Raw genomic sequence first — 140929 nt, 5'->3', positions numbered from 1 at the left:
CCATCCCTTTCCTGTACCTCTCCAAACCATCACCACGGAGCAAAGAATCCCAAAGGGAAAGGCGAAGGACTCCCCAGTAAATGTACCAAGCTGTTCCTTGGAAACTGATGCCTTCCCATGGACCTGAGGAAGGCAGAAAAGTCCTGTAGGTACAGGGACTCTACTCAGTGGTCCCAGATCCAAGGTGGTATCCCTGTTTCCAAGTGCTCCGGGGGTCCAACTCCAGAGACAGCTTTGCCAAGACCTTTCCCACGCTGGGGACCTGTTGAGGTAGTGTGAGCTCTGGACAACCCAGGTGGATGGGAGGTCAGCCTTTGTTCTGATACCAACATAATGGGTTCATCACACATCATTTACTCAATGCTGCCTGGATGACTTCAAATATAAGCATGCCCCTTAGGGAAGTTCAAAAGAAGTTGATAGCAGACAAGGCTTTCTGTCCCAGACCCTGAATCTTTCCATCGCTCCAGAGACCCCCTCCTCTTTGGGCTGGACTAATGTGGTTGTGATGCCCTCCTGGCTACCAGGGGCAGAGTTGAGGACTGAAGGTGCTGTAAGATGGACCATCCCAGATGATGCCTCCTGGCAGGCAGTGGGCTCTGGGGTCACCCACCCCCAATAAGCGGTTTGTTCTTTCATGCAAAGTGGCCTCGCTCCAGCAAGGGCATGGACGCTGCTTGCCACAGAGAGCTGTAACTGCAACAAAGGCTTCCTTTCTCCGAACCGTGACACAATGGTTGGAGTTACATAAATCTGTCACGCACAAAGCAAACTGCGTTAAACAGCGTCCTCTCCCACTCTAGCTGGATAAAAGCTGGACACTTCGGAAAATGTTTAAAAACCATTTTTCACTCCCTTGTGTTCACTCTTCCCTCCTCTTGCATCCTCATTGCACTCACTCATTCAGGAGCCTGCACAAGGACCTGAATTTCTAATAGGGACCAAAAAAAAAAAAAAAAAAAAGCAGAAGGGGAATAAACCCAGTGTTAAAACCCATTCAGAGTTTCTATTATTTGGGACGAAAAGGGGAAGGTCCCTTGCAGGTCACTTTTAAATGTGTCTGTCTAGAGGTGAAGAGATTCAAAGTGCATTTATCATCCTCCTTATTCACCCTCTCCGTTGTCCGCAGCAACACGGGTTTTTTTTTCCTGCTTCGTGATGCAGTGATTGCTCCAAAACCCAGCTGGGTTCAGCCATCGTGCGAGGAAGGAGGGCTCTCCTCTGCCTCACACATCATCAGCACGGCTGTGAGCAGTGTTGGTGGTGACACGCAAGGTGGAAGGGGCCCAGGATGACTTGTCCCAAACCTCAGCTGGGCTACGGGGCAGCGAAACCCAGGCTGCGGTGGGAGCAGCCAGCTGGAACCTTTTACGCGTAGTAATTCACCAAAAATGGGGTTTCAGCAGGACCAAAAGGAGTTGGAAGTTCAGGTTTCAGTCGTTTGGATGTATGTGAAAGTGTCAGCGTAGTCCTGCTAGATGTTTCCAAGGTAAAATGTCTCATTTCAGAAGTGCCAGAGTATTTCATTAGACAGCCTTGAAACAAAACTCTTTCCCTATTTTCATAGGACGTTTTTATTTAAAGGCTGACCCAAAGCAGGAGAATATGAGGCTAAGCAAAAACATTGGGTATCCCAAAGGAAAGGGTTCCTTTTGGGTCAAGGGGACAAACGACTCTGAAGAAACTTCTTGCGATGGTTTTGCTCCCTGGCCTTGGTCCCCAGCCTCAGGGACATGGACATGGACGCAGGCAGAACATGGGCAGAAAGAACTGGTGCGGCAGATCGGCAGGGTCACGGCAACCTGCAGGGCTGGGAGGACGGTGGGGAATAGCAAAGAGGGAGCCATGGGAACAGGTGTGGATGGGGGAGAGGAAAAGGTAAGGGCAGCATGTGGGTGATGGCGAAGGAGGAGAAGTCTCGTCTTTCAGTGGTGCAAAGGAGGGCACTGCGGGAGGGAAAGAGGCAAAGCCCAAAGCAAAACCAGCTGAGGCTTGAGTTGGAAGAAGGGTTGGAAGCTTTGGGGTTTCCTCCCTCTTACCCTGGGGGTGTGTGTGTGGGGGGAGTTGCAGGGAAAAGGACCCCATGGCCCATCCAGGTGTGAGGCCTGTGAAGCTTGTTGAGCTTCGCCGAGGTTTAGAAGAGGAGTTCAGCGCAGGGCAGCCTGCAGAGGTGGTAGAACAGCCAGGCTGTGTGACCCAGAGCCTGGGGAGCACAGTGGCCGTGTCTCCTGTGGGACCCACATGGGTCAGTGGGATGGAGAAGAAGCCATGGGTTGCTCTCTTTCTATGGCTCAGCATCTCCAAGTCCTAGTACCCTCCAGGACACTGATGTGGGAGGGGGGTTCCCTCCTCTTTGGCACAGCTGGCTGGTGGCTGCTTGGCCATCTTCCCTTTTGCCCCACTGGGGCATGTCTTACCCCCATGGCATCCCTTCGCAGCCTTGGTGTCCTGTCACACACTGTCCGAGGCTACTCTTCTCACCGAGGCCAACGTTGTCACCTGTTAGTCAACACACTGTTACCTCAGCTCCGGGTCCAGGCTGGTGCCTTTTAGGTTCCCCCATGTCTTTCCAAACAGGTGGCTATGAATTAATGAGGTCTAGGCATAGTTAGAGAGCTAAAAATATCTTCTGAGAAGATGAATTTTAATCAGGAGGCTCTAATGAGCGCAAGATGAAATCAGGAATGAGAATGATGGTCCCCCAATGGATCTTCATTAACAATTTAAATGACTGAGGTCTTAATTAAAGGGCTCAGGACTTAGCTGAGGGATTACAGATTGCCCAGGGGGAGAAATCAAACAACTTCAAAACCCCTTTTTTATTGAAGGTAACGAGCTTTTAAATTAGATTTGGGGGAAAAAAAAAAAAAAAAAAAAAAAAAAAGAACAAGGCCTTGCTGTTTTATCTGGCTTCTTCACTCATTTAAACGATCTTGCAATGTGCAACCTTGGCCCGACAGCCCCCATCATGTGCCAGTCCCCACACTGCTCCTGTCACTGCCTCACCTCAGTGTCCCACTGACCACTGGCCTTTGGCCATGGACAGCACGAGGGTATCCGTGTTCCCCTTAGGGAATCCCCCAGGGACACCTGAGCTCAGGGGAGATGTCTGCAAGGAGACACTGAGACGGGCCTGATCTCCCATCAGCTTTACGACTCTGCCCTCTTGCTTAGCTGCTCTGAAATATTTTTCCTACAGAGAAATACTGCATATGTTCAGCTTGAGTTTGGGTTGTGTTCTGGGATATACAAACGCAGATTTTGGGGGATAATTGTAGTATTATGCTCGACCCCAGGCCCGTTGCCTATGGCACACATGCCTCCAGGCAGCGGTCCTCCCTCCTGGACAAATACCTCTGTGACACCTAACCCAGAAATTGTCCTTCTTCCTGGGATGGAGTGACCCTCTTGTCTCTATTCCTACCTGCTACCAACAGCTCCACCTGGTCCTGGCAGCCTGTTGTGTGGGTGGCTCTCCTGAGGCTGAATTACCTGGGGTTCAAGGTGATGCCCGACAGCTGGTGATGGGAATCCACCACGGTGACCTCTGTTAATGCCAGGATCTGCCTGAGCCTGCTGCCTCATTGTCACACCTAGTGGGAACAGGGAGGGAGGGGGTGCTCAGAGGCGGTTGCATGAGAGAGCTCCAGGGCAGAGGAGGAGTTTCAGACCATGGGTCAAAGACAAGTGCTCAGACCTCCTGATCCAGCATTTCTTTCCAAGAAGGAGAGGAACAGACAGAGGTGGAGCCGGGCAGGGGGATGCTGCAGAGGGATGGATGGAAAGAGATGCTTGGGGTGCACAGTCAGGGTAGAAGTGGCCCCAAAACCTGTGGCTGGGTCTGACTCCTGGGTCGATGAGGCTCAGGAGTAGGTCTCGCGTAGAGAGAAGGACACTTCTGTGTCATGCTTCACCGAAGCTGTTCTTCACAAGCATCTCCACTCCTGGCAGCTCTGCTGCTCCCACAGCAAGAAGCTCAAGAAGGGCTATCTGGGGGGGGGTACTTTGAGGAACCTGTGTGAAGAACAAACCATTTAGGAAGAGCAGAAACACTGGAGCTGGATTTCCTGGCTATTTGTGCCTGGACAAACAGCTTCTGTGGGAATCCTCTGCTGGTTATTAAGGTCTGAACTTCCCCATGCAGCCTACAGGCATCTGTGAAGCCTCAGATCCTCTGCCCTCCTCCCAGAAATCTCCCAGGAACATCATGTCGCTGAGAGCTGCGCTAGATATTTGGACATGAAGCTGGGCAAGCTTTCAGAGGGCTGAGGGAGATACACAGAGGCAGAGTGCTATCCCATGACCTCTGTTTCATTAGGAAACTTGGCTAAAATGGACGGATGCACTTGGAAACTGAAGCAGGAGCCCTTTCCAAAGGGGCTGGCCTGGCTGAGCGCAGTCTTCTTCAGAGCTAAGATAAAGGGCACTATAAAACCTGCAAAAGCCCCTGAACTGGCGTGCTGAGTCTCACCCTGGGCTCCAGGTTGGAGAATTGCACCGGTTCCGGCAGGGAAACGCAACTGCGGCTGGGAGCTCTGAGCAGCTGCAGCATGGGGCATCCTCACCTCCCAGCGGGTCAGCCTGGGAGCCCAATGTGCCTCCATGGACACGGTGCCACCAGGCTCAGCCACCTCTGCACAGCTCCTGCAGGACCCAGGGGTGGCACCAGAGGGATTCTGGCTCCTGCATGGCTCCAGGTATGAGGGTGGAGGGATGGGATGCTGTAGGACCGAGCACTGGCTCTGGCAAGGTCCTGCATGGGAGTGGGGCTGGGTACCAACTTGGGGCATTGCACGGGTGATTTGGCCCTGTGTGGGAGGCATGGGGATGCAGAAAAACTGTCGTGGAGTCCTCCCTCTTCTTCAAGTCCTCATAACAGAGCTCAGCATGTCAGGCACAGTCCTGAAAACAGTGCCCATGTGCTTCTGCCCTTGCTCGCTATCCCAAAGGCACCGCAGCCTCAGCATCTTGGCTTGCCCAGCTTCAGGGATGCTAGAGGAAGATACTGGCTCCTCTGAGGAGCTAAAGGACCATCAGTGACCCCCAGATTGTGTCCTTTGGGAGGGAGGATTGGGCTGTGGCAAAAACCTGGCATCCCAAGACGATGAGCAAGGGAAAGTGAGTCCTTCCATGGCATGGCAACACTAAACAAAGGGGATGCTTCGCCTCCTGTGCCTGCTCCCTCTTCTGCATCCTTGCCCCAGTGCTGTGCTGCCCAGAATGCCAGGACACAGGGCTTGCTTCTCCCCATCGAGAACCCCCTATCATCAACCCCACGCTGGCTGACCCATGCCACCCTCCCTCCCACCTTGGCCCCCCTCCCGTTGAGCCCTGCTGCAACAGGTGGCTGCCCTGGGCTCCACTACCAGCTGATAAATCATCCTCACAATGGCAGGCACGGGCACAGGGGGGCTGATTTATCCGCCTTGTGCTTGGTATGCTGAGGGCTCCTTGCCACCACGTCGTGTCTCCCGACAGGTGCTCGGGTTTCTGCAGAGGTGGGGGAGGCAGCTGGACTGTTATTTGTCTCAGGCAGCAAAGATCCGGCAGGAGGGTCCTTGCTTATGCCCTTTTTGGAGATTGCTGAGGATCTGGGGGATTGTGGACACCTCCTCTGCAGCAGAATGGGTGGGAAGGGCACACAGCAGTTTTGCAGCTGCACAAGGTAGAGTCTTGTCTCCCATCGCTTCCCAGTCAGATGCTGGGGCAGAGATGTTATCTCAAGATCAGGGCTGGTTTTGTTGGGTAAAAAGCCCTGGAGATATTGGGGGCTGGGGGGCAGTTTCTCCAGGGATGCAGCCAGAGGAGGATGAATGGGGCTGGTGAAAGGATGGATGGGAAGTGGTGGCCCCTCCCAGCCACAGAAAGTTGATGTTTTTATTACCCTCAGCGTGGCAGCTGATTTCCAAACTCCAGGAGACCAGCCTTGTCCCAGAGAGCCTGCTGTCTGCAGGTGAGGACAAGAGGGATGGTGAGGGCCGAGACCTGGCACTAGGCAACATTAACGGAGATGTTAACGACTTGAAAGGAAATCTCCCCTGGTTTTTTCCACCTCTTGCTCATCCGTTCTAGGCTGGTGACCACATGCCCTTGTGAGCTCTTTGGAAGGGGCATCAATCTCCTGCCTGAAGGGGCAAGCTGTCTGCAGGAGCAGTGGCATTCAGGGCGATGGTCATTGTGGGCACTCTTGATGGGCATCAGGAAACAGCTGCAAACAGGGCATGACCCCTGGAAGACCCCACCAGAGAAGGGTCAACGCAGACCCATCTCCAACTTTTTCTGTAAATGAGACCCACGCTGCTCAAAGCTGGGGTCATGCATCCTTGAAAAAATGCCCCATCCCTTCAGTGGTGATGCTGGCCCCCGTGCACCTCCAGGTGTTGGGGGCACCTCGCACCCCCCCAGCTGCTGCCTGTGCTTGTCCTGTTGCAGAAATGCAGCCGGAGCGGTAGCCGTGGTGCACCCAGCACCACCTGCACCGACCCCACCGCCATCCCCACAACCCGAGGTGCGAGGGTGACTTCACTGGCTGCCCAGGGCTGGCTCAGGAGGGGCAGCAGCTGTGGGTCTGGCGGGGACTTACACCTATCACTCTGTAACTTCTGACGGAGGCTGGATTTGCTGAAATGTTCACTGGATTTTTTCCAGCCTGCTGGGGCCCATAAATCTGGCTGTGCAGAGGCCGCTCCTGCTCCTTCCCCTCGGTGAGCGGGGCTGGTATTTTTCTTGGAGGGCCAGACTAGTTGCAACCCTCCTTCCAGCACCTGCCGCTCCACCTCGAGCCACATTCCTGAGCGGTGGCGGAGAAAGGGTCTGTCTCCGCCAACTGGGGATGCTGTGGCCTCCGAGCTGGCCCCGCTTCCCCCAGCTCCTCTACAGCAAGGCAGTGAGGAGGGGTCTTCTCCTTGCTCCCACAGAAGCCCCTCTCCTGCAGCCATCAACCTGCTCTGGAGCCAGAGAGTCGGGCTGAGCGCCTGTTAGGGGCAGCACTGAAGATCATCCCTGGTGGCTTCTTCTTAGATAGATGGACCAGAAATCAACCTGCAGATGCTGAACGTCCTGGGGGACTGACCTGGCTTGGCGAGGGGGGTTGCTGGGATGGCTCCAGGGAATTTCATGGCACTCTCCTCCCTCTCTCCCACGGGTCTCTCCGTGCCTCTCATCTGGAGCTCAGGAGATCGCGTTGCTGGCATGGGGAGCTCCCAGCTCCCAAGAAACAATCTGGAATGCCCAGTAAAGAGGATCTCTGCCCCCTGTATGGGCCACCTTGATCTCTGGGTGGGCAGAGGGCCAGCTGCAGTCAAGGGATCAGTGGAACCGGCTGGGAGCCACAGCAGGAGAGGAGGGAGGTGGCTGGGCTGGGGCAGGTCTGGATGCCCATCCTTTATGGGCATGTCCATCATTTAACATTTCTCTCACAGAATGGGATCTGCAACACCCTGACTACCTTTCATCCATTGGTCCTTTACCAGTTCCTCATGCCCCACTCCACAGATCACCTTTGAGTGAGGAGCTCTGCTCTGACCCTCGATCTGACAAATCACAGAGCATCATGGTGCCACTGAGAGATGCTTAATACTGAGTGTCTGAGCAGCTCCTTCTCGCTCACCTCCCACCACATTCCTCTTGCCCCCACCACCTGGCCAGTTTTCTGTGTCTGTTGTCAGCCATCCAGATCCCCCATGGTCTCAGCATCAAGTACGTGCGAGACCCAAGCGATGTGGGATGCAGTACAGTTGGCTGTGGGATGCTGGGCAAACCTCATGGCTCTTCCTGTTGAAAGCCACCTGGGATGTGCCCAGGGAAGCATGTGCATGTAAAAGAGGGCACTGAGATGTACCCCTGGGCAGTGCGTGGAAATCTAACACTGGAGAGCTCTTCCGTAGGCTGGAATCACGTTACATACCTCGCTGTAATTAGCCTCTGGCTTTCCTTGCAGAATGAGCAATTGTTTCAGTAATCTGCCAGAGCAGAGTTATGGGCATGTCAGGCTGGCACAGGGGGGCTGTAAAACCAGACCTGCCTGACCCACAGCCATCATTTGTCAAAAGGAAACCACCTGGCCAGAGAAAAAGGGATTTATTTGCTTCTTCCTTCATCCCATTCTCACAAGCAGAATGCTGGTTCCTTGGGGGGTCCCCAGCCCTGCTGCTGCAAAAAGCAGCCGTTTGTGCCTTGTTTGGCTCTGCTCCCCCACGCTGCTAACCCAGCATCATGCTCCACACAGGTATCGTAAAAACCTGCACTTCCAGATCCCAGAAGCATCCCACACTTGTCCCCAGAAGCACAGGGACAAGTTAGGATAGTCTTCTGTTGGCTTCCAAGGGCTCGGTTCTCCAGACCTGCTCTGCACGGGGATGGTGTGCCTCTGCGGTGGTTTGCCCAGAGGAACACCCCAGGATTTCCCCAAATCTTTTTTGTTCTGTTTGCTTCCAGGACTGTTTCATAGGAGGTGGCTGACACCCAGCTGCAGCTGAGGATCATCTCCAGCAGCCTGGCTTTTCTACTGACCATCACCTGCTGTAGGTCATGCACCAGGAAAAGGTCATATGGCCCCACAAGGAAATACCTTCTTCCCCAGCCCTCCCCTGGGAGATGTTGGGTGTCTGACAAGCAGAGCAAGGGCTTTTTGATGCAACTTCATTCAAATTTAAACACACATTCCCTTGAGCTGCCCAATTTGGCCTGAAAGATTCAGCCAAATTCCTGGTCCTCCTGGTGCACTCTGGAGACCTGCTGAGACCTTCCAGCTCCTGTCACTTTCTGCCCACATCTGTTCCCCCGTATCGACGCCAGCAGCACTGGGCCACCTTTGCTGTGTGCCGGTTTGGATCCCCAGCCCGTGACAGCATCTTGTCTCATGGTAGATGACTCATTTGGGACCTGCCCCAAGTCCTGCTCTGAGATTTCCACTCCAGCCACATTATTAGCTCCCAGCCTTGATGGATGGGCTCGTTAGCCTTAAGTTACTCATGAAGCATCTTCTGTAGTTTCTGATTAAAAACATCTCTCTGTTTCATCTTTATGGGAAGTACAGCACTTATTGCTGGGCTGCAGCTTCATTTAACCTCTTTGGGCTAGGGTAGCCAAAAATAACTAAACACGGCAGGTTTTCAGAAATACCTCCCAACCATCTTTTCTGGATGTGGAGCGACACTCTGCTCAAGTGTTGGTTGTTTGCCCCCTGAAAGACCCCACTTGTCTGGGCACTGCCAGCATACCGGGGTGCCTCCGGGAACCTTTTGTGATCTGGTGGCCATGAAGGTTGGATTCAACAAAAGGTTGGGGAGGTTGGATGTGCGTTTGGGGTGTCTCCATCTACTCTGCTTGACCTCAGCATCTGCAGTTGACTGTGTCTCACCTGAGGTCAGCTTGGCCAAAGGCCAACTCTATCTTGCCCCATCACTGAGTGGTGGCAACGCTGCTCGGTTTGTGCATGAGGGTCTACCAGTTAGAGCAGTTGGCTTGTAATCAAAAGACTGGTTTTCTAGGCTGCTGGCACCAGAGGTAACACTTAGGAAGGGCCTCACGTACAGGTTATGCAGCTCCCTGAGGAGCTTCCTTGTTGGAAAGAAGCAAAAATGAGGATGTCAGACCCTTGCCTGAGGAGGTCAAGCAAGTCTTCTGACCCCTAAGTGAGAACCTATGTGCTGGAGAGGAATGCAGCCCTTCCAGATGGAAAGAGAAAGCGTCGGTCCCCATGCCAGAAGTACAGAAGGCTGTCTCCAACTCCAGTCAAACTCCTCATGGTTTGCTGTGACCGGACGAGCAACAGCTCCAGCACTGTCCTGCCTCTGGTGTTTCCTACTGCATCGCAGCACAGCATGCTGCCCAACCTGAGCTGAGCTCTGCATGTACAGGACATGCAGGTGCCTGAATCTGCTCCTAGAGCTGAGACCTCCCATCGGGTTTTGCCTGGTGGATCAGTGCAGGGTGTAAAGTTGGCAGGAGAATAGCTTCATCCCATGTTTTGCTCCAGTGGGATGGCCATCAGGCCAAGGCAAGGGAGCTGCAGGACAGTGTGGGTGTGCAGGATGCAGGGCTGGAAGAGCAGGGTTTGCGGGGGCTGCATCGCAGTCTGCACCCACAGCGGTGTTTCAGGGTAGCTGCAAGGGCTGCCTGATGTTTGCTTCCTTCCTCTCATTGCTTTCGGATCCAAAGAAACAGCTGAAACCTCTGAAAACAGCAAACTTAGAAGGAGGTGGGGTTGGGGTGGAGGTGGAAAAAAATAAACCCCCAAACCTAAAAAGATCAAGGGAGCTTGGAGGGCTTTGTCTTCCAAGAATCTGGGATTATTTTTGGGAAGACGAGTGGAGCAGAGCAGCAAAAGGCAGCTGACATCCCTTCCTCTGATCCCATCAGGCTGTGGGTACTGTAAGGCCAGCCTGTCTCTTGGATCCAGTTGGGCAGATCCCAGGCTGTGGAGAGCCAAGACATGGATTTATTTCAGCAGTTTCCCATTATCCGAATGTCCTGCTGGAACAGCACCAAAATGCAGTGCTGGGAGTTTTGTAACGCTGTTTTCTACTGCAGTGTGTGGAGCTTGTACATCCCGCACCCAGCCTCGACCTCCGGGTGCAGTCCAAGGGTCAGATGAGGCCACAGGGACGTTGCCTCTCCCACAGCACCCCAGATATTCAGATCCAAGATAAACAGAAGCTCCCCACCCACCGTGTCACTGAGAGGTGAGAGAGGAGACGATGCAGTGGGATGCTGGCCCCAGAGGAGGGGACATGCCCCAGCTTCATTGCTTTTTCCTAGGGTGTGTGCTCGGGTTGTGCAGGGTGATTTCTATCTCTGCCCTGACCCTAGCTGCAACTTTGCCCTTCAGCTCTGACAGTTCTTCCTTCCCTCTCCAGAAATATTTCTCTAGCAGGGAGCCAGGATCTAGCCACAAACTATGAAATAAGACAAACTGCCACCCGTGGTGCCCACAGGTTAAAGACGCTGCAGGGAGAGAGACCAGAAAAATTACACTGTGGGGAAACCAAGTTGCAGTGGCCAGCAAAGGACTAGATCCCACCAGTATGTGAGCTAAAGGGAGAGACTGGATCTGTTCCCCTAATGCTGTTTGTTTTCCTGTAAAATTACAGCATCACTTAGTGTGGGGACCCCTTTCCACTAGGTGCACACGTGGCTACTCTGCAAAGCATCACTGGTCTGGCTGGGCAGGTTGGAAAAAAAAAAAGTCACCTTACTGGCCAGGAAAAGCCCACAGATGTTTTCCTGCAACATTTGCAGGTAAAGGAGCTGGGTAGTAGCTGCCCCCCCAAGGAGAAGATTTTGGCACATCTGCAAAACAACGCTGTCTGCAGCCAAGGGGTTTTTCTGTCAAGGGTTTCTGAGGTGGCAAAAAAAGGTGGGTTCTGCATGTAGCACCTTCCTCTGTAAGAGCATGGCATTGCTTTAGAGAAAGAACTCGTTAAAAGCTATCACCCCCTCACTCTGAACTTTAAAGCGCTTCAGCAAAGCATCCATAGGAGGTGAAGGCATCCCGAGCATGGCTGGTCCAAGCCAGGTGGGTGATTCACCCTTGCCCAGAAGGAGCATGTTGTCTGCTCCCCTTGCCAGGAGGCTGCTCCGACCCGACAGATGCCGTCTCAGCCACAGGTTGCACAATCCCGCTTGGCAGCTCAGGCTGCAGCGTTGCAAAACACCAAGCTGGCCGGGGCAGTCACGCTGCAGCGACTCATCTGAGAGCAAGTCATCGAGCTCATCTGCCAGGGGTGCCAGGCTTTCCAAAAGCACCCACAAAGATGCTGATAAACCAGGTTTTAACAAACAGCAAATAGGGAAAATCCCTATTTCCTACTGAAACTGGGCAAAACCAGCAGCTACTGTAATGCCCCCCATACTACGGATGGCAAGGCGTGTGCAAGGTGCTGGTTGCTGGCAGGGAGAGGGAGGAATGGGGAGGAAGAAGGGATAATTTTTCATTTTTCAATACATTTTTTATTAATAAAGCACCTGTGTGAGTGCACATCAGGTGGGGAGCAGGGGCAGCACTGCGCTGGGTGGTTGTGCCGGCTCCTATCACCAGGCAGGTCTGTCCTGATCTAATGTGGTCAGAAGTAATCCCACACAATTATTAAGAACAAGCACTGTTTTCCTTGGAAATAAAGGGCCTTCTTTCAAAATATCCCATTTTTATGAAATATTGGTTTTCTGCTGCCAAGTTTGATTGGGATTTTTTCCAAAAATTATGATTTTGTAAAAAATTCTCTCTCTTTTTTTTTTTTTTTTTTTAATCTGAAACCCTCCCAAACTCTATCAGAGAAAATGGAAAGAGCTTGGAGAGAATGTGCTTTCTATTGGCTCAACAGTGCACCCAGCCTCAGCATGATGAGTAACCTTGGTTAATTAACAAAGATGCTGTGCCACCGCAAAGTGATGTGCTTGCTATCACCCTGCACTGACAGCTTGCTGCAGACCACGACTGTAAACCCGATGCAAGCTGAAAAACCAAGAGACTCGAACTTGAAAATGTTGAAACCTCTTCCGAATTACTGTTAACGAGCTAAGTAGCTTGCCCTGAGAAATTAAAAGTATAACATTTAAGCTCTGTGTGGTGGGTCAGGGGGGCTGACAGTCTGTACACAGCATCCTTGTGCCTGCTGGGCTGGCAGACCTCAATTTTCTCATTCACACTGATTTTTGCAGCATCCCTGAGATCCCCAGGAAATGTTTCTTTTTGCCTTCATCCCTGAAGACCGGCTGTGGCTCTGCTCCCTGCTCTTCCCAGAATTCACACACACACACCCCGCCCCAGCTTTTCCCAGATCACAGCCCCAGTCAGGGATTTGTCCTGCCTGCATCTCCCTCTGCTGTGCCACCGTCTCCTGCTCCTTAGGGCAGCACCAGGGAGGTGCCATCTGGCCCATCCTCTGGAGTGGTTTTCCTCCCTGGGAAGATCTGGAGGAAAGGTGGCAAAGAAGCAACTTGCAGCCATGCAGACACGGGGCAGGCGAAGGGTACACGCCCCTGAGTGTTTTCACCTCACCCACTAAAACCAAACCAGGACAGTCCTGCTAATCAACAGCACAGAGAAGAGGAGGAAGCCACCAAGTGCTGGTGCAGGGGAGGAGAGAGAATGCCCAAGAGCTGAAGAGTCCTTTTCTGGGTATTTCCTCATGGTGGGGAGATGGTGGAAGACCAGAAACTTCCCATGTATCTCCAGCTCCCGGCAGAGCAGAGTGTGCAGCTTCGTGCTCAAGCATGCACTAAACAGCCAGGAATACTGTAACAGGGTGGTGGCAAAATACATGGAAAAAAGCAAAATCCAGCAGAGTCAAATCATCAGCACCTACTGTAGCACGTTCAGCACTCTTGGCTAATGTACAGCAATTGGATTAGGAATATGTCCCAGAGAAGGAAAATAAGAAGACCTCTTTCTCCTGGAGTAGCTTCTCCCACAGGGGGAGGGGGGATTATTACACTGCTGTGGGATAGCTTTTCTAACCACATGGCAGTGGCCAGGGTCTCTGTGTCATTAAAATTGCCAGTCTACGTTTTAAATGGCATAGATTGCAGGCTGAACTTTAAAGCTCCTGCCTGGTCATTACAAAGTTTCCTTGAAAATTTTAGAATGTGAGCTTGTTGCTGGCGTCAAATACCCATAAACAAGCCTCAGCGCTGGGGCTTTCCATCCCCAACACTGCAACTGCGAACATCAGAGGTTCCTCTTCCCTGTGAAAAGCCCATAAGCCAGCCAGGTAATTAATTTTCTGCTTTTGAGGAGAGCTTAATCTGGCAAGGAGTTCAAGGCAGGAGCACGAGCAGAACTCAGCTTCCGCTGAACCTCGGGAGAGATGGATGTGCCTTCTCCTAGGGGCTTGCTCAGCCGGGAGGCAGCTAGCAAAAGCAAAATAGGCTTCCTAACAGGAATCGTGTCCTGAGTCATTATTTTCAGATACTTGAGTGTCAGCCAAGGACATACAGTGAGTATGTCCCAGCATGAGCCCTGTCGATTTTACCATCCTGTTATTCCACTGTGCACGAGGTCGCTGCCTGCTCTGGGCTTGGTGTGGCTGACCCAGCTCTGCCTGACTCCCCACCAGCCCTTGGTGCCACCCGGCATCAAGCAGGGGCTGGTGCATGTCTCAGCAAACCGACATAACGAGGAGGTGTTGTTGCATCCCAGGGTACCAGCATTACATCATTTCCCCGCCCAGCACACAATGTGTTGGGGGTTTCACCATGAGCTGTGGTGTTTCCACATGGGACATCCTCCGGGCAAGGGCAGCTCTGGTTACTCAGGGACCTGGAGGCTTTTCCGAGTGCTCTTACAAACCAGACGGGTTATTGCACAAATTGCAGCAGACGTTTCCACCTTCCCCTGTCCACGGCTGCTTCAGGAGGTGCAGGGGGGAGGCTGGGCTGTTGTTTCTGCCCCCTCTCATGTTGCAGTAGTTGTCCCAAGGGAGCAGGGGAGCAGCTTTCTCCGTGGGCTGGGATCGGTGACCTGCCGCTCCGTGCGAGGTGATTTGATGAAAGGAGCCCACACCTTTTGCCAAGTCTTTTTGCACAATTTACTCTTCATTGACAGCTGCCAACTGTGCCCCCCTCCACCCCCACCCCAAGGTCCCCTGTGCAGGTGGGTTGGCTGGTGGAAGCCGGTCACTGTGGGGGTGCTCCTGTGTGCTGAGGGTAAGAGCTTGGAGTGCATGGAGCTGGTGGTGGCCTCTATGCACTCCAGATACCACTCCCAGGTCAACTGGGATAAATTGGCCAGTTGGGTCAACAGGCTGGGCTATGCCTGCCCAGCATGCTGTTCCGTTCATGCCTCCAGTCTCGACGTGCCAGCTCTTGGCCCCGAGAGCTGTGAGCACCAGCCACCCCGCAGCCCCCATGTCCTGGCTTGGATGCCATTTGGGACGGGTCCCTCGTTCAGGCTTGGCCTTTCAATGCTGCTGCTGAAGTGGGGGCACACATCAGGGGTTTGTCATGCTCCAGTGGAACACGGCGTGTCCCTGCCACCTTGGGGACGTACGCCCATCTCCAAGGGGTGACACACCTTCCCTCCATGCTGCTTGTCCCCTCTGTCCCTTCCTTTGCCCTATCCTGCTGAGGTCAAAGAGCAGAAAAAGACTCCGCAACAGCTTGCTGTATTTTTGCAGGGGCTGGGGGATCCCCTCCCCCCCCCAGCGGCCGCTGCTGTGTGTAAGTGTTTTATTGTTTGCCTGTTGAGGTGTGAATGAAGTAATGGGCTTTCTCCGTCACGTCATCCGTCTCCGGCTGACAGCTTTGCTTAGACACATTGTGCTGTTCTGTATAAACCCTGTCACCTTGCCATCTCCAAACAGACAGCTTCCTCTGGGAAACTGTAATCAAGCCCTCCTGAGCACTCAGCTAGCACTGTCCGCGGCTCGTAAATCACAGCAGCTTTCCTGGAAAATGGCGAGAGGAGACAGACAGACCGACACGCACGCACCCAGCCGTGGGGTCCCATGGCTCCCGGGCAGGCGCCGCGGGGCTGGCCACTGGCTTTCCGGGAAGGAGGGAGACTTTGGCTGCTGATGCGAGTACGCCTGGCTGGGGTGCGAGGACCTCAGCAAGGCGAGGCAATGTTTCTGCTGACCCCGTGCATTGGCTGGCACTGCCACAGCATCCCTGATGTGCTTGAGGTGTCTGTTTGGGGAGCTGGAGCTGAGCCACTGGCAGCGGGGATGCTCGCTGAGGGTCATTCATGGTCTCCATGCCCAGCCATTAGATGGGTGACACCTTTTCCTTGGTGGTGTTGAAGTCTGCTCCGCTACTGAGTCACCATCTCACATCACCCGAGAGGGATTGTGAACGTGGCTGGGTTGCTGCTGCTGAGCGCTCAGCTGTCGCTGTGCCCCCGAGTGCTGAGCATCTCCTGCGAGGTACAATGGGCGCCAGCACCCAGCCTGCAAGGACCAGCTGCCTTGGGGTCACGGCTCTGCTCCTCCATGCCACACTCTCCGCTCATCAAGTCCCAGCTTCAAACTGCTCAGCTCGTGCATCGCCCTGGGCTCCCTGGCAGGTTGCCTCTGCCCAGGACCCGTCAGTCCTCCCGGGAGCCCAGCCGGCAGTGCGTCAGCAGCAGAGCTGCTGCATAAACCTCTCAGCACCAGGAGAACAATGCGCCGGGTTTTTCCCCGTCCACCTGACCTGAAACGCTGTGCCAGGAAGCAAGACGGCTGCTCCCGTGAGCAACCCCTGCCTCTCACTCAGTTATTTTGGGGATGACGCTCAGCTGGCTTCAGCTGAGAGCTGGCAGGAGGTGACCTGGCCACGGCCAGGAGCTGCCACCACCATCCCCGCAGCTGTGCAGGCACCCCTGCAAAACACCCACCCGTGCATGCTGCGGGACCAGCGTATCCTGATCGGCTGGGGAGAGCTGGCTGAGGGTTTTGCCTTCTCAAGTGCTCACTTCTCCAGGAACCCTCCAGCTGGAAAAAAGTCATGTGCTATTTTTTGCCATTTTTAGCCACCCGCTTGGGAATTTCATGCAGGGGGGAGCAGAAGCAGGGTGGGAACAATCGGTTCAGCACCAGCTGGAGAAAGTCTGTCCTCCTTCCGAAGGGACCAGCCTCCCCACTTCCTGACAGACCTCTGTTGCCATCAGAGATCAATTTCAGAGGACAAGACGGCTTTACGGACCAAAGTCCTCATTTCATCCCCCCTTCTCCCTGAAGCCCATCACCATGCTATCAAGCCTGCCCTTGCCTGAGCCCAGACCTGTGACCTAGGCATTGAGCTCCAGAGAACAGGCCAGGAGCTGCCTGTTTTGCAGCTCTGGCTGCAAAGGAGCTGCAGGCAAGCCACTGGTCCAGCACGGTTGGTGGGGAGGCATATATCTGGCCTTTGATGATGGCGCATTAAATACCACTGCAGCAGGAGAGGAGACAGGGGCCAAGCTGGAGTCGGGGCTTTCTGTGAAATATAAGAGGACTTTACGTCTCTTTTAGAAGTCTACAGCTGTGAGCTGATGTTGAGCTGGAGCACAGTGCATTAACCTGGGATTACGAGAAGACGAACGATCGCCCGCCCGGTGCTGTCATCCCTCAGCGTGATGGATGCTTAAAGACTTTGCCGGCATGGTCCTGGAGGATGGACCAGCGCAGCCGGTGTGTGTGCAGAGAAGCTGCCGGTGGGGAGAGGCAGCGAGCCCGGGCCCTGAATCCCCAGCCCAATTCAGGAAACCATCAGCATGATATGCAGCCCTAATTAGGGGAATAAACTTAGCAAAGAATTCAAACATAAATTTGCTCTTGCTGATTTCAGACTTCGCACACGTTCACTGAGCGGACGGGTTCCCCCAGGACCCTGTACTGAGCTCTGCACTGTCTCTGATTTATAAGGTCCTCTTGGACATGCTAAATATAGTATTAAGTGTAATAAATGTAGATCACTTTCCTAAATATTCTGTGATTTATGCCCAGGCTTCTTCCCCTGAGAGCTGGGCTCATAAATCCTCTGTGCAGAGCTGTCGCAGGGGGCACATTTCCTCGGGCGGGTTGGAGAGTTAATAAGCAGGAAGGGAGCACCAAGCGTGAAAGGGAACAGGAGAGAAAAGCCAGTATGGGGAGGGTCAGAGGGAAAGCGGAGGGAGCAGTGGGAAAGGAAGGAGGGTTCCCATCGCCCTGTTTTTTTGGTGCATGTGGCACCCCCGTGTTGTGCAGCAGGATGCTGTGATGCAGCAGGATGCTGTGATGCAGCAGGATGCTGTGATGCTCCTGCCAGGAAAGGGGCTGTGCATGTCTCCTTTGTGCCAGGCAATACAGCACCAAGGGAGCCTGCAGGCAGGGTCCTGAAGCTCTGGGCAAGAAGCCGCTGCTGTTGTTTGCAGGCTTGCTTGGCTGACCGTTCTCCTGTGCTGGCTTAGAATCAGTCACATCCTACCGGCACGGGATGCTCTTTGCTTCCCTTCTCCATGCAGCACCCGCTGCAAAGATTAAACAGGGAAAATGCTGACGCAAAGGCTGGAGGATGTGCTGGGAAATCCTGGAGCCCAGCTGGAGGGAATGGGAAGATTATTCCTACATCCAGCAGAGCACAGCCTGGGGAATGGATGTCCCTTGGGATGCCCAGGGCAGCTCTCTCCCTCGGGGACCATGTTGAAACTTGTACACCATGATGCCCTCTGCAAGATGGGGCAGCTCCGAGAGCCTTGCAGTGGTGTTAACCCCACCACAGCATGGAGACAAGGACTGGCACAGAACGGCTGAGGGGTGTGAAACAAGGGAAGATGCTTTGCATGTTGCACCACAGGGCAGTGGCAGGGGCTTCTCTCAGCTGAGCTGCCACTTTCTTCAAACTCCCCTTGATACTTGATTTTGCTGATGCTGTCCTCCCTGCCTTCCCATTCCCACCCCTGGGCACCTCATTTTCCTCTCCTTGGGTGTGATTCCCTCCCTTTTATTCCTCTGAACTCCTCCAGCAAGGTCCAGACTCCTTTCAGCCACCAGCCCATCTTTCAGCCAAGCCCTCTCAGACCTTCACCCTCCTCCCCACTGAGCATCTCTTCCCACCACTTTCTCCAGTGCCCATTCTCCATCCCCATCATGGAGTGCATCAGCTCATCACCTTGGCCTCTCCCTCCCTAGGGACCATCCTCTCTGATGCTGTTGCTGCAGCTTAAGCACTGTTTGGGCAGCAGAGGGACCAGCAGCTAAAGTCATGTCTCCCTAGAAGAAGCCAGGCCACCCTCACAGCTATTTCCCACTCCACTTGACAAGAAAGCAGCCTTGGATGAGGTGTGCTATGTGATGGGAAAGCATCGCTGCAGGCTGGGAAGAGTTGCAAGCTCAGAGGAGGAACCTCTGGGCCAAATGGGAAGGGGACCTGTTCAAAAAGAGCCTCCCAAACAGAGGAGAAAGGGGGGAAAAATGGGAAAGTGAAAAAAAAAGAAGAAAAAAAAAAAGCTGCAGATTGACATCAGCATGCCCTGTGGAGAAAGGCTCGTTTGTGACTGCGGACCGTGCTTCCGAGGAGGACAAGAGGGTGATTTATCTGCAGGAACAAGAGATGGGTCAGGCAGGGAGAGATGTGAAACACGGATTTGGTCAGAGAAAACGGCCCCACCAGCCCTCGGCACAACAAGGGAGGCTGTTGTGGGAGAAGGGATTCAGCCGTCCCTTTTTTTTTTTTTGGAGCTGATGGCACCCATTCGCCTCCTTGGTACATGCCAGGATAATCTCAGCGTGCAGCTTCGTTGCTCCTCCACCACAGCCCGAGCAGGAGGGCTGCAGCGGGGCACGAGGCCAGCTCTTTAATGACCCTACTCTGCATTACGGATTTCCAGTAAAAATCCATCATGATTAACGCGTTGAATTTGTCACAGCCTAGACTTTCATGACAAAAAACATGACTTTTTGGGTTTTCTCACAACAAGTCATGTTCTTTGTAATCTAATAAGCGCTGCTCCCCCACAGTCCTTTACAAACTCAGCTCTGTTTGGTTCCCGGGTCGCCACAGATGGGAAAATGACCAGAGCTGTGAAACACTTTCATGCCATTTGTCAAGTTTTATTAAAGGGCTTGGAATATTTTTATTACCAAACAAGGGTTTCTCAGTGGGGCTGGGGACCCTGCGTGGGCCCTCCTCCATCTCCAGGGCTTTCATGTGTTTTGTGTGACTCTTTTCCCCCATTTTGCCCCCACAAACAGGCAGCCTTAACGAGAATCTGAGATTTCTCAGCAGCCTTGTGTCAAGCTGGGGGAAGCCTGGAGGAGCATTTGTATTCAGTTGCTTGGGGTATTTCAGTGCAAAGATGTGGGCTGAAAACGACAGCAAACAGGCAGTGAGGTACAAACCCCCATCAAAGCATATTTCCTCTGTCGCGAGGAGAGCAAAACACCCGATGCAGATTTCTTCCCCTTGGTCTCAGCAGGGCTGTAAGCAGCTCCCATGGATGAGGCTGGGACACGCAGGTCACGTCACTCGCATGACACATCTCCTGCCGCCCATCCCTGGCCATCTCTTCCCTGCGCCATGCCATTTCACGCCCTGCCGTGCCACCCTGCCCTATTTTATCTCAGCCCATCTCGTTTTAATCAGTGCCAGCTGCTTCATTCCCTGATTGCAATTAGTTTGCAAGGTCAGCGCAAGGACTCTTGCAGGGGCAATGCATCCTGTCCAGTCAAAGAGCCTCTTGGTTTAATTTTTTACAATGAAAATTGAGGAAGAATACGAAACCCTGGCAGCTGATGTAAACTATAAAGTAACATGCTGGTTTCACAGCACAATATATACGGGACCCGAGGGGTTTTGTGATCCACACCACAGAAAGCTTGCATAAGTTTAGCTATTTATTGCAGAAATTTCAGGGATTTGGTAAGAATGATAAGAAGGATGCAGGCTCGGAAAGCCCTTCTGACCATGGGGCTTCGCAGTGAGGGGTGGGCAGTCCCCACCATAGGAAGCCATCGCCACCGCTGAGGGGGGTTTGTCTGGAAGGCAAAAATATCTTGATTGTTTTGCCTAGACTTTAATTACCAGGCAGGTGGATGGGTCTTATCCTGGGGCTGACTGGGGCTCTGTCAGGTCAGACAAGGCGCAGCCAGGACCCCAGATGACCTGGATGTCTGAGGGGTCTGTGCAGAACCTCTGTGTTTCTGTGTCCTGAGCAGTGATGAGCTGGGCTGAATTTAGTGCTAAAAGTTCATTTTTCTGTCTCCAGGGAATTTTCTTCCTGTGATGCCTTGGTACCAGTTTGGGGGGATGACGGTGAAGCCCAAGCATGCTGCAGCGAAGGTGAGGGACCAAGCAGAGGTGCAGAGGATGTTTCCCAGCCTGAAAGGAGCCATAGGACAATCCTGAAGAGATCCTCCTGCACATGTGGTATCAAACACAGACCCCTGCTCAGTGCCTATGCCTTAGGGTGTCGAATGGCACAGATTTACCCCGTAAATTTTGCAACAGTAAGTTCTGCAGTACCTTGAAGGCTGGGGACTCTGTAAGATTAACTCTGAAATCAATAACCGGTAACCCTGGCCCAATAAACCAGGGTCTGTAACACGATGTCTCCGAAGTTTCAAGGGCCAGGAGCATGATTTGGATGAGACGTTACGTGCAGTGCCAATGGAAATGAGCAGGCTGCTGGGAAGTCCGCTCATAGGATGCTGCATCATGTGCTGTGTGAGCTACGTGATGGGATTATTTCTCCAGAAACAACATTTTCCTCTTTGTAAGCCTCAAAGCAATCATCACTGCTTAGTGTGCATTCCCCTGCTCGGGGACAACGCACCCTCCAGCCTAACCTGTGAATAAGTAAGAAATATATGAATTTTAGTAAAGTCTCTGTAGGCTGGAAGACAGTTTACGGGACCAGATCCAGTATATAATACTGGGGTCTGCAAACTGGTTTGGTCAGGAAGAGAAACCAGTAAGGAAAGTCAGGCTAATCCCTTAGCACAATGTATTTTATCGTATTACACGTGTCAGACTCCCATCACATATAGAAAGAGAATCCAGGCAAACCCAGGGAGTGGTCTTCTTCCAGGAATGGTTGCAGGTAGATGGATGGGGAAAGAAAGGAGCAAGTCCTTCGCTAGGGTTTTTGTCCAGAGTATTCGGTTGTTTCCTGGGTTGAGGCTGACGCTGGGAGCATGGCTCAGCTGGAGTTCACAGAGTCACAGACCTGGGACACCAAATCCTCCCAAAGCCACGTCCAGTCCCCCTTCCTGCTGCCTGCAGTAGTGATGGATCTCCGGAAGGTCACTGAATTGTACTGTATCCAAGCAGCTCCTATTTACGCCTCTACCTCAGACACTGTGTTTTCACTGAGCTGCAGATTACCTGGTTCTGCCCCTAAGAAACTTGCTTGTATTTCTGTAGAGGTTTGCTGTGTGTTTGCGCTTTGCAAATTAATATTATTTATTTCTGTCCTTAGTCCTAAGCACACCCAGCTCTTGGCAACCCTCCGTCTCCTATTTGGTGCTGGCAGTGTGTAAGGTTCTCTCCACATTATCTTATTAGGATAGTAACTTCTCTCTCCAGATATGAATGCGTCCAACCTGCCTGATTCCCTTCTCACCCATTTAATTTGCTTCTAATCTTAGGGGTAGCTGCAGGGCTGTTGCTCAAACCACTTGGGTCCTTCTGTTGTCTTTTATGGTAAGATAAAGTGATACATGCGCAAGCTTCCCTGACAGAAGCCTGGGGATATTTAACCTGCTAATTTGATGGCACAAGGAGAAAGGCGAGCCAAGCTAGCAAACGGGGTTGTTACAGATCTGGACTGATCACGTACTGATCATTTACTTCCCTCTGCCACCTTGCAAGCACCACTTTTGTGATCTGCCCCATTCGCCTTCCCTGGGGAGGTGACCCTGAGATGCACAGTTGCAGCAAAAGGTCTCCTGCCTCGTTCAGTGCTGCTCTGAACAGCCATTCTGTTTCTCCTGGGTTTGGCATCGTGTGTTTTTCCTCCCCTGCTGCCACAGGACACGCGGCAGCGTGCCCTGTTGCCGTGTAAGGTTTTTTTTTTTGGGGGGTGGGGTGGGTGGGTGGGTGTAACTTTTTTCTTTTTTTAAACTCCTGTTTCATACTCAGTAAAGGCAGAGGAAAACAGGCATTTCTGAAGGATGTGAGCTCTGCCATCTGGTTTGGGAAGGCCGGGGGGTGGGGGGGTGGGGGGGGTGGGGGGTGGTGTGTTTTCTTGAAAAGGATGCATCTGAAAGCTGTCCAAAGGGGCTGCGTGCAAGGGAAAGCAAAACCGTCCTGCACTGGGACAATGATGCCTGGGGGAAATGTAGGATCCCAGCAGGGCTGGTGGAAGGGGGTCTCCAGACCTACATCCCACTGGCAGCAGGACTAGACTGGCATGGCCCTGGCTTTGCCTAGCTAAGTCCTGGAAAACCACAACCTCTCTGGAGACCTGTCCCAAGGCATGGGGAAGAGGAGCTTCACAATGTCCTGCCTGTACCTAGCAATCCTCAATATGCAGCTATTGCCCCTGGAACCAACAGTTTGGCTTTATGCTCTTTGCAATCGTCCTCCGAGGAGCTGCTGCTGCATTACATCGCAGGGTGAGGTGGCTCTCAGGACTGCCACACAGTGCCTGGGCTTGGTCAGAGGAGACCCCTGAGTCAAGGCACCCGGGTGCCAGCCCTCATATATCCATGTGGCAGGCTCTCAGGGACCCCACAGCTGCCACTTGTGTGAGCAGAGGTGATTTATGCTGACTTTTCATTTTGTTGTTTAGTAAATCAGGAACTTGGAAATCAGCATCGTTTCTTGTGTGAGCCTCACTAACGGCCGAGGTTATCACAACAGCTATAAATCCCCCACGATTCTGGATGGGAAATCTCATTATTTCTCCTCTCTCCTCCCCTCCCTGGGCCATGAGACCTGGCAGAGCCACAGGAGAGAGGAGTTGATTCAATCCAGCTCCGGCTAAAGTGATCAACCATGAATCATCATCTCCTGGAGACCCTCTCTGCTGAGCCTTGACCTCCAGGCAAGCTGTGGTGGCTGGTCCATGAACAGGCACTGCCTCCAAGGCTGAAGCAGAGAGGGAAGTGGGACATCTCCTGCCCTGACAAGGCAGATTGGCACACATGAGAGGTGGAAACCATGCTGCTCTCCCTTTTTGGTCCACTCCTGCACTCTCAGTGCAGACACAAAATGACCAAGAGCGAAGGTGGACAATGATGCTGGACAACCACCATGAGCAGGTCTTCTAGCACTAGATAAGACTGTAAAAGGTCTTCAGCCAGCTAGGACATGCGGAAAAATACTCATGAACAAACACAGACCCAAAGGGAACTCCTCTTGCCTCTCCTGCTGCCTTCCCATCTGTCTCTGCCTCCCGGGAGGGGAGTGTTTATGCACCATCCTTCACCATGGGTCCAACTCTCCTGTCACCTGCATCCCTCCTCCTGCATCTCCTGGCACTTGCCACTGTCTTATACAGATCCTCCAGAGCATTGCAGTTGGCATGTGGGGAGAGCATCCTGCTCCTTGCTAGCAGCCCAGGAGAGTCAGATGGTTTATGACTTTCCCTTGCACTTGGCAGCCCTCTGGAGAAGCTGTGGGTATCCATGTAAGTCCTTCTTAGCTGGTACACCTTGTATGAACTGCTGCTAAAATAAGGAACACTGCATCAGTGAGTCCCACAGCTAGATACCTCCTTTTCATCCACGACAATTCACTCCATGTCACCCCATTTTTGGATAACAGAAGAAGGTGAGATGGAGGATACCAAGTCGTGTAGGTATCTCCATCCCAACTTCCTCCTTGCCTGCTCACCCCATCAAACCATCCTGCCTCTGGTCTCCCTGGTGGACTCCAGTGCTGTTCCCCCCAGCCTTTCTGCCCCTCTGCTCCCACATACCCCATGGGGTGTTACAGGATGGCAGGGAAGGACGATGCTGCAGAGGAGGGCACCCCTCTGGCTCATGTGATGGCTTTATAATATATTCCAGATTCCCCTCCATTCCCATCCCTGCTGCCTCCTATCATTTCCCTGTTTGTTTTTTTTTCTGGTTGTTGTTGATTGCTCCTGAGCACAGATCTTTGTGTGCATATGCTCGTTAGCAGCTCAGTCATTCCATTCTTATGTTCCTACACAAGCCTTGGATGCATGATCGGGGCTTAGTGACTTACTGCTCTTCAGTGTGTCAGTTTATTCCACCATCTTCTTCTGACACCACCGTTGTCATTTTATAACCCGAAATGAGCAGCTCCAGGGCATCTTTCTTCCCAGCACCCTCCGTGGTCCTGGATGATTTGAAGAAACCACTTAGCTTCCCATTTGCCATCACCCTCTGTTTCTCTCCCAGGCTTCCAGCTACTCGCAAACAGGAGATTTTATGTCTTTTTGTTGCTTATTTTTATACCTTTTTAGATTTTATAACATTTTTTGCCATTTACTCTGATGAAATCCCATCCTAATTCCCTTGTTAGGTAATCCCTGGCATGCTTTACACTTGCTCCTATTGCCTGTGCCTTAGCTGGATTTCCTTTTTCTGAAGTACCCCGTTCAGCTCAAATACGCAATGAAACCCTGTCATTTCAGCAAATGCTGTTGATTTTCTCTCCCACATGAGCCTTTCTGCTTTTCCTCTTAGGATATGCAACCTTCAAAGCCTCATTGATGGGCACATACACAGCTTCCATATCAAAGCTATGGCTTTAAATGAATTTGCCTTCAGGGGCCTTTAAATGAACTCTCCTCATTTATTTATTTTGAAGTTCCCATTTTCTAACACTGAGCAGCCTCCAGCAGTTTTGGAGACGGCACTTCCCCCAGTGACTCTGGCTAATTGCGTTGTGATCACTGGAAGTTAATAGCTTGCCACTGGCAGCTTCTTGAAGTAAAACCTCCGTGTGACTGCAGAGTGAGGGCAGAAATGGCAAGATACCTGTTAAAAAACCCTAAATAAACAGCCCAGGCAGTAGTCGTAACTCTGTGTGGTGCTGTCTGGCTCAGATCAGCCACCCCTCCCTGAACTGGAACCCAAATCGTTCCTACTGCAGTTGTTTGTGGGAGAAATGTCAGGGGTTCGTAACAGTCATTACAATGGGTTTCGAGGGACACAGAAGCTTAATTATGAATTTTTGTCAGATGGGTTCTGGATTCCTTGATTCCAAACTTAAAGACATGAAACTGAGGCTTGAAGCAGCAGCTCTTCCCCCAAATACTGCAGATTCCCAAACTTTTCAAACCAGAGGAAACTTGCAAGAGCAATTATATGCATGCCTGGGCTGAAACGCATGTCTTAAAAGCATCCCTTGCAAAAATATCCCGTGGTGAGAAACTATTCCTCTAAAGCACAGGTGGGCTGTCCCCTTGGGCTGCCCACAGGCTGCAGGGCTTGTGCTGAGGGTTTGCAGGCATGTTGCATCTCCGGTGCATCCCTGAATCCCGTGTAGCGTGGGCTGGCAGGCTGCTAGTGCAGCATCCTGCCCCAGATGCTCCGACCAGGACATGCCTCCCAAAGCAGCAAGGCAACTTCTCCCCCTTGAGGGCTCTCTGCACACCCACTTCTTTATAAATAGCAACTTCATCCCCACGTCCCCATGGAGGGGACACTGCTCCTGCTGCCCTCAGCCCCCAAATAGCTCCTGGACGAAGAGGGTGGGCTGCGGGCTTTATCGCGGGAGTGCTGAGCGTGGTGCAGGCAGCTCCCTGCCAGCTCCAGCCAGGAGCCAGCATTCCTCAAGCGACCAGCCTCTGGCCCGATGAAAAGCCCCAATTCAGCTGCCTGAGCGCCGAGTACCTGACACCTTCCCCAGCACAAAGAGGGCTTTCTGCCTCCTGCACCCGCGGTGGGCACAGCGAACTGCTTCTTGCTGAGAGGGGTCACCCAGCCACATCCTGCACCCCCCCAACCCTGACAAAACCTGCTTGTCTTGGGAGGGGTTTGGTGGCAGAGAACATAGCCCAGGGCAGGTGGTTGCCAACTGGGCTCGTGGCTCTGGGGCTGCCAAACCTCTGGATGGGATGGCTCTCCCAGGTCTCCAAGCTTTGCTCAGGTCAACAGGATGGTGAGGCTTGAACTGCAAAGGTTTTAGGATCAGCCCTGGGCCTGGGCTCCTGCCTTGGAGCTGCTGACCTGGCCAGGTACGCTGGAGTGACCGGTGCTTCTGCATCCTTGTGCTCCTCCACAGCAAGCCCTGAGCTGGGATGGAGTGGGTGGTCATGCCAAGGCTGCCGTGCTGGTGAGTCGGACAGGGAGTGGTGACAGGCTCGGCTGGGAGGTGCGCAGCAACCTAAGCACTGAAACAGGGTCTGCGATGGATGGAGAGTAACTCATATCAGGAGGTGTCCACTGGGGAAGCAGTGGCAAGGCTGTTATCTTCATCTTAACTTCTTTGCTCTTCCTGTTCCCCAGATGAGCCAAAGCTGGACAAGGTCCACAAAGCTCCCTCACCCACTAGTGCCTAAATGCAGGCTACGGGGTGTGACACAGACCCTGCAGGATGTAAATTACTCAGCTCAGAGACCCTGCGTGATTTCTACTTCTCATCCAGGGGCTGTCAAATGCGATGTACGTAAGCCACCTAGGAGAGGACCAGCTCTCAGGGCTCCTGTGCTGAGGCTGAGAGCCAAAGCCTCTAGCCTGCATCCAGAGCCTTCCATGCCTGCTCCCTGTCTGTGCCTTGGAGCCTCTCTCTCCCTCATCACTGGTCTCCCACTCCAATGCTCCCAGTGCTGGATGTTGGGAAGCTGCCTGGGCCTCCTCCCCAGCTTCCCTGTCCACCACAGAGGGAACCTAGCCTTGAAAATCCATCTCTTGATCCAGATACCTAAAACTCAAGTCTGGGCAGTGCAAAGCATTGCAGTAAACCCCCTTCTTGGACATGGTCCTGTAAGATTCAGGGTGCATGTTCAGTTCGGCTGGCTTCGGTTCAGGCCCTGCGATCATCCTGCTGCAGAAGCACAAGGGCAAGCCATCCTCCCCAGGTCTGGTGTCCCACAACCCCCAGGAGCTGCCCAGAAAGACTCAGCCTATTACAAGAGACCCAGGAGAAACTGGATGCATTTGCATTCCTTCTGAATGGAAGTCAGATGTGATGTGCAACGTCACAGTTCAGGCAGATTGGACACAAAACCAAACCCAAGATTGCTCTCAGCAAGATGTGCAAACCTTTTCCTGTCTCCCCTAATCATCATTCTGCTTTTTATTGCTCTCATAAACTCTCTTGCAGAAAGCACACACGGCTTAAAAGAACCGCCTAGATCCATTCCAGGTTATTGCCCACGTTTCCAAAGCAACAACTGAGCATTTTGAAAGGGAAGCATGGAATCACCTTGAGGTCTAATGAAGGGATAAAAGGCTGAAGTCCCTGGTAGGGATCATGGAATCCCTTTCCCAGATGCGTGCAACTTTTGCACAGGTGGATCTAAGCAGGTACCATGGCACAGCTCACATCTTATGGCTACATCTATCTCTGACAGCAACACTGCATGCAGACTTTTGAGTGGGTGAAAGAAATGGAAAAGCCTTGCTCCATCTGGACATAACAGCTGGGAAGAGCAAAATAAATCAGGCTCCAAAGCTTTCCCTGCTTGTCTGCTTAATGCACAGAAGGCTGCAGGCTCCAAGCTCTCAAGCAGAGGTTGCATCAGTGGCTTCGTGGAGGATGCAGGGGTTTCTGATCCCCTGAGTAAGTTGGTGAGAAGTGTGGAGCTGGCCTTGTGTGTGGGAGGCATTGCAGCACTCGCAGCGTAGGGCAGGTCCCTCCAGCACTAACGCAGCCCCCCAACAACAGCCCAGTCATTCTGGAGGTTGTAAGGCCTGATCCAGGCATTCCCATGGGATCAGCTCTTCTGCAGCGAGGATGCTGTCAGGAGCATCAGGGAAGAGAGCTGTGCTACTGCTGCTAGTCGTGCGGCACGCTTAGAGGTGGCAGCAGGCATCTCTCCACATCCTTTCCTTCCACACCTCAGCATCTCATCTCTCCCTTGACCCTTCTTTCTCTCTCTCCTGCTTGGAGCTCCCCTGTGCAGGCGACCAGGGCAGAGATGCTATAAACAGGATACAGGCTCTCTGGAAATCTGCAAGCAGGAGTGGCTGAAGGTATTTAATAGTATCCCTGCAGTAAACAGGGATAAAGGGGGATCAGCTGTATGGAGCAGGGAGTGAGTATCAGATGGAGTTGCTCTGCCGTGCCGACTATTTACTGAAACAGGAAACAAATATTTTTTTGCCTTTTGCCAAAGAAAGATTTCTTAAAAAATGTGTTAATATTAGAAGTAAAAATGTAGCTTTTAGACATGTTAAGTGGCCGCATTCACTGGAGTTTTATTTACTATATAAAGGTTAACATTGGTCTGTTTATCCTACGGACGAGATTTCCAGCAAATTACAAGAAGGGTCATGTAACAGTCAGCTCCTGCTTGCCTGAGCTTATTTGCCAGAGCCAAATCCCTGGAGCCTGTGGAGCTGCAGCAGAGAGAAGGGATATTCAAAAGGACTTTGAGAATGGGAGAAAAGAAATAACAGAGCTTTAAGTTGCTTTGAGTTCACTCACCGGGAAGGTGAAGGCTGGGCTCATCATGGTGCTCGGGTGGGGTGTGAGGCAGGGATGCTGCATCGGATCCCCCAGAGCCATCTGTGAGAGCGGCCAGCTGGAGGAAGGCTAAAGAAAACCCATCATCAGTGCAAGCAAACTGCTTCCCTGCTAACCCCAAAAAGCCAGCTTAAAGCCTGCATCAGGAGATTTTACTCCTTGGCCAAGACTTCTTTTGTAGTTTTACTGTGATTCCTCTGCTCGAGATATGGTGGTGCTCCAGAGGAACATCCAGTCTCTGTCCTTCATCCAGGAAGGACATCCTGGCACTTGTGCTGAGGGAACACAGTAATTTAAATTTCTCTCACAGACACGCTGTCCTTTTCCTGAGGGGTCAGGCTGCCTTGCATCTCACTCTGTCCCCCATGATCTGACAGTCCCCTGCCTTGGAGGGGCTCGATGAGGTTGTCCTGTCTCCTTCTGCCAGTTTTGGGACTTGCTTCTTCCTGCTGCTTCCTGCAATTCTCAGAACAGTTGTGAAGGTCCTGGAAAATTATTCTGCGTTAAAAAATACATCAGAAAGTGAGTACATTATTAATGGCCCTGCTGTCAGCACCATAAAATCCTGACCGAACAGCAAGGCAAGATCTTTAATGAAGCACTGCTGGTGTAATCAAGTAACACCGCTGTCTGGAAGAGATGCTTTAGCTGAATTATTAGCCCTAATATTGAAAAATCAAAGTAAATATCAAAGGCTTGAGATACTTAGGAGGTTGAATGAGGTGACTTACTACTTTTTTTGTGATTTGCATAGCCTTGTTAGCTGGAATCAACATGACCTTACAACGGTCCCGGCAGGGAGAGCCTGGCTTCAGCCTGGAGGTGTTGGCTCTCAGCTGCAGGGTGGGAGCCCTGAGATCTGATCCTGGTCAACGGCTGTTTAACACCTGGGCACAACTTGGCCACCAGTTTGCATGGCCATTCCTCGAAGTGGTTGGCACCAAAAGGTGCAATGTGACCTGCTGCTCATTCATGGTGTGAGGAGGCACGCTGATCCCAACCGGCTGGGTCCTGGCAGCACTTCCACTCTGCAGGTTTAAAACCTGGCATCGCCATGGAGGGTGGGGGACAGGTGTCTGGAGGGGAGGGATGGCCAAAGCAAGCTAACACCAAGCTGTGCAAGCCCAGAAAAGGGCCAGGCTTTGCACCTGCCACCACGTGTGGTCCCGTCTGGCTTCAGGAGCTAGGGGAGCATCTCACCTGGTCGTGATGGGTTTTCATGGAGGGGGGAAGTTCATATCTCCTTGCTGTGTTTCACTGTCTACCCACACTGGCAAGGTGTAGGAGCTGACAGAATTTAAAATATCACAAATATCACTTCAGCTCCAAAACTGAAGGCTGGAGGCAGCCAAGAGCCGCTATACAAGGGTGCATGACAGAAAGTCTCAGCAGTTAGAACTGGCTGTTGCTAAACACATTGGCTATTGCAAGGGGGAAAATCTGAATCAGAAATAATGAAACAAGTGCAGAGACCTGCAGATGGGAAGAGTGGAGACCACTGTTCCCTGAACACTGGGAGCATCCCAGCACTGGCCTGAAAGGGATCATCCCTCCCACGTGAACCTTGCCAGGACCAGTCCTCCTCAGGGCTCCGGCTTCTTGCTTTCATTGCCTGGTGAATAGTAAGAGACCTCCCCAGGCCCTTGTTTTGCCAGAGAGGTACGAACAGCTTTCCATGACCTTCACGGATCTGTGTTTCCCATGCCCAAGGAGCAGGAAAGCTGAGCTGTGTCCTGCCTCAGGGAGTGACCGTAAGCAGAGAGGCCTGAAGGAAATCTCCAACACGTCAAGTTTCCTTTCCACCCTGTGATGGAGGGGCAGCCTGCACTGTAAAGGATGGGGAGAAGAACATCTAATCAGTTACATCCCAAAATATCAGGTTAACTGGGATCTGTAGCTTCTCCAAGGGATCAGCCCAATATGCCATGAAAAGGATGGACTTCTGCCCTCTTTTTGGAATAGCAAGTGAGACTCTCCCCCACTGCAAGCAAATGCTTCCCCAGATCATCCCATCTATTTCCCCATATTTCCCCCTATCTGTGAGAGACAGTTCAGAAGGAAAAGGTGATTTTACTTCAAAGAAATCTGTTTTCACATGCTCAGTGTCTCACACCCACATACTCACAGCACCAGGACAAATATCCAGCGTTCAGGCTCTGAGACTTATCTCCAGGTGGTCTGTCCAGAGCTCCTTGCAATGACACGGAGAAGCAATGCCAGCTAGCGAGTCGTCACATCTGGGCTCTCAGGCTGCTGACCATGCATTGGCTTTGGATGTAACTTTTGGTATCATTTATGAGTTGATCTGTATTTTCATGTTGGTCCACCACTGTGAGTCAATGGGAAATGCTGCTGATCTACACACTTCCGACTCTTTTTTTTTTTTTTTTTTAAAAGACTCCTTTAGCCTCCTTTTTTGGGCATAGCTTATCCTTAATTTTATGCTGTTCTTTGCTTTAGGCTGGCTTTTGTTTTTCCAGTGAGTCTGCCTTGAAAAGCTACCCACGGATGTGCTCTAATCTGAATTAACTTGGTGCCATCAATGCCTGATATTCTTTTATCCCTTTTTGACATTTCTTCCTGAGCTTTGACCCCTCATTCAGACTTCACGTTTCTACTACACACATCCATAGATGCCCACAGACAGGTCTTTTAAAGGAAGCCCAGTCTACTCCTGTCCTTTGCTCTGGTCTGGGAAGGTTTTGTCAATAAGGCATGACTTTGGAGAGCTTTTCGCCTTTTCCTATATCCTGCTGCTGGGCAGCCTTGTGAGGATGGTGGCTGGCACCTGCTCAGCCAAGGGGGACACAAAGACTGTTTTCATACTCTTCAGTCTGGTGTCTGCTGGTGGTGGTGATGGGCAATTCTGGCATCGCTTCTCCTTTCTAACCAAGCTCCTCACACTATGAGCCAGGGCAAAAGGCACGAAGAACTGGGTGCCAGGATGGTTTCAGTAATTTTATTCTTCACATGTAAAGCCCTCACTAAGAGCCTTTGTCTTCCCAGCCTTTTCTTTCTTCTCCCTTAAGGAAGGCTTGCATCCATATTTAACTGCTGGGCAAGCTGATGCAGCTACGGTGAAGCAAGGAGTCCTTTGGCTTCCAACCATTCCCCCTTCTCCTGTCCAGCTGGTACAACTCTAATGGCATGTCCCCTCTTGCTGGTCATTGCCATCTTCACACTGTTGCTGGAAATGGAGGGTTTATAAACTGTAGCTCAAAAAATGTCGCTGAACGTGTGGGTTGGCTGTGTTGGACAGAAGATAATTTGTGGTGAAATCCACAAAACGTCTGGGATTTGTAAATGTTTTCATGATGACTTGGCTCTTCTCCAGATACTCCCATCTACTGACAAACACGAGCCATGAATCACTACGCACAGGAAAATCTTCCAAGCCCTTGACTTCCTCCTCACCCAGCTCTGCTAGGCTGCCAGCTCTGCTAGCACTCGCTGCCCGATGGGGAATGAGGCCTTCAGGGTCAAGGTGAAGGAGATGCTCGGCAGCCCCACAGATGCTGTGTAGAGGTCTCTGGGCAAAGGCAGTGGAGCTGTGGCACACCGGCTTTTCTGGGCAGCATCCCATGGGACAGAGCAGTGCTAGGACTGTCCTGGCTGATGTCAGGGCTAGGCTCCTTGACGTGGCCCAGAGATTACCTCCTTTCCCAGAGAGGGGATTTGCTTTCCACCGCTGAAGGTGGGGCCCAGGCAGTTTTCTGCCTGATATCAGCTGGAGTTAGTAATGCCTTTCTACAGACTGTGCTGTTCGGGGTCTTGCAGAGCTCCTTGCTGGCTGCCTGCAGTGATTCCCATCAATCCTGATTTTTGGACTCAGGAGTAAGCCTCCAGCCAGCTGGCTTAGCAAGAAAAGCCCTCAGGAGCTGCTCCCACAGGGCATCTTTGCCATTTGTCACCCTGTATCCAGCAGGACCCAAAGGCAGGATGGTGACTCACCCGAGCCAGGCAGGCTGGCTGCTGAGGGACCGTTCACGTCAACCCAAGTCATAAAATACTCGACTGTTGATTCACAAACACAGTGGCTGGCAGCAGCCTGTTGGCTACTGGGGGACAGACTCACAAAAATAGTTGATTTCCCTCTATCCATGAGCCCATGTGTTTCTTTTCCTGTCTCCATCCCTTAGTCAGGCCAGGAGAAGGCAGGGAAGTGATTTCCAGGCAGCTTCTGGTCTCCACCATCTCCCAAGTCTCTCCAAGTGGAAAGCACTAAAGGGAGCCCCTCTTTGTCAGAGCTGCTCACGTGGGCTGTTACAGCAGCCACGCTTCAAACCCTGCATCCCTGCATCCCCTGTGCCTGGAAAAGCAGCACATCCCTGTAAGGTGGACATCCTATAGGGTGCCTCGGTGGCTTGGTGGTGTGCCCTGCAGAGTCACTCAGGCAGGATCACAGGCAAGAGCATGCACGCAATGCTGTTCCTGGGGTTGCAAAGTGACAGCTAATGGCATGTCCTCCCTCAGGAGGAAGTTACACTTGGGGGTCCTCTCCCTCTTCTGCTCCAATGAGCCCCAGTGCTCAGATCTGCTATGAAGATAACGACAAGGTTCTGCCAAGGAGGGCCTCCTCTGGCTGGGGGATGCAGGTATTTATGCCAATATAGCCTCTAACTACAGCATGGAGCCCTACACCCCTTCTTCAGATGTGTGCAGTATGTGATATGTACCCTATCCGTAAGCACGATGGAGCCCAGGGATCTGAGCCCACAGCAATTCCTGGAAAGACACTTTCTGTTTCCTCCTAAATCACCTTCACTTTCAACACTCCACACAGGGAAATGTCGGGTCTCCCCATGGGTGTGCTATGTTCTGCGTTGGTGAAGCCCCTTCGATCCCAGGACTAGTTTGAAGACTTGGTCAGAGGCCAGTCCGCTGTCTCAGTCTGATCCAAGCAATTACCTCAAGAAGGACAAACATGTCACTATTTTGCTGCCAGGGATTGCCAGAGATGTGAGCCCACTCTCCCTACCTGCAGAGCTTGTCCTGTGCATTTTCAGCACCTCTTTTCCTTGGCTTACAGCAGAGGTTTTTTTCTCCATCTCTTACATTTCTACCTTACTTTTCTTGTGATGGCTCTCCCAAAACGGATCAATGAGCAAATTCCAGCTAGTCTGGCACAAGGTGATAGTTGATCTGGGAGCAGTTTCCAAATACATTGACGACCTAATTGGCCCCGGTGTCTCCTCAGAGGCAGGAGCTGCTATGCCATCTTCTGGATGTTAGGGGAGGGCTAGAGATGATGTGGAGCAGCAGGAAAGGAAATTTCCTCCAAAATCCACCACAGACAAACCCATCCTCTCTGCCCCTTGCACCCCTCAGGTCTGGATTTGCAGGGGCAGCTCGGTCTCTCTGGCAACCCTGTGCAGATCCTGCAGAGATGGGCTGGGCATCTTCGAATGGCAAGTAGAGGACAGCAACATCTCTCCCAGCTTCAGCAGAACAGTCCAAGGTTGGGATTAGGAAAGGATACTCCACAATTTCTACTGCAAAACATTGCCGCTTGCGGGAAAGACCTGGGAATTTGTTTTGCTGCTTCCCACCTCCTTGTTAGTGATGGGACATCAGACTGCACCTGCTTCCCACTCCAGCAGGAGACATGCCAGGAAGGGAAAAGGAGAACAGAAATGTTTTGGTGGTCAGACACATGCCCCCAAAGCTTTGCCAACTTTCTGGCATTGCAGTACTTAGCCATCACATGGCAGAAGTGCTCTCCCTGAAGACTTTGAGATCTTAGGAAAATGCCTCATTCTGAGCTGGACTGACACACAAGCTTTATGGAATCTTTCACAGAAGGAAAGCGACCGAGATGTTTTGTTTTGGAAACACCTGCTGTCCAAACAGTTTGCTATTTCTGAAACCAAACTATTCACAATTTCCTACAAACCTGGAAGCCGCTGTTTCCTGCCAGCTGCACTGGATGTGGCTGAGGAGCACAGGAGGTCTGGGACTTGTGGTGGCCTCAGAGCTGGGTGGGTAAATGAACCAGCAGGGAAGCAGGCAGAGCTCAGAGATACCAGCTTGCACTCGGTCAAAATCAGCACGTCGCATGTTCCACTACGCTGCATTCTGCCAAAACCATCTGCCAGTGAGCTCCCAGCCTGTCCCAGTCCTACTTCCCAAGGAGATATGTATCATTTAGCACACTGCAGCAGAGGAGTGACAGCCAGAACGGGTAAGCACTGGGCAGCTATGAAGGCTCAGGATGTGGCTTCATGCCACCGGACCCCAAATGCTCTTCTTCCCAGGCAAGCCTTGAGTCCCTGCTTTCGGGGCACCACCTGAGCAGCGGCACCTTTATACGGGAAGGTGATGGTGTCTGATGGGATGGTTAGACTAGACAGTCGGTGGTATGGGCCAGTTCTCTTCCCACAAGGACATCTTCCACTGGCTGGTAGATGTGCCCCTTCTGACCATAAATATCATGATGTTTCCAGTGGTCTCACACCCTCTTCTGCACAGGTTTTCCTACAGGGTACCTGCCAAGGAGTGCCCTTGAAGAAGGCCAGGATAAGGCCAGGGTGGGAGAACCAACAAGCTACAAAGAATGAAGTATTTCAAACTCAAGAGGCACAGAACATGTGTCCTGACAGTGGCTCTCTGTCAAATGCCTCTCGGGTGAGTGTCATCCTTTACTGGCAGATGATTTTCTTTATCAGCAGATTTCCTTCTTGGGACTTCTGTGCTTGGTGAATGACTCGTACCCCCAGGACATGATCACTGATGTGGCCAAGGGAAAGGTCCTTGCTTCTGCCAGAACTGCAGGGACTCAAACCACGGGCCATATCTGTCTGTACGCTTGTGTTTAGTTTGGTTAAACCAACAAGGGAGAGCAGAACAGCAATGCAGGTGATATGTGGTGTTCCAAAACCCACCCCTGATGATACTGCTCATGGCCACAGCATCTCTGCGGGTCTTCCCAAGATACCGTCTCTCTCCAGGTACAAGTGTGGGTTTGAGCTCAGTTTTTACCGATGGCACTAGGCTTCCAGAGAGGTCACGCTGCATAACAGAGGCCAACCGGTAATTTGGAGAGGTTAGTATTAGAGGTCTCATACAAACGATACTTAATCCTTAATGGAAAAGTTAGACCAAAAGAGATGGTTTGGAAACCCCCAGGAAGTTTGCGGTGTGTGGAGAGCAAGTCTCCCCCAAACATGTACGGTGCAGTCTGCAGGGAAGGAGTCTATTTTCTGGGGATTTGCAATGAAGTTTTCATTCAGCATTGGAATTAAAATTCATTTTATTATGGGACCTTTAAATATTTCCAGAGCCTGACCTTTTCTGGAGGCTGTTGACTAATTAATGTCTGGTCTGGTATTCTTCAAACTTTCCACATAGTTCAACTTGTTGCCAGCTGCTTTCAAACACATTTTTCAAGAAATTAGGTTGTAATTAAGTACAGTTATTAACGACTGTTTTTCCTGCCTTTCCCATTGGGTTTGCAACTTACTTTGCTCCATGTGGCAGAAGAGATGGCCAATATTTCATGGGGTGAGTGAAGGAATGTCTAATACGATCTTTGACATGTTGATTTGACTCAGCTCCAACTCTGCAACACATAGTGGTGACCACCAAACCGCACAGGAGAAACCTGGGCAGAAAAGCCCAGTCAGGGTCACGTCCCTGCGGTCAAGCTGACAGATGGAGCAGGGAGCTCCTTCACCCTTGGAAAGCCAGCACGTGGGGTGAGCGGTTCATGCAGATGGGACAACGCACTGGTTGGAGGATGGAGAGGGAGAAGGATGGAAAGGAGAAGCTGGAGACCCACTGGGGTGAGTGGAATTGCTCTCGTGCTTAAAATTCAGGCATGCTTATCTGTAGGCTCTGCAAATATGTCAAGCTCATTCATGTGAACGCTCCTCTCCTGCCTGGTCCTCTCTCCGCCCAAGAGGGACTAACAGAGAGACCCATGTGTGGAGAGAGCAGATGGAACCGAAAGCAGCCAAGAAGGGAAGCGGCACTCCTACACAGAGCCCAGAAAGGTTTTACACGCTCTCGCTCTCCGCTCTCTGGTGTCGCTGAGGTCACTCCTTTTTGTCAGGCACATGGCAGAAAATCCCCCTCTAAGCCCCAGATCTCGGAGGCATTATAATAATAAAAGCCTGGGTGAAGCGTCTGAGCAAACACATCGGCTGAGCAAATGTTTTTCCCCAGCCCCAGGACCAGGTTATTCTGGGAACTGGCAGTGCTGAAACATCAAGGCAGCAACATCATCTGGTGAAGTCTGCTGCCAGAGGGTCGCAGGGGTGCAGGGGGTGATGGGCAGGTGAGGGAGCCCACCCACGAGGTGGGGACAAGGCGGGTGTATAGCACCTATTTAATTTCCTGACTGGCCTTCAGCTGAGCCCTGGCAGCTCCGGGCAGCCAAGGCAGCAAGGGTGGAGGCAAACAGATGCTGACAAGTAACGCACACGTGCACACGGACACAGGGGTGCAGACGTAAACAGCCCCTTGCCAGAGGGCTGGGATTTCTCCAGGCATTTTACACCCCCTTTTTTTTCGAGGGTCTTACCCTTTATCCTTTTGCTTCCTCCCAGTGGCCCAGATGCCACGCGTTCCCAGTAGGGTGGAGAAGCCCTGCGAACTGGCACCACCTTGGCCACGAGGATGAGTGTGCACGCAAGCACACATGGGCTCACACACATGCACACTGCTTCTGGCACGTGTATTTGCACATGGTGCACGGCAGGTCTACAGGCACAGCGCATCCCACACCCATCTGGGTGATGGGCCACCATGGGCACTGATGCTAGAGGTATCCCAATGGTACAGAAATCCGTCTGTGATCTTCTCCCAACCAGAAAAGCCACGCTCAGGAGCAAATGATGAGAACAAGCCCAGCAGTCACCTGCCTGGAGAGCATCCTTTCTCCCTGTGCAGCTCCAGCCACAGCTGAGACTTGTCCCCCCTTGTGTTTTATCAGCAGATGTCCACACATCTCAGTCAGGCTGTGTTGCAGTTTATCAGCAACTCCTGCCTGCCCTTCAGCACCTGGGATCAGGTTTTGGCTGATCTTTATGGGGTCAGCACTTGATGCCAGCCCTGGAAACAGCTGGAGAAAGAAGACAAGGAGGTGGGGAGAGAGGCGATGGGGAGATGAGCTGCTGATGGAGGTGAAAGGAGCAAGGTGGGACTTGGCATCCATCAGGACCCAGGGCAGCCTGTGGTCATTCCCAGAATCGGAGCAAGGCTGGTTTCTCTGAAAGGATGAACAACAGGCCTGCTCCATCAGCTCAGCCGCTAGGAAGGACGGAGCAGAGCCAAAAATCCAGGAGAAAAATGTTATGCAAAATTGTTCATCTGTTACTGATTGGGAGGTTGAGAGCTCAATTCAAACCACCCAATAAAACTGGCTTGGACAAGAATTTCCTGAATCCCAGAGTAAGTGAATAAAGATGTTTCAGGAGTTCAGGGCCGCAGTTGGGTGGTTTGCACACAATTTGCTGTTGGTTTCACCCTTTGTTGCTTAATGAAGAACAGAAGGAGGATCTCCCATCTCATTCGACCAAGGGAAAAAATTATTTCTTCTAAATTTAAATTAATTTCCTGTTGCAGGCGCAGCTCTGTTTATCTGACCTACACAGGGGCTCCATCTTGGATTGCAGCTCCTTCTGCTCCGCACAAGACACTCTTCCCCCCAGAGGACTGCAGTGTCCCCAGGCTGGTGATGTTTCGTCAGCATGGCAGGGTTTTGGCAAGCTCAGAGGCTGAAAAGCTAGCGGTCAGGGGTGCTTTGAAAGCCAGGTCTCAGTTCAGAGGAAAAAACCCTGCAATTTTGCATACCCTGTGCGTCCCCCTCTGACTCCCTCTGCACCCAGGTGTGCCCTTGGAGGAAGCCCTGAGGAGCGGTGGGTGCTCAGCACGACTGCAAGGGCTGAGCACCAGCCAGGTTCCACGTGGAGTGCATCCCACACCACGCTCGCTGGGGACCGAGGGGATTCCCCGCCCTTGCAGCATCTGATATTGGAGAGCTGTTGCAACAGGGGGCTTGCACAACCCTGAAAATCACTTATTTTAATAAGCTTCTTATTCATGGTGAGGGAAAGGAGCCAGGCCGTATGTGCTGAAGTCTTTAAAAAAGTTTCCAAGTCATGGCTACATCTCGCTCCTACAGGCATCAATCTATACATCTACCCATCTCCCTCGCTCTACATCATTTACCTTGCTAGTAAATGCTGAAGTCCCTTTACAAACTGCCAGCCTTTAAGTCACCTGACACCCGAATCATTCCTCTAAGTGGCATCATATGTCTTGCAGGGACTTCAAGCTCTAATTAAGTGTGGAAAAGGGATGGAGATCTCTCGAGAAACCAGAGATCAAATTTTAAAGGAGGACAACTAGATCAGAACAAAAGATAAAGAATCATCACAAGAAACTTCCAGGCTCTTCATTCAAGGGCCCATCTCTCTAAACCCCACACTTGACTTTGCATAAAACCATCTCCAGAATATTCCCCTTTGCAGAATTTCTGGAGAGCCCAACTTATTAGGAGTCCAAAGGCTCCAAGGATGAAGAAAGCTAATTTGCAGCTCTGGGTCTGGAGTTGTTACCACCGTACTGTAAAATGTAGCTTGTCTAGATGGCAACCCAGGGAAAATATGACAGTAACTGTCAGCAGGAATGTGATGGGTATGAACACCAAGGAGAGTCATGCTTTCACAGAGCCCCACAGGAGGATCAGCGGGAGTAATGGGATGTATGCGAGCAACAGCATATTTAGGCAAAATATCAGGAAATGTTTCCATCTCAGCTATTAGTTTTATTAGGAAAAGTCTCCCGTGGGAAACTGGAAGCTGCATCACTTGACTCACTCCAAGCTAAAGCACTAGATAACATGGAGCGGAGAACAGGCGTGTGTTGGCGGGGGCAGATGGCCCAGATGACCTAATGGTCTTTTCCATCACTCCGATTACAATCTAGCCCGGGTAGAGGCTCTTTGCTCGTCTCCATCTGACTCAGGGTAATGACAGGCTGGAGAATAACATGTGAGTTTGTTCCAGTGTTATTTTCCAGTTTCTTCGTTTGAGGTCTCTGGGTAAAAGATGGGCTGTGGAGTGACCTCAGCTGAAGTGACAATATTTCCCAGTCCTCTTGCCAGGTCCTCCTTCTTGTAGGGCTTGTGTGTGTTGGTGTGGGGGCTGCGGGGTGGCATGGGCCCCAGAGGCCAGGTCCTGGTTCAAAAATGGGCACTTAGCAAAGAGTGGAGGAAATACAGATACAAAAGCCACCCAGAAAATCTAGAAGAGCATCTCACCAGCTTTTGCCACCTGAGACGTGGCTGCTCCTGGGTCAGTTATTGCCTTTTCTTGGCGGTTGCTGGTTTCCCACAGAGGGACGGTGGGAGCAGCAGGAGATGCAAGCAGTTTCAGTGCAGCCAAACAAGCAGAAGGGGGTGAGTGCATCTCCCAGTGTTCAGGAGGGAAAGCATATCTTTGCTGAGATGGAGCCAGGAGAAATCCAGAGCTTCATCTCATCTCCAAAGAGAACCTTTGGGGGAAGGCTGTTCCTCTGAAAACAAAGCTTTTCCCAACTCCTCAGACCTCCTGCCATGGTCCAAGCTGGCCAGAGGTGTGCAGACTGCCACCTGCTTGGCTGATAGCCATGTGGGATCCATGCTGGGGTCCCTCCTCTCCCCTGGGGTGGAGGTCTGGGCTCTCCCTCAAGTGGGGACCTCTAAGCCTGTGGTAGTTCCCCATCCCATTATCCTTAATGTCTGGGAGGACTATTCCTTCTTCTCAGCTGACTTCACTCTCCTCCTCCTCCTCCTTCAAATCCCCTTTTAAACTATTCTGTCAGAAATCCGCCAGCCTCTGCCCTCCCAGCCTGCCCGGGCTGTCCTGCCTGGGGGATACAGGGCAGTAACACACAGCACAGACTGCCCTATGCTCTTCAAAGCCGAGATGAAACAAGCTGATGGTTTTCACAGCCTCAGCCTGCCCTTCTCCCTGCCACACACAGAGCCGAGGGGGGCATGTAGGCAGAGAGCGAACAGCTCTGGGGTCCCGCTGGTGGCTCGGGAGCCCATCCAGCTCCTCTGCTGACACCTCCCAGCCAGCCTCTGGCTTCTCAGCCCTTGGGCTTGACACTGGCTCTTCGGTGACACAGGTGTGATCAAGCTCTTTTCCAAGCTCCTGCCACTGCAAACTACTTAACCGAAGTTCGCCTCTTAACATTAAAGATATTTTTAAGTGCTTTATTAAGGGGCACCATAATACTTAATACTTTGTTAACGAAGAGCTTTGACAGCTAGATGCAAAGTAGCTCCTTGAGATGTGCAGCGAGGGCATCCAGAGGAGGGTGTGCAATCCCAGCCTGTGCTGCGGGGAAGGAGAGGCAGCACTGGGCAGAGCCCTGCTGGCGGTGCAGAGCATGGGATGCAGCGGGGTGCTGCTGCCCCAGCCCCCTACATCCCGGGGGTGGGTGAGGATCCTGAGCTCTGCTAAGAGGCACATGCACGAATGGCGGAGCAAGAATTTGAGGGGATTCCGATAGTGCATTTCATTGACGCTTGTCGCTTGTTGGTTATTTGAAAAATGGGACTTGAAAAATGAGAACTCTTGTTGTCATTTGGCATTTTCACTTTGCTGCTAGGCTAGGAGCTGTCTGGGATTCCCTGCAGCTGCAAGAAGAAAGGTGGATCCCTCCAAACAGCATGTACTTTCAGTATTTCAGATGCTTTTTCAGAGTGGGATGCACTGTCTCTGTCAACCCATGATATCCTTCTCAAAATGCAAACCTGGGACTGCCTGTGATGCTTCGAGAAAGTTCTCATTGTTAGAAATACCTGACATAATGTTGTAGAAATCAACTGGAATGGTCTGCACTGTGCAAATGGTCTGCACTTCTTTCCCTGTTGGAAGCAACTGGTATGATGCAAGCCCAAGAACTTCATGGGAAAAGCTTGTTTACGGGATTAATGACAGCTCAGAGTGGTTGCCTGGGACGGGATAAATTCTTATCTAAAGAAAAACACAGATGGATACTTGATGGCACAGGAAGAAATCAGGATGGAGGGATGAGGGGTTCATAGGCACCAGAATACAGAAACCCAGGGACACTTCAGTCAACATTTAATGACTGCTTGATATCAGATGTGCAGGCCACCTCTGTGGTGAGGGACCAGGGAAAGCAGGGACTCTGGAGAAGGTTTAGGCTTCCTCAAAACCCAGGGAACAGAAATTCCCGCTGCTGTTGCAAGGCTGAATATGATTCTGATATGCACAAGCAGGGAATATCACGGAGGTGGCATTACTCCTGCATGTGATTTTAGTGACATCATCACCAAAACGGTACATTCAGGTCTAGGGCTTATGCTTGAGAGTGGCACAGAAAACTTGGAAAAGACTCAGGAAAGAACTAGAAAATTATCCCAGGGCTAGAAATCATTCTCAGTGAGAGGCTAACAGAACATGATCTGTTTAGTTTATCTAGTTTTTAAGAGGTGATTTAATCATGGTCTGTGAGAACTGATGGGGGGGATACTTCGAGTGCAAAAGGCTCTTTAAGAGGGCAGACAAAGACAGGAAAAGATCCAGGGATTGGAAAGCAAAGCTGGTGGCTGTCGAGCTGGAGATAAAGTAACTATTTTTAACAGTGGGAATAACTGACCATTGGAACAAGGAGCCCAGAGACGTGGCAAACTCTCCATCCCATACAGCCTTGAAACATAGACAGCCGCTCTTCTGTGAATATGTGAACTGAAACGCAAACTGTTGGTCTTGGTGAAGTTATTAGAAAAGTGAATTTTCAGCTAAGAACACCTGAAATGACCTGTGGCGGCAAGAGAGAACTACTCCACCACATGCTGACACGGTGGTAGGGCCAGGCTTAGCTCCCACTGACACCTGCAAAGGCAGACGAGCACAAAGCTGCGCTTGCTCTGCATAAAGTCCTACCTGAGATTGCAAAACTTTTGCTATTGGAACCTCCCTTTTCTTGTACATTCATCCATGTTGGTTCTTTCTTCTTTTGTATCAATGAACTCTTCCCAGGAGCTCATTCTGTAGCTGGCAAATGTGAACGAATACCTTTCTGCATCTGACTGATATTTTGAAAATGTATTCTCATGGGAGAAAGCTCCTAGGAAGTTACCTAGAACAAACCCTCCTCAAACAGGAGGGGCATGGGGCTGGTCTTGTGGCAGGTTCAGTTGCTACTTCTCACGTTCAGCAGAGCTCAGCTTCTCCCTCGTGAACTGGCTGTAACACTTCTCAGCACAGCCTGACAAGGGGGACATCATGAAGGTGTCAAGGGCAGTATTTCATTTGCAGATTGTCACCTTTGGTGAGGAACCTGGCTGGTGACCCTTGCAGGGGGAGTCTCCCCCCGTTCCTCAGCGTGCAGTAGAATTAATTTCCCCAGGCACTGCTAGGAGGCAGCCCCCAGGTCTCATTAATCCCAAATTCATTTGGTTGCCCAATTTGGAAATTTCTGAAATTCCCCGATGAGGCAGATCTAGAACAACAGCAGAAACAAATTTTATTCTAGAAAAGCAAAAGGCTAAATTTTTCAGAACAAACCTGAAAGCAAACTTGCTGAAAGAAAAGCCATGCCTGGACTTCTCCTGACCTGTAGGTGCAGGTGCCAAAGAGGCAGCTCAGGTCCACCTCCCTTCCCAAACGCTTTGCTTAGGAACTCCCCCTTCCCAGTTATACTGGAGGGTTAGCAGATATGCTCAGTCTCATTTTGGGAGTTTGCCCTGCTGCCTCTAGGAAGATCAATATCATAGCTTATCTTTCATGACTGTGGCAATGAAAACGATGCTGGACTGCAGCTGGAGCAGCAGAAGAGTCTTTTATGGGCTGCTTTCACCCAGGAGGAGTTAGTGGACTCACCATGTCTCCAGGCACCTTCTGTGGCATCACAACACGTAGTTTCTGAATTATGCAGACTGTCACTCCCGGGACATGCTGCAAATGGCTCCCAGGGCATTGCTGGACTTCATTACAACAATTACAGCACACAAATAACCTAGCTTTGTTCTATGGAGCCCTCCTCCACATCTCACGAGTCTAGGAAGGTCACAGTACTGCCAGGTTAAAACATCTTCTGGTCTGTCGGATGTAGGTAGGTCTTTGCACCTCAAACATCCTTTCTCTGACGTGAAGGCTCAGACAAGCTTTGTGGCAGGGAGGTTGCATCTGACGTTGCCGTGACCTAAACCGCAGGCTCCCCACATGGCAGCCAAGCTGGCCACCTCTCTGGTCGACTGCCCAGCAGGAAGGCTGATGCAAATAGCAACTGTGGATGCTGGCACTCGCTGGAGGACAGCACAAACACGCATCTGTGTCGCTTGCCAGTTGCTATTCAGCACCCATCTTCCTTCTGTTTGTAAAGCTTCGGGTCCACCCACTCCACGAGCAGAAACCACCGTGTGTGGCCAAGCAGCCCGGTCAGGCATCATGGTGAATGAACAACAAATGAGCAAAAAATATTCTGAAAATAGTTTGAGGCTAAATATTCTTTGTCCAAGTGACTTGACCGAGACCCACAAATGAGGAAGTCACTGGCAGGAACTGAGATCACGCTGGGAAGGATTCGGAAGAGAGTGAAATTCATCTGCTCCTTTGTCTCACTGGACAATCGCAGCTTTCATCCTTAACCAGTTGCATTTCAAAATGCGCCTCATGCTTGAAGCCAGAGTGGATGCTTTGGTCAAACTATTCAGTACATTGAAATCCTGGGCTTAAACTGTAGCCCTCAGCTCATTGCCGCACACAAGGTTTATCCAAGCACGTTACCAAGGCTGTGAGGAGTCCTGGATCCTGATGGAGATGTGAAGAAAAACAATTGCATCCTTACGCACCAGTTTCTGTGCCCTGGGAAGGACTGAGAACTTCTGAATTACTTCTCCGAGAAGCTAGGAATATGTTGGGAACTGAGAGATGGAGATGGAGCCTTCATCCTAATTCAGCCCAACCTGTTTAACCCATCTCTTGTTGCTTCCTACGTATCTTTAATGAGTACTTTCTTCTAATGGAGCACTTGCAGTAAGATTAAGACCTGTATTAGTCAGGTGGGAAGATGATTCATTATTATGATGTCCTAGCTCTGCCTGAACCTCGCACCATGCCTCCTGCACAGGTGGGATTCATTTGTAAAGCAATCTCAATAATTTAGGAGAAATATGTTGGAAAAAGCACATGGGTTATTTGCCTCTGCAAAGACCCTGAGGAGAAAGAACTAAAACTGCGTGGCCTGCATGGGTGTCTGTACAACATGTGGTACACAGCCTCTGCTGATGGGCGTACCGGATTTGTGTGACACTGGCAAGACCTCACTGGGCCCATGATGGGACTGGTTGTGTCTTCTTGCCTCTGGACCAGGGCAGCTCTATCCACCGCCTGCATTTTCTTGGTGAGGATGTGCGTGGAGCTGTGGCCCACCCCTGGGCTGCATCTCCAGCAGAGAGAGGCACAGCAAGACCATGGTTCCAGCACGAGCCACAGGCACTTCAGGGCTGTGCAGGCAAGGATCTAGCTGCCAAGGGTGTTATGTGTTTGTGTCTGAATGTGGATGGTCTCGATGCCTGGACACGGACACAGCACACACTTCCCCGTGTGCTTCCTCCCTATCAATAAGAGCTTGCCCTCCCCGTGACGAGAGTGGAGGTTATCCTCATGTCACATCCCTCAGTCCCATTGCTGAGACGCCCCATTAGCTGAGTGTTAAGTGATGGAAAAATCCTGCAGGAGAAAATTAGAATAGGGAATTAGAGGCAATAGGAATATAAGAGACGCCTTACTGGGTCAGAGCTATGGCTCGTCCTGCATCTAGCAGGGGCAATAGAAATGCTGTTTTGGGTGAGCCTTCTGCAGCCCAAGCACTTCATACTTTATCATCCACGGTCCCTGGGCTTGGGACAGCAGAAGGCACATCCCTGCTTGTTCCCTCTGATATTCCCTTATGGACCTGCTGTCCATTAGCTGGTCTAATCCCTTTCTGACCATGCTGACAGCATCTCCCTCCACAGCCTCTTGTGGCAGTAAATTCCTGAAGTTTTACTCACTGCATGAAGAAATCTTTCCTTTTCTCTGTTTCAGAATGATATCCTACCAGTTCCACTGACTGCCCCTAGTTCTTGCCCTTGGGATTTGATTTCATCTTCACCTGATTCACCACCTTGGGGATTTTGAGAACTTCAGTCATATCCCCCACAGTATTCTCCTCTGAAAAATCATGAATCTCAACCTTTTCAGTGTCTCTTCACAAGACAACTGCTCCAGCCCCTTGTTCATTTTAATTTTAAATTGTATTGCCCTTCCTATATGAAAGTTAGAGCCTCCAGGTTTGTTTCTATCCTCTGGTTAGCTCTGGAGAAGATCTGGCAGAACTTCTCTAGGGGTTGTAATTGTGGTGAGTGAACATTCAGCTACTTGGAAATATATCCTAAAAATATCAAATGCCTTGTTTGTGGTGTTGGCTATAGTCCTTCTGGATTTACAGTTTCTTTATAGGGTATTGCTCTTTATAGCGTTGCTCCAGCAACCTGTATTGGAAGTTGAAGATGCGAGTGACCTACTACTAAAGAAAATCTCAGGAACTGTCTCAGCTCTGCAGAGAGAAAAGGCTGTTGCGGTTTAACCTCAGGCTGAGGAACAGCAAAATTGTGAAGACAACCTCAGACTGAGGTCAAAAATCTCACAGGCTGATGTCCCTGGTGGCTTACCATAAACATGCATTTATTTAACACCGCATGTGGTCCTGCAGCATTTGCAGGAGAATGGTTGATGTGTCTCATCCTGCTTCCAGAGCTGTCCGGAGATCCCAAATCTTTGCTCTGCAGAAGCACAGCTGAAGAGTCTCTTCTCAAGGCTCACTGCAAAGGTTAAGCTGCATCAAAGGAAGTTTTTTTCCAGAGTTGGGGTTGAAGGAGAGAGCTCTGGTACAGCCGCATGCAGTCTGTGTGGCTGTGATGGTCCCTCAGGCCATCAGAAGGGCTTTGGGACAGAGAAGGCAAGCATTTATTTGTAAACTTTCCCGTCTCCTGAAACGCTCACTGATGAATGAATGCATAAAACCCAGCTCTCCTCTGTGTTTCATCTGCTTCAGCTTCTGCAAAAGCATTCACCTCGTGCACAGCAATGAAGCTAAACATCTCCCCAACTTTATGTTCATCCCACACTTCCTGCTCCTTCCTGGCCCCATGTTTGTGTGTTCCCACCCTAGGAAAGCCCAGGTAGAGCTTGCGCTTGGCTCTTGAGCCTGGTGCCCAACAGCGGCAGCTCTCCAGTGAGGATTCTGGTGGCAGGACACAGCCAGCCATCAGGCTCCGGTCCATCACAACCAGCACCGTGCGTGCAGGAAGCCATGGGACAGGATGGGGCAGGACGGGGCAGCACGGCATCCAGGTGCCTGCTCTTCCCAGAAAACCAGGTGTGCAGCCAGCAGAGATCAACCACTCCAGAGTGCAGGGACCAAGGCCCAGGGACTGCAGTGAAGGGGCTCACCCGAGCTGGTGCCGCTCTCCCCAACATGCTGAACCACAGCTCAGGCAAGCACGGACCTGGCGGCTCTCTCCCCCCAGGGAAGGAGGTGTCCTACTGACCAGGGTCATGACTCATGCAGAGTCCCTTTGCCATGGCCACTGATCCCAGGGAGCAGAGGGTGGTGGGCGAGGAGATACCCATCTGCCCTGCCCCACGGCTCTGAGACCTCTGCATCCCACGCGGGTAGGTGGAGGCTTGCCCTCGGCTGTGCCCGCACAGATCCTGCGCAGCACGAGTGGGACGCTGACCTCTCCCTGCACCAGGCTGGATGCTGCCGCCTGTGCTTTGGGACCCGCTGACTCACGCCTCTGACTCACTCCAAGGCTGAATTTCCACTGCCCCAAGTTACTCTGTTTTGCTAAGCCATAATCCCCCCCACCCCAGGGAGGCTCTCAGCCCTGCGGCAGGAGAGCAGCAGCTTTACTGCCAGTCAGCAAAGCGGCTGAGAAATGACAAATGGGTTCACGGTTTGGTGGCAGCATGTGCAGAACAGGGTCCTTGCACACAGCTATTGCCTGTACTTGCTACCTACTCACTGGGGCAGGGCAGGGAAGCCCAGGAGGACAACTCCAGCCTCCAGTGTTAGCCTCCTCCTGGAGGCTGCCTGGGACAAGAGCTGTCTGAGCCCAGGGCTCCAGCCCTAAAGCCACCCAGGGACCTGCCCGATGTGGTGCTCTCCTCCTAGCTGGCCACAGGCATCACCAGTGGACCACCTGGCTAGTGCTGCCTAGTGCTGCAGACTGGCCTTTCTGCATCTGGAATGGGGCACGTGGGGATGCATGGAGTAATTTGCCTTCCTCCTCAGGAAGGGATGCAGAGCCTTGCCCAGGTAAAAGGGGCTGCAAGATGCAGAGCTCAGGGGGAAAGAAGAGACCAGAACAAGTGTGCACCAACTCAGAGCTTGCCCTGGTTGCCTGATAGGAGTGGCTCATCTTGCCTTATGATTTCCAGTGCAATCTATGCCTCAAACCCCATCTCACCAGAGATGTCACACCCTCAGAGAGATGAACAGTCCTCCAGGAAGGTGCCCTTCTGACAGGTCCCTGTGCTGGCTGAGAGGTGCGAGAATCAGACCTTCCCTTTGTGCACAAGAAGAGGATCCACCCCAGGTCGGGGAGAGCAGGACTGGCCCATCACTCATCCCTACTGGTCCCAGGAGTGGGGTCTCCTCAGTCCAGCTTTGCTCCCAGTCCATGCTACAGCACTGCTGGAGCAGCAGACCCACTGCATTGGGAAGGGAAGGCAGGTGGGCTCATACCTAGCTGTTCTGAGTTACGTAGTGGGGATCTCTGGGATGCTTGTTGTCCCAGAGCCTCCTGCGCCTGGCCTAGTGCCTGCCTGCTCGTGCTTCCTTGCAGTTTATTTGCCAAAACCCCCACCAGATCCCAGTAAGATGGAGAAGCTCCGCACTGTCCCTGGGGCCTGGCCAGGCTGGGAGCTCTCTTGGGAAGATCACAAAATGCTCACCATCCATCTGGTCTGTTGTCCCCATGCCTACCCATAGGTAGCCACCCATAGGTCAGTCTTAAGAAGAAATGTCCACAGCTGCCAGGTTAGGGCAAAGAGAAAAACATCTCCGAACTTCTATAGCGAGGAAGAATCCTGGTTCACAGCTCCCCCTGTGAGCGACCGAGATCGACAAGCATGGGTTTTGGTTACTTCTGCTAGCCTGCTATGGTTACCTGTGTCTTATCTGCACTATATCCCAACCAGGGCAGTCTTATCCCCACAAATATTTAAGCAGTTGTTGCTACAGAGATGATCAGCAGTGCCTTGTGAGGGATTACATGGCCCTTAGGGTCCAGCACCCTGGCAGGACCATGGTAGGACATGCCTCTAGCTCCAAATGAGAGCCCTTATCTCCAGGGATGGGGAGTTTGGATAGTATGGTTACATTTGCAACCACTTACCATGACTGAATCACTTTCTTTTTCTGGAGGTTCCCCATCCCAGGAGATCAGGTTAGATCAAGGTCTCTGGTTTTCACCCAGTGACCCTCGGCACACAAGAGCAGTGTCCCAGCCCATCAGAACATCTGCTGCTCTTCACCCTTTGCAGCTGGATGAAAATACCTCCTGAGCTCGATTCACAGGCTCGATTAGAAACGCTGTCTCAGTCACATAACCCATCAACAAACTTTCTGGACTTTTGCAAGGCCCTGGAAACCTTTTGCCACCCTGTTTCTGAGTCTCCCCTCCATTTTCCAGACGGTGCAGATGCCTGGGAGGCACAGAGGAGGTGCCAGGGGTATTCTTCCCAAAGGATGACTGTTGCTGGGTACCATGCATTAGGACGGAGTATACTGTACAGCCGGTGCAGTGTTACTGCTGCCCTGAGCCAGCTCTGGAGGGGTGGGGGGGTGGCTGTGCACAACCTGTCCCCAGTGTGTGGGGAGAGGGCTAAAACAGTCAGTGGGCTAAAGCACTTCCCTTACAAAGAGCTCTGTGACAGACAGACCTTTTCCAGGTCTGGTCTGTCCAGAAAGACCCCAAAAAAGTATCACTGAGGCATGGAGCCCCAGGGGAGAGAGGAGCAGGAGCAGGGAGTTGGACCAGGCTGGTACACTCAGCCCCATGCACAGGGCAGTCACACAGATCCACGCTATTGACAGAGCCAAAAATAACTCCAGCATCTCTATTTAATGCTATTTAGACAAACCTCCCTCTCTGAAATGGTGAGCTTCCCCAAAGACAGGATCAATATTTATAAATGCCGCGATTTCCATGACCTGGTGATTTATACGGGAACTGGGTCAGGCAGGGTTGCGGCAGCCCCAGCCGGGTCTGCGTGCATTAATAGTGCCAGTCAGTCATTTTTGCTGTTCCCCAGGGGACCAGGGCAGGCTGAGGCTGCTAGAGGAGGAGGGCTGGGCTGTGCAGGGAGGCTGCTGGGCAGGGGCAGGTCACACGGAGGCTGAATTTTCCTCCCACATGAATACATAATGAATTTTTGAGGAAATTCGGTGCCAGCGCTGACCCAGCCGGGTTGAAGTTACCAAGTGACGTTGGCCAGTGGTATGCTGCTTCCCATGTCAGAAACAGCTGGGGGCTCCTGTAAGGTAGCAGAGGGAGCATGAGGCACTCCCTGGACACAGGAGACTGTCTCCATCCTCTTATGCCCAGGATTTAGCTCACCTTTCCTCCTCCCAGGAGCCTGTGTTGCCCACATGGAGAAAAGTCTGGAGGTCAGTGCCTTAGCTTTCATGGACGTGACTAAAGTTTGAGCCAATAAGGAAAACTGCAAAGAAATAACCATTTTGGGTCAATGTGAACTGTGTTTTCTCGATTGCAATTTTCCAGGCCACAAATCAGCCAGCAAACACACTACTTGCCCAGCCCTGATCAGGACTGGTGTCCTTTCCTACCAGACTGGCTGGCAGTCCCCCTGCCCCTTGTCACCACAGCTGGAGTAACACAACATGTTTTATTGGGTGACAAAGACGATTTTGATAATTTCTCTTTCTCTCACACCTTGCCATCTCCTCCACTGTTCCTATCCAGCTGACTGTGGATGGCTGTAGAAAGCAGATGGGGGTTATATTTAACCCCCAAGTCATCTCCACAGCTCGATCTTTAGCACAAACAAATGTGTCAGCAGATGGCAGGGACAACAAGCTGGGGGGAGAGATGGTTACCAGCAACTCTGTAACATGATTGCCCCTGATAAAAAAGCGTCCTCTGCAACACTGCTTCCCAAAATGTTCTGCCTGGCATTTGGACTGGGATATCCAAGGGATAGCATAGGGACTGGAGGTTGCTGTGCCTGCATCAGCTAGGAATAGGTTCCACCTTGCTAAATGCCAGCCATCAGGACCTCTCCTACTTGCCTTCATTGATCCCACCACAGGACAGGTCCCAGTCCATGAGAAAGGACCCTTCTGAAGCGTTTGGGACACTGCTCCTCTGTGATGGAAATCTGTGGAAGCAAGATGCTTCTCAGGCAGGTGCACAGGGCACAGATTTACCTGCATGGCTGAGTGACAGAGAACACCAAGCCCTTCTCTGTTCTGCAGCTCAACTGTGCAGCCTGGAAAGGTACTCATGATCCAAATCATGGCACTACCTTGGCACCATCAGGGGACTGTAGGGGTCTCCACCCCCTGCTCCCACAGCAGAAAAAGCAAAGCACGGTGGTGGGAAAGCCAAGCTTGCTCGTCGCTCCTAACCAGCAGCAGGCACTGGTTTGCAGCTGCCAGTGCATGCTTGAGGGCCAAAAAGGGGACTGGCAGGAGTCTCTGCCCCAGCAGGAACATGGTCCATGCAGCAACTGGGTTGGGACGTGCAGAGGGACATGTGCCACAGAGGGCAGTTTGAGGGAAAGGAGCTAAATCAGCAGGCGAGTGCATGACTGGAGCCCCGCCAGCACCTGCCACCTCTGGAAATAGCTCTTACAGAGAACCGGGTTACAGGCATGGAGTCCCCTTCCCTCGCGTTATTACGCTGTACATGATACATGAAACATGTTGGCAGCGGTCAGTCTAGGGAGAGTTGCAGCAAGGGAGGGAGCAAGATTAATAGGAAAACAAATCAGCACCTAGAAACGGAGCAAAGGGACAACATGGAGGGACCCAGACCACCGGGTATGCTGGATCGCAGACAAGCCCATGCACATGCATGGAAGGAAAAACAGGCTGTGAGCAGAGCTGGCCACCAGGAGTAAAGACAGGAAAATGAAAGGAAAACCCTTTATTATCTAAATGGGGATACAATTTCTGGAAGAACAGACTCTTCAGCCCAGGAATGGTGTTTGAAGCACTAGAACAGCTGAGAGAGGTGTTGATGGGAGCTGTCATCAGAAAAAAACCCCATCAGACTGTTTTTTACCTAAAGCCAAGACACAGGAGAAGAGAGAGATACTTGATTCTGGGGTGGGGAACTCCGCATCAGCATGGGCCCATGGAGGTAGTAAAGGAGAACATGTAGGGGAGATGCTGAGAGAAGCAGATCTAACACAGAGGAAAGAACAGTTATGAGAAACGATTGATAAGGAGTGGTAGCTGCTGGTGTTTGAGACACGCTGGCTGAAAGTGATGTGCAACGGACACAAGGGAATAGAGTGGACAGCAAAATGTGGGGTTCTGGGCAGCAGTGAGGAACTGCACTGTGCTCAGTGACCAGTGGCAGTCTGCAGCTTGCAGATCTAGGAGCAAGGATCCTGCCAAGTCAGAAACTTGTGGCTTTGCTAACAGAGCATCTATGGACATGAAGGAGGTTGCGCTCAGACCGAAAAGAAGCTGCTGACCGTGTCCTCTGGACCGGGATGAACCCTCCAGCTGCTGGCAATCCCTGGTCACCATGAAAAAGCCCCTACAGAGGAGATTTGCAGATCACCTCTGAGAAAAAAAGAGTTCGAGATGAGCTAGGCTTACCTTGCACCAGATGTGCAGATGGATCTGCAGTCTTTTAGCTTGTAACAGAACTGGCATGGCTGGAAGGAGAGGCTCAAGGGATCTTACAAAGATCCTAACAGAAGCAGGTACTGAGACAGGACAACAATTTGTACAGCAAGGTTGGCAAGATCACCGAAAATCAATGTGACAGATACCAGCAGCTCCTACCAGCAGGTGAAGGGTGAGTTCTAGGTCACATTTAGGGTGGGATTTTGCTTAAAAGAGGCCAGGCACTAATACCAGGGGACGGAAGAGCTGACATCATGGACAGATGCCTAGGCATGCTGAGTCGAGGATGAAGGCATGCCTGGAGCACTGCCAGGGCTGGATATTGATGCTCAGCTGAAGGCAAGTGTTCTGCCCCATCTTGAAAGGAATCTCTGCAGCCACGTGAAACTCCAACCTGTTTGTGAAAAGACTGGAAGAAACGTGATCACATTTAGTAATGGATCACAGATAGGGGATCACTGCTATTGCAGCCACAGAGCCTGGGAACTGGACTTTCTAGAGGCCATTGAAGTCATAATCTGACGGTGAAGGTGAAGATGCACTGAAGATGCACTTCAGAAAGCCTGATGTTCTCAAGATGTTCTGCTCAGACACGGGGCCACCACACTCAGCAACAGAGTGGATACAGTTTGGCATCCTGTGGGAACCTGGACACAAGATATCTTTCCCCACATGCCACACAGAAGGGGCAGGAAAGGCAAATGCCAAGGAGATGGCAACCTTTGGGAATAATTTCAATAAAAAGCGATGAAGTCAAAAGCCAAAGAAGCTGGTGAAACAGAAACTACAAGGGGCATTAGGAAGCCAGTCTGGGTGCCAGTAGTCTACCTCTGAAGTGAAACTTCAGTTTGGTTGAAGAAACACAGCAATGAAATGCTCCAAACCCATTTACAGTCCCTGCTTCTTAATGTGAACGTCCCCTTCCCCAAAAGACCTCATCGGGCTCAGATTTGAGGGCAGTTTAGCTGGAGTAACAGGGCAGCTGACAATCTCTGAGTACGACCCCGGAATGTGCTGGCAAAGGCAAGAGGATGGGGCAAAAGTGGGGACAGAGACCGCTCTGCCATGAAACAGCTGCTCCCCTGGGAGGAGGGGGAAGGACTAGGGGGAGAGGAAATCTGGAGTTTGGTACACGGAGAGTGCACTTTGCTTGGTAACTCCCAGTGTCTCCTCTGGGACAGCTTGGAGGGGTTGTGCATGGTGTTCCGCTCCATTAGTAATTACTTTATGCCAGCACATGTAAATAATTATTCTGGCACAGCTTCCCAGCAGAGTGCTGTGTGCAGTCCTTCTGAGCCGTTCTAGCATTGACCCCAGAGCACAGCCTGCTCTGCTGGCTCCCTTGGAGGCCGGTATCAAGAGCAATGAGATCTGTGTTCGCACACGGACAGGCTGCAAGTCCTTGCATTGACAGCACTTTGGAAAATGAAAAGTACCTGTGCAGGTAAAGCGTATTTCCATCTGATCAAACTCACTGCTTTCCTTCCAGAACAGATTGTGCAGCCCACCCCTTTCCCTGAAACCAGACACTCTAGAGAAAAACTTTGAGGTTAAAAAGATGGAAGGGAAAAATGCTTACAGAAAAAGGAAGGTAAGCCTCCATCACTTGGTATTTTCTGCGAAAGGTTTTGCCCGAGACGGGGCATTCATGCCAAAGTTACAAAGCCCTGTGAACAGCAAGGTTTCCAGTGGAAGAGAGAGTCCTTGCAAACTGATGTGTCTCTGCATGGTATGAGAAACAAATCTCTCACGCCAGAAATCTGCCTCTTTCCAAACTCCAACAGTGCCCTCAAGTGCTCAAAGAAGAAGCCACAAGCCAGGGACGGAGTTTGCTACCACCCAGGCTGCAGTGCAGAGGAGAGATCAGGAACTAGGAGGGAAAGTCGTGACTGCATGGCCTTGAGCTTGCCCCACTGCTGTCCCTGCCTCCCTACGCTGAAATGGCTGCATCCCCCTGTCTTCCTTCTGTTCCCCGGTGTGGGCAGATCTGCGCCATGTGACAGCCCAGCTGTCACCAAGAGATGCTCCAAGAGCATCCACAGCAGATCTGTACTCTCTGTTGCCTGCAAAGGAAGCACACGCCAAAGCTTGTGAAAACATTGTGTGGTTTGGATTTGACCACTGGAGTGATCCCATCCAGCCAGACCTCCTGGACCCATCCCTCCAGAAGACGCGACCTCCTCTGGAGAGGAGAGGATGAGTCTCAGTGTCCCAGCTTTGAAGGGGAGGTTGTATTTCACCCCAATCTGACTCCCTGCCATGAGCTTTCCAAGCTGTGTGGAGACAGTTTTGGCACAGCAAGGCAGGGCAGTCCTCGCTCCTTCAGTGGGCTGCGTCTCAGCAAGAAGAGCTCTTTTGGGGAACAAGAGATAAGGCTTGTTTGGATCTGTGGGACCTCTGCCTGTTCCCAGTGAGACAGCGGGAGCTGGAGACACTGTCCATGCGCACTTTGTGTGACACACAAGTGATCCCTGGTTGGATGGTGAACTCAAAAAACAGTTCACTTCACTCAGGTCTTCCCCTGCAGGTTCCCTGGGAAGTTATGTGGTGGAGCTTTACCCTACAGTCCTATACTCTGGAGAAAGAAAACGCTGAGATGGTACACCTCCACTCACCAGTACTTGCCGTGTGAGAATTAAGATGGTTCCAAGGGACAACAGGACGTCACTGTGATGAGAACTGACAATGGTATATTGGGACATTGTCCTTGTTTCCTGTTTCCTCACCTTTTTCCTTGTCTGGGGAGGCTACTCTTAGCCTGGATCATGGCATCGGTTTGCTTTACACTGTGTGGCCCCCAAACCCATTAAGCAGTGGAGGGGACAGGAACAGGCCCATGGGGAAGGGAACTTCTGAATCTGTTTTTGTCCCTGTAGCCAGAGTATCATGGGACCATCCCCTCTGACCACCTGCAGCCCTTGAAGGAAAGCCTGCCTGGCTTCTCTGAAAGCACATTTGTTATTCTTTTCTATCACTTCTTATCATGCTACTGTCCTGTCATCTCCATACACCACTGTCCATCACCTCCAAGGCAGGGGACTGTAGCTGCTCTCTGAGCAGGCTGCCATCACGCCGTCAGTCCACCTGGAATCACAGACACTGCCAAGCAAACAGCGATTTTGGCTCCAGAGCTGGTTTCAGCAAAAAGCCACCCCTTTATCGCCTTGTGCTGTGGTGCCTTGATCTGGGCAGTGATGGGCTTTCAGCTTTTTCCTTTCTCTGATTCTGGTGAAAAGCTGCTATCCAAGTGTTGGCTGGAAGTACCACAACACAAAGCCAAATTAGACACCGTCCAGCTCACAAACATAGAGCTACAACCTCATGCCCCACCGGACCCCTTTTAAGTGCCAGAGCTGCAAGTTTCTTCCCCAAGGACTGGTTCTCAAGGTGCCAGATATGGGGGCTCTTCTCTGCCATCCCAGACTTTGCAGGAAAGGTTTTGCTGCTCTGGAGAAGGCACCTGCTCCTGCTCTGCTGTGCTTCAGTGCTGTCTCAGATAGCAGGAGGTGACCCTGCCAGCAAGCACAGATCCGACAGCGATGAGGACGGTCTCTCTAACATAGCGGGCAGTGCTCACTGCCCTTTGTCTCACTGATGCTCTCTGGCAAGTGCCAGCGTCTCCCTGCAGCAGATGGGGAACAAGTTTTTCATCTGACACAACCTGGTCATCACCTTCAGGTCTGCTGCTGTCAGCAGCCACAGAGCAAGAGCTACTAGTGACTTCTCAGGGCTTAGCATCAACTTGCTTTGATCATCACTGGCCTGGGGATAAAAATAACCAGATCTGGGTACAGCACTTTTTCACAGGGATCTCTTTGCCGCATAAATAGGACCACTTACGAGAAAACTGGTGGAGTGGGAACTGATAGCTGTAACAGAGACAACTACTTGCAGGAGTCCAGCAAAGGACCATAGTTTGAGCAGGACCCCCAGGAACTTCTCTCCACACCTCCACAGGAAAATGGCCTGTCCTGCTTTTCTTGCATTGATCAAAAGTGACCTTGAAACCTGCTGCTGCAATGCCATTTCCATTCTAATGACCAGAATAGCTGGCTGTGCCACTCATGGCTGAGGATCCCAGCCAAAAGGCATTTCCCTGGCAGAGCACAGAGGCCCCAGAGCAGAGCAGGTCTCATCATGACATTGTGGGTTTCTAATTAATACCCATTTGTTTGCAAGCTGATCTGCCTGACCACATGCCAGCCCCAGAATTTCATCTGCATCCCTGCGGAGAGGGCTTGACAGTCACTAGGACCCACAATCTCGGGCTCTGCCTGCCTGCTGCTCTCTACCAGGTCACACACAGCCTCGTCTCAAAGCAGCATAGCCGAAGATCTTACTCAACTTGCCTCCACGCGCTTATCCGGAAATTAGCACTTGTTTATGCAAATGAGTCAGCTCATTAGGCCGTCTTCTCAATCCATCAACAGATGGCAGCAGATAACCCCCTTCCAGGCCTGGGAATACAAACGGAATGCCTGAATCTGCTATTCATGGCACTGCCTGGCGATTTTTTAAGAAAAAAAAAAAAAAAAAAAAGTCATGCATAATAGAGCCAAAACCTTTCTGTTTCCACAGTGACATGAGTCAGGCAAAACTTCCCCAGTGCACTGTGACAGCTGTGCACAGAGGGACCAGCAGCTTTCAGGTGTGCACGTTGGCACTGTACGACCACACAGAAAGCAGAAAACACCCACTCGACGTTAACACACAGGAGAGGGATCACATCTTCACTGCCAGGGCATGATCCACACACAGCTGTGATTTAGCGAGGCCAGCAGGGACACTTGGTGGCCTCTGACTGTTCCCTGCACTGCTGTTTGATGGCAGGGGGCAGTCCCACTTACTGGGGCCATCTGGAAGGTCTCAGCCTGCTGAAATGAAATGCACCCAGAGGCACCCTCTGGCCTGTAGCTGGGTCAGATTACCGAGAGATGGGGAACATAAACACACCAAGGTCCTGGGGAGGAACAAGGAGCATCCCTGCTATGCCAGCATGCATCTGTACAGAAATACAAATTAGGGTCTCATCACCTCTGCCCTGAGAGCACAACGCCTGCACACAGGCTCAGCAAGGACAGCCTGCTCCCACCCATCCTGCCCTACCTAGGCTAATGCGTGGTGTACATACACACCCAGGACCTTGAAAACCACAGTGGCCTTCAGCATCTGGTGACTCCTTTGCCCCTTGCATTTCCTGGGGCTGGCCATACACCCTGGGGGTCCCTGCCACCCACCCCACCCATTCACTACAGTGGTGAGATGGCTGACAGAAGTGATTGGGCAGTCATTCCAGCAGCGTGCCACGAAGCCAAGGGCTAGCAGCTGGGCAAGCAGCTGACAGAGCAGAAGGAAGATGGGATCCCACTGCCAGGATTGTGTCCCTCAGCCCTGTTCTCTTCTCACAGCCAGCACCTCCAAAGTACGCCCATAACTCCTGCTCTGGAAGGCCCAGACCGGCTCAAGCCTTCCCTTCCCCTCACCCTGCCCACGGGTGGGTGACCCAGAGCCAGGCCGGGCTCCCACTCGGGGCCCACCTCAGCCCAGCAGGCTCCTCGCAGCCACCAAGCTGCTCGCCCAGGGCCCGCACTCTGTCACCGCCCTCCTAAAGAGATGGGCGCCAGCTCTACCCCAGGAGAACGCCGTTTTATTAACCGAGGGATCTCCGAGAGGGAGCCCAAGCGGCAGCAGCAGCCATGACGCGCCCCTCCCTCACAGCCGCGGTGAGTGGGCGGAAGCGCGGGGGCGGGCGGGAGCGAGCGAGAGCACTGCGCATGCCCAGCCCCCCGCCCCGCCCCCCCGGCGCCTCCATCACGTGCCGCGGGCCCGCTGCCGCTTCAAGATGGCGGCTGGCGGCAGCGCGCCGCTGAAGGGGTGGAGCGGGGGGGGGGGGGGGGCGGCGGCGGCTGTTGTTGAAGCTTTATTGTTCCCGTGTCCGCCGCGCCGCTCCCAATAAAGGTAACCATGGCGGCGGTGGCGCCGGCCGGGCCGGGGGCTTGGAGGCCGCGCTGTGGGGGCGGCCTAGGGCCTGGCCCGCCTGGCTCGGCCCATCTGCAGGCCGCCCTATCTGCAGGCCACCCCACTGGGTGTCCCGGCCGGCCCCCCGGCCTGCCCCTCCGGCCTCGCTGCCCCACCTCGGCGCCAGGCCCTAGCGGGGGGTCCGGGGGGGCTCTGGCGTGCTGGGGAGGGGGCCCTTGCCTGGCTCTGTGGGACCGGCAGCGCCCGCCCTCACCCGTGGGGTGGGCTTGGCCCCCGCGGAGCCTGCGAGGGGGCTGAGGGGAGCCCGCAGCCCGGCCGGGAGGTGGCCCCCGACGGCAGCGCTGTGTTCAGTCAAGGTGTGCTTGGTAGGTGCACCATGGGTGGCCAAAAAAGAGGGGAAAAAAAATATGGGAGGACCGCTATCCCTCTTATTTAAAACACTACGCGTGTACCTGCTGCCAAAGGGAGCTGCTTGATTGCATGGCTGTATGGGAAGTAAGGCAGGGTTTTTCTTTTGGTAACCTTTGCTTAAAAGCAGTGATGCTTCTGCTGGAATTTTGGTTCGACTTGTGAGCCAAAGCCTGGCAGCTGGATTCCCTTGACATTTTCCCCCTGCCTCCAAAAATGTTTCTCATTAGCTGTGCTTCAAGGCCTCTTTTGAGTTGTGTACCCTGCTGAGGAGAACCTGTGAACCTCTCCGGAAAGTGGGTTTCTTTAAAGGTAGGCATGGAAGAGAATCATCTTGCTCTTCCACGTCTTTTGCCACAGCAGATTCTTCTCCTTTCTCTGGACCGCTAATTACATCTGTTCATTGAGGTGAGGGTTGGAAGACACCAAGAGACAAATAAATGAGGGTTTTTTTTTGTGCTGTGCCAAGAAATCAGCAGTCTGAGCCAGTTTCTTGTGTCGTCACCAGCTCGACAGAGCTGCTGCCCTGTTCTGTAGCAGCCAGTTCCCAGGTCGAGTTAGAAGTTTTATGGGAATGTGCTGCGGTGGGTGCTGGTCAGTAAAGCCCACCTCCTCCCCAGAGGGGGCCAGGCTTGCGGGGGTGTCTTGGCAGTATATTCTTCACCTGTGATAGAAAGGAAGGCTGGCACACCTGGATTATTGGCCCAATGTGACACCAGGCAGTATGATTCTGCAGCTTTTTGGTTAAGAGATACCAGGTGTCTTGCATTTGAGGAGTAATTTGCGTTTCAAACTCGAGTCCAAGGACAGGGAGTTGCAGGAGCAGCCTGTCCGAGTACAGACCAGAACAGAGGTCCTCTCCCAGCCGACCACCCCAGCTTCTGTAACCTGCTCATTCATTCTTGTTTCAACTTTCTTTCCAGTATATTTTGAGTTAACTGCCAAACATATTGCTTAAAGAAGGTGCTGAGAATGTGTCCATTGTTGCCCAGACCACAGCTCAGCAGTTATAGAAGCCTTCCAGGCGACGGGAGGAAGCGAGTTGGTTTCTTGGGGTAAATGCTGTTAGGCTTTTATGTTGCAGCATCCTTCTCTGTCTGTTTTAAAGCAGCTGCGCTCATGTTTGAAGAGTTGCTGTAGGTCCTTGTGCTTTAATGGAGTTTTGGGGCTGGGGGGGTGCCTCTCTGATGGGCTGAAGCTATAGATGACAGTGGTTGGAAATCCAGTTGCCTCCTGGCTTTCTGTCTCAATAGATTCAGCTCAAAGTAATTCTGTGTACTTTTATTACAAGGTCTGAGGGAATTGGTCCCTGGTTTGGCTGACCAATGCTTGAGAAGTGTCATTTTAAAGGTGGGGATTTTTTTTCCCTCCCCGTGTACTTGAAGAGGCCTTTGGACCAAGGCACCGTATGGGTGCATTGTGCCTTGTCCGCTCCTGGGTGCGGGAACAAATGTCTTCTGTGCTTCTGCGGACAGCAAAATGGATTGCAAAAGCTGGTCAAAGTCGTGTTTTTGGGGAGGGGGGTTGTTTGTTTGTTTGTTTTTTAAAAAAACCTGCTAATAAATTGCAACATGCAGTCTGCTCTGATGTAAACCTACCTGACAAAGAAGAGTTCAGATATCCAGCTTTTGTTTTTTGAGGATGTTATAGGAACCTGCAAAATATAATTAGCATGTCCGGTGTTCTTGGGCACAGTGAAATGTGGATGAGCAACAACTGGAGCAAACTTCAGCTGTTGCTTTGAGTTGGTGCTGGTTTTCCACTGTGTGATTTCATTCTCTTCTTGGGGTAGCCCTTGGTTTGCAGAGAAATGGAAAACTTGCTGATAAGAGTTAGAGCACAACTGTTCGTTTTTCAATCTATTATATTTCTAGTCAGCGCATCATTGCAGACAGATAGCCAAAGCATTGCATGTTTTTTGAGCGGTATATTCCACTGCCTTTAGAGACTGTGGAGCGCTGAATTTAGTCAAAGTGTTGCTTATTTTCCTCTGTTATCTGTCTGCGTTGATGCTCTGAACTGAAACAAAATAGATTGAAAACCAAATTGGTGTGCCCTGGCTCCTCATACTGGATTTTACATTTTCCTTTGGGAAAGCTGCCTGCTCTGGCCCTTCAGAGCACCCCGGAGAAAGGTAATGATCCCTCAGCTTCTTTCAGCACTTCAAAGACTGAATTATTTTTGGTGGGAGAGGTAAGAAAATTGAATTGCAATATGTGATTTTCTGCCTTTCGAATAACCGTCTTTGTAAGGTCATCATCTTAGTAACAAGAAAACAGGAAACTGGTAAACACGCACAAAAAGTATTCAGATTCTGATTTTAAGGCTGTTGTCCTTAATGCCTCAGAGCTAAAACCAGAAAGTTGCCCATCACTTGGAGGCTGCTGTCGTACCCCGGGAGGACTGCAGGGCCAAGGAATATGAGAGAACAAATCTCAGCTTTCTGTCCTGCTGCATTTACTGATGTACATGGGTCTTGTGAAACGAGCCTTTTGAGGATGTGCAGGAAGGGTGAGCTCCTCTCGCAGGGACAGGGAGCCTTCCTGGGCCAGGACCTGCGCTTACTTCAGTGACCACTTTGGATTTAGCTCCCTTGGGCAGAAAGCTGAGCGTGGGGAACAGGAGGGTTGGTGGGCTGTTCCTGCGAGACCCTCCAGTCAGCTCTAATGTAAATGGCATTTACTTGAGACAGAGAGGTTGGATTCTTCCATGTTGCTTATCGCTTTCTGTCCACTTTATTTTTTTTTCTGCCTGCTTTGTTTTAGCTTTTTGGAGCTTGCAGAGGAATTGATCGCTTCTATTTTTGCACTGTGTATGCAGATTGCTTTTAGGAAGCTTCATTAGCCGTCCGAGCGTTGCAGTGTGCTAGCAGCAGAGGGAGCACAAGGCTGCTGGTTTGTGCCTTTAAAAAGCAGTGTGAGGGTATTGCTTAATTTTTTAGCAGTGCAGCAATAGTTGTTGGCTTCTTAATTTATTTATTTTTTTAACGCTAAAAAAAGCCTGCTCCATGTGCATTCCAAGGAATAATTTCAGACATGGGATGCATCTTCAAGCTGGCCACTGAGATGCTACTAATTAATGCAGGAAGTAGCTTTTGGCATTATTTCATTAATGCCAGAAGGTGTGTTGACCAGCACCTTGTAAAAGCCCTTAATTACAGCAGTGAGGGGCATACAGAATCCTTTTTCTAAGGTCATGGCAACATTAAATTTCTTTCTGTGCCTTGTGATGGCCTTTCTGATGGTGTGAGGGTACTGTGGCAGCATCGTAACTGCAAGGGAGGGATGGTCTCATTTGTGCATCTTTGGAACACCTATCTCTGTAGCATCTAATTGCTGAAGTGCTTAGTCCTAAATTCCAATTATCTTTTGATGAACCTAGTGACGTGGATGGCTTTTGAATCTGTTGAATCTAGATGGAAGTAATTATATGAATAATGAAGAAAAGTAATTTAATTTGGAAACTCCTTTTCAGTTATGTGGATGGAATCGGGTGTTCCTATTTCCTCCTCCTCTGTGAAGAAGCATTGTCACTATCAGCAAATCTTTTCTCTGTTCTAATGTAGCTTAAAGAAAAAGGCACAATCCCCTCAAACTGTGGAGGTAGGCGAGGACAGAAATACCTGGGAAGAGGAAGAAAGAGCTGAAATGTTTGAGAGGATAATGTTTGTGCAGACCCATTCTGGGCCTCCTGTACTTGGGATGTTCAGGGGGAGGGGCTTCTTTGCTGAAGTGGGAGTCCTGAGAGCAGTCACAAATGATAACTGTTGCTTAAGGGTGGCAGGAGGACATTTATCGACACGTGGTCAAGTACAGCATTAAGAATTTTAGGCACTTCTGAAAATTTGGCTCAAATTGATTGAGGTTGCTGTCTCACTGGAAAGCGGTGGAATGAAAACTTCTAAGCCACCTTTGGTGTTCTCCCTGGGAAGCTGGCAGGATGGAGCTTAAGATGTCCCCTGATGTTCCTCAAAAGATTAGTTTTGCAAAGCCCATTTATTGTGCAGCTAAGATGAGCAAATATCTGTCTCTGACTCAAGTAAGATGATATTTTGGAAGAGGGCAGTGCTTGTGTGGCTCAGGTCTCAGAGGCCCCACAAGCAACCTGCTTAAACCATTTTTTACCTTAAGTTTGAAATTCATAAAAAGTCTCCAGTGAGCTTGGCTCCAAGGAGGATGCTGAGAAGCAGCTTTAAGCTGAAAAAGTGGCAAATGGCTTTTTCTTACCCGTGGTGCTGGCAGAGGCAGATAGCTCGTGCTCTCTTAGGGCTCGTTGCTGCTCTCAGAGAGGTTCCCAGTTCAGTCCAGTCCCACAGCCACATCTCCCAAAAGCTGTCTAGAAGGTGGCTGGGAGATGAAGCCGACAAATTCGGGTAAGAAACAAGGCATGTAATTTAATGTTGGAATAACTGTGGCAGTGGAGGGTCCTCCCCCTGAAAATCAGTTCTTATGACTGGGCGTCTTGCTGGAAGAGCAGCTTTAGCCAAACCCAAATTACTGAGTCTGGAAATCTAGGAGGCAGTGACAGATGAGAAATAAGATTACTGGTGGTGGTCCCTTCTGGCCATAAGCTTTGAATAAAAGCCTGAAGTGTGTTCTAAGTGGGGGGCAATTGCCTTGAGGATGGTCTTGGCCATCACCCCTCATTAAAAAATGTCTATTCTCTTTGGCAGTACTGGATCTTTGGGTCCCTGTAATTAAAGAAGTAAAAATTTTAGCAAATATGTCTGATCTAATTGCTTGGGACACATTTTCCACTGCTCTGAGTTGTTGTAATAAAGAAGGGGAGGTGCTGCTAGGCTGCTTAGAGCTTTACTGTTTTGAGCTGTCATGGGCAAATATGTCTTCTATATTCTTGCCAGGAACAGAGGGAGCAGACGGTGCTGCTGCTTCTTGCAGCTTGCCACAGTGGAAGTGGTGGGTTTATGCAGAAGGCTATTCATGGCAAAGTGAGCAGACATCTTTTCCAGGACATTGATGTTTCCTGCTTGTCCTTTTGTAGGAAGAGCCACAGCTATTATTATTTAACCAGCAGACCCAATTTCGTCTTGGATACTGGAAGTCCTTCAGCTCTGGGGAAGGAGTGGGTGGACTAAAACTACCATTACATTGAGTCTGGCAAAAGAAACGGGTCTCTTTCTTCTCCCACGGCCAGCAGCAACTCTGACAATGGCAGCTCGGTTACTCATGATTTACAATGGTGTGGGAGGATAGCAGAGCCTGTGTGTTTAATAGGCTGGAAGTGTAGGTGGCCAGCCCTGTGCAGGAGTGAGGGGGTGGATCTGGTACTTGCAAAGCAGCAGAGATGAGCTGCAGAGCAGACAGCCATCGGTTGTGATGCGCTTGGAGAAGCTCTGGCTCCTGGGAAGCAGAAGGGTGGGGTATTGACGACTACTTAGGATTCCCAGCCTTCCAGAAAAGGATTCATCTACCCTCTGCTCTTGCTTCAAAGCTACTCAGATGGAGAGCGTGACACCTCTGCTTTGAGGTGATGTCAAAACCATCTGTGATCTTATCCTAATGATTGAAAGGCAAGTTACACAGTACCAGTACTTCAGCCTTAAAGCACAGGGGAGCTCTTGGCTGAGCAGGGGAGCTCTCATGCAGGGGTGGTATGGCTGTCTGTAGCTCTGCTATGAAGTGATGTCTCTTGGCTCCTCCTGTCTTCCCACAGCCACCGAAGGCAGCACCATGCGGAAGGACAGCTGGAGTCCTGCCTGCCTGTGGGCAGGAGGTCCTGCTTCCCACAAAGTCTGAACTCCAGAAGGGTTGGTGCCTCGTGGGAGTGAGACACCAGCTCAACCGGTGCCCAGTGTCTGCTTGCAACTTAGTTTGGTGTGAGTGGGGAGTTGCTCCGAGCTTGCTTTTGTATGAGGCAGCGCTTCAAGGTGGTATATGAGCATCAGCTCATTAAAGCTCATGCCCTTATGACAGGCAATATTACTCTTGTTCTCTACAAGAGAGTGGGAAGCTGGGTGCAAAGATGTTAAGCGAGGGTAGTGTAAATCATGTCCATCTGATGCTCTTCCACTAATGCTCATGCTGTTTTGTTTCAGCATCATTGCCAGCACCAGTGTTAGGCATCCTAGTGTGTAGACAAGGCAGTAACATCTTTATCTTGTCTAGCTTAGAAAAAACCTGCAGATATCCCGCAGATAAAAATTCTGTTGGCAGATGTCCTATCTGTTCTCTCTCCTGGAACAGGGCGGAAAAAGTAAACGGGAGGCTCTGGTAGATGGTATTAGGGCTGTGGACTTCTGCAAGAAATTACAGCTTGGGGTAGAAGGCTTGTAAATTGATGAGTTAGGACTGTGGTGTGCGGAGAAGAGAGATGCTGAAGGCCCTGGGCTGCAAGCAGACCACTCTCTCTTAACTGTCCTGTGCCCCTGCTGATCTTAGCAGTCATGTGGGGAGCAAAAGTGGTCCCAAACCACTTGCTGCTCTGCGGGTCAAAACCAACACCTCAGATTCTCCTCTGTGCTTGTTAGATGGCCTGAACAGGTCTTCCTCCACTACTTCCCCACCTGCCCTTTTCAAACCAGCTGCTGAATTCAGCATCAGCTCCAGCTTCTGCATGCAGGCGAAGCCTGGCACTGCGGTACCTGGTACGAAGAGTGTTCACGCTTCCTTGAGCTGCATGGTAGGAGGCACATCAGGGAGTCTCTTCTTCCTTTTTATAGCTCCTAGGACTCAGTACTCATTGCCAAGCTCTTTCTGAAGCATTTGTATTTGAACAGCATCTAGGCTCTTCAGTTCTAGTAGGCCAAGTTGCTGAATTTGGGGAGTGTGAGTTCAGAATGGGGCCTCTTACTATAACCACTGAACTGCAGTATAGTAAACTACTAGGAGGTGTAAACTGAAAAATATTTTTTGATTACTCTTTCTTTCTGTCTGACTCTGAGCAAAGTGCTAACAGGATCCTTTTTTTTTTCTTCTGGTTTTTTTTTCCCTGCTAGCTGGGCTTTATGAAAGCAGTGTGGAGACCACAGTGAGAGGAGGCCAGTAGACCCTGGTGGCATGGAGCTTCCCAGTTACAGCAAGCAGCTGCTGCAGCAGCTGTACGCTCTCTGCAAAGAGCAACAGTTCTGTGATTGCACCGTCTTCATTGGAAATGTTCATTTTAGAGCACACAAAGTGGTTTTGTCTGCTGCTAGCCTGCTTTTCAAATCCTTGTTGGACAGCACAGATACAATCTCCATCGATGCTTCTGTAGTGACCCCTGAGGAGTTTGCGCTCTTGCTGGAGATGATGTACAGTGGCAAGCTCCCACTGGGGAAACACAATTTCACCAAAGTTATTGCTGTGGCAGATAGTCTGCAGATGTTTGATGTGGCTGTTAGTTGCAAAAACCTCCTCAGGGACCTCATCAGCTGTTCTACTCAGGACCAGGTAGTGAGAGAAGTCTCCAGCCAGGCAGCAGACTCATCTGGAAACCACGCTGAAGCCAATAACCTGCCCCAGTCTGGAAAACCCGATGAAGGAAAAATAGATACCCTCCTCCCTCAGAGAGTTTCCCCTTTTCCTGGCCCTGTAGAAGCAGAAATGGAAGCAGATGTTTCTCCTCCTGGCCAGGAACTTACCGTGAATCACACCTGGGTTCACCAGGATGCAATGTCAAGTGACTCCAGATCCCTCCAGGAGGATTCAGGCTCTCATCCTGATGAGCCTGCCTGTGCTGAGCAGGGTGGCTGTGTGGAAGAGGAACTTGCTGAGCCTCCAGAGGAGGAAGGAGGAGTGAGGGATTTAGGTGAGACTTCACAGGTCTGGACACAGCATTACCTATTATTTCAAACTCTGTTGACTCATATTGTCCTGTTATGGGGGGTCTTTTCCTTGGTGCTTTTTAGTTTATCATGGGATGGGAGCAGCGCCAATATGTTCCCCTTTTCTGCAGGGACTTCCTTCCTTTGGCACTGTGCAATACTCTCCTTTAGCCTTTGCAATTGCTTAATGCTCATCACTTTACCAGAGCAGTAGTGAGTTTCTCACCCATGCATGTGATTGCATCTGACATGCGGTGAGATCTGCGTTAGTTCAGTACATGAGGTTGATAAGGCAATCTTTATAACAGTAAGAGAGTTGCCTGCTAATGCTACCTTATCCTTTAAACTCCTGTTCAGCATGGGAGGAAAAAATAGGCTGTACTGGGTTTAAAATAAATGTTCCATTTATAACTGGTGTTAAATAAACTGTTGGTTTTCCTTGCAGGCTGTGTGGTATCTTCAGAAGGGATTTGTGAGTCACTGTTTCCCTATTATAGCCAATGTGCTGGTTACAAACCGATGCCTTTCAATCACATCATGCTTTCTGTGAATCCCTTCAATTAGCAAATAACTGATCTTGTTTCTCTCACACAGCAGCAGAGAGTAAAAGCTGTAAACTGGATTTCTTTCTTCGATATGAAAGTGTTTTCTCTGAGGCCCTTTCTGATGCCCAGGCTGTGCTGAAAAGACTGGAAGAGTGCAGAGAAGTTGATGCCTCTCAGAAGGAGGTAGGTGTGTTTACTTGCATAAATGGTACGAGTTTTTTTTTCACCCTGCAGAGGGCTGGAGTAGTTTGTGCCCCGTTTATGAAATTATTTCACGGGAAACTAGGGCTCTGGTGCCTGGTTGTTTGGAGGGCAACAAGTGCTCACCTGAGCAACACCCTGAAGAGGAGCACCTGTAAGAGTGAGCTGCTTGTGCACATAGGTGAAGAAGTATACGTCCTGCCCTGACAACATCTTCGTTTTATTGTGGGAGAGCTCCAGCACTGGTTTCTTTCTTCCTGTTATGACATTTGCTTTGGGAACTGTATCGACTTGTAAATGACTGACATATGAGATCCCAAAATAGACTTCCTGAGCCCTCGGCAAGGGCTTGCCGTGGAGCATCTGCTCTGTTCTGTGTATAGCAGGCTGCTCGTGGGGAGCGTTACGGGGAGGTTATGGGTGACACCCCGCAGCACTTCTCCTGGCAATGTGCTGCTTTAAAAGCAGTCATCGTTGATGAATGATGCTTTAGTTGCTGTTGGAGGGCATATTTGAATCTCGTGCTTAGTTAATGCTGAAGGATACTCTGGGCTCTGAACAATGGTAGCCAGACACTGGCTGTTGTACCAGCTCAAAGCCACCACAGAAACAGCAGGTTATGTCCGTATTGGTGTGGCAGTGGTGCAGGAGGACATGGAGTTTGGAAATTATTGTGGTGGGTCCAAGCAGGCAGTCATGCTGGCTGCATGATGCTGCAAGGTCCATAAAAAAACCCCAAACAAACAAACAAAAAAAACCCCACAAAAAACCCAAACAAACAAAAAACACCTGTGGCTGCTACAGGGTGAAGATGGCACTGTGCTTGCTCTCCTCACCTTGGCTGTTTCTGATAGAGCATTTTTCATACCAGGCTGCATGAACTGCCCTGTGTACCTTTTCTGTATATGGAAAAATGAGAATATAACTGTTCTGGCTCTTCATGGTTCTGTGGTTTGTGGACCTTTTGAAGCCAGAAAATGCTATTCTGTAGGTTGGGGACTTGTGATGCTCTCTAGATTGCCATGTGCTTGCTGGCTGGGAAGCTGCCTGGATTTAAGTCACTTGGTTCCTCCCATACCAGCGTGACCATAGGACATGGGACATTTTGGCTGTGGAAACATTCTGCTTTTAAAAAACAAAGGCAATGTGTTTATTGGAAGAAAAAAAAGAAGTTATGACAGCAGGGAGGAGAATTTGCTTGAGTTGTGGAGTACAGGTTTCTTTTCTGATGAGCCTTGAAATGTTCATTGAGGGAAGCCCTGGTTCCCTTAGCTGCTGACCTTCCTGGTGGTGTTGAACTTAACATCTCTGGGGCTTTAGGAGGGAGATGTGGTCCTAATTCGTGTTTGTAGCAGCAAGCCCAAGCCTGGCTGGGCTGACAAGCACCTGTGAGTGCATTGCTCTCAGCATGCCTGTGCACTCTGAGAAGCATTAGGGTTTTGTATGTTTGTTTGTTGCCCTGATCAACAAAATATGTCAGATTTAAGGTTTACCTCTTCTGCACTTTGGCAATTGGAGCAGAGCTGGGGAGGGTACTCTGTGATGTGGATGGACATGCCAGAAGGGATCACCTGTGCCAGAGTGCCTTCCCTTGCCTGCTTGTGCTGTCTCCACAGTCGCAAGGCAGAACCATACCTGCAAAGCAGCCAGGTGTACTGCCTTGCTTCTGCTCTGCATAACAGCCCCATTTTCTCTTGCTTTGCAGTAACTGTTCTTTCTTGAGCACCTTCAAGACCCAGCAGGTAAGGTTTGCAGACCTGCGCCTGGCCCTTTGTGCTCCCAAATGAGCTGTTGCAGCAGGAGCCAAGCGAGAGGTTGTGGAGCTCAGAGACTGCTTGGGTGTCTGACCACAAAATGGCAACTGGACAATTTTTCTGCAGCTATAAATAAACGCTGAATAAATGAGAAATGGATTTTCTTTAAGCCTTCCTGAAAAATCACTCCTCAGCTGTGACAAGCATGAAAAGTGTCAGCCTCAGGGCAGTGGTGGGGACAGACTGCAGCCTGTTGTAAGCAAGGGCTCAGCCAGATCTGTCCCTCTCTGAGCTCCCCTCTGGGACATGTGGGACTCTGGGCACCCACACCACGTCTAGGCTCTGTTTCCAGCACAGAGTAGCTTTTCCCCACAAGGGCCTGGTGTTTTCTTCAGGGGAAACACAGTGGTTATGGTTTTGAAGGCATGCTTGAAGTGCAAGTTCAGCTCTGAAGAGCCCAGCTTGGGCTGCGTAATTAAGGCTGAGACTGTGCCAGTGGTAGGAGTCAATGGATTATATTTTTTCTCACTCCTTTCCCCCCCACACCCCCCTTTTTTTGCATTGTTTTGCTAGTCATTTGCTTGAAGTCTCTTAGGTGCCTCGGAGCAAGTAAAAGTTGGTCTGGAAGCCAGTGAGATGCTGTTTCTTTGCACTAAGCAGTCTTGCTGGGCGTGCTTGCCCTGCTGCAGGGGGGTCTACCATCCCTTGTGCATGTCCTGCTCAGGACCCTTTTTTTTTGGGTGGTTTATCTCTGTAGGCAAGCAGAGATGTGTTTTGGACAGCAAAGCCTGGGCAACATGGGTGTTTGTGAGGGTTTGTGGGGGTTTTGCAAGCCTGCCTGTTGACACCAAGGCTGTCCTGGTGTTCAGGCTCCTGGTTTCAGTGAGATTTTGCTTTGGATTTGGCCTTTGTATTTCTGTTCCTTTACTTGTGAGCCTGTCCCTGCATGGGTGCCTTGTTCCCCGCAGCACTCCTGTCTGCTCCCCTTCGGTGTTGCTGCTTTATTGCCAGCTGCCTCCAGTGGAGATTTGTTAGGTCATGGGGTTTTTCCCCAAGGAGGTTTGCAGTGCAGGGCTTGCTTTTGTGAGAATTATTGCTTCTCTGTAAGTTTGATGTTACATTCTGCTCTCCAGGCTAAAAAATGTGAATAAGTTGCTTTTCTGCTTAGGGAGATGTGATTTTTGGGGTTGTTTTTGTTTTAGAATCTCTCTGTGTGTCTCACATAAACTATTCCTATCTAATTTGGTTCTGGCTTGGATGAAACCTGCTTGGAAATGAGAACAAGACTGAAATTGCAGTAATTTGGGGAAGCGTAGAAGAGCTTTGCTGGTGTCAAGTCTTATCTTCCTGTGCTCTCTTAGAGAAACTCAATTCAAATTATTGCACAGCTCATTTGTTCCCTCTACTGCTTGGTTCAGATGAAGTGGGGGAGTGTTGATTCTCCCACGTAGGATAAATGTCACTGTGCTTGTGGGTCATTTCCATTGCCTATAGGCCTGTCCAGTTATTGTCAGCTTTGTTTGCAGCTGCAGAGATTTCTGGATGCAGCAGAAGAAAGAAGTTTCTTGTTATCTTCTGCATCCTGATTAGAAGTGATAGCTTATGAGCATTTTTTTTTTCTGTGGTGACAGAACTGGAGAACTTTTTTTCCCCTGTTCTGATGTATTTGTATAGCAGTTTGGGCTGAGCTTTTGTTCCTGTTGTGTGCAGCAAGCAGAGGCCAACATTCTGCATGGAGCCTTCCTCGTACTGGGGTCTCCCTCATTAGTCACGTACAAATGCAGGCTTGAAAATAAAACACTTCATGTTTCTGAATGACAAATGGGAACAAAGTTGGGTTTTTTTATGATTATTGTATGCACAGTGATAGTTGATTGACTTCATGGTGCACTCATAGCCTAGGAGCTTCTTTGTGGTTCAGAGTGTAGAGTCAGTCCCTGTGCTGTCCACGCTACTGGCCCTGTGGGCAGCAGCTCTGTTTGTGCAGGTTTCCAATGGCTTTTGTATATTTTCTTCACCTTACACACATAAAAAACCAGGAAAAACCCCAAAACAAAACGAGGATGCTTGTTTTCACAGAGGACTGATGATTATGTCTCTGAAGGTTTGCCCATGGTGCACAGCCTCCTGCGGTCAGGGACTTTGCAGCTCACTGAATGGCCGGTGCAGCTCTCCCTGGTATTGGAGGTGTCACTGAGGTATGGGCGCAGGATTTACCGTGTTCAGGGGTGAGTCCTGTAACTGAATGTCCCCCAGCTTGTGACTGGGGGGTCTGAAGGGAGCTAGCTGCTTCTGTCACCCTAAAACCAGGTTGCTTTCCAGTCTGTCTCTTGCAGATCCCTCCTCACCACCCTTTGGGTGCTTGCATTCACTCTAAAGCCAATGCTTGAAGGAGATCTCTCAGTAATCATCACTGAAGTGACTTTTTTTGCTGAGATGCGCGCTTAACAGTGGGATCAGGAGTGTGGGTAAGGCACAAAAAATCATAACCCTGCTTGCCCACCTGCAGGGATGAGGCCAGTGGCCACCTGGGCTAATGGCTGCACTGACCTGCCCCCTCTCTCTCCCCACATCCCTCTTTAGTCTCAATTGTGGGCCATTGCACTCTTGTGTGGGATGTGTGTTTCTTGCCCAGCTGGTTGAGATCCTCTCTGGGTCCCAGGACATCCCTCAGGTTGGTACACCAACGGAGTTCAGCCCAGGCTCAGGGCTGCTCCCTGCAGGGTCCGCCACCAGCTGCTCCCCAAGGATCCCTGTCCTCACTCAAAACACTTAAATCTCACAATCATGGTGGAGAGGGAGGTGGAGGTCTTGGAGGCACTGGCTTACTGGGGATGTTGTGGATTGGTGTGAGGAGAGAAACGAGCGTCTGGCTGGGAGGCCACAGTGCTAACTCAGCTCTTGAGCTTTGCAGAAGCAGGTTGTGGCTCTGCATGAGCAGCCTTGTGCATCTTCCTACCCAGCAGCAGGGTGCTTTGGAAGGAGCAGGAAACAGTGAGGGTAGAGCAGGAGATCATGCAGTGAGCGGAGGGACACAGCACTGTAGGAATTGGTTGTATTAGGAAAGAAATCTGGAAAAATGTGGGAGATGTGATTATATGTAGATAGGAGACCTACTCTTGGGGCTGTGACCTTCAGAGATTCCTGTTCAGAGCTTGCCTTGGAGCTGCTGTGGCAATGAGGAGGTTTGGGATGAACTGGGAGGGCTGTTTCATGGAGTGTGACCATTGCAGTACTGGGTTAGGAGTGTTGTGGCCACCAGAACTGACATCCTCAACTGGGACCAAACTTCTTGATGGATGTTGAACCTATTCGGTGGCACAGCTGAAGTCTGAGCCAGGTCTTGGTGACTTGGTTTCCCTGCTCAGAGAGAGGGTCTCTTGCTGCGATCTGGAAGCTGGATGTGTGCTAATTTGTGCCAATTTGGCCACAAAGGTTTTGCAAGTGTCCCAGGCAGTGAAAGCCTAATGGATCAGGCTGTAATGTGTGGGCACATTATGACTAAGTGGAAACTGGGATTCCAGCTAATATCAGTATTTCTCCATTTTTTTCCAGGATCTTTGGGAATTGTTAGTGCTTCAAAGTAAGTCTGAAATGCACTATGTGCTCTTTCAGCTAAAAGGCTGTTGTTCCCACTGAGCAATGTGTCCAAGGAAAGGTCTTCCGGAAAGAGACTATAAATAGCAGAGCCTTTCAGTTTCTGAAAACTCATTTCCATTAACCAGATCCATGCACTGAGGAAGGGATGTTACCCAGAGCTCTGGGTAGCAATGCTGTGATGGTTTTTAATTTAAAAATATAAATATGGTGACAATGCAAGCTACTTTTCATCCATTTTAGTAAAAGCATGTATTTGGCAGGGGGCTGAGCACCTTTAGGATGGTGAGAGTCAAGATCTTTTGTGTTTTACAAGACCGTTTTGATCTGAAGGGGGCAGGTACGCAAACCTTGAGAACAAACATGATCTGGTTATCAAGTCTCATTACAAATTAATGTTTGCATTAAAACAATACCTTTAAGCTTGTTCTTCAGCACGTCTGCAGCATCTCCTTTATTCCTTTATAACAGAGCCCTTCATGTCCATGTCTCTCTGTTCGGCAGGAAAAACGCCGTTAGCGGCTAAGAGCTGGGACTCCTGCAGCTTCCCCTCTGTGGATACTCTTTGCAATAGGTCATTGTACTGTCACGCTGCCCTAATATATGAGCATTTACACCTGCTAGGAAAAGCAAGTCCACCATCCCCCTGGTGCGGCCCCAAGCAGTTGCATTCAGTCTTTTTATCATAGAAATAAAAATGACAATGACAGCAGAAAATGGCCGCTCTCTCTGGAGCTGGGCTAAGCTCTTCACTTCAAAGGTACTTTTATAGAATCCCTGGAGTCTCTAATAAAGGATGTCTGCTCTGAAAGGCTGGCATCTCTCCTGGAGAGCTGGGGAGCATGTGTCTTTAGGGGCAATATTTACAGCGTTAAAGGGCTCCGGGGAAATGGGAGCAAGAGTTACAGCTTATTTCTTTTCCTTTTATTTCTGTAACTGCACAGGCATGTTTGCCTCTAGTTGCTGTTTCGGGTCACTGGAGTAGATTTTGGAGCTCTGGGCATGATTACCAGGCATGCTGAGAGCCCATGACACTTGGAGGTTGCGTGCCTCTTCTCCAAAACTTTCCCTAGGAGGTGCAACTCCATTGTGACTTGAGAATGGAGATTCCTAAAAGTCCCACTTCAGATGCTCTCTGCTTTCTGTGCGAGTGATCTCTCCTTGCTCTGTGCTGCAATCTAGTATCCTCTGTCCTAGCCTTGGGCTTCCAAAGTAGCGATGCTTAAACCATGTTTTATTAGGTCTCTTAGATTTGTTGGCATTTTTTGGCTGTTAGGGGAAGAAATGAAGAGGTGTTTGGTGCTGGAACCCAGGTCCAGTTTGTGGGACTTGCAATAAAGGGAAGGGCTGGCAGGCAGGGCTTGCTGCCCTCCTCCCTGGGGCTGGTGGCCACAGCCAGGAGCTTGAGTTCAGTGGTATGTGTCTATGCGATTATTTTTCTGTGTCGTTTAATTTTCTTGTTTCCTGAACAAAAAAACCCCACCAGGATTCTGGTTTTTGTGTTCATTTGTGTAGGGCCGTTGACTCTTGTTAAAACCTTCCGTGCGTTTCCCTGTTCTGTTGTAGGCTGTGGCTGCCTGTCTGGCAGAGGCGGGGGAACAGTCGGTATACAAGAAGCTACTGAGCAAAGTGAAGGATGCTCAGACCCTGGATGCTCAGACTCTCGTGTCTTTACTGAAACTGTTTCAAGATGTGAGTCCCAAGCTGAGAGCAGCTTTGCTGGAGAAGGAACAGGGCAGTGGAGAAGCCCTGCGGCAAACAGGTAGAGAATTGGGTGCAGCCCCTGGCAAAAGTGAGTGGGCAACCTTACAGGCAAAGCAGGTCTCCAGAAACCCTGCGTCTTTACTCAAGATGCAGGAGGGTTATCACATGCTGGCCAAGATCCTGGCGCGTTTCCAGCCCGCAGCAGCGGGGTGTAGGCAGCGCAGGGCTCTCCCCATTGCTGCCTGGAGGGCTGGATCGATGGCTGCGCAGCTAGCGTGGGTCAGAGCACAGCTGAGCCTCCGGATTGAAAGCTCCTTTCTTACTTGAGTCTGACACAAAGCAGTGGCCTTGCAAACCTGGTGTTAACCTCCAGCTTGCTTTATGGCTTTGTGCTCTGTTAGATAAATGAGACATTTTCCTTTCATAGAGTTTAAAGAGAATAGTAAAGTGGTTTTCCTCTGCTGCTTGTGCTTGGGATGAGCTTTGCTATTCACTTAGATCTTTCACAGAGTCTCACTCGCTTCAGGAGCCTGTCAGTTCCTTCAGACTGACTTGTTTCTTCTCTTGTGTTTCTGAATCCTTTTCCCCCCAGAGAGCACAGACGAGGGAGAGATGCTGACTGCTCGCTTGCTGGGACGCAGGGAGGAGCTGATCCAGAGCGTGACACAGCTGAGCCCCATCGTGGAGTTCTTGGAGGCAGCAGAAGAGGGATTCCTGACCGCCTCGGAGAAGCGGGTAAAAACAAAAAATAAATCTGAAATAAGGAAAACTCTGTGGGTGTGGGGTGTGTGTGTGTGTCTGCAAGGCAATGCCTTACCGCATGCTTTACCAAGTGACATGCTAGCCTCACCTGGCAATTTCACCTCCCTTTTGTGCAGCACAGATTGCACGTGTGTGTCTCGGGCCCTTCTGTGCTGAACTGTGGAAATAGTGAAAGCTGAGCTACAAAGGCAGCCTCAAGACCAGGATGAATGCTGCCTGGCACTGGTGTCAGACTGGCCCTGCAAGCAGAGCCTGGGGCAGAGCAGGTACCTGCTACTCCCTGTAGGCCCTGAAAATGCGTTTTGTGAGCCCGGAGAAGGCTCTGTAGCAGAGTTTGGTTTCAGCAGAACCGCTAATAGCTGTATGCTGCCTGCTTCAGTTACATCCTTGTGTATGTGGTCATCAGTTTACCTTTCAGCTGACTCTCCCAGCTTTAACTCTAATTCTTATCACACAGTTGCCTGCAAGAGTAACACATCCACTGACTGATTTGTTTTTGTGTTGGGTTTTTTTTTTTGTGTTGAATGCAATAGTTGGTGGCGATGACTGTTGCTTTCCTGTAAGCAGCGTTGTGTGCTGATTTGCAGAAGCCATGAAGGACAGAATATTTTATATAACCTGCTTTCCTTTGTGTTTTGGGGGGGAGCTGGCTACACCCTGCCTGTGCAGCTGGAACTTGCAGGGTGCCCTAGCGTGCTGCATTCAGTACACAGCTTGCAGACCTCCTGTCCTAGTTTGTCACGTCAGTTTGTTCCCTCGATGCAGGATTATAGTGAGTGGAAAGCACTGTTGTGCCCAGTGGCATGAATGATGTCTGCTTTCTGTCTGAGTGAGCCTGGCTAGAGCCACAACAGGTGGGCCAAGAACCTCTGCCCATCTCATACATCCCTCAGTTAATGTCTTGCTCACATGGTCCCTGACCAAGTGTCTGCTGTGGACCATCCCTGAGTGTGGGCACAGTTCTGTGCATGAGGGCCAAAGAAGGTGCTGCCAACAAAGGCATCTGCCTTGTCCTTGTGGGCTAGGATGTGACTGGTAGCTGATGAGTTTCCCCCTCCAAAAGGGGATGAGCTCAGCATGGCTGAGCCTGGAATGGCGATGTGAGAGGAGAGAGCAAAGCGTGAATGCAGCAAAGGACTCAGCATCTGCTGGGGATATTGCGGCTGTCAGCAGAGACCAGCGTGGGGGTGCCTGGAGCTGAGCTCCTAGCTGTGAAAGCTGCCTCAGCAGTGGGGGGATTAGGATTTTTCATATATGCCTGTTTATGCTGCAGTACGGCCTTTCTTTTAAAGGCTGCACCTTTTCCCTGCACTCTTCTTTTTATCTTCATGAAATTAGGTAGTTAAAATGCAGGGGTTTTTTATCTCCCTTCCCATCGGAAAAAAAAAAAAACCAACCAACCCAGCCCTAACAATAAACCAAAACCATTCTACCATCAAAATACTGTTCCTTGGGCACAGGATACAGTATTTAATTGCATCATTGTATACTGCGGGACTCCTGCCTCTTTTGGTGAAGGTATAGTGTTATTCAGTATTTCTTTTTATCCCCTGCCATCACTGTATGCTCTGTTTGCTGCAGAGCCTCCAAACCCTGCTCCGAATACAAAATCCTTCTCTTCTCTATGGGATTCCTTCATGCTCTTGTTTTAGCCCACAAGCTCCCAGCAGATAACAAATGTATTTGGGAGCACTCCAGTGAGGATGGGTGCAAAGCTTTTTACTTGCTGTGACACAGGAAAATAAGGCAGAGCAGACCTCAGGCATTTCCCTTTTTTTTCCAGGCTTGATTTATTTGTTTATTTCTCCTGCCCCTCCAAGTGGAAAGGTGCTTAATTATTTCAGAAGTTAAATTGATTAAAACGGTGGGCCTGTGGCATATGTGCAGTTGAGATCTCTGGTGTCTCGGGTGCGGTACTGGGAAAATGAACATGGAATTAGCAGCCATCTTTGAAAGTTTTGTCTTACCTGATTCCTCCAGCATTGCACTAGAGCTCTGGGCCGACAGAGATAGGATCTAGTTCTCCAAGGGTTCATAAAGAAGAGTCTTTTTTCTTCTCACAATCACTGCCTCATTAGCTACACATTTATTCAGCAAGACAAGTGCCGGTTTTACATGTAACAGCCTTTTTTTTTTTCTAGGCAACTGGGTTCATTCTGTACCTGGTCCAAGCTGTGCATGGAGCAAGTCTGCTTTTCTTTACTGGAAAATCTGCACATGATATGTTGTGAAGCCTTTTTGTAAATCGCTCTTTTTCTGGGGAACTTCTAATCTAGCCCTTCTATTTTTTGAGTGCTTAGATTTGTGGCTTTATTACTGTTTCTGTAATGTGAGGAGGTAGAGTGTAGGATTTGGGGGGTGGCTTGGATGCAGATTATCACTTAAAAGAAGTAAACTTGGATACAAAGGAAGAAAGGTAACCTCTCGTGCATGGGGTCCCATGACTTAGGTTGTTGCAGCGTTCAGAGCGAACAGTCCACAGTACAGCCCTGAACCTGGAGCTTCAGAATAGCTGGTAGAAACATCCATCCTCTTCTGTCCAGGCTTTCTTTTAGAGGGGACTTGGGGAGGGGAAAGCCCATTGCTCAAAATACCCATTGGCTCCAGTGCCTACACAGCTTGATGCTCAAACCAAACTACTTCAGAACTAGGACAGGTATCAATGACAACTCAAGGTTACTGGCCGTTGCAGGAGTGATCGTAACTGGACACACTAGGGGATGGAGAAGTCCGGCTGCAAGCAAAATGGGGGGGATGTTTTCCAACTGGCTCACCCAGTATTGTTAAAATGAATCTCAAAATGTCAGCGCTGCATCTCCCACTGCCAGGGACATCACTTCTGCACTTGTTGGCACTTGCCTGGGAGCAGTGGTAGTTACAGCGTGAGCCTCCCCAAAAGGATGCTGCTCTTGTACCCCTTCTTGTGTTCTTTTAAAAGAGGACTTCAGACCGAGCAATCCAGTCAGCTCAGTGTGAATTAGACGGGAAGTTGTGTCAACAGGTTCACTAACAAAGTTTGGCTATAAAAGGAGAGATCTTTAGAAATGAGAGACACTAATTAATGAGATCAGCTGCTCTAAGAGCGCAGGAGGAGCTGTTGGATTAGTTTCTTTTATGTTAAAGGTAGGAGAACTGTGTGAAGTTTGCATCCTGAATGAGTGAGGAGAATTTGTATGAGAGGTTACAGACCTGAGTGAATGAGTAACTTGAGGAAGTGTATTAGGACCTGCAAGGAATGCCTGAAATGCCTGACAGGCAAAGAAATGTACTTTACAGGTATGAAGAGAGTCTTGAAGCATGTCGGGCTGCTGGCCATCATGGCATATATAGTGACAAGCCACAAACATTTGTCTGATCAAGTAAAGAAAGAGAATAATGAGAGGAGATGACCTGAAGACTCATGGCTGAGCCTGGGGCCCAATCTAGGAGAAACAGAAGTTTTCTGCAGTTGAAGTGCAATCACAACTCAAAGGACATCCTTCGGCAGGCTGGAAGAGCTGGTATCTGTGGCTAGGAGAGTGGCAGCAAGGTTTATTACCGTATTTTCCAAGTTGAGAGTGGTCCCTACAATTGACGACCAGTACAGATGTGTGTGGGAAAGGGAAGCAGCACTCCAGGCAGCCAGCTCAGTGGGTGCACAGGAATGTGTGCTGGGACAGGCTGGAGGGCACGTGGAGCTGAAGCACTGTGTATATGCAAAAAAAAGTGGGATAAAATGCAGCAAAGGGTGTTCAAGTAAATTGTTTCTGCCTGACCTGGAATCTTTATTTGATGAGATAAAAATGTTTTGGTGTTTTTTCTGCCTCAATCTAGACTTGAGCAAAGCATTTGAATTTCATGTGAGGGAACTGTTAAACTAGAGGAAGCGATGATATTAAAAAAGGATGTATCTTACTGGGAGATGACTACAGATTGTGCTGAAGGCGGGACTGACAGGTTGGAGCAAGGCTGCCAGTGGGATTCTTGACACTTACCTAATATTAACACTAATATTATTGACACAAAAATACCAAAGCATGCTTAGCAAAACTTGCTGATGAGCAAAAGGGGGGGATCTTTTCTCCACACAAAGTAGGATCTGCAAGAGGGAGAAGAATTACATGGCTGGAGAACTAAACAGTGAGAACTGAATGACGTGGTAGTATAAAGTGAAGGGCGTGCATTTGGATCATTTGGATGCAGTAACGAGAACCAAGAATTAAGACCTCATCTGAAATTTGTGTGCAGTTCCAGTCTTGTTCAAAAAAGGTGAATTTGTATTGAAGCTGAGACAGATCTGCAGTTGTCAGATCAGAGGAGTGGAAAAGCTGTTTGACGAGAGGAGCTGCCTTATTTAGACAAGTGAAATGAAGACTGAGAGGGAATATATGATCATGCTCTTTTAAAGAAATTGGAGAGGAAGGGTAAGGTAAACACCTCAGAGAGTTTACAAGGTTTTTTCAGCTAAGAGATAATGTTGGCACACGAACAAATGGGTATACGCTGGCTATGAATAAATTTAAGCTGAAAATTAGGAGAATCAACAGGGGAATGAGACTGTAGAAGAGCTTTCCAACCATGGGAAAGGGAGCAAAAATGTAACTAGTTTCAGGACAAATCTTAATAATTTCATTAATGGGATTGTATAACGTAGTGCTTATGACAGCAGAGAGCTGGGCTGGTGACCTACAGAGTTTCTGAGAGCTCCATGTTTCAAATGCTTAGGAACACCTGTTTGCAGAGGAGGTCAACCTGTAGTTGTCACCTGGCTTTCCCTTGTAGGAGCCTTGCAGGTGTTATCCTGGCATACTAGAGCTTTTCTGAGCTATAGTGACTGTATCTCACATAAGTGATGTCTCGTGTGGCCTTGTTGTAGAAATAATCATTCGATTAATGGGATGCTTATTTAAATAATGAGTCGGGGGTTTTTTTTCTGTTCATCTCTGTCTTTTAATGACAAGCATAAAAATTGGGGAGATGAGGGAAAAGAGACTGCAATTTTAAAATGTATTGGTTAAAAAATATTAAATGAAGTACTGGTTTGAACCCTGTCTTTAAGTTTATTCTGTTTCCCTTGAAAAAATGTTTTTTGCTTGTCAGCCACTTGGAAGTAGCCAGACTTGGTGGAAGAACCCACCAGGGTAGTTTTCAAGGTCGCACATGTCCGATGCACTTGGACATGTTTAGATGTTCCTGTAACTAGCATCCCGTAACACCTCCCAGTTAATCAAATTAGTGGAAGCGGTGGATATGGATTTATTGCAGTACTGTGACACTGTTCCAGTTTCTCCGATCTCTATTCAGATCCAAGAATTTGTAGGAAGCTCTCACAAGCAGGTTCTTGGCTGTTCCTTTGTTGCAGGTGGTTTTGGATTGCTGTGAAGGCAGCTCGCAGAGGGAAGCCATGGACAGTCTGCTCAGGAAGGTGGATGAAGAGAAAACCCTGAAAGTGGAAAGTTTGGTCAAACTTCTAGGGGCTGTGAAAGCATCGTTCCCTGGTCTCCACCTTCTGCTGGACAACTTGGTAGCAACAGCAAACGTCTCTGATGGCGACGGTATGGGTATACTACACTTCAGAGCCTGGGGGCTCAGTTCAGGGAGTTGCCTGGAAGTCTGGGTGCTTGTCTGGACTTCTGTATGCTCTTACAATTTTACTTTTATGTAAGGGACTGGGATGGCCATTTTATTCAAACAAAAGTGTTCTGGGAGCACTAGGGTAGGAGGGTGATGCTAGCATGAAGGCCCCCACTTTGCGATGAAATAAGCAGTGTGGGGCAGAAGCCTGTTGGGCTCCTTCCTTAAATTTGGCACTGATAGGGTAGAAGCTAGGATGTCCTGTCTGGAGAACAGGACAAAAAGACTTCCAGTGTCAAATTACTTTTTGATTTTGAGTCACTTGGAAGCAGCAGCATGTGGGTCTGTAATAAATAGAACAATTTTCACATAATGAATGCTTAATAGGTGAAGGCATCTTTACCAAACTCATCCATTGGTGAGTTTAACTTCTGGTACTTGCTGGCTTTGAAAGCAAATTCCTAAAACTTCCCTAAAGTCGTAGATGCGTTGACATTAAATACAGACAGTGTCTTACCTGGGTGCTGTCTTTGTGAATTCCTTGTGATTGAGGGACATTGTGGGGAGAATTTAGTTGGGCTGTGCTCCTGTCCTTGATCCAGGCAGTGTTTCTGAACTTCGTAGTCACTGACTCGTGGTCTCCTGTGTGGAGCAGAGTGTGCTGATGGGAGGTCCCATCAGTGTTTCCATTAGACATCATTATCTCGGATGGCTAGTCTCCTTCTTCTTTTTGTTTTGGTGGGGGTTTATTGTTTGTTGCCTGCCTACAGTCGTTCAGGGACTCATGAGTCCTTATCTTCTGACTGGTGGGACAGCCTTCCAAGTTTGGCTGGGTTTAAGCACATCCCTGAGCAATTTGGATAGAAGTAAATTTCACCACCTCTGAAGTCACAGAAAAATTAAAAACTAAATTAACATGCAGTGAAATGTAAATGAGTGTTTCATAGAAAGCAAAACTGTGCTCATAATGCTGATAATTTCCTCTGTAGCAAACATTCCCGACAGGCAGTTTGCTTTGTCATTTGTTAAGCATGATTGCTTTCTTGAAACACCAGACTCCCAACATGGTTAATTATCTAGTGGTAATACCCATTCCAAGGAGGAGCATTCCTTAATTACATAGAGCTGAATCTCCTCAAATTGCAGCTTGAACAAACAGAAGCACAAACATTTCTTATCGTGGAAATTAAGAGGGAGGGAATGACTTGAGGCACTGATGGCAGCCTTTGACATCCTGTGCTGTCCTGCTAACAGAAAGGAGGATGTCTTGCGTAGTGGTGCAGGGCATGCCTGATATGGAGCTCACCTTGGTACGGCAGCAAAGCTTAAGAGTGCATTGGTAATGACTCAAATTTGTGTAATAAAATCAGAAACATTCCAATGGGAGAAGGGGGAAAATATTTTTTATTTGTAAACCATCCCCTGATCCATGTGGGGTACATCCAAGTCATACCTAAGCCCTATGGAGATCAAGCGCTTAATGAGGTTCCCTTAGCTTTGCTGGGGAGTAGACTCATGTCTTCAAGAAGTCTTTGTCCAGGGAGTATTTTATATTAGTTCAGAATCTTCCATTGATTATTCCCACAGCCTGCCATTGCCTCCTTCACCATCCTGGAGAGCTTTCTCTTCTTAGTCGGCACCATACGTCATCTGGGTCCCAGAGACACACTGCTTGGTGAAAAGAAAATCCAGTATTTAGCTGCTTTTCTCCCAGGTAGTGCTGTGCAAATAATAGATCATTCTGTTTGGTACCGAACCACAATGATTAAAAGACCTAAGCACACAAAGAAAAAAACGTGCACAGATGTCTTGGGTGAACTACAGGTTTTTATTTTGGTTTCTCCTACAAATGTATAACTACGCATCTTCTCCAGTTTAGTAACTCCAACACTGAGGGGGAAAAAATCCTTTTCAGATTAATCTATTTGGCAATTTCCAGTTTTATTTATCAACTAATCTGGCGACAAGTACAATCATATGTTCCTTTTGGTCTACAGTATATTTTGCCCAAGTTTCTTCATTATCCTGAATAAACACTGTTCCTCTTCCTTGAATTAGTCCATTGTGTCCTGATACTGGGGTGTCTTTAAAGGGTAGTGGTGTTACTCTGGAGGCATCCTTTCTCAGATTCATAGGGCAAACCTCAGCAGACCCAGCTTGGAATGAGGTATGGGAGGAGGAAGGAATTCAGTTAAAAGTTGTATTTTTTTGGTGTAAGGGAGAGAAAAGGGTGTTGGTGTTGCTGCTGCTTTGCAATCACGAGTCTGATTTGTGTTCCCTTAACGTATTTACCAAGGGCAACTTAGCCTGCTAAGTTCTTGATTACCTTGGACCATCTGGGTGTTTGTAAAATGTTAGTATGTTTGATAGTTACAGACTGCTGAGACAGAGCATGTTGGAGAGCTCCTTGTTGGTGGAGTGCATCAAAGAATCTCACTTACAGACGTCTTCCAATGAAACTACAATTAAGAGTCAGTAATGGGGTCTCCTTGATTCCAGGGCATCAGAAGAGGCTGGTGAACGTCTTGAGGTGTTGTCTTCACAGACAAGGCCACATTTCCCTGCTGAATGTGGCTGAAAACTGAGATTTTCTTCTTCTGGGCTCAGACCAGAACTGGGACTTGGAAGGCATTTGGGTGCCAGAGATCTATTTTTGTAGGCATGTGTGGGCAGAGAATATTCTGTATTGTCTTTGATTCAGAGAAGTTTTGATTTGTTGTGTTCATCCTCTGCTTGCAAGTGAATCCACGTGTGCTTGAACGTAAGGCCCTGAGCATTAGTGACCCAGGGAGAGCTGGCTGCCTTGGTTTTTTCAGTCTCTAGCTCTGAAGCCCTTTGGGAAGATGCTGGAAATTGAGCTTATTTCCTTATTTTCATTCACTTGTATTTAGCCAAATGGAGCCCAGAGGATTATGGAGCCAAACTGTTGAGACGATACCGAGAAAACTTAGTGGAGCTTCTCACAGACACCCAGACGCTGCTGCAGGGCATCTCTGCTGCACAGAGCCTGGCTCCTGCTGAGAGAGAGGTAAGCAGTCTCCTGCACGTGTGCAAGCAGATACTGAGCTTTAATCCCCATCTGGGATCCCTAACAAGTCCTGAGGACTTGATTTACTCCCTCTCAGTCATGGCCTGGTTTTGGTCAGTCCTCCATCAGGACTGTTTAATGATTCCTTAGTGTTCTGTAGCAGCAGTGAAGCAGGTAATGTATATAAAGCTGAAGACTGGCAGGTAAGAGTGGCTGATTTGGGCACTGAGGATTGACGCTCAGCTTTGGAGCGAGTTGAGGAAATGGCTGATGTGTTTGGGTGAAGAGTTGGGCTTCTGAGTGCTTACCACTTGGGTTATACCATAAACCAGGTCTTCAGCAGGGTGAGAGAAAGGGCATGTGCGTTTGGGGTGAGTCACGGTCGTGTCTAAGCGTGACAAAGGGTAGATGGACATGGTCCCTTGTTAGTGCCTTACTGTGGGTCTTTCCAAGGCGATGGAGCAGGTTGTGAAGCGTGAGGCTGGTGGTTTTGCCTCCCTCGTTTCGGCAGCGCTGGAGGAGCGGTCTTTGTCGGTCTCTGCTGTTTGGCAGCTGCTGCTGGCTGTGCGGGAGCCCGCACCGCTGAACCTGCTCATGGAGGAGATCCGGAAACAACCCGGCGCAGAGTTTTTCTTCCAAGCAGGTAATGGCCTTGGTGTCCCCCCATACTCTCCTTGAGCTTCTCCCACTGCTGGTAGGAGCTGCTTTCTAACTCCCCACCCTCTCCCTGGCTGGGAACCTCTTTTATTCCAATGGATCTCAACACCTGTGTCCTCAGTGGAACAGCTGATCAGTTGGAAAAGCACTTTGGTCTGCAAATGTCGTTGCTTTGCTTGTGCCTCTGTGTCTTCAGGTTTTGTAATGAGCAAACCTTTTAAGAGCTGGCCACCATCATGTGCTAATAACCAGCTGGAGGCCCATCAGCCTGAAAGCATGTGTTTCACCAGAGGTCTGTGTGCAGCCCAGCACCCTGTCCTCCCCAAAGTCTCAGCCTCTGGCTTTGAGTTTTCCTACTTTAAAACCTAAACCGTGCTTTTCCCCCAAAATCATTGTCAAAATCTCATGCAAGTGTGAGGAGCGCTCAGTTTGGTGGTCTTGCGGGGCGGGAGGGGTGGGCTGTGCTCATCCCTGAGAAACAAGCACTTCTGGTGCATGGTTCATCCAGACGCTTTTTACGTGGCTATCCTTGGATGAGGCAAATTGTGCCTAGAAATCCCAGTTTCTCTGCCCAAGTCAGAATGGGATGTCTGTAACTAGGGCAGAGAAGAAATACTGGGTTTTGGGAGAACCATGCCTGCCTTTTGAGGTTGTCACCGTCTCTTCCATCAACATGCTTTGGAAAACCTGATCTCATCCAAAGTTAGACAAGCAGTGGGAAGTCAGGTCTGCTAGTATTTTATGTTGCATGTCAGTGCTGCAATTAGTATTACCAAAGCTTGCCTTGTAGAAGTCACTCCTGCTGTTAACAGCTCCAGGAGCGGCTGGACAAAGCTAAGCGAAACTAAGGCTTTCAGGTTCTCCTTGGTTTTGTGTTTTTAAATACCTTTACTTTTTCTTTTCATCTTCAGTGGCCACCAGCGAGAGCACAGCCATTGAGATCATCCTGCGGCACAGCAAACTGATCTCGGAGGCCATCCAGCAGAGAGCGGACCTGGAGGGCTTGGCTCCAGGGGAGGCAGGACTCACAGAAGCAGTAAAAGAGGTACGAGGGGACACTCTCGGAGCCACCATGGTTCAGGGCTCAGAGCATGGACAGGCCTTTAGTGTGCTTTGAAATCAAGGGATGTTATTTAGGTTGGGGAAGCCACCCAAAATAGTGGGTGAGTAGTGCCCCTCTGCTGCAGTGAGAGTGTGTTGGGTGTTTTATATAAATTCTGCAGGTGTCTTTAGGTAAAAGAAATTGCTGGCGAGATTCTCGGTTGGTGAAAATGTGAGTGTTCAAACACAATAAAACCATTTCAGCTCTGCAAGGGTGCTTAAGTCCCGCAGAAAGCAGAGCTGCCAGGGAGTGGGTTTCCATTTGAGCTGGCCGTTTGAGGGCATATGGGAGTGAAACATTCCTAGGCAATGCACTGCGGGTACCGTGATTGTGTAGTGTCCCAGAGTGCCTTGCCTGGTTTTACTGTGACAAGGAAAATGGGCTGTGTGTGTTAGTAACGAGCTGGCCTTTCCCACCAGGCAGTCTGTGGTCACTCATTCCTGCTCTGCCTGGCTGCTGCTGGAGATCTGGAAGGGTGAGGTAGATATGGGCAGGCACAGCTCCTCTCTGTGCCAACAGGCACTGAGGAACTGCTCTTTCTATGGAAAGGTGGCTTTAAGTGAGCTAATACCAAAATGGAAAGTCTGAGAATTTGTTGAAACTTTAAAATCCTGAAATTCTCTAAGCTCATGCACATACATCTGTGGAGGGGCAAAGACCTGTATGGAAAGGGGTTTATCTGCTGGTTTCTGAAAGCAAGTTCCCAGCAGTAGAGATGAAACAAAAGAGGAATTGCCCTCGCTCCCAGACCATCCCGACCTTTCACAGCCCAAAATCTCTGTCATGTGATGTTTTCTTCTTCTTACTTCTCTAGCTACTGAGTATTTCTGCTCAGAAGGAAAGTTCAGAGGCCTCCTTGAAAGCAGCTCTGAGCACAGCCCAGGAGAAGTCTGTCCCGGCCATCAAGATCTGTCAGCTGCTGTGTAATGTCCATGAGTCATTCCCGGACCTGCAGCCAGTGATGCAGGAGCTGGGGCACGTGGGTAAGAAAAGCACAGGCTTTCATCCTTCTGTGAACTTCTACTGACAGTTATGGGGGTCTTGGGCAATTTGGTAGGGGACCTCGGTGTCCTGGTGGCCTGAGGTCATTTCACAGAACTACCCCTGGCCAGGTGTCGTGGTTGTACTTGCAGGAGGATTCGCAAGGGCGATCTCTGGATCCAGACACTGGAGTGTGCATTTCTCTTGCTGGTAAAATGCACCATATTGAAGTTTTGTGTGTTAGGAGAGTTGTGGAGACCATAACTGACCCCATACTGGTATTCCCTAACTGCATTTGCACTTCTCCACCCCAGCCCTTGCTCTGGGAGGTGTTTAAACAACTTAGTTACGTAATTGGTATCTATATTGGTTTCTTTTTTAGAATTATTACCTTTAAGCTGTGGGGTTTCTTTGGCTCTTCCTGTACTGTTGGATCTGTATGAATTTGGACTTGTTACAATGCCTTGACTTTATATGTGTGTGTGTGGATACTTCACAGGCTGATTGCAGAAGGGTCACATTAGAGCACACTTGTCTCATGCAGAGATGACCGTGATGTTGCAGTTTGTAGTCCCAAACTATTTTCTGAGTTAATTTTCTTATAGTGCCTTAGTTTGGTCTTGCTATGTATACACTTTACAAAGCAAATGATCCCCTGCGAGGGTCCCACAGCAGTAGGGGAATGTTACATACTGTACTAGTTTGGCAAATGTAGGAACGAAGCATATGCAGATAGCAATTTGGTGAACTTGAGAAACAAATGCATAGCAATAACCATGTGTGAGACCCTGCCCTGAGCTGTGGGATGCTTGCCTGCTGAGCTGAATTGTTATCTCTGCATCCGTCATTCGAAGGAAGAATGCTTAACAGAATTTCATGCTTTAATGAAAAAGGTAAGAGAGCCAGGAAGCTAACTGCAGGTTTTCAGTCTCTTGAAAAGGGTGCAAATGTGATTTGCTTGCTCTGTTTGCTCACATACATTTTTCTGACATTGTGTTCAGTGCATCCAGGTTCTTTGGGCCGCAGAGTCCACTGCGATGTTACAGTGTGGTTTTTATCCAAGTACAGGCACTGGTTCAGCTCAGTTCATCCCTATTTACTCGTGGTGCCAGAGCTGCTTAGCTTACAGCACAGTGTGGAAACACTAGCAGATTGCTAGGTAGTTAGAGTAAGCAGCTTGTTATTAATGTCTTGTCTTGTTTTAGGGGTAGAAGGTTTAATTGCTTTGTCTGAAAATATAGATCAAGGCCACGATCAGTCTCTGAATGAACACAAGCCCCGTGGCTCTGACACTTACCGTTGTTCTGTGTCTGACCATGAAAGGCAAAGCTGATGTTCCCCCTGTGCTGGGAAGGGGCAGGGAGTGACCTGCCCCTGGGTCACTCTCTGCACCCCAGATTTGTTAGCTTGCCTGCTTTCTTGAGCAATGAGGAAACGTTGTTGACATGGTAGATGGGACTGGGTGACTGGGAGCACTGCACGTATAGAATAAACTGAGGATCTGTATTACTGCTCTAGCTGTTGGGCTTGGAGGGTGACAGCGCATGCTCTGCTCCCCTTTCTTGACTCGATGGCCTTAGTGGTCTCCCTGGGAGATGTCCTACACTGTAGACCCAGCATTCATGCCCAGTTCAGATCTAGGTCCCTCTCTTCTAACTCCACCAAGAGCTGCCGCCAATCCAGTTGGCTTTTTCACCTGGTCATGGCTCTGATGAAGATTTCCAGAGAAAAGGTGATTTCCTCTTATCTGCCATTCCTTCTCTGTCACCTTCTGATGCTGCAGGCATTGTCCCACTCTCCTTGACCCTGTCTGACCATGGCATGTGCCAGGGCTGATGCCCAATGGACTCTAGAGGAGGTAAGCCAACAACAACTGCACATACCTGTGAATGTGCAGCCCACCTTAGCTCCTGGGACACCTTGCAGTGCTTGCCAGCGAGGGACCTGGGAAGCCAGCTAGATTGCTCTGGCAGATGCCTGCTTCTTTGGCACTAATATCAAAGAGAGCAGACTGCTGTTACTAAGTGTCTTTGCAGGGCTTCATGCCAAGGTTGAGACAAAATCAAGCAAGAAACAATATAAAAATGAAGAGCCCTGGAAAAATGGTATTTACTTGGCAAAAACACGTATTCTGTATGAAATGTCCAGAGGAAGATTGCCAATTACCACCCCTTTTTGGCATCCTATGGATCTTTATGCTGAGCTTCCATATCTTAATTTCCAGGTCAGTCTCCTCAGCTCTCATATCACTGCTTACCAGCTCTAAATGTTGCAGGTGGCTTTATGGATTGATAGCCATGTGTCTCTTGGCAAGAGATATGAATGATAACTCCGGGCTTCATGTTTGTGGGATGTGAGCTTCCGCTTGAAACGGAGGTCTTACATTTCTGAAGAACGCCTGCTGCATGGAGATGTGTACAGATTACCTTTATACATGAAAGCAACAATTTTTACATGTCTACTGAAAAAAATATATTCTGATGCTTAATTTAGGTGAGCTGAAGCACTTGGAAGACACTAGGCCTCCCTGTGGAGGGAACTGTCCACGGCCATCGCCAGCCACGGTCAGCATTATCGAAGTAATGTGTTGGTTTCTTTGGTGGAGGTACAATATGAAATCTGTTGGCTTCTCCTTGGGTCCCTTCTGTAGTCAGAGCACTTTCACTGTTGGCAGCTGGTGCGTGCAAGGACAAGGTTTGGCTCTTCCAGCCAACTCCATAACTTCCTCTCTAGCCATCTGCTTTCCAGGTCTCTGTACAGTCACTTCTTTGGAGATCACGTTTGTCAAGATAAGTCTCACTTTCATATCTCAGAAATGCGTCAAGAACTCTAGCAAAAAGGCTTTTCCTCTGCATAGTCTTGTGTTTAAAAAAGACAGTTAGCATCTACCTGGCTTGAGTCAGCCCCTGGGATCATTAAATTGGAGGGTCTGCAAGCAAAATGCCATTCTCCTCTGTAAAAGTTCTGCATTAGAAGCTATCGTGCATGTTGTGTTAAAACTCCTCTTCGTTCATCTGACTCTGGGTACAGCCCTGCTGCCGTGGTACTTCTAGACATTTCCAGTCCTGGTTTCCTTAGTGCTTATATCTTTCTCCACATTCATCCTGCCCAGCAAGATGATTCTTTTTGACATTCACATTTCGTGGAGGCTAAAAGATATTTCTTCACTTGGCTCAGAAAAACTGACAGTGTTAGTTGTAGGGATGTGAGAAGAGGCTTTTAGAGGTGAAAGATGCATATTGCTATTGACAGAGCAGGACAAACTGGACACCAGTCTTTCTGTCTATTTTTCTGCCTTGATGTGTTCACAGGGTGGTGGGTCACACTTGACATCTTAAGATTTCCAAGTCTGTTGGAATATGTCATCTGGTTTCTAACTGGTTGGAAATCTGGGGCAGTAGCGCTGTGCAGGGAGGACGCTTTGCTGAGCTCTTCCCATGGTGAGGAAGGCAGAAATGAAGTTTTGCAAACACAGGCTGAATTTCCTGTGTATGGGCAAAAGGAGAAGTCTGCGCTGGTTTCCATGGCCACACAGTTGCATGGTTCTCATTATAGCAAAGAAGCCAAATATATCTGTTTGTATTTTGATTTCTTCCATACGTACATTCCCTGTGGGTCTTTTCTGTAGATTGAGATCCTAGGTGAATTTTCCAGCGTGTGCTTTTTGAGATGATAGTGTTACAGGGACTCAGAAAAGCATTAGACTTTATAAGAAGTGAATGTAATGAGCGATTTAAAATACCTCGGGGCCCTAACCAGACGACTGAAAAGGGTCGTAGCAAGATTATCTGTTCCCTTTCAAAGAGTTTGCTTTTGGGAAGTGTTCCTGAGATTTCTTGTAATTAATGGCTGGGTATCCACTCTCAATGGCAGACTTAGACAGTATCATACCTGAGGCTCAGATCTTCAAACATTTAAGCACTGCTGTAACGTCATGTCTCAGAGCAGGAGGTAGGTGCTTGGAAGCAACAGTTGTTCCTGTTTGAGGAGCAAGCTTTGTGGAGAATCTGGCCCTAGCTCTTGCCATCTCATCCAGCCCCTGGTATGTGTGGGTGGAGAAAGTAAAGGACCACTTTTTCATGCATCGTGGCCACGGCCGCTTTTGGGCAGAGCCGTGTGCCACTGTTGTGGTGGGACAGCATGTCCTCTGTGTGTCTGTTATTACTGTGCCGGGACAACTGTCTGTGTTGGAGACAGGAGAAAGTTGACTTGAGAGGCTGGTGCCCAGTCCTACTGGTCACCACTGAAACTAGAATTGCCATTTCCATAGGTCTCTTGACTGAGGGAGGCGGGGAGAAACCTGGGATCAGGAAGTGGAAGGTGAATAGTGAATCCCAAGTTGAAGCTCTGGGCAAAGGTGAGGACAAAGAAGGAGGTGCCAGTGCCAAGGAGCTGAAGGAACACCAAGAAAAAGCTTCTTCCAAGAAGAGTTTTGTCTGCAAAGCTTGTGATAAGACCTTCCACTTCTACTGCCGCCTGAAGGTGCACATGAAACGCTGTAGAGTGGCCAGAGGAAAGCAAATCCAGTGTAAGGACTGCAGCGAGGTCAAATCGACAAAGAAGGAGCTGGAGAAGCATCAGTTGGAGGTCCACGGGGTGGTGGGGGTGGCCAAGAAGAAGAAGCGCCTCCCCGTGTCATGTGACATCTGTGGCCGAGAGTTTGCTCATGCCTCAGGTAGGGTTGGTGGGAGAAAGGCTGTTCAGACAGAAATCTGGATAATGTAATAGAGAGTCTGAAACCTCCTCCTCCTCCCTGCAGCTCTGTGAGCGAGAAATGCAGCTCAGCTCATTTCTCCTGCCCCACTGAGCACAACCGCTTTCTGATTAGTTCTTCTCTAATTGGTTTTCCACATGGCTCATCAAGGAAAAGTGGGGCTACTGGCAAATTTGAAAGCCTCCAAAAATAATCAAGCTGTTCCGATTCTGTGGGTGGTTTAGCAGGATGAGTAAGAGGAGTTGAGTCTCTTTGCCCGCCCTGTTTCTGTCACAATATGCTGGTGGCCTCTGGGCTGGAGGACACCGATGGACCCCCGGTGTCACAGGTGGGCTGGTGGACCTCCAGGCTGGGGGGAGCAGTTCCTCTGCAGCAGGGTCAGGCAGGGCTGGCACTGGGTTCCACCAATGCCACCTTGGTCTCCTGCTTGCCCCCCCAGGGATGCAGTACCACAAGCTGACGGAGCACTTTGATGAGAAGCCCTTTTCCTGTGAGGAGTGCGGGGCCAAGTTCGCAGCCAACTCCACGCTGAAGAACCACCTGCGGCTGCACACGGGGGACCGTCCCTTCATGTGCAAGCATTGCCTGATGACCTTCATGCAAGCCTCAGCCCTTGCCTACCACACCAAGAAGAAGCATGCTGAGGGTGAGCCTTCCCCACAGAATCCACCCCTTTTGCCCAGTTCCTCCATCTGCCTCCTGGCTGCTTGCTGCATCTGTTGGGGGACCCCTGGGTGTAACAGGCTGCTCCCAGATTTCCTTTACCCGCATGGTTTTGTCTGCAGTTCCCCACTTGCCTTTCCCCCATCCCCTTGTACAGGTCTTTTGTTTAGCGACCCAGTTAGCTGTCCATCAAGAGGATCTTCCTCTTCCTCTGCCTTCCTTGTTTTCTCCTGAGTAGCTCCTCTCTGGCCTGTCAGATCTAGACTCCTGCAATGTTTCTTCCTCCCTCGGGTTAACCTCCTTTCTCCTGCCCCTACCTCTGGCTGAATTTCACATAGTTTTTCTTGCCAGTGCTTCTCCTGCCCCTGCACTCAGCCCCATGTGCTACTGGGGCTTAGGCATGCCTCTTCCAGCTGATGGGCACAGAGGATGCATCGCTGTGTTTGTAATAAGTACACTTGGGGGTGTTTCCTACTGTTGCATAAGTGTGATGTAGCTGGGCAATTAATTCTGAATGTGAGACACACCAGTGTGTAGTACTTCCAGAAGTATGTAGTACCTCTGGATACTTGAGGTCTGTAGTAATTTAATACTCCCTGTGCAGGTGTGGTTTTTGCCACCACCTCTAGGGCCCTTTTGACCCTGTGCTGAGATGCTCTGGCTACCCCAGGGAAGCCTGTCCACTTTATGGTCTCTTCCCTCTCCCTTTGAAATTCGGAATTAGTCCAGACAGAGCTGCTGTCCTGGTAGGTGCAGGCTTTCACCCTGGGTGTCACTGCAGGGAAGATGTACGCCTGCCAGTACTGCGACGCCGTGTTCGCCCAGTCCATTGAGCTGTCGCGCCATGTCCGGACTCACACGGGGGACAAGCCGTACGTCTGCCGGGAGTGTGGGAAAGGCTTTCGCCAGGCCAACGGGCTCTCTATCCACCTCCGGACCTTCCACAGTGAGTGTGGCCAGCTGCCTCCCTGGCTTGGGCAGCCCAGCCTGCAAGGCATGGCTTCTGCAGGGTCATGGCAGACCCGTCTGTGCCAGCAGAGGCTTGTGCAGGTGTTACTGGTGTCTGCAGGCTGGCTGGCTGTCTCATGGTGGGGTTTTTCCCTCGCAAGAAAAGCAAGACTCTTTAGTGGTTTGATGCTGTGAGTAGGGTTATCCCAAAGAAAATGTTAAGGGTGGCTTCCAGCAAACAGCAAGCTGCTGGGAACCCATCATGGGAAGCTGTAGGTGAGCAGGAGCAGCAACATCTTTAATGCAAAGCCAAAACTCCAGTGCTAGTTTTCATCTGGGAAGTAACAAGCATTTCTTTGTCTTTTCTTTCCTCCCTCTGTGAATTCCCCTCTTAATTCTTTTCTTTTTTTCCTTGATTTCTTTGCCCCCTGTGGTTTTTATTGTGTTCCTGGGTGGCAGACATTGAAGATCCCTATGACTGCAAGAAGTGCCGGATGAGCTTTGCCACCCTGCAGGAGCACCGCAAGCATGTCCATGAAGCCCACTCCCGGGAGTATCACCCCTGCCCTACCTGCTCTAAAGTCTTCAGTGCCCCGTCACTCCTGGAGCGCCACATGGTGACCCATGTTGGGGGAAAGCCCTTTAGCTGTGAAATCTGTGACAAAGCTTACCAGGTGAGCTGGTGCAGCAAGGATTTGGTCTCATGTGCTGGAGGTTGCCGTTGCCCACTCCTGTGCCAGGATTTCTTCTGGCCATGTGCACTGAGTGCAGCAGTCTGGGGTCAGCAGAGGGAAGAATTGCACAGAGGAGGCAGAGTGCAGGGAAAAGACAGGTCCATGAAGAGAGATATGGGCCGTGACTGCAAAGGGCTACCTGCCTGCCTCGACCCTCAGGAATCTCTTCCACCCAGGGTTCTAACTGGCAGGAAGCGTAGGAATAAAAATACTCACGTTGCAAATGGTGTGCTTCAGTGGGAGTGTGTGTGGGAGCACATTCCTACAAGGGAACAAAAATGCACACCGAAAGGAGACCTGCAGTGAGATGAGGATGAGGGATTCAGCAGTGTTCAGCTCTTCAGGGGCAATGGAGAAACAAGTGAGGTGTTAGTCTTGTGTGGGAGGATGATCAGGTCTTGTACCCCCTGAGCACAACCCCACTGTTACTGTTGTTTTCCATGCAGTTTCTTGCTGTCGTGATGCCCTGGAACAGCTTTGGTTTATAACCATGATTTGATCCTTATCATTGCAGCAGTTGTCAGGGTTATGGTATCACAACCGGACCCACCACCCTGATGTCTTTGCAGCTCAGAATCACCGCTCCTCCAAGTTCTCCTCCCTGCAGTGCAGCTCCTGTGACAAAACCTTCTCCAGCACTGCTGCTCACCGAAAGCATGTCAAGGCAGAGCACACAGGTAATGGCCCATTCGTTAGCGAGCAAACCCACATGGTGACTGGCAGAGATGTATTAATAACTCTGATAGGACAAGGTTGCACATCCCATTTGCCTGCAAATCGAAGTAGATTCTTTGTATCCTGTAGCAGTGTCTTCTGCCAAGTCTCATCTCGGCATCTTGCAGCTCACTGGCTCTCCTTTTGCTGCCCTGTCTCCAAGGATGCTCCTGTGTGGTGTTGCTGAAATATTAGAGCTCTGGTTCAGAAGGTCTCTTGCAGAAGACCCTGGGAACACACTTTTCTGTTCTTGGCCTTGTTTGCAGATGTGAAGTTCCATGAGTGTGAGACATGCAAGGAGCTCTTCCCCACGCTGGCTCTCCTGCAGGTCCATGTGAAGTGCAGGCACTCAGGTCTGTCACATTTGTTGTTGTTCATGTTACCTTGTGAGCAGTGACTGCTCCTCTCAGTGGGTGATGTCTAAGCTGTAAGTGGGAGAGTGAAGATGGGCATGGTAAGGAAACAGAAAATGCAGAAAAAACTGGAAAAGCACTGGTTTCAGTGAGGCTGGGATGTGCTTGTTAAGCTTCTGGAGCCACTGGAATCAAGAAGGGTTCTGGATTTGCTTGTTACAGCAGAGAGCTAAGTGTAGGTGACGAGATACCAGCACAGAGAAATGAGGAACTGAATCCTGAGCACTGGGGTTTGTGGAGGATAGAGCTAGTGGGAGACGGCGGGGGAAAAAAGGGACTTAAGCACCAGAAAGATCACAGAGGGACCTGGGCTTGGGGAGATCTGTCAAGGGCCCTTTGGTAAGTGTGCAAGCTGAAGGCTGTGAGGGCAGAGTGAACTGGCAGACCGGACTGCTACAAAAGATTGGTCTGCAGGGCTGTGCATAGGATAGCAGGAGAGGAGATGGATCAGGAGACATTAAAAGGGGCAGCCAACAGCAGCCTGGGGAGTAAGGAAGGAGAAGACCTAGACAGAGCGCTCTCTGAGAGGGGAGAGCCCCTGGGGTGGATGATGGGTTTGCAATAGCTGAACTGGGTGGTGCAAGCCAGACCAACAAGGAGCAGTGACAGATGGTGCAAGGAAACAGGAAGAAGAGATTTCTGTGGGAAGGGACAGCCACAGCTACAGTCAGGTACACCAGCCCGGCTTCTGAATGCCACTGCTGCGGGGAGCTAGAGCTAAAACGGACCTGAACAGCCATAAACTGACAAACGGGTGTAGCTAGGAGAAGGGACACTGGCACATGCTGTGCCCCGAGTCCCTGGTGGGTTTCAGCTCTGTGTGTCCTGGCTATTTGCAGCTCCCTGTGCCCTTGGGCTGACCCTGACCACCGCAGCCCCAGCTCAGGGCACTGCTTCTCCCCCCAGGCTCCCAGCCATTTCACTGCTTGTACTGCTCAGCATCCTTCCACTTCCCGGGGGCCCTGCAGAGCCACGTCACCAGCGAGCACTTTAAGCAGACGGAGAGCACCTTCACCTGCGAGCTCTGCGGGGAGCTTTTTCCATCCCAGGGCGAGCTGGAGGGGCACTACAGCGCGGAGCATCCCAAGGTGGTTTTCTCCCAAGCCACCACAGCCCAGATCGTGCAGGTAAAGGCAGCTCTCTGCTGCACCCCCTGCAGTTGTTTATCCATCTTCCCCATCCAACCTGCTTATTCTGCCCAAATCCGCCCTCTGCCTCCTGTCACCCCTTCTGCTCCCTGATTCCCCCTTCTTAAAGGGGTCCAGGATGCAAGCCCCCTAGCCCACCTTGCTTTGGGATTTCTGTGCTAGAGTGAGGTGGACTCGCTGGAGGGGAAGCAGCTCAGTTCTGGTTTTCAGGAGCCAAGGCGGGGAGGGTGTGTGCAGAGGTGCCTGATTACTCAGAGGCTACTAAAGCCCACATGACCTACCCTGTGGGATTATGGCTGTTTTGTTGGAGGCCAAATGCTGGGCTTGAACCCAGACTCTCTCTACTCTATCTCAGTCATCAGTGGAGGACAGCTCCTTGGATGAGGGAGCCCAGTATGCAAGATTCCTTGGGCTGGCATTCCTCTGGCATTCCTCCAGTCGATAATCACAGAGTGTTTATTGTCTACAACTGCTTATGGAGCTAAATTATAGCAATTTTGTGGAGAGAAATATTTAAATTGCTCTCCTGTCTTCTCTTTTGCATCATCTGTGTGTGTGGTTTGGTGTTTCCCATTAGTCTCATGCCTATTGTAATTGCAGACCTCTGGTGTGAAGATAAATGTTATTACCACAGCTGAGGCTGGGAAAGATGTGGGTAGGAAAGCGGTTGTGGGGAAAGTGGTGCTGTAAGCGTCTGACTCTCACGTCATCTTTCATGCAGGTGATTCAGACGTCAGAGCAAGGAGCAGCAGAACATATAATTTCTTTTGATGACTCCCAACTTGCTGGCTCCCAAGTCTTTGTGACGTTGCCCGAATCCCAAGTGAGCCAAACTGGCTCTGAGCTGGTGGCTGTGACTATGGAGGACTTGTTTGATGACAAAGTCACTCTGATTTGTGAAGAAACCAAGTGACAGTGAGTGGCGGGTGCCCATGTGTGGTGCCCAGTATCCATTAGACTCGTTGAGGAGCTGTACCTCAATGTGCTGCTCCATGAGGGAGATTCAGGGTTTCTTTGGGAAAGCAGCCCCACGTATGTGATGCTGCAAAAGAATTGTCATGCAGCAAGCCCAGCATGGCCAAGGACAGGAGAGGTTTCTAGGTGTTCACAAGGGCCTGGGAAATCTCCCTGCAGTCAGCAGCTACCAGCTCGGGTGAGCTGGACCACCCGTCTCTCCTGGCTCAAGAGAAATAAAGCAACAGAGGGGAAAGATGGGAATTGGGTGTGTTCATGTGTGTTCCTCCACTGCTGTGAACAGAGTGGAAGGGAGGGCACTAGTGTGGGACAAAGTTGGGGTGGTATGGGTGTGTGAAACCAAAGAAAAAGCTGTCCTGAGAGTTCGAGCTGGAGATTTTTGTGGCTGAATTAGTGATGTGCTCGCAGGTATCTGTTATTCTGCAGGGTGAGTAAGGGCTGCTTTGTTTCTTCTGTTGCTCTCCCCCTGTACCGCTGTGCTGCCTAGAAAAGTCCTCTAGTGCAAAGCTGACATTTGGACCTCTCTGCTCCAGCAGAGACTTCTTGGGAGTTGTGCTGAATGGCTTCATGGCTGTTTAGATAGTATTTTGTGTAGCACAGGTCTGATCCCATCCATGCTTTTGCCGCGGCTGTCCGTTACAAATAAGGGTCACAGGCAGGTCTGGGCATCCATGTCCCCTCTGTGAGCAAACAGCCCTGAGATCTCCCACCCCTTCTCTAATCCACTGAGGACATGCTGAAGCTGCCACATCTGAGAAAGAAGCTGTGCCAGCATCTCAGGGCCCCTCGTCACTGTTATCAGTGGCTTGGCACTGATGAAGGTATTTGAGTGTGCAATAGCTGCTGTGACTGCACATAGATGTTCCCGGTGGCACACAGGGCATTACTTTGTAAAATGCATTCAAATACCTACTGTAAAGTTTGCTTCTCTGGTGCCAGCATGATGCAGCAGCTTCATTGCAGCACGCTGGCCCCTTTAAGGCTAAATTTCATAAAGCTTTTTATCTGCAGTTTCCTAAAATATAATCTGATAATTAATGGTTTGCTGAATCCATTATGAAGTGCAATTAGATAGATGCGGGGTTCCTGTGGCTCTGAGGGGACTGGTAGCATTTATCTTCCTTTCCCTCATGCCAAAAGGTTGAGCCCTGCCACTGCGATATTTACATACTGAGCAGTGATCCCTGCTGCATCTTGCAGCCCGAGACCCTGTGGTGAGCAGTGCCCATTTTATCATGCTGCCCAGAGCCACAGGAGCGCAGGAGATGAACAGATTGGAGTTTTCCAGCAGCATCTTGTGCTGGCTGCTCCCAGCCTCCAGGCAGAAACGGGTTGCACAGGAGCCTGCCGAGGCATTTGTGCCAGTGAGAGTTTGTTGTTCCCATTACAACTTGAAGAGAAGAAGCAAACAGCAAGGGGTGCTCCCAGGAGAGGGGCTTGGTGCAGCTGATGTTCTGCATGGCATTGCGTGTGTGTGTGGCAGCAAGGGTATGACCCTGTTGAGGTGTTGCACATGGCTTGAAGGGCTCTCACCTTTCTCCTCTTCGGTTGCATGCACGGCTTGTCCCCCAGGCTTTGTGGTGATGGTGAAATGGAGGAAGCCGAGGTTGTCACTGAATCCAGGAATGACCAGGAGATGGTGCTCAAGGTCTTGAGGATTAGTGCTGTTGGCCAGGTGCCTCTTCACCTTTGCTGGAGCTTCTTTCAGCCTTCCCAGGCCTTCCCCAGCTCCGGGGCTGGAAGGTGCATTGCCCTTGAGCCACTGCAAAGCTGAAGGACAACTCCAAGCCCTGGACAGGACACCTCCAAATCCTGGATACCACTGCTTAAAGAAGAGCCTGAAACTAGGCTGTGGCCACCTGTGGAGAGGGTAAAAAACATCTGTTAGTGAAGTGGTGAAAAAGCCTGGGACCTGCCTTGGCCAGGAGGAGAGGAGGAGGGGAGCTGCTGGAGACCATCTCATGCCTGCCTGGACACAAAAGAGCTGTGTGTGATTAGAATGAGCATGGGGATAATGACAGAACAAGCCAGTATGTCTTTTGTCAGATGGTCTCAGAGCAGATGTGTTGGGAGGGAAGCAGTGGATTTTGTCTCACAGGCTGGTAGAGATGGAAGCTGTTCCCCCTTTTCTGGCTCTGGCGGGGCTGGAAGTCCTGCACAGGCTGTGTCGGTGTTCTGGAGCAGGGGATGAATTGTCCAGGTGATGCTTTGCAGATGTCCTAGCCTCCCTTTGGGAACCAATATCTGCAGGGAGCATTGCAGGTGAAGCTCATCTCCCTGAAAAACTCTCGAGGAAGAGTAAAGATTTAGCAGGGTTTGTGGAGAAGTGGCCTTATTTATAGCCCTCCCGTAAGGCAGAGGGAGCTTAGCTAGGGAAGAGCCTATAAGTGGTGTGTTTTGGCTTTGATCCATTTGGTCCCTGTTTACCAGGTGTTGTCACAGTTGAAGGAGGACAGTGTGGATCACACACCAGGCATGGTTCAGGCTCGTGTCTCCTGTTTAGGGCCATCTCTCCTGCCTTTGTGCCCAGCAAGAGCCTGCATGGATGTATCCTTGGCAGAGTCCTGCCAGCAGTATACACCCAGTGAGAGCTCTGCAGCTGTACAGAGACCATCAAGCATCTCCTGTATCATTATGAGGAGGTAACAACTCAGATCCCCCTGTTTCAGTTCCTTCTTGATGGATTAAATATGCACGTCAGTGCAAACTGCAGTGTTAGCAACACCTATGTCCTACCTGGGAGGAAGATGTGTTTCCCAGGGCACATTCTGGCTTGGTGTGCACAACGCTGAAGGTGCTGATCACTAGCAATTTCTTGCTATGCTGCATATTATCTTTTTCTCTGTAAAAATAAAACGTGGAGATTGAAAGATGTAGCTACAGAGTGTCATGTGAAGAAATTGACTGGAAGGAAAAATCCTTGTTTCTGAAAAGATGATTTTTGCAGGTCTACCTCCAGGTGCTGGGTGACCCGTTGGGTTTTGCAGGGTCCTGTGCCCCTCTTGACCTTGGTGCCATCCTCTGTAGGGAAGTGAAGGTGCTGTCACGTCAGGCTGGTGCATGGCACTGTCCTGCCCTTCGCTGTCCCGCTGTTGAAAGTGCCAGATGCTTTTGGAAAATGAGCGGAGTGCCTGTAACAGAAGCCTGGGGAGTAGCATCCCATTAGATCAGTTAATGATTATATATCTCTTTGCATTAATTGGTGCCATTTAGAGTGCAGGACTAAGCTTGTGACTATTAGGAAATGTCTGTTTTCTGCACGAATTTCATTCTGACCTGGTGTCTGTCCTGTTCGCTGAAGGATCCTTTGGAAAAGGCAGGGTGCCGCTGGATACGGCAACGACTGTCAGCAGCCCTCACTTGGCATTTCCCAATGCAGGTGTAGTTTTGGAGCCCCAAGGTGTTATTTCAGCACAGTATATGCAAATTCCATGCTCTGGGCTTTGTTTGTTTGTTTGGGTTTTTTTTCTGAATCCAACCCATCTATGATTAGGTGCAAAGATGATGCTGCCTTACCCAGGAACAAGGGATGGAGGTGGTGGTGGGAGCTCAGATGTTGCTTGAAGCCTCTCCTGGGGGAGAGGAGGAGGAGGGCAGGTCCCTGTGGTCTGAAACCTGTGTGAGTTGGGCAAGCCCTGGCAGCCCCTGCACCCCGGCTGATGCTGATGTCTTGGCAGATTGCATTACTGGGCTGGTAGGCTGCCAGCACGTCCCCAGCGATTCCAAGCACTGGAAAAGGGAAGCGATGTTTCCAATGGCCTCCAGCTCAGCAAACACCAAGCAGCATTTCGCAGGGCAGAGATTAGAAGCTGCAGCAGCCAGAGGGAATTCCCTCTCCCGATTATCAGTGGTTTGCTGTGGACGGGGAGAGCAGAGGTGCTTCCCTGGGATATGGGCTTGGGAACCTTTTGTAATGGGGAGGAGCAGGCTGGCTAATGGAGGGGGCTCGGCTGCCTCTCCAGCATCGGTTAATGCATCTAATCCCCCAGCACAGTCAGCTGTACGGTGCCTCGTTGCAGTAAGTCCCCGCAATTCCTAATTTCCTGTCTTAAAACAGTAATTCCTTTTATCGGGTCTGCACCCAGCCTTTCGCACACACTGAGAGTGCAAGCTGAAGCTCTCTCTTTGCTTCCCTGCACCATTTATGATCCCTCAAAGCAGGAAATCTGCCCAGGTTTCTAATCATATTTAAGCAAACCTGATAAAGTGTAGCTCTTAGTCCATTTAATACGAGACACATGGATGCTGTGTAGCACCTGCTGTTAGGCTGCTATATATAGCTCTCATCTACCAAAGGGAGTGGGGCTGGGAAGCACCCAAGGGTCCCACCATGGCACCTGTTTCTGTGACCTGCAAGGAAACAGAAAGTCCTTGCTGGCAAAGTGTGCAGGCGAGACAGAGCCTGGAGAAATGATAAGGAGCAGCGGGGATCTGCATCGCCTGGCACGTGGGCTGTGTCGAACTGTGTGCATCTTAGTTAGATACCCAGCCTGACATTTAGAGACACTGGGAAGAGGCGATGCTGATGTGGAGAGAGGACTGTGGTCAGGCTGTCTGAGAGCATCCTGAGGTGTGCCAGTCGTAACCGGAGGCGTGCGGAGCCGTGAGTGATGTTTGGGGGCTTTAGTAGCTGCTCTTGGCAGAAGTTGGAAGGTGTTTACTGCTGCCCCCTGCTCTGAGCATTGCTGCAACTAGATGTCATTCCCCTACAGCTGCTCATCTACGGCAGTGTGTGGCAAGTCAATGACAAACTGAAGGCTGTGTAGGAAACAACTGCCAGCGCAAGCTGGAAAATCTGCCTTATTGCATGAGAGTGAAGGAGCTTTAATTGCTCCATGTGGCTAAGGAGTGAGCTGGTAGCAGCCGTCACCCCCCCAGTGCCAGGGGACTGTGCTCACTCCCATCTCTGTACTTTAGCAAAGTGCTGAAGGGCATCCTTGCTAGTAAGGGTCCATCTGTACAGAGCACAAATGCTTAATTTGCCTTATTTTCCTTCCCCTCTCGGATACCCTTGAGATAGCCAGCATTGAGGGCAGTCCAGACAGTGACCTTTTCACTTCTAACAGGAGCAGTCATTCCCTGTCTTGTTCCTGGGGTGCTCAGGGTCAGGTTTGTTGGCCGATATTTCCTTCATTCCCTGAATCAAGGATATTTAGAGCCCGGCAGCATATGGGAAACCTGGTGTGGGCCGGCTGGCTGCTTGTGTTCTTCTTTTGTGCTTCCCACACCTTCTCCCACTGGCCCCAGCACCCCTTGCAGATGGGGAGGGCTGGGCAGGATGGCTCTGTTGTACCCATCCTTGCTTGGAGCACAAAGGAGCTACCAACAAATGGGTCTGTCCAGACAGATTAGATCTAGTTTGGTGCTGTGCAAAATGACATTGGCCCACAGGTCTTGCAGCCACTGGGGCCTTCCTGCCAGAGATGGAGTTTGCTCTCCTCCTCTTGGCTGTAATAAGGTGAGCAGAGCTCTGCCTCAGGTTTCAAACTGCCTGTGGAGATAATCCGTCCCTCCAGCTGTGCCGAACCTGCTAACGGGTATGACGATGGCTTTCCCTGACATGTGAATCTGGCTTTCTCTGCCCAAGGAGGCCAAGGCCATATGCCACCTACTCTGTGGCGGTGGCCTTCTCGGCCAGCACTTTGGTAGGGAAGAGTTGAGCTCCAGTCCTTGCCAGCCACCCTCACTCCTTGACTTTGCTGTGCTTCACCTGGACAAGGTCTCCCTGTAGGTTCACCCCAGCCCTCCACCCACCCTCACCTGGCCTCTCATCACCCAGAGTATCTTCCCCAAAGCTTATCCCGTGGAGATGGTGCATCTTTGATATACACTTGCCACGAGCTGATCCCCGTGCAGGGCTTTGCTGTCTGTAGAGACTACACATGGATGCACATCTGGAAAATCTCCAGTTGCCGATAAATAACTCCCATTCTGGCCTTCTGCAGGAGTCACAAGGATGGCTCTGTGCCGGGTGAAAGATGGGGGGGATGACCAGAAGGACCCCCTTGGCAATTACAAGCATGTGGGTTGTTTTCTTTATCCAACTTGTATTTTCATTTCTTCTAGCTCAGAGGCTACAGTTGAGACGGTATTTAGAGCAGAGCAGCCCTGTCAGTTGATACTTAATGCCATAATAATACTGCACTGGTTTAGCCCATTGCACTTCAAACCTTAAGTTGTTGCTTTTGTCTCTGAACATTTAATAGCTGTCGCTGCTGAGCTGTCCAGCGACACACAGCTTTTTCCAGCGTGGTTGTAGATGATAGTGAATGTGGCGATACACAGGAGTAGGTCAGATGATCCCTATGGCATGCTTGAACTCCCATTTATCAACACTACGTTTCCCTTGCAGCGAAACTGGTCTCTGTTAGCAGTGAATTCCCTCTGCAGCTCCCCACAGCCTCTCTCATCGACTAACCCAGATAATCCTCTGCTATCTGCCACATCTCAGTAGATCTATTAAACACACAAAGTTCTGGTTTCCTTGTGCGTAACCAGGGTAGGTTACAAGATTTTGAATCCCCCAGTGCAGGATACTGTCAGTTTTATTGAAAGTCTAAATAAACAAACCACTTTTAAAATCCATTTCTCAGTGGTTTGAGAAGGGCTTTTCTGTTTTGGAGGTGAGATGTTGCCGTTCACTTGCCGGGCTGGTTCAGGTTATGGGTGATACAGCTGACCAGGAGCTGGTGCTGCTGGTGGGACCCTGTGGTAGGGGGTTGGATATGGGATCCCAGGAGCTTTGCACAGGTGGGGGTGGGTCTGCCTACAGCTCTAGCAGAGGATGAGGACAGGTAGCACTTGTTTCGGGGGTTCACAGTAACTTACTTTCAATGCTGAAGAAACCAAACCATCAGCCCTGCTGGGTGCCCAAACTCTTTTTGCATGTGTCCCTCTGGGATACACACAGGTGACTGCCAAGCTTTGCCAGGCTCGGTCCCCTCCTCCACTTAAGTCTTAGGAGGGCCAGCAGAGCAGGGAGCACAGAGAGTGCGTTACTGCTGATACTGCTCATTGCTTATGTGTCAGTACCTGTGTGTCCGTCCCCCCCTTTTCCTGTTTCTCACTGCAGAAGGCTCTACCACTCCTGCATGCCTAATGCAAACATTGCAGAAGGATGATTCAGCACTTGGCAGAGAATTACAAACGCCTGAGAGATTATTTTGAGCAGCTTGGAGCAGCTCTGGGAAGCGATGGGGTGATCAGGGTCCTTGTGCTTCTCCATGGACCAGCCGGGTGCCCGAGCATCCCTGGGGCAGCCTGGTGTGCTGCTGACTGCTGCATCTCTGCCTCTGCAGCCTGCCTGGCTGCTTTTCCCTGGCCAAACCTCTGCAGCCTCAGCAGGGACCCTGAGTTCCCCTTCCCCCCCCAGGGAGCTGGCACCTGACCTTGCCAAAGCCATCGACCACAATTTCCTTTTCCCATGTCCAAGCCCATTCCGGGGCTGTGCTCAGGCCAGGTGCTTGCAGGAGAGGGCTCCTGTTGGGAACAATCCCTTCCCCTGGGCTGTGCTGGGGATTACTGGGACCAGTAATTTGAAGCGGGGATCTAACTGGTGTTGGTTTAAATGTGAAAGCAGCTGGCCTGTCTTCTGCAATGGGAAGGAGAAAGAATCTGAAAGCAGTTGGGATCAGTGGCTGCAGGTCAGGGGGGTGAATGCAGCCCTTAGCTTGTGATGGGTTGCTGCAGGGGCTGTCTGACCCCTGGGGACACTGGCTGGGCCCCTGGGGCTGACACCAGTATCTCCAGCACTCTGATCCCCCAGAGCAGCTCTACTGGTTTGGCCCTTAGCCCTCCCTGAGCCCACCACACCGCGATGCAGAGCTGACGGGTAGCATCTGGGGGGGGGGGGACACCCGTACCTGATGCTCTGGAGCCCCCAGAAAGCCTTTGGGGGCTGGAGCCTGGCGGTTTAACCTGAAAAACTGTTTGGCTCAGGGTCCCTGTCATGAGGCCCGGGGTCAGGGGTGTCTCCCACCCCACATTGCAGGGAGCCATCCCCATCCTCTGGTCTCATTTGTTTGGAGCAGGTCTCCGCTCATCAGTTGCTTCCTCTTTTTTATTCTGTCCCTCCCTGCCTTCGGTGAGCTCTTTTAGTGGGTCTTCACGCTCTGCGCGCAGGGTGCGTGGGCTGGGCAGACCTGGACCCGTGGAAGCGTGGCCAGGAGAATTGCCTGCTGAGACCGAGTGCCTCCTGCCTTGTCCTGGCATGGCTGGCTGGCCTCCTTGGTGCTGAGCACAGGGGAACCGGCCTGGAAACTGTCCCCGGAGGCAGCAGGGAGGTGGGCTGGGGAGGGGGGCAGAGCCTTCCAGCTGCCTGCCCGAGGGATGGTCTGGAAGAGCATCCCACCGGCATGCACGGGTGCCATGGTCCAGCCCCCTGCTCCGCGCTCTGGCTGCTCCAGCCGGGAAAGGGGAGTGCAGGGGATGCTCACACAGGGCTGTATCCACGGCCCATCTTGTAGGAGGAGCAGTGGCAGAGCAGAACGGCTGTTGCTGGGCAGGATGATGGAAGAAGAGGATTATGACAAACAGTATTACCAGGGAGTGCTTCCCCCCACCCCCGCTTTTATTTTTCCCCTTTTTTTTTTTTTTTTTTTTTTTTTTTTCCTCCCCTCCAAGCTCAGATAATGCAGAACACATCCATGGAGATTTCGTCTCAGTTTTCCCAAAAAAACTCTTTAGTCTGTGATGAAGTCTGAGACATCTCCAGCACAAAGAATATTTTTTTTTTTTTGTAAGTTGTTAATGCCTGAAAAGAGGGGTTTAGGAGAAAACGACCTTTGGTGTCAGTTATAATCTCACTGCACGAGTCTCTAATATCCCTTGCTCACACGAATACATACACCCAGCTTCCTCCAGAGCATCCTTCAAGAAAATCGATGAGGAAACGGGATTTGCCACGCTGGTCCAGCTCACTCAGGGTCCTGTCTTCAGAAACAACTGCTCTCATGCTCCAAAGGTGAAAATCCTCTGCCATCCACACAAACACTCCTGCAGCAGCCTGATGGGGAAAGAATTCCCTTGGGAGCACTGTAGCCCCCTCAGCTTTTAAGGAAGTGGTTTGGTCATCCTTGTTGGAGGGCCAAACCCTGTTTATGCTGCTGCAAAGCCTATGAGTATGGTCCAGGTTGAAATGAATTTAGGGGTTGGTTGGTGCTCCAGGCCCCTTGTGTCCAGGGTGCCAGCTCTGGACATCCATACTCGGGGATGCTCCACCTGTGAAATCATGGCCTCAGACATGGTGAAGCAGAAGTCCTATCAAATGGACGCTGTTGATGATGCCCCACAGAAGAATGCTGGCTGCAGAGCCCTGCTGTGCCTCCGTGATGTTAAGCCCTGCAGCATGAATCATCTACACCAGCCTGGCATCTCCAAGTGCCTTGTGACGTTGAGAGAAAAAAGCACAGCAAGGATTTGAGGGGGGGGGTGTGTGTTGAACTAGACGATCTCCAGAGGTCCCCTCCAACTTTAATTACTCCATAGTTTTCTGATTGCAATTTTTTTTGCAGCTCTCCAGTTTTTCCCCCAAGGATTGAGGCCGTGGCTTTGGCTGGGCTTCCCTACTGCGGCACAGGGCAGTATCCAGCAAACCCTAAACTCAAGAGCATTGCTTTCATTTTCCTGCTGGAGAAAAAAGTGGACCAAATGCACGAGGCCTTTGGTGTGTGCTTCAGTGTGATCCTAGTGCCAAGGCAGGACGGAGCAGGGCAAGTCGAGGTGGACAGTTTGTCTCACCGGGCCCCTGGGGGAGCAATGTCTGCCTCCCAGTTATGCCGCTGATCCAGAACTGGTGTGTGGCACTTGGATCTCTTTCCAGAGTCAGGGAGGTCCCCTGTGGTTCAGGGGACCAGCCCTGTATGAAGAAGGGGCATTTTTCTTCTTTATGAAGCAGGAGCAAGCAACTCAGCAGGACTGTAAGGATATCACGAGGTTATACAGGGCAAAGATCAGAGAGGAAAAAGCCCAGCTAGAGCTCAGGCTGGCCCCTGTGTGAAAGATAAAAAGTGTTTTTACAAATACATTTAAAAAGGAAGGCCAAGGATAGTCTTCATCCTTCATTGGATGCAGGGGGGGACATTGCCGAAGAGGCTGAGGTATTTAAAGACTGAGGCCAAGAAAGCATTAATAGCAAGACCAGCTTCCCTCTGGGTACTTAGCCCCCTGAGCTGCAAGACAGGGGCGAGGAGGAGCAGGATGAGGTCCCCACAGCCCAGGAGCAGGATGAGGTCCCCACAGCCCAGGAAGAAGCAGTTAGTGACCTGCTGCTCCACTTGGATGTGCATGAATCGGTAGGGCTGGGTGGGATCCACCCCAGGGTATGGAGGGAGCTGGTGGAGGTGCTCGCCAAGCCGCTCTCCATCGTTCCTCAGCAGCCCTGGCTCACCAGGGAGCTCCCAGCAGGTTGGGGGCAGCCAGTGGGACACCCACGTACAAGAAGGGCTGGAAGGAGGATCCAGGGAACTACAGGCGGCCAGGCTGACCTCGGTGCCGGGGAAGGCTCTGGAGCAGCTCATCCCAAGTGCCATCATGCGGCACGTGCAGGACAGCCGGGGGATAAAGCAGGTCCTGCTTGATGAACCTCATCTCCTACGACCAGATGACCTGCCTCGTGGCTGAGGGAGAGGCTGTGGACCTGGTGTCTACCTGGACCTTAGGAAAACCTTTGACCCGTCTCCCACAGCATCTCCTGGAGGAACCGGCTGCTCACGGTTGGGCTGGGTGTGCTCTGCGCTGGGCTAAAGGTGGCTGGGTGGCCAAGCCCAAAGTGGTGGTGGATGGAGTCACATCCCGCTGACGGCTGGTCACACGGGGTGTCCCCCAGGGCTCAGTGCTGGGGCCGGTCCTGTTTGATATCTTTATCAACAGTCTAGGTGAGGGGATCGAGTGCACCCTCAGAACATTTGCAGGTGACACCAAGTTGGAGGGAGAGTTGACCTGCTGGAGGGCAGGAAAAGAACCTGGGCACACTGCTGGCCGACAGCCAGCTGAGCACAAGCTGGCAGTGTGCCCAGGTGGCCAAGGAGGCCAACAGCATCCTGGCTTGTATCCAAACCAGTGTGGCCAGCAGGACCAGGGCAGTGATAGTCCCCCTGTACTTGGTGCTGGGGAAGTGCACCTCAAATCCTGGGTTCAGTTTTGGGCCCCTCACTAGAAGAGGGATGCTGAGGGGGTGGAGCATGTCCAGAGATGGGCAATGGGGCTGGGGAAGGGGCCGGAGCACCAGCCTGATGGGGAGCAAGGCACAAGGTAGGTCCTACAGGCAGTGGGACTGCACACCCGAGCAGCGCATCACGGTGAACATCCTAACTGGGGGCAGGCGGAGATACTGGCACTTCTCTTTGTGTCCAGCCTCTGTGCTGGCTGTGGCTGTTTGCCAGCCTGATGCTGTCCTTCCAGGGCTTTCCTTTCTTTGAGGAAGCTGGTCTTGCTTGGTAATGCTTGTCACCTGTGCCCCTTTCCCATGGCAGAGCCGACCATCCTCCCCCCAGTGCTGCTGCTGCGGCTCCAAGCCACACGCTCCATCTGTGCTGGGGACGCGGCAGCACTCGCTGCCTGCAGGCACGTCCCAGCATTTGCAGAGTTGTTTTAACTTTGCCCTTCTGCCTTCTGTTCACTGCCTTCCAGATCTGCCCTTTCTGATTTTCTCTAGGGCCTCCCCAGCTCTGGGATGCTCCCTGGCCTCGCATGCAGGGCATTCCCACCTGAGCTAGCACTAGCCTGGCCTCAGTGGGGCTGGGGAAAACTGTGGCACCAAGGCAAGCAGCCTGGTAGCATTGGCTTTGACAACCTGTTGCTTACCCAAGCTGTAATGTACTCAGGTCACCGTTATTCCTACCCAGGAGCCACGCAGCGGGTTAGCTTGGTTTTATTTCTTTCAGCAGTGATGCTGCTTAAGGAGCATGGAAAGGGTGCTGCATCACTGCCCATCGCAAAACGGGGCTGCAAAATCCAGCCCCTCATGTCCCGCTGCTGCTGCGGGACTCCAGGCTGCACATCCAGCAGACAAATCCAGTCCACTTGCAAGATTTCCTCTCCTGCTGGGCACACAGAGGCACGCAGATCTTTTAATGACAGCTGAGATTTGTGAGTATTGACTTAATTATTCACCAATTAAAATATTCCAGCTTCATTGTGACATGGGGGTGCATTAATCATTTATAGCATTGCATTTTGATTCAACACCTTAGCAAACTTTAAAAGCGGCTCATGCCATGGCTTGTGCTGAAATCTGGAAATTCAGTCTGGAAATGGAGTTGTTCAGTGGCTTGAAAGATGGGAAGATGAGGCTGGATGCACCATGGAGAAAAAAAAAATATCTGAAAGAGTCTTTGAAAAGGTACCATAACCCAGGCTGGTGTGTGGATGCACCCACTGCCTGAGCGTGGCAGTGCTGGCCAGGGGGGGTGGCATCCGTCTCCACAGGTGACAGCAGGCTGGCACGTGTCTCGGCTGCTCTGACCCTCTTTCTCGAGGCAGCTTTTGCAGAGTTTTCATTCTTTTGCAATATGATGGGTCCTGGGAGAAGGCGACGTCCAGGAGCATTTCTGAGCCATGGGGGCCCCTAGCCCAGCACCTCTGTCTGTTCTGCCATCCCACCTTCCCATGGGACACTGCCCTGGGACCGTCTGTCCCATCAGACCATCCCAACCCTTTCTCTTGCTCCTCTGGTGTAGGAGGCTGGGATAGAGGCAGAGTCCTGTCATTGCTGCCCCTGCGGGCAATCCAGCATCCCTGAGCATCCATTTCCATCCTCTGCCTCACCTGCTATTATCAGCAAACACTTAGAGACCTGATGGTCCGAATCTCTTGTACACGGCGGGGTTCCCCATCAATCGCTTCGGCTCTTACCTCTGCTCCTAGGAGACCCCTGGGGCTGTGTCTTTTCCTCTTGCCTGCATCTTGAGACGGGCAGGAGGGGCGGCGAGGAGGGGGGTGCGACCTGCTCTGGCGTGGGGTGTCGCAGAGGTACGAAGGAGAGGGGGGATGTTTCACCGCAGACATTCTCAGTGCAGGATCTGCCCCTCGGACTGATGGCTGCAGCGGCCTCAGCCCCTGGGGACCCCCCGGTCCCCTTTGGGTATGTCATCCCATCCCCTTTTTATCTCCGTTCCCATCGCAGCCCAATTAGCTGTTTGCTTAAGGTACTGCAAACCTCACTTGAGAAGTTTACCTAATTGCTTCACTTAAGTTAATTACTTCTTGGCTGAACAAGAAAGCAACATAATTGATGTCAAGGCGTATTTGTCACTTGGATTAATGTCCTGGGAGCGGGGAGCCCGGCACTCCCACCCCCCCCGACCCTTCCTTCCCTGCTGCAGCCACGGATGCGGCCAGCAGCGCCCGGCTCCCTGCGGCTCCCGACGTGCGGTGGGTGCTGCGCCTCAGGCAGCCCTGCCGTGCATGGGTGCTCTCCTGGGGCAGGCTACAGCATCCCGGTGATGCTGCCTCCTGCTCCCACCTCTTGCTGTATCCTGGGAGCAGGCAGCAGCTTCCAGGCACTGGCAATGCGGCCGGTTGTACGGCGCTGCCTGCCTGCTGCATGGGCAGGGGAGGTGAAGGCGGGGGGCTGCCCAGTGCGTCGGTAAGGAGAATAATTCCCCGTGGTGTGGGCAGCCAGCACCTTTTGCATGAAGCCATCGATGGGGACAGAGATGACCCTCGTGGCTCCAGCCTGCCCAGCATCAGGAGCAGCTTCATGGGGACAGCCGGCGGGCAAACCCGGACCGTACCCCACGCAAGACTGAACTCAGCCCGTGCTCTGGCTGCACACAGGCTGGGGTTTGGGTCAGGATAGAGCCTCAAGTGACTTCTCGGAGTCCTGGCTGTTTGTAGGATAGCTGGCAGGATGCTGGGCTGGGGTCTCTCCTGCTAAATGAGGTTGGCAGCGATTGTCAGGGAGTTTGCACCCGCTTCTTTCTTTCAGAGGGCTTTTTTTTTTTGGTTTTGTTTTTCTCTTCCCTTTGCATCTGAAAGGATTTGAGGCAGTAGGTTAGCTCATAAAAAGCTTTCCCTGGGAGCGGCTGCCTGCCGGACTTGGGGTGAATGCCCCGGAGAAAACGCCTCCCACTCCAGCGAAATCTTCCTCCCGTGACCTGCACCAGGAGGTGAACTTTTGTGCAAGAGAAAGATAATCCCCTTTGCTCACCGGGACTGAAGGCTCTGTGATAAAAGCTTTATTCAAGATCAAAGACATATGCTGCTTTTTGCCTTTTTCTTTTTTTTTTCTTTTTCTTTCTTTCTTTTTTTTTTTTTTTTTTTTTTAACTACTACCTTAAACAAAAAGTTTGGTTTATGCTGGATTGAAGCTCCGAGCGGTGACAGCTCTGGAGCTCATCTTCCTGGCCGGTGGCGGCGGGGAGTGGGAAGGCGAGGATGTAAGGCACCGTGACCATTATCCCCGCACAAAGGGGGTTCGGGGGCTCAGCTCCATTTCCCGTTGCATGAAACCACTGAGGGTTCAGGTTCCCTTTCAGTCTGGGGGATTATCCGGACAGCTGGAGGAGGTGGGAGGGAGCCTGGGGAATGGGTTGCGTTTGATCTTGCTCAGCAGTTTCATCTTCACAACCGTTCGTCGGGCGGGCTTTGCTCGGGGGTCCAGGGAACCTCCTGCGATGGAGGTGACACAAAGGGCTGTGGGCTTTTCTTGGGGGTGAGCTGGTCAATGGGGGGGGTGGGGGGTGGGGTGTTTTGCCGGTTTGCACTTCAAAAGCGGTGAGATGGGCTTCCAAAACTGTGAGCTCCGCTACAAATTGCAGGGTCACTTCTCCATTATCAGGATGATTTTTGTTGCTTGCTTCCCAGCTGCAGACTTTTCCCTGCAGCCAGCCAGGCTTGTCCCTAGGAAAAATCAAGCCCAAGTGCCTCTTTTCAGGGTGCTGGGTGTCCTGTATCAAGACCCGCATCCTTGGGACATCCTGTGCTGTGGGGTACCCAGTATCTGAGGACACCTTGTGTTGTTGGGTATGGCACAGGGCACCCAGCTGCAGGACTCCCCACATCACAGGGCACCCCCAACATGTGTACCCCGTGTTTCCAGACACCTGCTAGTGTAGGACACCCCATACCCCACCCTGCAGTACAGAAGGGCAACTATGACATGAGAAGCTTGATTGCCGGGACCAAGCATTTCAGACGGTGAAACAAGCCCCACACAACCCCACTTTCTCCCCTAGTACTGATTGTCACATCACAGCCATGTCCTCCTGTGTGCAGCGTGGCAGAGGGTGTCTCCCTTCCACCGCTACATCCTCTCCACATTGAGCCCTTTGTAACATGAGGGATCACAGGCTGAACTGTGTGCTCAGGATAACTCCTCTGAAGCTAATGGACTTATTATGGTCCCTCATTTCAGAGCTAAGCTCAGCAAACCTGGTCTCAGTAGGGAAAAAAAAAAATCTCTCCAGGAACGAAATTCACTCTGTCACGTGCAACATGTTTTGCACGGAGATAAACCTCAGCCCTCTGTGTGGTCTCTGCATGGACCTGTCCCTCAGCTGTGCTCCTCGTCTCTCCAGGCACTGCTGGGCACGCAGCCTGCCAGCCCAGTTCCAGTTCTGCAGCACCCAGACCTGGAGCAAACTGGTGTGTCCCCCCTGTGCTGAGCAAGGGACAGCAGATGCTGCTCGCCAGCTTGTTCTGGCCAGGGCACTGGGAAAGACCATCTCGCCTTATGCTGTTAGAGAAATAAAATGATGCAGAGAAACAGGGTTAACCCTGATGTGTCTGCTCTCCAGCATCCCTCCAGCTGGCTCAGGCACAACTGTCTCACCACATCAGCATTAGGCTGGGAGAAGATCATCCCCAGCAGGACCAAGGAGCCAGGAAGGGTGGCCAAGCAGCTGTATGGCTGATAGAATGTCACCACCTGCGGTCTGAAGCTTCCTTTACCTTCTGCTCCTGCTACACAACCTTCCCCTGCACCCACAAGCAGATGCCAACCTGAATGTGTCACTGAGAAGATGGCTAATGAGGCTGAAATGAGGGAAGGAGGAAGCCCAGGGGACTGGTGGGGTTTGGGATCTCATGGTCCAAGCAGAGAGAAGGGGTTAGCCCATGGATTTAGGGAAGGAGGATGACTTTCCCTGTGCGGCCCATGAAGACCACGGCTGTGTCATAGGCTGCCAACAGATGGGTTTGGAGGGGATGAGACCAGGATTGTTTCTGATCCCTGGTGGGCACAGGTCAGCAAACTCTTCACTGAGGCTTACAGCAAGAGTGGAGTGGAAAATCAGCCCAATGTCCTTACACATCTCTACAGAGCCAGGTGTTGAGGGGCTCTACCTCGCAGCTTGAGCTCTGCCTTTAATTAAAGGAGAGCAAGGGATAGCTCCCAGGGCTTGGGGGGGATTTTCCTTTCCTGGGAAGAAGCTGCAGGAGGTTTGTAATGTGGTGAAGAGCTTTCCCCGAGGGCTGGGCCAACACTGACTCTTCTGCTGTGTCTTCTGTGGTGTAACATGTGGAGTAATGTCCCCCTCTGTGCTGTGTGGCAGCTTGTACCAGCGTGGCTGCCAAGGACGTGGCCACGAGGCGTGCAGAACTGCCTGACAGCATCAGGGAAGGGGTGGGCAGGGGAGAGGGCACAGCCCAGACCTCTTCTGAGGGAAACTGTCCTTTTCATTAGAGTCAAAGCTCCGCCGTCGAAGGGGTCGCTCTGGACACGGGGGAACCAGCATCACAGCAGCTGATGGAGGTGCACTCTCACTGGGTAATCCAAGAGCTCTAATGATCTGCCTTTGATCTCCTATTCAACGGGGAGATTTATTACAGCTTTCATTTCAAGTCAGAACTGATGAATTTCAGTGGACCTGTCGAGTGGCTACAATCTGGAGGCATTTATCTTTCAGAAGGAAGAGACAGTCTCCTCTCTTTGTCTCTTTGAAATGATGGGGGGAGAGGCGGTACCCAGCTAGTGAGGGTCAAATGATACCTGCTGCATGGTAGCAAGGTCTGCCTTGCTCAGGGCAGGGTCCCTGCTCCAGCTGTGGCACAGCAGCTGTTTCAGTGGCCTTTCTGCCCTGGCACAAAGTTAATCTGCTTAATAGACCTTGCTTTCCCTCTTCCCTGCTTTCACAGACAGCCCAGAGGGGCTGAGATCATGGGACAGGGCTCCCAGGGCTTTCTCTGGAGCCAGGCACTGCTCTGGATCGGGAAGCTGCCTCTCTTTCTCTAGCAGAAGGTGGCCTGGAAACCTGGTGTCCAAACCCATCTCTTCTGGCTTGGGTTGTGCAAGGGACTTATGTTGCATTTAAACTATTTTTTGCAGTTTCAGCAGAATCAACATATTTTGTTTCTGGCTGCTCAAGGATGCTGGGGGGAGCCTGTAGGTGCAGTTTCCCTGTCCTGTCTGATGGGATTTTCACTTGACACCTCTCCAGGGAAGCAGGTCTGCAGCAGCAGATCCCTTGTACGAGTACCAGGATGGTCTGTGACATCTGAGGGATATTTGCAAAATAATAACAACAACTTTGTCATTGCTAAGAGCGACAGAAGAGCTCTCAGGCATTATTTGCAGCCTCTTATCTGTCTGAAGCCTGTTCCTCGGCAGGGCCTGCTCAGGGCACCACTTTGTGCTGTGGCTGTTGCTCCCTGCCTGCACCCAGCAGCAGCAGCAATGGCAAGAGTGTATGTTCTGTTACACGTTGGCACTGCTTTGGCTCAGACTGAGAGATGCGTTTCAACATTTAGCATCTGCAGGTGTTTCTCCAAGTCTCCAGAGCTGGTCCCATTGCTTTGGTTCACCTTCTACCCCATCTCATCCCTGTGTCTCCCACCAAGGAAGAAGCTTTCACTTGGTTGGAGACCCCACCTTCTTGATGCTCTGTCTCAGTGCTGCAACGTTTGCCCCACACAGGTGAAAACCCCATCTTTGCAAGCTCCCACTGCTGTCCTGACCATACCAGTCACCTTGGCCCTGCATCACTGTGCCCATGTGGTGCCACTGTGCAGCTCTGCGTTGCACCCTGGCAGGCTCTGAACTGGCAGTGGCACCTCTACCGGGCTGTCACTCTCCCTTCCCATCAGCAGACAACAAAGAGGCTCCGACGTGCTTCTGCTCTTGAGCAGGAATGGGCTCTCCTGGGACAGGCTTGGCTGCCTTCCCTGGCTCGTCTCCACTTCACAAGCAGTTGTCTGAGTGTGCTGCCAGCCCCGCAGACTCTGTGTCAAACCCTTGGTCCTTTGCTCCAGTGGGACCTCTGATGGCAGCGGGAGATCTTTCCTCTCCTTTCTTCCCTAGGTCCCTTTGAGGATATTGCCCACGGGAGCCCCAGGGGCAGAGCAGCGGCAGGATTGCTGGGCAGCTCGGGCTCCCCTTGGCCACGCGTGGTCCCTCAGGACGATGCTGCTAGCTACGGTCCATGCCCCTGGAGCTACATCCCTGGACCAGCACAGCTTAGTGCACGCAGGGGTTTTGGGTGGAGGAGGGCTGGGTACCAAGCACTGGTGCAGCCAGGGCCAGGAGAGATGCACGTGGTCCGTGCAGACAAAAAGCAAGTGCTGTGGAGAGGTGGCACCATCCCAAAGGAGATTTTGAGGAACCAGGGTGCAGACAGAGTGCTGGAGTGACCCATATCCATTGCACAGTGGAATGGATATAGGACTTTCAGGGAGCAATGTCTGGCCCAGCTGGCCGCATCTCGTAGCTTTGGTTTGTTATAAGGGGTTCATTGGTCTGGGCTCTGCAGCAAGACGGGTTAAACCAATTTAAACCCAGGGTGCTGAGCTAAAACCTTGTATTTCTCCTGACCACGACGCCTGCTTCTTGGTGTTCATCTGGCTCCTGCTGACAGTGGGATGGTGCACGGATGGACAGTGGTGGCATCATGCCATGAGCCCTTTGCCATGTGCCCAGGGCTGCTCTGCTGGCTGTCGGTTGTCCCTCTGTGCCATGGAGCCTCGGTGTCAGGTGTCCCTGTGAAAGCCAGCTCCATCCTCCAGCACATCCCTGATCCGCACACGTGTGGGTGTAAGGCTGCCTGCATGGGATGTGGGACCCCTGTGCCTCATCCCCACCTGTTTCCAGGCTGCCTTGCTGCAGCCGTGCAGCACAGCTGCAATTTTACATGTGGGTGACAGTGGCGGCAGAAAAGCCACCTGCTGTTGGTTTGTCCCTTAATCCATCCTGCAGATGAGCCTACCTGCCTGGCAGATAGCACTGCGAGGGCTGTTGCTGAAGAGCAGCCACCATATTAATTGGCCCCGTCACCGCTTGAGGGATGTCTTGTGAACAGCCTCTGGCGTGAGCAGTCTGCTCATGTCGGCTGCATCAAGGGCCACCAAGGTCTCCATCCCTGGTGGGTGCAGCAGGGACAAGGTGGGAGCTTGTGGCCACGCTTGGCAACTCCTGCCCCAGAAGGCCAGACCATGAGGATGGCTGAGGTAACCCTCAGCAGTGCAGGAGGGGGAAGGAGAAGACGGAGATGGTGGTGTGTCCAGCGGTTCAGGAGATGAGGAGGTGTTTGGTGAGCATGTCTGGTGAGCACATGATAGAGGTATGGATCATTCCAACTTGTGCTTTGCGCCTGCTGGATTTGATAGGCTTCAATGTTTTCAGTGGGATCAGGGATGCAGAAGGATGACTGGGGCTGGACAATTATTTTTTTATTATTATTTCACAGAAAATGCAGATTTTCTGATCTCAAAGCCATTAGTATGAAATGGCAGGCTGGGGCAAAAATACCTCTTGGGAAAAAATAGGATTCAGGAGTCTCCAGATTTCTAAAGTGACCCCGTTGGATGCCATCAGGTTGGAGAAGCTCAGGACATCTTCGTTCAGAGCGGGTCTGTGCTTTGACGGGTAAATGGTGATTCCTCTTCTGGATGGAGATGCAAAACTCATTCACCATCCTTCATGTGCCTGTGGGGACTTGGGGCATCTGCTGGGCAACCTGACCCTCCATCTGCAGTGGCTGAGGTAAGCAAGATCCCGAGGTGAGAGATCACCCTGTAATCACTGTTGCCTCCCAAAGGGTGTTAAAGGCATCTTGTTATCACTAGTGCTGGAGGTGGAATCATTGACTGACTCCCCACATCCCCTCTGTCACGCACAAGTGATCCTGGCCAGAGGACTTGGACATCTGTGGGTGCTGGGGGTGAGTGGATGGAGTCGTTTTGGAAATGGCATTACACTAAACCCCCTTCCCATTCGTGCAGTCTCCCACTGAGGTTTTACATCCATTTACTGCTTTTTGAGTTTGTCCACAGGACCTTTTCTGGTATTAACAAGCAGCTTTAAATGGAGAAGTCTCCAAATCACTTCTTGATGGGTGCCTGATGGGATGTTGGGCATCCCTGGGCTGACACTGTGTCCGTACCTGGGGTGTGCATTCCCAGCTCCCTCCTCCAGCCCACTTCTCAACCCCACAGGGAAACGATCCCAACCTTCTCACGGACTTGCCAGATCACTGAGGAAACATCCTGGAAAGGGGCTCCCACGACACCTGAGGCTCCCTGGGCTCAGTGAGAGGGGATGCGTGGGGAGATGATGCCCAGGCTGGTGGGAGCCTGCCCCCTCTTGCAATCCTGAAACCAGGACACCCACGTGTGAGGGCTGAGCTGGAAACCTCACCCTGCTCAGCACGTGGCTGCCTCTTAGGTCGTTAAAGAAGAAAATGGTGACATTTAAAGCCTTTCTCCCTAAGAGGAAGTGGCAGACGCAATGAAAAGTTAATGATGGTGGCTGTGCCTTACCGAGTCTGGGCTGTCCTCTTCCCTGCCATCCTCTCTGCTCTCCAATTAACACCCTGGCTGGGTGGCTGGGCCAAAGACAGGAGGTGGCGGGGCAGGGATGGATCGGAGCAGACAAAAGGAGCAATCCTCCACATGTCCGATCCCGGAGCAGGGGCCCCTGCGCTGCCTCCTCCTCTCCTGTTGCAGCCGGTGGCTCAGGAGGAGTGTTAGGATGGCAATAACAAGGAGCACATCAGCGGTGGTTATTGAGGCCCATTTGGGTGCTTGGGGTGGGCACTGGTGATGTCTGCCCCGGCTGGGGCAGGATGGTGCTGTGCTGGCCCCAGGCGCACAGCGTGGGCACTGCTAGTGCCTGCTGAGGTTGGGAAGCTGCCGTGGGAAAAGGAAAGGGACCGGAGCCTGCAGCAGCCCTGGCATCATCTTAGAGAGGGGGAGATCAACAGCCCAGAGCTGCAAGGGATTTCTTTCTGGCATGGCTTTCTGGCCATCCCACTGCTTTCCCACCCAGGCTGCTGGCGACCAGCGCGCCGGAGTTTCTGGGGGAATGCAGGGGGACGAGGTGAGACACAAAACCAGGATCAGAGGTTTGAACCTCCAGCTCAAGCAGCCTCTTGCCCGGGATGCCCAGGATGTGACGCCACCAGCTGCAGACCAGCTGGTCACCTACTTGCCAAAAGCAACAGTGATGGACGTGCCCGGTGACCCCTGGGCACTGCTTCTCCTTCCAAGTGGGAGGCTGGTGACCCTTGGCAAACTGCAGCTGCAGCTTCAACCCCTCCTCCCACCCGGTGGATTTGGAGTTGCACGGCAGAAGCGCATGCTCATAACCCTGGCACCAGCTTCCCTGCTTGCTGCTCTTGCCTGGGAAATTGGGGTGGTGGGCTATACGTGGCACAGTCTGCATGACCCCCAGAGGGCCCCCACCCCATCCAGATACTTCGGTGTTGAGCCCGACCAAGGCTGGGAAATGCAGCTAAATGCCACAAACTGACCAAAGATGGTGGAGAAAAAAACCAAAACCTTCTCATTACACACCCTGATGCTGTATTCGTTAGCTTGGATCCGCGCCTCCTTGTGCCCCTTTGTCAGAAATCCAGGGCAAATCCACAGTAAGCAGCAAACAATTTGGAAGAGACATTCAGCCCTGGACTGTAGCGACCTTTCTAACAAAACCTGCCGCAAAACCCTCTGCTCAGCAAGTGCCATGCGTGCTCGCGACGGCGGGAGCTCATCTGTCTGGCTGTGTTGGTGCAATTTGCATTAGCCCAGGAAAATGTCACAGGTTACATGCTCTGGGGCAAGTTCTGCTCCGTCTTCTCCTGCGGTTCAGCGGGGAATTGGCCACACTTCCCGCCTCTGACCCGCTCCCAACCCCTGTCAGAGCTGTGTGAAATCTGCAGCCGATAGCTCTTGGCTCGAAGACATTATGTGTGAGGATGCAGGAGTGTAACTGGTGCCACTCAAAATCCCATCCCATCAGCTCGGTAATGAAAGAAACAGCTCTATCCAAAAGCAGCTGACATCTCAAGGTTTGGGGCTGACAGGGAAACCTCTGCTTAAAGATTCAGGGCAGGCAGAGGAAAGTGAATGCCCTGGGCTAGCAGGGCTGGGAAAGGGCCAGCAGTGTCTGGGTGCCTCCTGGGTAGGCGGGAGAGGGCAGGATGGTGCTGTGCAAAGCCTGGGAGAAGAGGGTTGGTAGTCATCCTAAGGGCCAGCATTTCTGGGCTGGACTGAACTGAAGCTGGGTGTCCACCCGGTTTTGTCTGGGTGAAGAAATATTCACTAATGGGTGATGCTACAGCTGTTTTCAGGGCCACTGGCCACCACCCCACTATGGCCAGGCACTGGTTTCCAGTGTCTCAGCGTGCTTCCCTTCGTCCCACCATGCTCCTTGGCTCATGAGGACCTCGGGGGCCGTATCAATGCTGCGCTCACCTCCAGCAGGCACCTTTACCATGCAAGGCATGTAGGGTTTGGGTTAGGAGGAGCCGGTACCGGGACTGACCCTCTTTTTCAGACCAGCACCAAATCGTCAGAGATGGTCTGCCCTGAGCTCCTGCTGGCTCTCCTGGAGCTTCCCAGGGATGGTCTGGGGGTCTCCAGGGCCCTTCCTTGGAGCTCAGCTACCTCTGGGGCAGCAGATGCTGACTCCAGCCTGTCTGGAAAGCGCTGGAAGAAAGCATAGCATGGAAAAAGCTGTGATTCAGGGGACCAGACCTGCTCGTGTGGGACTGATCCTGGCTCTGCATCCCCTGCCGAGGGCTGCGATGAGCCGCACATCCTGAACTTCGCATCAGCTCTGGGAAGGACGGGTCCCTGGATGGGCCCTGGATAGGGCCCCTCTCACCAAGCTGGCTCTGCTAACGAGGCAGCTCCTCATTTGCATGGACTTGGCGATACTGTGGCCGGGAGGTTGGCTCTGGGGACAGTAGTGACCTGTCTTTGCCAGGGATGGCACTGACCTGTCTTTGCTGTCTTCCCTCTGCGTGCCCGCCTGTCCCACTTAATGGGGAGCTTTGAAACGACTCGTTCATTTATACTAATGCAATAAGAGCCTGGTTTGAGTGCGGTCTTTGTGCAGGAGCAAACTGTCTCTGCTCCCTGGAAAGGCAGCATTATGCTGTCTCTCGCACTCCAATATGCTAATACACCAACTCCCTGCAATTTCATTTTCAACAGGGACTAATTTAAAAGAAATGACCAGCCTGCCAGTGGACTTCAAAGATATCTTTTGATGAGTTTTAGCAGCTTCAGCAAAACTCTAATTTGAATTTCAGTGGCTGCCGTGTGATTTTCTCGGTGACAGTTAAGAGAGATGATAGCGCCAGCTCCATCTGTCATTGGAGCCTCTTCTCTTCCCTCTTTTCACTGATTTGTTACAGAGGGGGGGAAAGGAGAGAGGGGAAAAGTTGAAAGAGAGGGTGGCTAAATTCTGGTGCCCTTCTGCAGAGGCGCACAAAGGGGAAATGTGGAGCTGGGAGGCGGGAGGAGGCGATGGGGGGCTGCTGGGCAGCATCCCTGCCAGCACCGGCAGCACGCTCAGCAGCTCTGGGGGTTTGGACAAAACGGTGTAATGGCTCAGGCAATCCGGGTTAAACTGATAATGGCACAGGAAACGCTTTCATGAGGAAATCAGCAAGCGTTTTCTGTCCGAGTTGGCTGCCCAGGCCAGCAGCCCAGGGAAGACAAGCTCTTGCAGCCGGGGAAAATGGCAGGTAGGTTTTGGGCTTGCCTGTCAACAACCACCCCCCCTTGCAATCCCGCACCCTGGGTGCTGTGAGGCCCTTCATGGTTCAACGCATTTCATTCAGGGTTGCAGCAATGGCAGGCTCCGGTGGCTGGAGTCCACAAACTGCAGCAGGACCAGGATTGGCGCAAGGTGTCACCCAGTCCCAGTGGTGGGGAAAGCCAGGGGACGGAGCACCACCAGGCAGCGGGGCTGATGCAGGCACTGTCTCCATCTCATGCGTTGGTCCTCCACCCCAGCACTGCACGCACTACTCTACAAAGGCGGCAGAGCCTCCTGGGTAGATGCAGCACAGCTCCTGCTCCCCCTCTCATGTCTGGAGCTGCCCCTGTTATGGCTGTCACCCGTGATTTCATGCTCCTTCTTACATCTTTAGTTTCCCTTGTCAGAGACAGCTTCATCGCTGGCTCCCCTGCGCCTTGGGGAGTCCTCTCATGCTGAGCTGGCAGCTTTGGGGGCAGAGGCGCCGCAGCCTTTTGTTCCTGGAGACCCGGATTTACATCCTCCGTCTGATGCCCGTGGACAGAGCCATGGCCAGGTGCATTTAGGCGCCAGTCCCAGCATCTGAGCTTGCCCTCCTCTCGCAGGGAAGCCCTGGCCCGGATGCCGGGAGCCACTTGGGGCTGCTCTGGCTGGCCGGGGCATCCGGGTGGCGTGGGAGCTGCTGTCAATCCCACCGTAAGCCCCAGGCAAGCTGATCAGGACCTGTTCAGCTCATGTAAAATCTGGGATTAGAGACTGGTTCAAGTGCCCCTGTTCCTGATTACAGCTGCTCCCAGAGACCTAGGCCAGGAGTCATGCTGGCAAAAGCCTTGTTCCATGCGTGCATTCTGGTACCCTGCATTGCTAGCTGGTGCCTGGGAATGGGATGCTCCCAGCTCAGGTTTCGTAGTGGTGAGCATCCTGCTAGTGTTCCACTCCACGCTGATGCCAGGCTGGGTCCCTGCCCTGGCAGAAGAGTCTGGAGAGGGAAAGTATGTGCCCCATGCAAGTGCACCCATCCCAGAAAGGCACTGTCCATGCACCCCAGTCTCTGGGAGTCCAGCACTGCAGGGGTCACTGTCGGGAGGTGCTCGCGTGGGGCACGACATGCTGCCAGGAGAGCTAGAGGTGGTACCTCTCAGCAGACCCTAGATGCAGAAGGTGCTGGAGGTATGACGAGGGGCATCCTTGGCTGGGCTCGGCTTTGCAGGGCAGGGCAAGGAACAAGACAGGAGCAGCGAGGAAACCCTGCAAAAAGGCAAGGAGAGCAGGCAGGTGGGAGCAGCCTGGAAGGCATCTGCCAGGCGAAGGAAGGGTTGTAACCTGCGCCTGCTGAGCTCAGGCACTACCAGGGTCAGGGCTGCCAGCACTGCCAGTGCAGGCAGGGGCACTGCCCCATGTTGCCATCTATGCCCTTCCTTCCAGCTTAGCAGAGCTAATCCTACTACTAACGATGGCTAATGTATATGGTGCTCTCCCATCCCATCCCATCCCTCAGGTGGTATCCCAGGAGCACGCACAGGCTGGTGACCCCCTGCAAAGCATCCCTGCCGCTTTCATTGTCTCCTGCAGCACAGAGCCGGGGTCAGTTGCTGTCTAAGCCCATCTGACGGTGCTGCTGAGGCTCCCCGGCACAGACCCAGCTCCTGGAGTCAGCCCGCCGCTCTGAGATCCGCCGTGAAATCGCTCCGACGTTAGGCACTTCCTAATAAAGCTGTCACAGACACCCCCATTATCTCTTGGCTCAGCCCCTTGCCCTCTGTTTAACCAGATAATCTGCTTTTTAAAAATACATTTTCCTCTGGCTCAGTGGAAGCTCAGGTCTGTCCCAGTTCCTTGTCACCGAGGCACGCTGAGGAATTATCAGCACGCAGGCCTTTTTTATTTTTCTTTGTCATTGTGTGATACTGAAAAGTCTATTTTGTGGCTAATTATGCTGGCATCTGCGTGCCTCCCTTGGCGTGCATTTGAGTCTGTCCTCACTGCAGTGGAACAGCCTGTGCAGGGAGGCATCTCTTTCCATTAGACATGCAGAGATCAGACCTGAAATTTGCCCCAGCCCTACGTACAATGCTCCTGTTCCGGGTCCTCATCCATCCTTTTGTCCTCAGCCCTGGGAAATTCCCATTTCTGTACCACAGCCTGGGGGATGAGTGGGTTTTCTCTCCAGCAGCAAGGTGTGCCACCAGATGGTGGCTATGGGATGTGTGCAGATTTCAGAGGTTCCTGGGAGCAGTCTGCAAATGTTGACCATGGCACTACGGTCATCCCAGCCTGGGCATGGCCCCCTCTGCCCCTGCCAGGAGCCAGTGCCTGTGGGTCTGCGGGCAGAGCCAGCGTGGCCCCACGCTGCTCCCCTTGCCCACAGCTCAGAGCTGGGTGGCCAAGTGGGGCAACGCTACTGCAGGTGTCACTGCCCCTTATGCTTGCCCCAAGGACCGCAGTGTGAATCGGTTCACCTTTTCCACTGTGCCCAGCCCAGGTACTTGCCCATGATGCTTCTAGACTGGGGCATGGGGCGCTGCTGGGGACAAACAGCACAGCCGTCCGTGTTCCTTCCACATGTGGAGAACTGGGACAAGCATTAGGCTTGGTAATCATCAGTGAAGTGCCATAACAGTCTCCACTGTAGGATCTGCCCTTCAGAAAAGCTCCCTGAGCCCAGAAAGCGTTCAGGCAGAGCAGCATCTCCCTGGACTGTCTTCAGGGCTGGCATGTTCTCTCTGCTTTGGTCCGCTAGCCGTGGCTACCCAACTGGCTCTGCAGTAAATGGGACAGGGTGGAAAGGGTTAATCCTGTGCTTTCATTATTCAGTTTTGCTGAGAGGTAGTGGAGTAGCAGGGGGAGCCAGTGTGAGCCCCATCATTTCCTGGTGGTGCTGGTCAGGCTTGGTGTGACACATGGTCATAACCTGGAGCCCACACTCGATTATCACTTGGCCAGGAACTGGAAGTCCCTGTAGATCAGCTGCAGTTGCTAATGCCTTGGTTAGTCACAGGGCAAACCTGGGGTAAAGCACGGTACCGTGCTCTGGGGCTCATGTGAGAAAGGTGACATGTCAGCCTGGAGAAGAGACTGGACACACTCCGCCACTTCAACATCCCTCATGTTGCGAGGGGCCCAAATCTGACCCCAGGATTTGAGGTGCAGCTGTGCCAGAGCGAGTACAGGGGGATGATCATGGCCCTGGTCCTGCTGGCCATGCTGTTTCAGATACAAGCCAGGAAGCTGTTGGCCTCCTTGGCCACCTGGGCACACCGCTGGCTCACGTTCAGTGGGCTGTTGACCAGCGGTGTTCCCAGGTCCTTTCCACCAAGCAGCTTTCCAGCCGCTCTTCCCCAAGCCTGTAGCGCTGCATGGGGTTGCTGTGACCCAGCATGGAGCCCTGTCGGACCTCATACAGTTGGCTTCAACCCATGGGTCCAGCCTGCCCAGATCGCTCTGCAGAGCCTACTCCCTTCCAGCAGGTCAACTCTCCCTCCAACTTGGTGTCACCTGCAAATGTTCTGAGGGTGCACTCGATCCCCTCACCTAGACTGTTGATAAAGATATCAAACAGGACCGGCCCCAGCACTGAGCCCTGGGGGACACCCCGTGTGACCAGCCGTCAGCGGGATGTGACTCCATCCACCACCACTTGGGCTTGGCCACCCAGCCACCTTTAGCCCAGCGCAGAGCACACCCAGCCCAACCGTGAGCAGCCGGTTCCTCCAGGAGATGCTGTGGGATACGGGTCAAAGGTTTTCCTAAGGTCCAGGTAGACACCAGGTCCACAGCCTCTCCCTCAGCCACGAGGCAGGTCATCTGGTCGTAGGAGATGAGGTTCATCAAGCAGGACCTGCTTTATCCCCCGGCTGTCCTGCACGTGCCGCATGATGGCACTTGGGATGAGCTGCTCCAGAGCCTTCCCCGGCACCGAGGTCAGCCTGGCCACCTGTAGTTCCCTGGATCCTCCTTCCAGCCCTTCTTGTACGTGGGTGTCCCACTGGCTGCCCCCAACCTGCTGGGAGCTCCCTGGTGAGCCAGGGCTGCTGACGAACGATGGAGAAATGTGACAGCTAAGAAGGGGATCACCTGGAGCTGGGAACAAGAGCCTCTCGATATGTTTCTGATGCCCTTGCATCAAGACAGGACCTGGGAACCGCAGCAATGAGTTCTCACCGGGGGATGGTATCACCACTAAAAGGGAAGAAATTAATTTTTCCACATGCATTAAGACAAGACACTCCAGCGTGAAGGAAGATGTTCCACGTGCCCAGAAATGCATGGGAAACCGCTGCGTCCTGGTGTCTCATCACAAAGGATACAGCAGAAAGTGAAATCATGAAAATGATAATGGGTGGAGAACGATTTCCACATGAGAAGAGAGAAGAAAGGATCTATTTAGTTTGAGAGGGGATGAATGAGAGGGAACACGGTGAGATGGAGCTAATAATGAATGGAACAGGGAAGACGCATCTACCAGTCACCCTCGACAAAGCAAGAGGTGCTTGGGGAACTGAAAGGGCTCTTCTTGCAAAAGGATGGAGGAAAGTGCTTTCTTGCAGAGTTCAAGTGATCTGTCCATGGGATCCAGGGCAGCAGGAAGCCGACAGCAAAGTACCAGCTCATTTCTGCTGGAGCCACCTGCATCTGTCTCTATCTCCCTCCACCCTCCCACCAGCGTTGACCAAGATAGGATCTCTGATCTGCTCTGTTTGCGCCCTGAAAGGGCAGGGTTCCCTAGCAGCTCACTGGTGTGGTGCTTCCCTCTGTTCTTGCAGCAAGCAGGTTGTGGCTGTGGGTGCTCATGGGCACAAAGGCCATGGTGATGGCCACGGGGCTCTGACATGTTGCAGATGAGCCGGCCAGGTATGAAATGCCTGGATTCCCTTTGGCAACAGCTCACAGACAGTGTGGGGCATCAAATGCCTTCTGAAATGACTGCGTGCCCAAGACAGTGTGCACACAGCCATGGGGACTGGCATGCCCGCACCCCAGCTGCACAATCCCACCTCACCTATGTCACACCTCAAGGCAGTAAATGCAAGCTGGGGTGGTCCTCTGCTGAATCCTGGCCGCTCAGTGCATGTGTGGCTGGGCGAGGGGCTCTGGAATTGAGAAAATCCTGCCTGAGACACTGTTGGATACTCCAAATTAAAGGTAGCGGGTGATGGGGAGCCTGCTGTGGGGGAGCTGCATTGCAGAGAGGCTCAGAGGAGGGTGCGATGTGGGTCCCCGCAGGATTTAGCAGGAGTCAGAAGGGAGTTAGTTACCCCCCCCAGAGCGAAGGGGGAAGGAAAGCAGTGTTAATACCATCTTTTTGCACATCCCTCCTGCCACCTTTCCCCAGTGTCAGAAAGTAACGTGGCTCCTGGGGCTTCACTGTGGGATGGGGGAATCTCTCTGTCCTGTCCCTGCAGAGAGGGGAGCTGCCAGGTCTCTGTACCCTCTCTCTGGGGTGCTCCTCTGCTGGGCACACTGGTCACACTGGAAGCCAGTATCAGGCTGCTGGAGGAACCAGTGCACAGCCCCGTACCCCTGAGCCTGCGCAGTGACAGTGACAGCAGCAGTGGATGGTGATGCTGTGGATGGTGCTGTGGTGCGTGTGCGATGTGTGCTGCTCTCGCAGAGCTTCATGAGGATCCTTTTGAATTTTCTTTCCTGGGGCTGCTGGCGTGACACTCCAAAAGGCTCTGCAGCCATGGGGAGGTGCTTTGCACAGCATTTCCATCCCCACCGGTGTCCCCTGCTGGGGACCGCCTGCGTCCCAGCCTTGCTGTCCCCTTTTGGGCCAGACAGAGCAGGTGGGGATGGAAAAGACCTGAGGGCTGCTCCTCCTTGCTGCATCCCCACAGCATCCCCTAAGGTTTTCCTAGCCACGCTCCGCTAAACAGCACTGCCTTCTTGTCTCACCTCGCTGCAAAGCATCTTCTCTGCCCGGGCACGGGCAGCAGGGCTGTCGGCAGCGGATGGTGGCAGGGACAGACAGGTCCCTGCCAGCAGCCCAGCAGCACCAAGGAGTGATGCTTGCACAGAGCTCGGAGTGAGCTGTGGGGAAGCCTCACCGGCCGCTGCCTTCAAAGCTGTGTCTCCCCAGGATGAGGTGGGTGAATCAGTGTTCAGCTTTTCCGCCAAGTCTTAAATCAACACCTGGGACCAATCCAGAATAATACGTGTGGGGTTTTTTTTTTTCTTCCCCCCAGCATTTTCCACAAATCAAAAAGTCAGAAAGAAGATGGTTTTGGGGTGAAGCGAGTGATTTTGGGGCTTCAGGATCATTTAAGGCTCAGGGACCACAGGAAAAATGATACACAAGCAGAGAGCTGGGGTTGAATCTTAAAGACCGTGGACTTTGCAGATGCCTTGCCAGGGGGAAGGAGAGCACACACCCAGACACTTTCACGCAGCAGGAGATGTAAGCAGATGTATTTGCTTGCCAGCCACCGCCTGCTGTACATCATCTCATTAACCAAGGAGATCTGCGCTGGTTCTCCTTCTGGTGACTCCCAAGTTCTCTTCTGGACCCACCAGCAGTCTGGGGCTTGGCCAGCACGTGGCTTTGGGGGAGTCTTGCTGGCCTCTCACATGTGTTGATCCGGAGGGCAGGACTCCGCAGTCCGGCGCATCCCTGTACTTTCCAGCCAGGAGTGCCTCCACGTCCCGACACTGACGGGGTAATTGCAATATTGTCATGACATGTAGAAGATCAAAGGCTGGGTGCAGGGGAGGTGGCAGTGGTGGTAAGAATGACATGCAGTTTGCATTTAGAAAGCACTTAAGAAGCAATTATCCAGTGCTGGGAGCCCTGGCCAGAGAGTGTGGCTCATGTATTTTAATGTATATTTCAAAGAGATGAAGATTGGTGCCCAGCGGGAGGCCTGGCAGCCGTGGAGCAGCTGTGTGCAGCTTGCTCCGGGCCAGGCTGCACTGCAGTGGCCTCACGCGAAGCTGCAGGCTGCCTGCACACGGGTGGGCAGCCTGCCCTCGCCCCCTGCCCCTTGCTGCAGCCAGCTGTCTCTCCTTGCATCGAAGTCCTGCCAGGAGAAGGAAGTCTTGGCGTTATCCCGAGCATCACCTCTCCAGGGTAGCTCCTTGTTCCTGAAGAGGGAGGGAGGTGCTGTTTTGGATGGGATGCAGGGCTCTGCTCTGGTTGCAGCAGCCAGCTGCAGCAATGCCAGCTTTGCTGCTCTCTCACGGGGGCTCAGGACCTCCCTGGCATGCTTGCACCAGCTGCAGACCACGTCAGGGCCGGGCCAAGCCAGTCTCGGTCTCTCCTGTTTGCAAATCCCAAAGCAGCTGTGCATCCCCCTGCAATGAAATCTGGTACCTCCCGTGCACCTCTCCGAGGCTGCGCCATCCTGCTGGTGGCTTCCCTGAATCAGCCAGACCCCCCTGCCCCTCCCCCCACCCCATCGCTGGGCTGCGGGAGGGCAGTGGTCCTGCCAGCTCCATTTCTGCTTAGCAGTGGGCATTGCTAATGGAAAAGACTCTTTAGGAAAAGAGACCACCTAGGAGAGGTGGCCTGGTCCTTGTTTCCTAATTAGGAGCAGGCTTATACAGACTAAATGCATTAACCAATAATGAATAAATATGGTTTGTAATTATCTTCTTCGTTACTGGCTGGAGCAGCGACGAGCGTAAGGGATAACCCCCTCACCTGAGCTGGAGACCTCTCCTCTTTGAAGGATCACCCCACGAAGACCTCCCAGCTCCTGGGCTACCCCGGCAACACCCTGGGGCAAATCCATCGGTGGGCTGATGCTGAGCCGTACCTTCAGCATCCACGTGCAAGGAGGGAAGGACAGCAAGAGGGCAGGTGGGTGCAGTTGGAATCGCACCACAGATGGGCTTGGGAGCATCCCTGGTGCCTGAGCACCCCTGGGCAAGGCACCTCGTCCCCTCTGCCAGACCAGATGGAGCTTGTCTTCCAGTGAGTGCAGGAGAGTCAGGATGGGGCTGCCTGCATCACCCCAAGCCCGTGCTACAGCTTGATGGGCTGCTGACAGCCCTGGGCAGGCTTTCCCCAGCCATGGGGCTGCCGAGGGCAGGCTTGCAGCCCCAGCACGCTGCTGGTGCACACCCCGGGAGGGCTGCCCCCCGCATCCACACCAGTGCCTGTCCATCAGGCCAGCCCCGGGAGGCTTCACTGCCCTGACCTGCCGCCGGTGCTGGCCGCCTTTGACAAGTCTCCCCAGTGGAGGTCTGACAGCCCGTTTCAGGGGAAGGGGGCATGGAGGGGGGGCACGGCATCTCACTGTGGTGCTTGAAACACTTGTCCATATCCCATTTGGGCCCCCAACCCCCTGCCTTGCTGAGTCCATGGGGATGCTGTGAGCTGAGCTCAGCACCCACAGCACGACTTGGCGGACCCCGAGCAATCCCTCAGCGAGGCCAGCCCACCTAGTGTGCTGCTTTCTCCTCCCGGCATCACCTTCTCTGCTCACCAGGGACCTCAGGTTTCTGAAACACTTTGCTCTGAGCAGTGGGGGTGCCGCTGTGCTTTCCTGCCAGCTCAGAAAACCTGCGGGATGCCTCCAAAGAGCCCCCCAGCAGCCAATGTCCTTGATCCCCTCCGCCTGTCGGAGCAGGGAATGCCTTTGTGGGAAGGTCAACGGATTTGCACCAAAGTGGGACAAGCTGAAGATAATCCCAGCACTACAGGGATATTCGTACTGATTCCAAATCACCGTTCTGACTCCAATCTAAAGCTGCTTGCTTTCTGTTGCTGTTCCCATGCACAGTGACACCCACGGCAGTGCCCTCGTGCTGCCCTGGGATCATATCGGGGTGGGGGGGGGGATGGGGATGCTGGCACCAGCTCTACTAGAGGGAAGCAGGTGTGATCAGTGGATCCATTAAGCCCATGCAGATCGTTCCTGGCCCAGTCCTTGACCTCAACCATTGATTCCTGAGCCTTTCCCTCGGTGGTGGCTGTGCCTTATCCACATGCACTAAAGGATTTAGAGGAGAAATGTTCCTGCTTAGATTCAGGACCTACCTCCTCAAGTGCGGTCGTTCAGGAGGTTGTCCCCTGAGTGGGAGACCCTGGTGCAAGTCCCCCTGTGCCAGGCTGCAGCCCAGGCTTTAGGACATCTGCCACCTGTGGACACAGGTTGTCCTCAGCTCCTCATTTCTGCTGCATGTAAAGTGCATGCAAAATCTTTGGGAGAGAGATTTTCGAACCCCGTGGGTCAGACCCCACCTGAAAGGTAGGACAAGGGCATTTCATTTAACGGGAATGTGGGACAATTTGAGAGATGGTGGCCCAGCCAGGACATCTGCTTGCCTGGCCTTTAAGGCAAGGTAAGATTTGGGGTAGAAACCTGCAAGCAAAGGAGAGAACAGGGAGCAGGTCTCCATCTGCTGTTCAAAGGCAGTCCTATCCTCTCTGTCCTGTTCCCTCCTCTTCGATGCACTTAGATCTTCAATCACTTTATTTAATAGCTTCTGAAGCAGCAGCATTTTCTTCTGGGTAGAGAAGAAAAATGGTCTGGAAATCCTCAGCCTTGGTCATGTTACAGATGCTCTGCTGTGAAAGACTGAGCTTCCCAAATAAGCAGGGAGATATAATTTTTTACTTGGCTGGTTAGAGCCTATTACAGTTCACTTCAAAGCACCTCAGCCATGTAGGCATCATCTTTAGTGGGATTTTGGCACAACAAAACCAGCCTGGCCTGGTTGGTACAATCCACCTTCCCAGTCCAAGATGCCTGAGATGATGCTGAGACAGACTGGAATCTTCTGGAGCTTGGGAAAGCTGAGAAGCCAAATGTTCCACTCCTCTCTAAGGCTGGGGTGCACCTCTCAGGTATGATCCCAACTCCAGAGCCATCTTCTGAGTCTGGTCTCTGTGCCTGAGCTCTCAGGGACCTCACCAGGATGAAATCTGTCTCTCCAAGCCCTGCAGAAGGCTGATCTGCTGCAAGAGGCTCTGTGTGCAGGGCCCACATCTATGCCTGCCAGCACTGACCGAGGGGTGCCCAGCTGTGCACCCTGGGAGAAACATCTCCTGCCAAAGGTTGGGGCACAATCTGGAGAGGCAAAAAGTGGGCTTTTAACCCCCTTGGGCAGAGGGAGGTGTGGTGCTTCTGTCCCATGCCACGGGTGAGTCTGCTGGTCGTTTGTGCTGCTGTAGAACAGGAGTGTTTCTCCTCTAGCCCTGCTCCTCCAGCTGCGTGGGTGCAGGCTGGTCCGTGGGAGGATGCTAGAGCTCCTCTGGAGCTGGCCGGCCCTGGCACGGTTAAGGAGCTTCAAGCAACTTTTCTTACAGCACTATAAGCAATAGGTTGCAGTAAAAAGGAAGGTGTTAAGGCAGTAGCCTTATTTTTGACACCGGCTGGTTTTGAAGCATTTGATTTCTCTGGTAGCTTTCAGTTGACTGAGGCTAAGGAAGCTAATTATGGAAGTGCAGCATAGAAATCCGAGGCATGCGGGAACACCATGGAAAAAAAACGGAACATATAAAAGACATGGTTTAATCAGAGAGGACTGAAAGAAAGAGAAATCTCAGAAGAGGTAGTGACTGATCTGTGTCTGGAGAACAGGCAACTGAGAAAGGGACAGAGACCGTGAGAGAGGTCTGGTTGCAGAGCTAACTCCAGGCAGTGCAATTAGAATTTGCCAGGCAGCAAAAGTTACCCTGTCCAGAGTGACAACTTTGAAGGGTGAGTAGCGCGTAGCCTTCATAGACACGGTTGAAAACACTTGACACCACCCGAGTGACCCACGGCAGAGATGAGAGCAGATCTGAAATCAGGAGTGAAGCCAGCACAGCACCTGGATGCTGCGTGTGCTGTGATAAGCGGCGAAAGCAAAGCGCCCTGCGTACGGGGGAGAGGCAGCAAACGCGAGAGTCTGCAAACCCCAGCAGATGCACGGGAAGGATAAAGAAGAAAGTGACCATGCTATTAGCTCAGAGGATTTCTTCAAAGGAGCGAAGGATGCTGCAGCAGAAGGCAAACGGACTCTAAATCTCCAGGTCCAGGCAACTTGCTTTACTTTGAATACGTATATTTGAGAGCAAGCCAGAAAGTACCTCTACAGAAGCAGCCGCCTCTAACAGTGGTGAAGAGACTTCTTCCTGCTACAGGTGGCCATCACCTGCATGTGCCACTGACCAGATAAGAACCGATTTCTGCTAACATCATCACCCAGTCAAGTGTCCCAAGACTGGAGTGCTATAACTGGAGGACCAAAGGAGTGGAAGATACTAGGGCATGTCCTCCTGTGGGGCTGGAGGAGAGGAACAAAGGGCACGGAGTCTCCCACAAAACTTTCAGTGGCTCGATTGGGATGAGAGACCCTCGGGGCATGGCATGGTCAGGATGAGTGCAACTGGAAGCAGAGCAGCCTTGCAAGGGAACCCATTGCCTAAATACTCCCTTAGGGCACCTCAGGACCCTGGGAACATTGATATGAAGGAGGCTGACTAGCTTGTTGAGCAGTATTTCTGAAGATAGCTTGGGAAGAAGATACAGTTCTAGGGGTGGTGCCTTGGTGGGCTGAAATGCCCAAGCAGGAGACAGTGTCTTGCCTTGCAAGCAGACCAAAGCTTTGGATGGTCTCTGCCTGGTGCTCCATGGGACCTCAGCCAACACAATTGGGCTTGTGCAGGGGCTGCTAGCAAGGGGTGAGGAGCTTTGCTGCAGTGTCCTCAGGATGGGGTGCTGGAGAGGAGAACAACCCATGAGGAAGCTGGAGTGATGAAATCAGCTCCGTTTGGGGCTCTTTTTACTTTGCCTTGTGGAGAGACTGCTTCCAAAGACAGAATAGGGAAGACTATGTGTATTTAAAAATTAGGCAGCTTGCTGTCTATCAGAACGAGAGGAAGATGACTGTGGAGTGTCCATCCTGCCGGCTCCTGGGCACTCGGCTCAGGCCCTGTAATAGCTGGGGTTTGATGAAGCTCCCTTCTGAAGCCGCTTGACTTCAATTTAACCCAAATTCCCCAAACCAGAGGACAAATAGACTTCAGATCTTCAGATGAGCTGGCAGCAGCGTTAACACGTTTTGGTCAAGCCCTTGAAGACTATCTAGGGGCAAAGCCGAGATCCAAACCCAGAGCTGTGAGATGACACAGCAGCATCGTGGCTGGTTTGGCTGTAAGGAGGCTGTGGGTTGGCAGCTGGAGCCGTCCGGCGATGCTGGATGCTGCCAGCCTTGGCTTCTCTAAAGCACAGCAACTGCCAGAGACAGCTCCTTGCTGCTCTGTCTTGCCTTCGCTGACCTTTGGGAGCAGCAAACAGCCTCCTGCTGACCCTGAGTAAGCAAGGCTCTGGAAGACAGATGTGGCTTCTCCTCTGCCTCTGGCCTCAGCATGGTCCTTCCTGCAGTGATGCCTCAGCTGCGCTTCATCTGCATCTGATTCCCACATCTGAGTCCTTCATGTGAAATACATAACATGTTCTCCCTGACCCTTCGCCACCTACCCTTGGAACACAGATATATTCTTGACAATTTCCAAGTGAATCTGTTAATTAGTTCCTGAGACAGTATTAATTAAGTACACGCTCTTTACAAAATTTCAATTTGTTTGTTCATCTTCTGCTGACCCTTGAACTAATGAAGAGCTTTTCACTGACCCCTCACACCCCACAGGGAATTAAATCTCAGTGAAATAAGGTAGAGAGGTGGGTGTTTGAAGAAATTAGGCTGCAATCCTACAAGGTTACCCAAGGTAACCAAGTTATTTATAACTTTGTACAATAGCCAGGGCTGGGTGGGTAGCTCCAGTTTTTCCTAAATAGTCGTGTATTCAGCATCCCCCATGAAGGACTGCGGCTCCTGGGCAGGAGGCAGACTCCAAACGGCGTACACAGAGACTTATGCTGGGTAATAAATAGTCCCAGCTGGTGGCATGGTCCCTGATACAGCTGGACTTCATCATCAGAAAGAGCAAATATTAAACCTGAAATGGCAGCTGGGTATCCTGGGACGTGCAACCGGAGCTGGAAGAGGAGATCTCGGCGTGGCGCTTGTCCTTTGCCATTTGCCAGCCTCACCTTTGCACACTTGGTGGCCTGTTCCCAAATTTCCTAAGGTGAGAAGTGACACAGGCAGAGCCCAGTTCTGTGCAAGCACAGCCCAGGGAAGCTGGACCTGGGTACACTTGTGCCTGACCGGTGTCCCTCTCCGCAAAGGGGACACCCTGGCTGAGCTCTGAAGTGGCTGCAGGTGTTCCCATTTTTTTCCCCTATTCTTTCCCCATCGCTCACCCCACTTTAAATGGAGCTTTGTTTGGTTATTTTTGCAGCGTCAAAATTAATTTTGGAAAGCATCTCATTATAAGCTTTCAAAAGGATTACATCTGTGTCTGCACAGCTCTATAATTAAGTCTCTCTGAGATTTCCACTTCCAGCAGAAACAATGCGCTTGAAATAAAGCCGACAGTTTAGGCAGCTATCGGTGTGTCTTGTTAGTAGTGCAAAGGAGGGCTGAGATGGGGCTGGAGGTATTTTTTGCCCAATTTGTGCCTATGCCATTAGCACCAGTGGTTTGGGGCCAAGCAGTGATCTTTGCTTGGGATGGAAGGGGCTGGGGATGCCCGAGGGGGTTAACACGTGCTGTAATGTCCTTCCAAGGAAGGCTGCAGGGCTCTGGAGGTGGCTGAAGTGGATTATTCCACTTTACTTTCTATCTCATTGCCAGTGTCCAGAGGCAGGCTTCACGTCTGGTCCAGGAACCTCAAGCAGAAGCAACTATGGAAGTTCCCCCTTTGATCCTATGGAGGATTTGTATCCCATAGTCCAGCTAACGGGGTTTTTTGGTGCCTTGTACAGCACTTGGCTCATCACTGCTGGAGAGACCTGGTGGTACAGGCAGGGTAAAGATGAAGCTGGTATCAGGGAGCAAAGTGGTGACCGGCTGCGCAAACAGAGCAGGCGGTGGTGGGTGGCAGGGAAGGGGGACTGAGGTGCCACCGCCATCTGTCAGACATAAAGCAGTTCATCTGTCCACGTGGGATAAAGCCCCGGAGACGGGAGAGAACAAGCCATGCACAAGAAAGGAAAGAGCAAGGACAGAGGGGAGCGAAGAAAAGGGTGTGGAATAAATTGGGAGGAAAAAAGCACAAGCTGGGTTCAAGAAATGCAAGGGGAGCCCCAGCGCAGGATGGTGCTGGGGTCCCATGCGGTGGAGGGACAGTGAACTGGGCTGCAGGCTCAGCTGTCCTGCAGGGACCCTGTGTTTTCCCAAAGTCTAAGCGTTTCAAACCACCTGCTTAGCCCACAGAGCCATTCCCTCTGGCAGCAGCAGAGCTGCTGTGCTCCGGAGACGGGGGTTAAACACACACAGTGCTGCCTGGGCTGGTGGCAGCCCCTGTTTTATCAGCTCCAGCTGATTTCTGTTTGTTCATGCCAGCCTTTCCCGAGAGAGCATCGGGGCTGTCCCCGTGTCCCTTTCTCTTCCAAATGCATGTGCCCCATGCAACCCCAAAGTGGATGGGGGTTGACTCCTTCCTCCACAGTTGCTGACTCTCACAATACCATGGGCAGCCTTGCCTTATTTTTGGATGCTTTCAAGATCCTGGAGGCACATGGCTATAACAGCAAAGCTTTTGGCCTCTGTGACCGTGCAGAACGGAGGCACAAGCGTGCCAAGGGTAGGAACTGGAAGGCAGAGGAGAGATAGTAAGAGCAGCGAGGTCTATCTGTGGCTCTTGTGCCATTTCAGCGCCTGGTTCATGTGGTTTGTTTCCTGGTGCGTCTTTGAAGTGCCTGGGCTCGGCTGCGTTACATCTCTGCTTCTTCAGCCAGCAAAGCATCGGTGCTGGGGCTGCCTGTGGAGAAACCCAGAGGCTGGCACAGCCTTGTCTGGGTGTCAGAGCTGTGAGTGTGGGCTGGAGCTCCTGCCAGTGTTCAGCTGGCCACACCAGCACTGCTGCCAGTCTCAAGACCCTCTGCAGAGCACCCCAAAGCCCCTGCCCTGGCCCTTGTGTGGCCCCAGCCCTGCTGTTGCTCATGCTGTGGCACGGTATGCTATGATGGCTTTCCTCCAATGCTCCCTATAGCAATGTCCCCATTTGGGAAGCCGAGGGGTAGTCTCTGGGGTCATTACAGCACTGGATGCAGATGGGGACAGAGATGTTCCCCAGAACTCCCTTCAGACAGGGCACAGAAGCATTTTTGTCCATGCCCGGAGATGCCTGGGGATCACCAGGACTTCCTACCATATGGAAGGGGCAGCCCATCCCTCACCATCCCTTGGGATAAGGGCTGCACTATTGCCAGGCCTGCAGGTGATGCTTCCAGCCTGGGCCTGGGGCTATTGAGGTGATTTCACTTGGGCCAAACTTCTTCTGACTGCTCATCCCTGCTTCTTCTCAGGACCAGACTGGCCTGTCAAGGCATGAGCTTATATCTCCTTTGGGGCAGCATGGATGTGGTGGGGCTTGGAGATGCTGGTACCAAAAAAATGGTCTCTGGGAGAATTTTGCTTTGCATTTCTATACAGCCCTGGTCCCTAACAGTTTCATAGCAACTCTGCGCCCACCTCGGGGACCAGAGACTTAGTTCCACTTCAGCAAGACAGAAAATAGGCAAGAAGGCAAGCACAACCCCGGCGCTCTTGGATAAAAGAACATTAATGCCCTTAATATCCAGCAATCAGAATTTCTTAGAGAGAACAGTGCTGCATCCCCTTCCCTCCTGCTCATCCCCTGCTTGTTTAATGAAAATCAGAGACAGCCATTAAAGAGCTGCTTAGCATTTCAATACATTTAATATCCTCACTGATAAGGGAACGATGGATATTACCAAAAGGCCTTTCTTAAACTCTCCCCTTCTGCAGCCGGTGCTCCTGGCTTGTGTTTGTCTCAATTCCTATTCCAAACCATCTCCTTAAATGAGGAAAAATTATGATAAGATTATTTTTTTTTAATATAAAGGATATTAATACACAGCATTACTGATAATGACAAGGAGGAAAGGCATGCCAGGCCTCCCCAGCCCCGACCTGAATTAATCGGGTGCTGATTGCTCAGCTGGCCAAGGGCCTCCCACAGTGGTACCTTGTCACGACTGATGCCAGGGGCTGACCCTCTCCACTGGCGTTAATGGGAGGAGCTGGGCACCTGCCTGTGCTGATGAGGAGGGAAGCAGCATCCTCCGTCTGGCCATGGTGAAAGGCTGGGCAAGACATTCAGCATCTTGTGGCATCTTGTGAAAGATGCTGGCTTGATGGCTGCTTTGCTGGGGAAGAGGGCAGGTGGTGATGGGGATACTGGTGACCCCTGGGGAGTGTTGGGGCAAGCAGGGAAGGCACCACTCCACCTGCTCCTCAGGCTGGGCACCTTGCCGAAAAAGGGAACTGACATTATGGAAAAGAAAAATCCCAGGGCGCTGGAGAGGGAAAAGAGCCCCGTGCAGCCTGCCCAGAAGGCAAGGAGAAGGTGAGATGCTGTCCCTGTGATGCTGAACCTTGCTGCTGAGTGATCTGTCCCAGCCCTGACACAGCTGAGGAATTACAGTGATCCTGATGTAGCACCCGCATTGCTTCAGATGAATTGTTATATCAATGTCGATAACTTGTCAGCGTGTTTATATATTAGATGCCAGTTTGAAGGACTGTCCACATGCGTTTACACTGAAGTTCACTGGGAATTGCTGCTAACAGCCCAGGCTGGGGCACTAAATGAAAGTTTTGCTGGTGGATGCCACAGCCACATGAAAATGCAGAGGGGAGATGTACTACTTGCGTGGGTCCAGCACCCCCATCCTATCTTGCTACCCTAGGGCTTTGCTGGGGGTAGGGGGCAGGGCAGAGGGCTCAGGGCAGGAGGGGGAAGGCTACAATAGCCTGATTTATTCAATTGCAGTTTTACAAGGTCCTTGGATTCAGGGCTGTTGCCTGTGCAAGAGACGGAGGGGGCATTGTGCATGGCTGTTTGTGTGGGGAAAGCCTCCCCAGGACTCTGTCCCCAGACCCACAGGGGAGCACTGCTTTGCCAGGAGGACCCTGGACCTCTGTGCGGTATTGCCTGTACTCAGGGACCCCCTCAGCTCATCCTCCTCCTCCTCCCACCAACACCTTGAGTGGGGCAGGGGTGCACGCTGGGCTTGGGAGAGGGCACCCAGGCTCCATCATCTCTCAGCACTCCTGGGAAAGGGATGTACAGCAGGGGACAGACAGGTGGACAGGCATGGAGGGGAGGGGGGCACAGAGACCTGCAGCGCGGCTCTGCTACCTGCCCTGAGCATCCCTTTCTCTGCAGGGGTCGGAGGGGGTGGCCTGGGTCTGCTGGTGGCCCGACCTGGAGTTGCAAGGGTTCTGGAGATGCAGTCATTCCCTTAAAGACTGTCACCCATGCTGCCTACACCAACCCCGACCCTGAGGCACTTGGCTCTGCAAATGCTACCAGAGAGCAGAAGTGCCTGGTGCTTTCCTGACCGAGGAGGAGCAGGGACACGGGAGGCAGGCAGTGCTGCCCTCCCCGTCATCCCAGGCACGGATTCGCTCTGGCAGGGCTGTGATGGGCAATCCCTGGGTGCAAAGCCGGGTGAAAAAGGCAACAGCCGCTTAGGTGTGATGTGCTGAGTAAGCAAGGAGGCTGCAGTCTCCCTAGTAAATGCACAATGACCTGGGTCGTGCTAAAAGGGGGTATAGCCAGGCTTGGCTCCCCTCCTTCGCTGGTCCTCCCTGTCTGAGCTGTGCTTTCCTCTCTCCGCAGCATCTATAAATATCCTCCCCATCTCCGTGACAGCCAGGTGCGGGACCACGTCTGAGGGACGTGGCGACGGCGAGAGGCTCGCCGAGGAGCGGAGGCAGCAGCACGCAGTGAGGTGGGGGAGGCAGCTGGTGGGCGCGCGTTGTGCCCCATCCAGCTCAGGCCAGGGAGAGACGACTGGGAGCCTGGGGAGGCACACAGGCGGAGAGAAGGGCTGGGGATCCGGCTGTGATGCCCCTCATGTGTCTGCTTCCTTGGATGCCTTGAGGCTGTGCCCACAGCTTCATGTGGATCCTGGTATGGAAAGGGTCAGCATTTCCAGACAGGAGCATCCCAGGCTCTTTCTCAAGTGCTTGCATCCTATACCAGCTCCCACACTCCCACCAGTGCCCAGCATCCAGGCACATGCGCTAATTATGCACACGAGGCACATCCTGACTGCAAAACCAAGTGTCCAGTGAATCCAGGGTGCCTGCCCCTACTCCCACACCCCTTCGGAGCTCAGCATGCACGTGCTGTGTTATGTTACACAGTTTACACGGAGCCAGCACAGTGCTCCACCAAGGCTCAGCACCCTGCTGCATCCACCACTGCATGCAGGCACCCCAGTGCACGTCATCCTCTCTCCCCAAAGCTGACAGTGTATCCGAGGGGACTCCCATTCCCTGTGAGAGATTTGGGGCACGCTAGTCCGGAGTCACTGTGTCCTGGCTCCTGCAAAGCTGCTTTACACTCTGTAACAGAGCCCAACCACTGCAGCTTCTCTGGGATCCTGGGATATGGCAAAGCCAAAAGCTGTGGGAAGCGCAATATCTGGTAGTCCTGGGCACTTCTGCCGGACCTGGAGGACCCACATTTCTGTGACATGTGGGGCTGGGATGGGACCAGGGGACTGGAGAGCCCAGGTGGGTGACTGGGTTGTGTTGGAGTTCTGCAGGGTTAACCCACTGCGTTAGAGCATCACGATGGGAGCAGGCATCACTCAGTAGTGTGCGGCCAAAGCTGGCTTCTGCTCCTCAGAGGTTCATTTTCAGAGCCTGGAACTGAGATGGTGGCAGCGTGGATGGTGTCCCTCTGGCATGCCTGGCCCTGTTTGGGCACTGGGTGACAAAGAGTTGAGGGATCCAGCACTGAGCTGTTACAAGCCCTTTCAGCACAAGGAGATTGCTGGGATGGAGCAGTAATGTCATAGCTGGCAGAAAATCAGCTCTCCCACCAGCTGTGGGGGCTTCCTGGGGTTTGGTGCTATTCGGGAAACCATCAGCCCTGGCGCCTTTGCTCCAAAGTCCGCTGCAAAAACAACTGCTTAGCTGCAAGCCCGGCCTGACAGCACCTCTGCCAGCTGCCTTGGGAACTGCTGGAGTCCTCCCGAGCCACGGCTGAGCCTCTCGGCAGGCCCATCCCATGATACCACTGATGACAGGATCTCTCCAGTGCTGTCTCCAGATGGATTGCTTCCCAGGCAGGCAGAGCAAAAAACCTGGAGGGACCTGATGCCCTGGGCCGTTCCCAGGTCCTGGTGATGAGGGGTGCAGGCACATCCCTGCAGACACAATCCTCATCTGTTCTGAATGGGGAACCATTGCCACCACGTGCTGTGAGACGGGCAGGGAGCTCCTCTCCCCCCAGCATGCAGGACGCTGCTGGCGGTGCCGTGGGGTCCCCCAGCATGGGCTCCAGCATCTCCAAGGGTCACACTGGGATCCAGGGTGGGGTGGAGGGTGTGTGACACTCCCCACCCTGAGACCACTGAGCAAGTCTGGGGTGGCCCGACAGTCAACAGAAAGATTCCAGTCCTCCCTCAGATGCCTTTTCCTGGGGTGAGTTGCTGGGGGCAGCGATCACACATTGGTCCCCTGGTCACCAGCGCATAGAAGAGCGAATAACTCCACCGCACGTGACATAGGTGGGAGTCAGCACCTGTGGTTACCGTGGGCAGGTACAAACGATTGTTCAGCATTTAGATGGGGAAACAGTCGTGGCTGCTGTAGGGGGTCTGTTGACAGATGCCGAGTGTTTAATGCTGAGCAAGGTACTCAGCTGGCTTGGCAATTCTGGAAGCTCCAAGTAAGAGGGGTGCAAAGCCTTCCTCAGGAGGAGAGGATGCTCTGTGCTCCCAAGGCAGCTCAGACCCCTGTCGCA

General features: G+C 51.6%; 1 protein-coding gene and 1 long non-coding RNA gene across 8 annotated transcripts; one reads left to right on the top strand and one right to left on the bottom strand.

Moving 5' to 3' along the window:
* Window positions 1–58708: 58708 nt before the first annotated feature.
* Window positions 58709–98261, top strand: ZBTB40 (zinc finger and BTB domain containing 40). Of its 7 annotated transcripts, none has more exons than XM_037380334.1 (18): window positions 58709–58839; window positions 66224–67014; window positions 67628–67758; window positions 74694–74889; window positions 75424–75566; window positions 80935–81127; window positions 84038–84174; window positions 84628–84817; window positions 85743–85876; window positions 86748–86916; window positions 91185–91589; window positions 92068–92274; window positions 93073–93237; window positions 93699–93913; window positions 94488–94650; window positions 94954–95040; window positions 96007–96227; window positions 96970–97161. In XM_037380334.1, exons 2-18 carry the CDS (start codon window positions 66285–66287, stop codon window positions 97159–97161), a joined length of 3678 nt encoding a protein of 1225 aa, XP_037236231.1. In that variant the 5' UTR covers window positions 58709–58839; window positions 66224–66284. The 7 variants fall into 7 exon arrangements, 6 of the variants coding, with proteins under 6 accessions (XP_037236231.1, XP_037236229.1, XP_037236232.1 ...); XM_037380332.1 differs by having other exon boundaries at window positions 67625–67758; XM_037380335.1 differs by lacking the exon at window positions 58709–58839 and having other exon boundaries at window positions 66285–67014; window positions 67625–67758; window positions 96058–96227; window positions 96970–98261.
* Window positions 98262–99353: 1092 nt separating this feature from the next.
* On the bottom strand, window positions 99354–110335 carry LOC119144702. The gene is made up of 2 exons (XR_005103191.1): window positions 110076–110335; window positions 99354–100065 (listed from the first exon to the last, which is right to left on the bottom strand). It is a non-coding gene; the product is annotated as an uncharacterized LOC119144702 (long non-coding RNA).
* Between the last annotated feature and the right edge of the window lie 30594 nt (window positions 110336–140929).

Source organism: Falco rusticolus, chromosome 3, assembly GCF_015220075.1.
Source record: "Falco rusticolus isolate bFalRus1 chromosome 3, bFalRus1.pri, whole genome shotgun sequence".
In the NCBI taxonomy this organism is placed as follows: Eukaryota; Metazoa; Chordata; class Aves; order Falconiformes; family Falconidae; genus Falco; species Falco rusticolus.
Note: the sequence above shows the minus strand (reverse complement) of the source record. Positions and strands in the feature narration are given on the sequence as shown.

What these genes read in the sequence shown, in the direction of transcription:
- ZBTB40 (XM_037380333.1), top strand. Translation starts at nt 66,285, where the DNA reads ATGGAGCTTCCCAGTTACAGCAAGCAGCTGCTGCAGCAGCTGTACGCT. An exon ending in TGACCGCCTCGGAGAAGCGG is followed by an intron (nt 75,567 to 80,934) that starts GTAAAAACAAAA and finishes CCTTTGTTGCAG; the next exon opens with GTGGTTTTGGATTGCTGTGA. An exon ending in AGAGTTTTTCTTCCAAGCAG is followed by an intron (nt 84,818 to 85,742) that starts GTAATGGCCTTG and finishes TTTCATCTTCAG; the next exon opens with TGGCCACCAGCGAGAGCACA.